General features: G+C 39.6%; 6 protein-coding genes and 1 pseudogene across 6 annotated transcripts; 2 read left to right on the top strand and 5 right to left on the bottom strand.

Moving 5' to 3' along the window:
* Positions 1-9,650: 9,650 nt before the first annotated feature.
* LOC104240823 (uncharacterized) lies at positions 9,651-10,049 on the top strand. The gene has a single exon (XM_009795708.1). The coding sequence runs from the start codon at positions 9,651-9,653 to the stop codon at positions 10,047-10,049; it is 399 nt and encodes a 132-aa protein (XP_009794010.1).
* A 5,760-nt stretch (positions 10,050-15,809) lies between these two features.
* Positions 15,810-18,094, bottom strand: LOC104240821 (premnaspirodiene oxygenase-like). The gene is made up of 2 exons (XM_009795705.2): positions 17,197-18,094; positions 15,810-16,631 (listed from the first exon to the last, which is right to left on the bottom strand). Exons 1-2 carry the CDS (start codon positions 18,067-18,069, stop codon positions 16,011-16,013), a joined length of 1,494 nt encoding a protein of 497 aa, XP_009794007.1. The 5' UTR covers positions 18,070-18,094; the 3' UTR covers positions 15,810-16,010.
* Positions 18,095-24,349: 6,255 nt separating this feature from the next.
* Positions 24,350-25,080, bottom strand: LOC138877211 (uncharacterized). Its single transcript, XM_070156804.1, has 2 exons — positions 24,995-25,080; positions 24,350-24,854 (listed from the first exon to the last, which is right to left on the bottom strand). The coding sequence occupies exons 1-2, from the start codon at positions 25,078-25,080 to the stop codon at positions 24,350-24,352; spliced, it is 591 nt and encodes a 196-aa protein (XP_070012905.1).
* Positions 25,081-51,008: 25,928 nt separating this feature from the next.
* Positions 51,009-53,302, top strand: LOC104240822 (premnaspirodiene oxygenase-like; annotated as a pseudogene).
* Positions 53,303-70,540: 17,238 nt separating this feature from the next.
* Positions 70,541-72,465, bottom strand: LOC138877210 (uncharacterized). Its single transcript, XM_070156803.1, has 2 exons — positions 72,025-72,465; positions 70,541-71,917 (listed from the first exon to the last, which is right to left on the bottom strand). Exons 1-2 carry the CDS (start codon positions 72,463-72,465, stop codon positions 70,541-70,543), a joined length of 1,818 nt encoding a protein of 605 aa, XP_070012904.1.
* Positions 72,466-76,759: 4,294 nt separating this feature from the next.
* On the bottom strand, positions 76,760-77,317 carry LOC138877209 (uncharacterized). The gene has a single exon (XM_070156802.1). The coding sequence runs from the start codon at positions 77,315-77,317 to the stop codon at positions 76,760-76,762; it is 558 nt and encodes a 185-aa protein (XP_070012903.1).
* Positions 77,318-78,971: 1,654 nt separating this feature from the next.
* LOC104240824 (uncharacterized) lies at positions 78,972-88,429 on the bottom strand. Its single transcript, XM_070156183.1, has 5 exons — positions 88,044-88,429; positions 85,676-85,729; positions 85,515-85,587; positions 81,000-81,040; positions 78,972-79,775 (listed from the first exon to the last, which is right to left on the bottom strand). Exons 1-5 carry the CDS (start codon positions 88,107-88,109, stop codon positions 79,341-79,343), a joined length of 669 nt encoding a protein of 222 aa, XP_070012284.1. The 5' UTR covers positions 88,110-88,429; the 3' UTR covers positions 78,972-79,340.
* Positions 88,430-144,179: the final 55,750 nt, after the last annotated feature.

Here is a 144,179-nt window from a genome sequence, read left to right as displayed (position 1 = left end):
TCCTGTAAAATTTGGTTGAAATCGGACGTCGTTTGACATGATTCGGACTTGAAATGCTAAATTTGAAACTTGATGAAGTTTGAGAAAAGTTCTTGATTTTGAGGTTTGATTCATTGTTTTTTAGGTTATTTTGGCGATTTGATCGCACAGATAAGTTCGTATGATGTTGTTGATTTAGTACATGTGCTTGGTTAGGAGCCCCGAGGTCTCGGATGTGGTTCGGATGTGTTTCGGAAGGTTTCGAACTTAAGATAAATTGCAGAAAAAGTTGTTCAGGTGTTCTGGTATTTCCTTCTTTGCGTTCGCAGGATGGCCCTCGCGAACGCGATATGTAAAATGTTGCTGAAGAAACTTTCTTCTGCCCGAACGCGTAGCCCATGTCGCGAACGCGAGGCAGCGGGGGGCTATACCTTCGCGAACGCGTTCCTAGCCACGCGAACGGAAGGATAAATGGGCCTGGACAGAGGGAGGGGTAGTTACCTTACGCGAACGCGACCTGTAGGACGCGAATGCGAGGGCTCGAGAAGCTAAAGCTTCGCAATCGCGAGCCCGTTAACGCGAATGCGAAGGCTAACCAGCCTGACCCATCGCGAACGCGAAGGGTCTATCGCGACCGCGTAGAGTAAACTCGCCCAGTGATTTTTAAAAGCCAAAAACAGAACACTTACGGGATTTCTCAAAATTTCACAAAACCTCTTCTTCTCCAAAGCTCTTGGGCTATCTTTGAAGCAATTCTTCACCAAAACTTCTTGGGTAAGTAATTTTTAACTCGTTTTCTTCCATTTTCATCAACATCTATTGAATTTCTAGGCCTAAAACATGTAATTATGGTAGAAATTAGGGATTTGGGTAGAATTAGGGCTTTTTGATTAATCATGATTTAGACCTCGTTTTGGGGTCGGATTTGAAAACAAATTATATATTCGGGCTCGTGGGAGAATAAGTAATCGGGTTTTGGTCCGAATCTCGTGTTTTGACCAAGCGAGCTTGGGGTTAATTTATGAATTTTGGGGAAGAATGATTAGAACGCTATAATTAAACATTGGAATTGGATTGTTTAGCATTTATTGATGTTATTAAGTCAATTGTGTATAGATACGATTGAGTTGGAGCCAAATTTGAAAGGAAAAGCGGTGTTTGAGGCTAGAGTTGGCCGTGGAAGTTCGAGGTAAGTGTTTGGTATAACCTTAGCTTGAGGGATTAGGAGTAGTGTCCTACTTGCTATTTGCTTCTTGTTGAGTATGACGTATAAGCATGGTGACGAATATCTATACGTTGGTGTCAAGCATGACCGTGAGTCTTATATTGTGAATTTTCATGATTTTGTTGTATTATTCATGCCTTGGTGAAGATTTCTAATTGTTGTATAAAGTTTGTGGAAAGATTTGTGACCTATGAACATTGAGGAGCGTTGGCTCAAGTTGTATAGCGAAATTGTGAAAGTATAAGTGACAATTGAACTTTTAGAGCATTGGCTCGAGTTGTGAAATGAGTTGTGAAGTAAAAACTCTAGAGTATTGGCTCGAGTTGTGAAGTGAATTGGGAATAAAAGTGAAAGAAAGAGAAAGTGTTATTAAATTGTTCCCTTGCCAGGATATTGTTGCTTTATTGGTTATCTCCCTTGTCGGGATGTTGATATTATTGATGTTGTTCCCTTTCCAGGATTTAATTGTTTAATTGTTGTTCCCTTGCCGGGATTCCTATTATGATTTTGTTTATTCCCTTGCCCCTTTGTTTGTGATTGTTGTTTGGGTGAGGAAAAGTGTTAAAGCACGAAGGGTGATGTCGTGCATTGTTTGTTATTCTGAGGAAAGAGTGTAAAGCACGAAGGGTGATGTCGTGTCGCACGATGTACCATTTCGTGCCGATTTTATTGATTATATGGTGAGGAAAGAGAGTAAAAGCACAAAGGGTGATGTCGTGCACATTTTTATTATATGATTGCTTTGGTGAGGACGAGAGTAAAAGCACAAAGCGTGATGCCGTGCATTTGTTGATTTCTGATTCTTTGTTGATATCCGAGTTATGTTGTTTCTTTCATTACTTGTTGTTATATGATTTTACTTTGAGGTTATTGATTCCCTTACCCTATTTGCCATGTGATTGTTATTTGGGTGAGGAAGAGCGTAAAGCACGAAGGGTGATATCATGTGTTGTTTTGGTGTGAGAGTATTAAAGCACGAAGGGTGACGTCGTGTATTGTCTTGGTGAGAGAGAGTAAAAGCACGAAGGGTGATGCCGTGAACTTGTATTTGATTTCCCTAATTTTATTATTTATAACCGTGTTACGGTTTCTCTACACTAAATTGTTGGCTTCCTGTTGATACTTGTTATACCCCGTAGCATGATTTCCCCTTCTGTTTTCAATTGAACGGTGGTGATCCTCATACTTATTTGTTGCTTTTCTGTTACTATTTGATGTTTTCCCGCAGCATGTTTTCCCCTCCCATACTTGACTGTATGTGACCGTTTCTTTCCGTACTTCTTTTCTGCTGTATATAGTTAAATTGTACAGGTTTATTTGGTAGTCTGGTCCTAGCCTCATCACTACTTCGCTGAGGTTAGGCTAGGCACTTACCAACACATGGGGTCGGTTGTGTTGATACTACACTCTACACTCTTTTGTGTAGACCCCAGGGTTGTAGACTTCGAACAGCGGTGGGATTGTTGATTCTTACTCATCAGGCTATCCGAGGTAGTCCTGCAGGCATCTGCATGCCTTGTTATCTTCTTCTACCTATTATTCCTGTTTCATTTCCCTTATATTCCGGAATAGTGTATTATTATTTCTTCAGACTTTGTATGTAGAAAATCTTAGACCATCTGTGACACTGTGACACCAGATTTTGGGAGGTTGAGACTTAAGTAATTGTAATAGACGTAGAATTCAGATGTTTAATTGTTACCTTTCGCTTAATTATTTAAAGTTCCGATGTTTTCATGTTATCTCTTTATAAGTGTTAAAAAGAAGTAATTTGATAATGAAGTAAGTAGTTAAGGATGACTTGGCTAGCTCTCATTAGTAGGCACCATCACGACTCCCGAGGGTGGGAAATCCGGGTCGTGACAACAACGAACTTCAAATTACTGTTAGGCTAGACTAACCCAAAGATACTCTTAACATGATATTATATTGCCCGCTTTAGGTTAAGCCCACCCCATTTTCTCCAAGGGCATAACACCATTAAGGGTATCCAATACCTTATAACTCGATCTTGTTTTGTTTTTACTTTACATGTGAGACTTTGTTCATAGATACCCCGTACGTTTAACACTATCTAATCAAACTAGGATGGGATGGTCTGATGCTTAGTGTAGTCAACATTGAAGTACCAGGATCCTCTCAATCTGCTGGATTTAAAATCAATCTGCATATGCATGAAACTGGTTTTGTTCGACATAACTAACCAACAGGAGCAGAGATGATGTCCCGATAAGGGTTCATCTAAACCAATAACTTTTGCTCAAATAGTGTATTTATGTTAAGGAATTCATTAAATATAAACAAATTATTTAGAACTAATTATTAGCACTTGAAGTCGTCATTTTAAAATCCAGAACCCATAAAATTAAAATCTTGTCTTTGCCTCTGCTCACCACGCATGCGACAAAGAAAATTCCCCTTCTTTTTTCTTCCAAATTTGCTTGTTCAGCATAACCTAATGATAATAGGCTATATAGTTGTTATTTACACCATAATTGCCCATGCTTTGTTGTTGTTTTATAATGTAAGTTGCCAATAAAATGCTTCAATTAATGTTATTCGGTTTCGCATGGTATATAAGATGTGAGGAAGCAACATGAAGTGTTTAGAGGCAATAACGTTTAGAGAACACCCACTCAAGAAGTACCCAAACACAAAAGAGCAAAAAAGAGAAGGAACGCGGAGACAAAAAGGCCCAGCATACTCACCGCGGTTGCCACCACGGTTGGAGTCAGTGTTCTCCGCGGTCAGTGCCGCGGTCGACGCCGCGGCCGCGGCGGCAGCTTCACAGTCCAGAAATTTAAGGGGCCAAAGTGTCAATTCGGGAAAGCTTTTGTAAAACCCTTATAAGATGTAGGAAACTCGCCCAAGAAAGGGGGGCTTATTTTGAGATTACTTTTGCAAGAAGAACAAGTGTGAGAGATCACCCAAAACATTATAGTTCTTATTCTCTTCTATTTTTCTTGCAATTTTCCATTATGAATATTTTCGTAGTTTATTCTTACGTTGTCATGAGTAGCTAAATACTTTAATCTAAGGTTTTGGTGAAATATCATCAATTGTGAATTACAAGTTTGGGGAAATTGATTCTGTGAATTTAGTAAATCCGTCAAAAGTAATTGATAGGTTAATTCTCTGTGGTTCGACTCTGGGCAGAATTACTCAGATTATATTTGCTACATACGTGTGTGTCTTTGTATAAGGCATAGTTTGGCGTTATCAAATTTTGGAATCGTCACCGGGGACTTAACGGTGTTATCAATTACAATTGAGAGAAGTACAAAATTTCTAAGTGTAGTCAATTTTCTCTATACCCAATCTTTTCATTGAAATTCTAACGTTTGAACTCTTGTGGAAAGCAGGTATATGCCTAGAAGTTCTTCGAGGACTGGAGAACTGCTAGAAGGACTCTCAGACCCCGAGAAAACATTCAGGGCATTGAACCATGCCAACAAAAGACTTCAACAATCACACCAACTCGAATTTGACATGGGTGACATAGATAACGTCAACGCAAACTTCAGGAATGAGCCAGCTGACTTAAATGTCAGAAGGGTGGAACCTCTTGAGCCCTAAGCTGCACTTTATGATTGGGCACAGCCCATAGCTGATAATCTGGCCACTGCCATAGCTGTGCCCGCAATTCAAGCGGAGAGATTCCAGATCACCAACAAAATGCTGCATCTGCTGCAGAATAAAGGACTGTTCTCTGGGTCACACATTGAAGACCCGCAACAACATTTGAAGAATTTTCTGTTAATTTGTATGACCCAAAGGCAGCCAAATGCAACTTCGGAAGCGATCAAACTACTACTGTTTCCATTCTCGGTAACTGGGGAAGCTCAGACTTGGCTAAATTCGTTCCCTATCAACTCTATTACCACTGGGAGGAATTAGTCAAGCAGTTCCTGAACAAGTTCTATCCGCCTAACAAAACTGCAAAACAGATTGATGACATATTGCAGTATAGGCAGCAGCCCTCTGAGTCCTTGCAAGAAACTTGGGAAAGATTTAAAGGGATGTTAGTGAAGTGTCCTCACCATGGCATTCTAGACCAGATGCTCGGCCAGAGATTCTACATGGGGCTAGCTAACAATTTGAAAGCAAATGTGGATGCGTCAGATGGAGGTGCATTTTTAAGTAAAACATTCACTGAGTGCAAAATCCTTCTCGATAAGATGTCACAAAATTCGGGGTAGATGACTAGAGGTATAACACTGGCACCCATAGTGCATTCAGTTCCTCTTGACCCAAATAATTCGCATGCAGAGAACATGGCCACACTCATGACCCAGATGGGCATATTGACAAAGAAGATTGATGAGATGGGTACAAAACAGGTGCACATTGTTGATACAACAAATGGGGGACTGTGTACACCTTGTATTAATCAGTCTTATGTGTGTTCATAGAGCGGAGAAGGTGAAAATCAAGGGGCAAGGGAAGATATGAATTATGTCGACAACTATGGGGGTCAAAGGCAAGGAGCACAGCAGTGGAGACCGCAGCAAAATCAGCAGTACAGGCCTAATATGTAGCAGTCAAGGGGTATGCACCGTCAAAACCAATTAGTGCCAGTACCATATCAGAAACCACAGGGCTATCCACAGCAAAATCAGCAACAATTGACATACCAACCACCCCCTCAGCAACAAGATAACAACATGGTGGAAATCAGGGTATGCTTCAGCAACTCATTAGGACAAATAATAAAGTGCAGGAAAAATTGGCAGTGCATGATTCAGCCATAAAGAATATTGAAACGCAGCTGGGTCAGTTGTCCATGGCTTTGAACAACCGTCCTCAGGGAACTTTGCCTGCAGACACAAACATAAACCCCAAGGACCAAAACCCGAATCAGCTGATGGCAGTAAGTCTCCGGAATGGGAGAGATTTAGATAGAGAGTAGGAAATTGCAAAAGCCAGCAAGGACACTACACCAACCACTCCAGTTCAATTAGAGGTAGAGGAACTAACAGAACTAACTGAAGTGGTGGTTGAGCAAAGTCATGAGGAAAAAGGCAAAGAAAATATGAATGAGCAAGTTGCAGAACAGGTGGCACCTCTTATGCCAGAAAATTCTAACTGAGAGAAGCCAACAAGCAATGCACAAAGGGTGATACCTGCACCTTTCACTCAAAGACTGGTCAAACAAAAGAAGGCAGACCAATATAAGAAGTTCATGGAGATGCTGCGTCAAATTCAGTTGAATATTCCTTTGATGGATGCCTTGAGGGAGATCACCGGTTATGCTAAGATGATGAAAGATCTAATGTCACGGAAGTTTGATTTTCAGGATCTATCCACTGTAACTTTGACATAGTCCTGCAGCGCAGTGGTGGCAAAATCGATGGCTCAAAAGATGTCGAACCCGGGTAGCTTCACTATTCTATGCACAATTGGAAATTATGCCTTTGTAAAGGCGTTGTGTGATTTGGGAGCCAACATAAATCTGATGTCGCTAGCTGTGTACACCAAACTGGGCATTGGTAAAGCTAGGCCAACTTCAATGCTGCTACAGCTGGCTGACTGCACAGTGAAGAGGCCCACTGGTATTCTTGATGATGTGTTGGTACAAGTGGGGAAATTCGTGTTCCCTGGAGACTTTGTTATCTTGGATTGTTAGGTGGATGAGGAGATACCCCTTATTTTAGGGAGACCATTTTTAGCCACGGGGAGAGCACTGATCGACTGTGAAATTGGGGAATTAAAAATGAGATTGAACGATGAAGAAGTCATATTCAATGTTCAGCAATCTATGAGGAAACCCAGTGAATATGCTAATTGCTCTCTAGTGGAAGAAGTGGATGTAATCCTGCAAGAAGATGATATGACTCTAACTGTAAAAGATCCATTGGAGGCATGTCTGATGAATGTATTAGAAATGGATGGTGAAGGGTTAGCTGAATGGGTCATGGCACTGGAAGGCCGAGGATTTTGGTCAAGGGAACCTCAGTTCGAGTCCGTTGAGCTAGAAAAAAAGGCCACTCCTCCAGCAAAGCCATCAATAGAGGAACCACCCAAGTTGGAACTTAAGCCACTCCCAGATCACCTCAGGTATGTGTTCTTAAGCCCTAATTCGACCTTGCCTGTTATCATATCATCCGGTTTGTTAGATGTGCAGGTATAACGGCTCGTACAGGTAATGCAGGAAAACAAGACTGCCATTGGCTGGACCATGGCAGACATAAAGGGTATCAGCCCAGCCTTCTGTATGCATAAGATTCTCCTAGAAGAGGGGCACAGACCTTCCAAGGAACACCACCGAAGGCTGAACCCAAACATGAAAGAGGTTGTAAATAAAGAAGTAATCAAATGGTTTGATGCAGGAATCATCTTTCCCATCTCTGATAGTAATTAGGTCAGCCCTGTCCAATGTGTGCCAAAAAAGGGGGAATGACTATTGTAAAAAATGAGAACAATGAGTTGATCTCAACTCGTACAGTCACAAGGTGGCGTATCTGCATGGATTACAGGAAATTGAACACAGCCACCCGGAAGGACCATTTCCCCTTACCCTTCATTGACCAAATGTTGGACAGGCTGGTTGGGCGATCGCACTTCTGTTTCTTGGATGGATATTCGGGGTACAATCAGATATCAATAGCCCCCGAAGATAGAGAGAAAATGTCCTTCACCTGTCCGTATGACATCTTTGCCTTTCGGAGAATGCCTTTTGGGCTTTGCAATGCACCCGCGACTTTTCAACGGTGCATGTTAGCCATCTTCACAAACATGGTGGAGGATATTATGGAGGTCTTTATGGATGATTTCTCCGTGGTGGGAGATTCATTCGAAGACTACCTTCACAACTTAAGTAGAGTGCTTAAAAGATATGTGGATACAAACTTAGTGCTAAACTTGGAGAAGTGCCATTTTATGTACAAGAAGGTATAGTCCTGGGGCATCGAGTGTCCAGTAAAGGAATTGAGGTCGACCATGCTAAGGTTGACGTGATTGAGAAGTTACCAACGCCCACTTCAGTCAAGGCGGTGAGAAGTTTTCTTGGACATGCTGGGTTCTACCGGCGTTTCATAAAAGATTTTTCCAAAATTGCTAACCTATTATGCAAACTCCTTGAAAAGGATCAGCCTTTTGTGTTTTCTAATGATTGCAGGTTGGCATTTGAGGAGCTGAAGAAGAGATTGTCATTGCACCCATCATTGTTGCACCCAACTGGGAGCAACCATTTGAGCTCATGTGTGATGCCAGCGACTATGCATGGAGCAGTCTTGGGGCAGCAAAAAGATAAGCTGATGCACGGAGAAAGAGATGTTGGCGGTGGTGTTTGCGTTTGACAAGTTCCGATCATATCTGATTGGTTCCAAGGTAATTGTATACACTGACCATGTAGCACTCAAGTACCTAATTGAGAAAAAGGAGTCTAAGTCACGCCTGATTCGTTGGGTGCTACTGTTGCAAGAATTCGACCTCGAAATTTGTGACCGTAAGGGCATAGAAAATCAAGTTGTTGATCATCTATCATGACTTGAAGGAGCTAAAAAATCAGTCGAGGTCGAAGAGATCCTGGAAACCTTTCCATAAGAGCAACTGCTCGCAGCCAGTCTTGAGGATGCGCCATGGTATGCAGATTTTGCAAACTACCTGGCCTGCGGTATTGTTCCCAATGACCTTTCATTTGTCCAAAAGAAAATGTTTTATCGTGACTGTCGCACATATTATTGGGATGAGCCTTATTTGTTTAGAATCTGTGTTGATAATATGATTCGGAGGTGTGTCCCCGAGATAGAACAATCTTCTGTTTTGCACTAGGACAGCTACGAAAGTGCTAGAGGCCGGGTTCTTTTGGCCAATAGTGTTTAGAGATGTACACCTATGGGTGAAGGGCTGCGACAAATGTCAGCGAACCGGGAACATTTCCCGTCGCCATGAGATGCCCATGAACCCGATTCAAGAGGTAGAGGTGTTTGATGTTTGGGGGATTGACTTCATGGGCCCCTTCGTCAGCTCATTTGGCAATAAATACATACTTGTTGTTATGGATTGCGTGTCTAAATGGGTGGAAGTTGCAACATTGCCCACTAATGATGCAAGAGTGGTTATAGGTTTTGTGAAAAAGAATATATTCACCCGATTTGGGATACCAAGAGCGATCATCAGTGATGGAGGCACTCACTTCTGTAACAGAGCCTTCGAGAAATTGCTTGCAAAGTATGATGTATGCCACAAGGTGTCTACCCCTTACCATCCGCAAACCAGTGGGCAGGTTGAAGTGTCCAACAGGGAGATAAAAAATGTACTAACCAAGACAGTGAATGCCACACGAACTGATTGGGCAAAGAAGCTTGATGACGCACTCTAGGCCTATAGGACTGCATTCAAAATACCAATAGGTATGTCACCGTACAAGTTGGTATTTGGGAAGGCCTGTCACCTGCCTTTGGAGCTAGAACATTGAGCTTGGTGGGTAGTGAAACAATTGAACATGGATCCCGAAGCAGCTGGACAAAATCGACTGACAAAGTTGCATGAGCTGGAAGAATTTAGATATCATGCCTTTGAAAGCATGAGGCTCTACAAGGAAAGAATGAACAAGATGTATGATAAACACATTGTGGACAGAAATTCCAAACCCGGTGACAATGTATTATTGTATAATTCAAGGCTAAGATTGTTTTCGGGTAAGTTAAAGTCCCGATGGTCAGGACCATTTAGAGTGGTGCAAATGTTTGCAAGTGGAGCTGTTGAGATTGAGTCAGAAGATGGGACAAACAAGTTCTCAATAAATGGGCAAAGGTTGAAACATTACCTTGGAATAGCTGAAGAAAAATGGAATACAGTGGTGATCAATTTGAAAGAACCCCAGTATGAGAATGAGGAGTGAAGGCTCAACCACTTGCGTCGTGCCGCGATGTTAAATCAGGCGCTGCGTGGGAGGCAACCCACGAATGTGTTGTAAGTGTAGTATGTAACTTTGTGTTTAAAAAAAAACAAAAAAAAAACAAAACATTGCCAGCCGCGACCGCGGCCATGACTGCGGGAGACACTGCCTGGCGACGTAAAGTCATCTCGGCCGCGGCATCGACCGCGGTGCTGAACGCGGAAATCACTGAAGCATTGCAGTTCCTCCGCGGTGTCGACCGCGGGAGACTCTGTCCCAAACCACAGTGTGCATCGCGGTTGGGTACCAGACGATATTTTTTTTTTTCGTTTTTCTTCAATATTTTTTTTCTTCTTCCCTTTAAATTGAAAATAAAAACACAACCCCACCCCTCTTCCCCTAAATCAAACGTAACTCCCCCCCCCCCAAAGACCCCTAATCCCTCTCTCTCTCTAAACCCTAACTCTCCCCTCCATACTCTCTTCTTCTTCTTCCTCCTTCACAATCACTCCCATCTTTTCCCCCTAAGGTATGATTCCAACCCCCTTCTCTTTTCTTTCTATTTTTTCTTTGTTTTTGTTACATTATGCTAGTTAATGTTGTTCTAATGTAGTATTAGTGATAGGATTTTGTTTTGTTTAGTTCTTCTACTTCTTTTTAGTGTAATTTTGTTTTTAGCATATGTTTGGTGAAGGGGCTGTGTTTTAAATGTTTGGAATGGTGTTGTTAGTGGGTGATGGTTAAGAAAAATGTGGAATGTGTGGGTGTAGTAGATAGTTGAATTGGGGAAGTTTTCTTGATTCCCTTGGGGCCATGAACATGAAGAAAATGCCTTGCTCACAATGTGTTTGAAAAATTACCTCAATGGTGATATAAGGAGATGTTGTGATATGGTTGTGGTGAAGTCTGAGTAACCACCCGCAGTCACACATTTTAGGCTCATCCTAATACGCGTTTCTCTGTGTTGACAGGTATTATGAGTTCAGCCCGTAAGAGACGAAACACCGGGACCTCTGCTAGTGGCCTAGGAGGCTCCTCACGAGCTAGGGGCCAAACCAGTGCACCACAGTTTGATAGCACTCGGTTCGTCTATGTAGAAGCAGAGGCACGGTACAATCAGAAACTTGCCAAGAAGTTACTCCATGAGGTCCATATCGACAGGAAGGCTTTGGTGAAGGAATGCCCCAATATGTTTGATGAGCTATGGAGGTGTCAGCTTGACATCTTCTTTGAGGCTCCCGAGGGAGCCAATATTCAGCTAGTGAGGGAGTTCTATGCAAACCTTCCAGAACACGAGGACAAGGTTGTGACTGTGCGCAACACCCCATTAATGCTGCTATAGAGGTCATCCGCAGGGTGTATCGCCTCCTAACATTCACGAGTGATGATCATTACATCATGGCTAGTCGCCCGATGGTTGACTGGGATAGAATTCTGGAGGTCATCTGTATACCTGGCAGACAACCCAAATGGGTAGCACAACCGATGACTCTACATTCTAAGTCTCTTACTTGAGAGGCCAAATGTTGGCTCACTGTCATCAACACTCGGTTACTACCATCTAGCAATACCACCGATGTAAATGGGCCACGGGCCACTATGATCTACTGCTTCATGACTCACCAAGGGTTTGATGTCGCCCGAGTCCTCTATGAAGAAATGTTCATCCGATCGCCTGAACTAAGCAAAGGCCACTACCTCCCTTCGCTTGTCACCCGTATATGCCACTTTGCTAATGTTCCTGAGAACTCCCGAGTTGATGGGAAATTACCTATAAAAACCCCTTTCCGGGCGAGAAAAATTGGGCAAGAGGGACGAGAGTCAGTACGATGCAATGATGACTCGTCTGATGAGTCTTCTTTGAGGATGATTCTGATGCTGCTGAAGCTACTGAGATCACAGCCCCTCCTAGAGGGGACGAGGCAGGATCGTCACAGCCATGCCGGAGTACTCGGATGGATGCTTTGAAGCGGGAAATGACTGGACTGCGGACCTCCGTCACTGACTTGGGGTCCCGCATGGATGCTGTGGCTGACCGACAGGTGAAGTCGGAAAAGAAATTCATGGGTTGGTTGAGAGCACTGGGTCGCGCCTGCAACGTGAACCCAGACACAGTTTCAGATCAAGAGTGACCCTTCAAGGAAGTTTCTTTACCTCACTACTTTTTTTATTGTCAAGCCATGGGGACATGTCTTAATTTTAAGTGTGGGGTGGGGAACTTCGTTGTATGTTGTACTTGTGAATATTATCTATTTGTTGTTCTTGGTTTTGTTTTGTGTTAGTGACTTTAGAAATAGAGTAACAGTTTTTTTAGGAAGTGAAAATAGAAGCGACTTGTCCCGACGATGGATCTCTTTCAGCGGGGTTCTTGAGGGACTAAGTCGGAAAAAAAAATTGAAATATAAAGACTCTTCCTAATGACGGATTCTTTAGACAATTTTCTTGAGGGAAGCTAGTCTATAGAAAAAACCAAAAAGATTTTTTTTATTTCTTAGGTAGTGTAGTAACTCCCCCTTGATTTTTCTTTGGTCCACGGTTCTTTTCCAAGGGTTTAGCTTGAACTGGGTATAGGTAGATTTTTTTGTTTTAGGTTAGGATTAATGGGTGACGAGCTTAAAATTGAAGAAGAAAAACATTAGCGTTCTTACACCCGAACACGATAGACGCTAGAGTGTAGCGCTTAGCTTCAAGGGTTGAATCTTGTTTAAGTGCCTTAAAAATTGTATGTTTGTACCTAACTTGAACACTCAAAAGAGAATGTTTTGATAAACTAATCCGGAGTGAGTCATGTTCCATGTGGGTGTGAGTATCATTGTATTCCATGATGTACATTTAATGCCTAGAACTTGCCCTGTGTGTTTGCAAAGCGAAATAGTAGCTTCATTCGATTTTAGAAGTGATATAGGCATTTCTTTGTTGAGCCAGACATATAAAGTGAACCTACCTGAATGCATTACATCTTAGTTAACTCCGTTGAGCCTATAAGCCTGTTTCTTTGGCAACCACAATGTGAATCTTAACCACTTGTTTGAAGCAATTTTCCTCCCTCTCACTAAGAACTAGATTGGTATTGAGATTATGTAAAAACAAAAGTGTGGGGTGGTGGTTTGGTTTTTGAAGTGGAACCATGGAAATAAAGAAACGGTGCAGAATGTGAAGTGTAAAAAGAAAAGCACCATGAAAAAAATTGTTCATATATTTTGTAGTGATTAATAAGTGGTAGCTTGTACAAATTGCACCTAATGTATGGGGATGTTTAAATAAATGTGGTGGAGTATTGGCTTACAAAATGATGATTTTTAAATTCAACGTAATTGTATTAAAAGTGCTTAGGGAGGTTAGTCACTATATCCAAATGTATCCTACCCGTCCCTTAGCCTACATTACAACCAAATAAAGTCCTATTGATCTTAGACTGAGTGGGGCTCGATTAGTCGAGTACTACACTAGGGGCAAGCTTATGGTGCATCTTTGTAGAATGTGAATGTTCTTTTTGGAGAGTGAGCGAATTCTCTCTATTTGAGTTCCTAATTTTTATTACTATCATTATATATATGGAACTACTCTCTTGTGTGATGCGAGGGCATGTGATTCACAAAGGAAAGGTGTATCTTGATTATTGTGTAGAGTGGTTTGAGTAAGTGCAAATGTTACAGGGTACGAAAAACTTGATTTTTGAGGTAAAAGTTGTTCACTAATAGGTGTAACTCTTGTGAAATGTTCATGGCGTGAGTCGTTGAGGAAAAAGCATAGGGAATGAATTTTTATGGAGTGTGGTGAATTGCTCGAGAACTAGCAATAATTTAAGTGTGGGGTGTTGATAATAGGCTATATAGTTGTTATTTACACCATAATTTGCCAATGCTTTGTTGTTGTTTTACAATGTAAGTTGCCAATAAAATACTTCAATTAATGCTATTTGGTTTCGCAGGGAATATAAGATGTGAGGAAGCAACATGAAGTGTTTAGAGGCAATAACGTGAAGAAAACACGCACTCAAGAAGTATCCAAACACAAAAGAGCAAAAAAGAGAAGGACCGCGGAGACAAAAAGGCCCAGCATACTCACCGCGGTTGGAGTCAGTGTTCTCCGCGGTCAGCGCCGCAGTCGACGCCACGGGCGCGGCATCATATTCACAGTCCAGAAATTTAAGGGGCCAAAGTGTCAATTCGGGAAAGCTTTTGCAAACCCCTTATAAGATGTAGGAAACTCGCCCAAGAAAGGGGGGCTTATTTTGAGATTACTTTTGCAAGAAGAACAAGTGTGAAAGATCACCCAAAACATCATAGTTCTTATTCTCTTCTATTTTTCTTGCAATTTTCCATTATGAATATTTTCATAGTTTATTCTTACGTTGTCATGAGTAGCTAAATACTTTAATCTAAGGTTTTGGTGAAACCCGTTGGGGATGACTTGGTTGTTATATTAATATAGTTTGAATTGGTTGTTAATCTCTATTTGTTCATCTATGTTTTGATTGTGATTAGTTGAAAGGTCCCTCAATTATCCGTTCTTATTTATTATGTATCTTCTTGAGAGAGAGTGCATATTTAGGTAGTTGTTTGAACAACATCACTCCCGGAGTATAAACGAAAGTCATAACCAAGGGTTTAGAGATTGGGTTAGAGATAACGATACCTCGGGTGCAATCTAAAAGAACGGTAATGTGAATCTAGCTAGCGTAGCTTGAGAGAGTGCGTCTAGTAAATTATCATAATTGCTTGAGAGAGATTTATGATAGCCGGAGAGTTCTTGATTGAGAGAGACAACTAAGGCATTGCTATAAGAAACGTACAACCAAGGAAATCACCAACGGGAGAAACCATTACCTTAGACCTTATTCCAACTGTTTACGCATCAAGCATAGTTAATTTTCAGCTGTTAATTATTTTCAGACTTTAGTTGTTAGAAATATCATCAATTGTGAATTACAAGTTTGGGGAAATTAATTCTGTGAATTTAATAAATCCGTCAAAAGTAATTGATAGGTTAATTATCTGTGGTTCGACTCTGGGCAGAATTACTCAGATTATTTTTGCTACGTCCGTGTGTGTCTTTGTATAACGCATAGTTTGGCGTTATCACCTAACATTACTAATTTGCTAATCAGGAATCAATTCAACAACAACATTAACATAATCTATGTTAACCATATAACTTCCAAATCATCCTTTAAGGTTATTTAAAAGTTTAAACTAATGTTTAGGACTTGTTTGAAGTATGGGGTATTACAAAACATGTTCTTATAAAGTTGTATGGTGCACAAAAAACATAATATAATGACACCATCAATTTATCTCCTCACCATAATACTGGGGATGTAAGTATATTTGTCCCCACTGGCCTCACTTCACTATATTTCAAAATGTAAAAACAACAGAAAATTTAACAGCTTGTGTCGGAAACTATCATGATATATATTCCCACGTATTATAAACAGGGGCGGCTCAAAAGGTGGCTAGTAATGCCTTTGCTTCCAAAAATATTTTTAGTTGTGGATTTTTTTTATCTTATTTTTGTTTAGACCATATTGAAGTTTATAGAAAAAAAAATCTTTAAAAGTAAAAAAAGTACTTAAAAGTAAAAAAAAAATTGTGTATTTTTTAACAATAGAAATATTTTAGAAACATGAATTAAAATACTCAAATCTTCATATTGGTAAATAACGCCTTTTACAGTAAGATCTAAGGTTCACATTGTAAATATATTCTAACATCTTATTAACGTGAATTTTCTTACCAATAACATAAAGAACAAAGAAAAGAAACCAATGCAAATATTAATACTATAATTTATAGAATAATTACACTATAGATAAAAGATAAAAAATGGTCTCTTATTAAAATTTGGCTTTAGACCACCAAAGATGCCGTAAAACACAAGAAAAAGAAAGTACAATGGTGGGATTTCCAAAGTAAGTCAAAAGCAATGTTCTTATTTTAAAAAGGTTTGATGCGCTTGACATCACTCTTGACAAGGTTGATAAGGAGTAGGGAACAAGTACAAGTTGCTCTTTCTAGCACAAGATGCTCCAGCCGATTCAGTCAAGTCTAGTTCACTTGGATTGATTCCAGTTGGAAGTTTCCAATTAAAGTGGTACAACAATTGAGCCAATGGAAAATAAACGTTAGCTAAACCAAATGATATCCCAGGGCAATTCCTTCTTCCACTACCAAAGGGAAGATATTCAAAATTATTACCAACAAAATCCATAGAGTTGTGCTCAAATCTTTCAGGTTTAAAGATTTCTGCATCATCCCAATATTTTGGATCTCTACCAATAGCCCAAACATTAACCATGACTTTTGCTTTCAAAGGAATAGTGTACCCGTTTATGTCTGTTTCTTCCCTACATTCTCTTGGGAGCAAAAGAGGAAATGGAGGATGTAGTCTGAAAGTTTCTTTAATGACTAACTTTAGGTATTTCAACTCCTCGACATCATTTTCATCAAAAGTTTCTTTCCCTCTAAAGGCTTTTCTTACTTCTGTTTGAGCTTTGGCCAATACATTTGGATTCTTCATCATTTCCACCATGGCCCAATCAATTGCTACCGATGAAGTTTCTGTTCCCGCAGCAAACATATCCTTCATTTATGAGCAAGTAATAATATTAAATTATCTTTTTCATGTTGTTTATTTTGTACAAACTCTTTGATCAACTTCTATTAAAATGTTCAAATAACTTCTACCTTGTGGTGGTTGATATGCTCTTTTCATTGTACTTTTCAAATCTGTAGATTTCATCGTGAATGTAAGATTAGTATTCCTATTTGAAACTAGCTTAACCGACTATCTTAGTACAAAAAAATAATTGTAGAAACTAATTAAGCAATTTGAGAACATAAGTTTATACTTAAATAGTAACACCCCTCCATTCACTTAATGTGAGAGTAGTTGACTGGGGATGGAATGTAACAAAGAAAGCGAAAATTATGAGAACTCGTGATTTTAAACATGCAATGATATTTTTGTGACTTAAAAATATGTCATTAAGGATAAATTGAGAAGTTTAAAAATTAAATTATTTCTAGAACAGGTGCTTTTTTTAAAATAAACTAAAGAGGAAAGCACGTCATGTGAAATGGAACACACTGGTGGTTGATAGTAACATTAATAATAAGGGTAGAATTGTGCAGTATATAGTACTTACAAAAATAATGGCTTTAATGTTGTCGTTGGTGATTGGAAATTGAAGGCCTCCCTCTTTCATAAGTCTTAATAGTACATCAATTAAACCTTTACCTCCTAATTCACCAGTTGCAATTTCCTTGCGCTCATTGATGATATTTTCAAGAATGGCATCTATCTTGTGGTGGACATCCATAACTCTAGCCTTCTTTCCGCTTAGCACATGAAGAAACTTAAGTGATGGGAATATATCAGCTACATCAAACCCTTCCACTAAGGCTGTATTTCTCTTGACTAGTAGTATAAATTCGTCTTGCTCCTTAATTACTTTCCCAAATGCTGATCTACATGTCATAGAGCTTGTGAATTGACAAATCCTCTTTGTTACATTAATTTGCTGATCAGTAGATGATCGAAAAAATTCAATCATACGATGAACTTCATCTTGTCTAATCGCGCTAAATGATCGGACATTTTTGGCAGTAAGCAATTCAATCACACAAATCTTACGCATTTGTCTCCAGTAATCGCCATATGGGCAAAAGGCGATATCAGAACAGTTGTAAAAGACAATCTCGGTGGCCAAAAATTTAGGCCTAGATGCAAAAGCAAGGTCATGAGTTTTTAGTACTTCTTTTGCCATCTCTGGAGAAGTAACTACAACTACAGGCATTTCCCCTAGTTGAAGGTGCATAAGAGGTCCATATTTTTTGGCTAAATTTGTTAGGACATGGTGTGGATGTCCACCTAGCATATGAAACATGCTTCCAATTAAAGGTAGTTTCCATGGGCCTGGAGGCAATCTTTTGATTTGGCTGTTGGAGTTCTTCCATTTCCTTAACAAAAAGAGGAAAGACACAAAAAGGAAAAGGGAGAAAAAGTTGAAGATCTGCATTTTGGCTTGATAGGTTCTGAAAAGTAAGTTGCATATATAGGCCTTTTCTTTGGCAAGAATATGGGATTTTTCTGGTCAAAATAATATGACAGATAAATGTTTGACCTGACTTAAAGAACACAAAACTAGGTGAAAAATATTAATATTTTAATCGACTAATTATTGGAGATGAGGTTCTTATTAAGCAATGGAAGCATGACAAAGAACAATGTCAACAATGGCTGCTAGAATTTTTTATTTTAGATAAGAAATCTTCTAGAAAAATTCATCAAATTAGACAAAATTCTCTTCTTGAACAAAATATCAAGGAATACCTGAAAACACATTCAAATAGTTTGGCGATAGGACTATTTTAGAAGAAGAAAACATACTAAATAATTGTATAGCTGCACCACTGAATTGATGGTCCAACTTACAAGGGGTTATGTACCAATAACTGTCTTTTTTAAAATATATTTGAATAAAACCATTATATTAGCTGAGTCTGGAACCTAAATATTGTGTGTTTGGACTCAAAACACACAAATAAGTCTATTAAAAAAACGACATTTATATATATAGCGTGCAACAACAACACGCTATATAGTAACGCTAACGTCTGCCGTTAAGTATAGCGTCTTGTTGTTACACACTATATGTGTCAGACGATTTGACTTCTCATATAGCGTGTTCAAATTAAACGCTATATATAGCGTTTTCAAATCATACGCTATATATAGCGTTTAATTTGAACTCGTCTTCTTCCTCGACAGCCCTCCCCCATTTTTTTTACAAACCATCCCTGCTCCTTGTCGTCCCCCACCCCCAACTGCTCGCCCGTCTAAAAAAACATTGTGGGCCTCTCCCGTCACACAAAAGGTCAGGAACATAGGTCCTCCATCGTAGTAGAGCATTCTGGACTCGTGGTTTATCTCCTTCGTCTTCAAATTTTCACGCAATACACACACAACATCGAGGTATTCGATTTATTTTATGTCCAAACTTCTATAATAATGTGTGTCACTGCCTATTGAATGTATTTCCATGTCCTTTTGTATTGTATTTGCAAAACTAGTATGTTATATTTATCCGAACTTAGATATTAGTGTAATATTTAGATATTAAATTTGACATATATACATATTCACGATTGTTTGGTGCTACTGGGCCTTAAATATAGAGTCTGGAACCCAATTGTTACATATACTTTGTACAGTTAAATCTATAAAAAAATTAGAATTTAAATTATAAAACAAACACACACAAAATAATCAAAAAATTAAATTTGAGATACATAAATATTCACGATAGTTTGGTGCTACTGGGTCTTAAATATAGAGCCTGGAACCAATTGTTATATATACTTTGTAAAATTAAATCTCTAAAAAATTACAATTTAAATTATAAAATAAACACACACAAAATTATTAAAAAAATTGAAATTGACACACATAAATATTCATGAAAATTTGGTGCTACTAGGCTTTAAATATCGAGCCCGGAACCCAATTGTTATATATACTTTGTACAATTAAATCTCTAAAAAAATTTAGAATTTAAATTATAAAACAAACACACACAAAATTATTAAAAAATTGAAATTGACACACATAAATATTCATGAAAATTTGGTGCTACTGGGCCTAAAATATCGAGTCTGGACCCAAATTGTTACATATACTTTGTACAATTTAATAATTAACATACAATTAATGTTGTTTAATTTACAGTTGACAACATGGACGCGCCTATACATCCCGGCCCTTACTCACGTGAGCTATTAGTGCTTCATGGCGATCATAGGTCCGCCCATATATGGGATGGAGAGTTACTTTCCCAGACTCTCCACACTAGGAGAGTGGACGACCTGTGGGATTTTCTTCATGACAGAGTTCTCCACGAGCGTGTAGTCCATCACCTCCAGGCCACGGGATTCGATACGATTTTTGAGATCGACCGGATACAGGTTGACTGGGCGTTGATCACGGCGTTGATTGAGCGGTGGCGACCGGAGCCGCATACTTTTCATTTGCCCATTGGCGAGACTACCGTCACGCTACAGGACGTTGAGGTTTTATATGGCCTGCCCGCTGATGGCATGACCGTTTCACTACCTATTGCTATGAGATATATGTCGCATGATCATTATTTGGACATGCTGCATCAGCTCACTGGTTTCAGGCCTCAGGACGAGGCTGCATCGTCTGGTGCTAGTCGGTTGGCTTTGACCCCTATTAAACAACACCTGGAGCTACTCCACCCCGATATCACTGACGATACAGATGAGGAGCACATCACCCATTATACGAGGTTGTTGTTGCTTCTTGTATTTGGAGGGGTCTTGTTCTCTAATACTTCGGGAAACCTCATCAGCCTTAGATTTTAGCATCATCTTCAGCTGCTGGATGAGTTACCCTATTATAGCTGGGGTGCTGCTGTTCTCGGCTACATGTATAGGCAGATGTGTCGGGCGAGTATGGCTACTCAGAGAGATGTTTGTGGTTTTATGCCGCATCTACAGGTGACAACATATTCCAGTAATGTGTTCATCATTTCAAACTCTACCTAGTTAGACTTTATCTTAACCATTACGTCAATTTTGTATGTTAGGTTTGGGCCTGGCAGCGGTTCTTGCAGTTTCAGCCATCGCGACCACAATTACCTCCTACTTCCATTTCTCCCTCTAGCTAGGAGATTGGTTCTCCTCCGTAGACTATTACGGGAGTATGATGCTCATCATAATCTCTCCCTCTGCAGGGATGTATTGGATCTGCTGGAGGGCGCACAGGTAAATATGTACCTAAACTTACCTTGTATGGATTAACTTAGTGTTGCGCATACTCATGTTTCATGTTCTTATTTGATAGTTCATCTGGACGCCATATAACGAGGATTTGATATCTTCTCTGCCACCTTATTGCTCGGCTAATAGACATATTTGGAGTACTTCTGCCCCACTCATATGCATTGATATTGTGGAGCATCATGCCTCGGAGCGGGTACTTCGGCAGTTTGGCCGCCCATAGTATATATCGAGGGTGCCTATATGGGAGCCTACGCATTATTAGAGGGATGATCGTATCCGGGCGGACGACCCATTTATGGCATGGTTAGCCGGGCAGATCCGGAGTTGGGACCATCGGAGGAGATGATTCCGCTCCCACATACTTGGGACCAGGAGATGGATATTCAGAGGTATATGTCCTGGTACCGGCACGTCACCCGACCTTTTATCGGGAACCCTATGCATCAGGCTGGCGGTCGGTACGTTCCATACGCCAGGCGACACGAGGCCCTGGTATCTTTCTATTTTTTTCATCATATAACAATATTTTAGTGCAATATACGTAGTTTATATTGTATACGTTGTGCAAGCTATTGGACTACACACAGTCTACCAGATAGGACTGCAGATGCAGGATTATATTGGAGATCCTGCAGATGCCTTGTAGGATTATAGCCGTCGATTTGTAAAGTTGGCTTCCTGGACACTACAGCGAGCTCAGGAGGATCAACGTTTGGCTCACATGCCTGATTAAGTGAAGCCAGATCAGTACGAGTGAGGTCCTGGTGTGGCATGAGGTGGGGGTGTCCGACGAGGTGGTGGTGCCCGATGAGGTGGGGGTGCCGGACGACGTGGTGGTGGGCGAGGAGGAGGTGGTCCCCAACAAGGGGGAGTTGAGGCCCCTGCTGGTTATGTTCCTACCGATATGCCGGGTGGCCTTAGGACGGATCTCACTCTAGGGACTTCGCAGGTGACCCCATTAGGTCAATTATTGATCACGGGCACGCAGCTTTCTGGAGTGGATTAGGATACACACTTTCCATGCCTGTCTACCATTGCTGAGGACCGGCCGATCCGAGATTTAAGTGGTGGGCGCCAACAGTTTTATGGTTCATCATCACGTTCACAGGTATGATTTTCATAGCGTATTGAATTATAATGTCTTTTTTTTCATAACTTTGTTAATTTCCTTTTTAAGGTTGAACGCGATGTTGACATGGTTTCCACTGATGATTACATTCAAGAGCCCGAGGAAATAGTGGTACGACAATTCAAATTGTTCTGACGAATTATATACTTTGTTATTCTGAGCTTTTGACTCTTATGTAGGTTTCTACTGGACTGACGGCCTCTTCTACTGATCCTGTCAGCACCACTGATGATCATGCAGCGGCGCATCCGGCTATAAGGCGAAGATTTGATGATAACGATCCTGATAGCGTCCCCAGGTGGGATGCGATGCGCCTCAGGCCAGCGGCTGCGTTGAGGCACACTGGATGCAGGACGCACTGATTTTATTCATTTTTATTTGGCATTATATGTACATTTAAAACAACTTTTATATAATATGTGAATTACTTTTTGATTTCTCCGTTAAGTAGCTAGTTTCGTACTGCAATAAAAACACAAGTCGTAAAGAAGTAAAATTCTATTACAATGACTAAAAGAAAAGTTCATTACTAAACACATAGCACAAATACTAGTACAAACACAAACATAGCAGGCCAACATAATAAAAATACATGAAATATGAAAATTACACTAAACACATACATGCCAATGTTTCGCCCTGGTTGCCATTTATTCTCCGCTCCAACCATTTAAATCGTTCTTCCAGTTGTTCTTTTTATTCTTCTACCTCTTTTAGTTTCGTCTTCACCTCCGCAAGTTCCCGTTTATATTTTTCTTTACGCTCCTTTTGTGCATCACAATTCCATTGTGTTTTCCATTTTTCTTCACCCACCTCCTTCAGTTTCGCCCTCAAGTGTGCAATAATTCTATCGCTTTCTTTTTGTACTTCCCGTTGTCTTAAACACATATTATGAAGAAACTGCAGTTGTTCTCTGTAACAATCCTGATAACATGGTTCATCAACCCATTCCTCAAAATCACAAATAGGTTCGCCGGGGACCTTGTAAAACTGATTCATACAGTACTAGTAGCGGCGTCCAACCTCACCACTATCCCAACAGTTTTGCATCGAGCATACTTTTCCACAATTGCACTTTGGTTGACGAAGAGGTTGAGCCATTTGGGAAATATTTGCTTTTAGTAAAAAAAAACCTTACTTTTAATGAAATTTTGCTTTTGGTAAATTTTGAGCACACAAAATAACTACAATGAGCCCGTTATTTATAGGCGAGACAACATACACATAACGTAGTGTTCAACCGCGCTAAATACATAACGTACTATGTAATAGCGCTATATTTTACGTGTTAAATATCATGATATTGACAAGACAACTTTATGTTTTGTCAACTTTATGTCTCGTCAACTTTATTTCAGACAACTTTATGTCTTGTCAACTTTATGTCATGATGTTGACAAGACAATTTTAAATTAAATTATTATTTAAATAGGTAAAATCGAAAAATACAAATCATAATTAACAAGCATAATTTTATTTCATAAATCTTGCAACATAGGCATAACAACTAATTATTACAACATCAACTCATGGATAGTTAGGTACACTAGAAGAACACTCACCCCGAGCTTGATTAATGTTGCCACCCAAAGTACATTTTCTAGGGTCGTGTCATGTTTGCAAGCATATACCACATCTGTGCGCATACATGGTTTTACTAACATCCATTTGGTTCTGTATTCGCGTTATCTTCTTCACCTGTATTCGACGCAAATAGGACTTGTTACACACCATTTTAAATGGTTCAGGCGGCCAATAATGCTCAGCACCCACTGGCTGCAACTGCCCACTATATGTGTTTACGTATTACGCAACACTATATTGTTGATCGACATAGTTGGTTACACCCAAACCAACTTGTTGAAAGCACTTGATGGCATGCGAGCAAGACATGTGGTAGATGGACCATTTTCCACAAGAGCATAACCTTCTAGATTCATTTACAGTATGTACATTATTACCTCAATTTTGATGGATAGCGGTGCGAACTTCAAAAATATTTCTTTCGTTATCATACTGCAAAAATGAATGCCAATGCGCTCGCCGTCTATATTTCTCAAATCTTTGCATAGGCACTGGCATAGATTCAACACCCTTTTCCATCAATGATGTTACAGCTGCAGACCTTTCAACAAACCTCTCCGCCATCTGCTTGAACGACAACCGCACGATGGCTGTGACAGGCAATCCTCTTGCAGACTTCAATAACCGTTGAAAGACTTTGACACATTTGTAGACAGAGTTCCCCATCGTCTACCACCATCCACATGCAACGTCCACTTTTAAGGGTCATATCGTATTAACCAACGATAAGCTGCCTCGTCTTCTTTCCTGATATATTCCATGTGCATCCAGAATTTATGTTGTTAGTGGTCTGTTGCTGCCATCAAATCATGGAGATCCTTGTTGGGATATGCCTGCTGAAAATTAGTTTTAAAGTGCCTAACACAGTAACGATGATAGGCATAAGGTTCTTGCCATGCAGGCAAGTTCTCCATAGAACTTAAGATACCACCGTGCCGATCAGATATTAGACAAATACCGGAACACTGTTTCACAACGTGCTCTTTCAAGTGGTTCAAAAACATCGTACACGTCTCTTGGCTTTCATTGGCACAAATAGCAAAAGCTAGAGGAAATATTTGTCCATTAGTATCTACTGCCACAGCTATCAACAGTTTGATATCGTACTTTCCATAGACATGAGTGCCATTTACGGATATTAAGGGCCGACAATGCGAAAAACCATCAACTACTGGTTTAAACGCCCAGAAAATGTAATTGAACATATATTCTGGTTTACCTGGAATACGCTCAAGCTTCCATTCAACAACCATCCCGGGGTTAAACTGCTGCAGTGCAGCCATGTACCTAGGGAGATCTGCAAATGACTTATCCCAGTTACCATAGACTATTTCAAACGCTCTTTTTCGCCCGAGATATGCCTTTCTTTTAGTAATTGTATGGCCATATTCCTGGTGGACTGCTGTAATGCACTCTTTGATTTATACCTTATGGTTGCTTCGATGTATGGAATAAGAACAAGAGAAATCAAGTCAATATCCAAGTTGAAATGATTCCCGTTGAATGTGTCCATTTCGCATGGTTGGGTGGGAATGTATTTATCCACTTTCCATAGACCTGTCTTCTTCTTCATCGCATGCAACATCCAATGACATGGCCAAAACCACCTGTGACAAACAACCGTGTATACAACCGGACTTGACTCTCATACCGTCATCTCACGACACTCTTTTACGTTGTGCATTTTACAAGCCCTGCTTAGGCGCGCTTTATCAGGAAAAAGCATGCCCTCTGCCAACACCATTGGTCTAGACTCATCCCACATTGCTGTCCAAATTTCATCAAAATCACTTGTTAGAGCTTCCACATCCGGCATGTTTGGCAAGTTATCAAGGTAAGGAACTTCCCTTGAATGAAACGGCACTTGGGACTCATGCACTCTTCGTCTAGGGGGTGGAGCATACTCTCTCGTCAAATCAGGTCCTTCCTTCTCATCCTCCTCATCACCATCCTCACGATGAAAGGGTGTATCGTCTCCAGATTCATCAGCATTTTTGTCATAATCACTGTTCTCTTCCTCACTCTGTGCATCTGCCAGATTCCGATTTAATACGTCGTCTTCGGGCAATTGAGTGAGTACATTTGCTTCAACTTGCTCGTTTTCATGGCACAATTAACAAATTAATAAGATGATAAATTTACAAAATACTTTTCAAGTAGTTGTATCACTTCACTTACAAGTCGTAATGTGATGAAATTCCATGATGGACATTTTCATGTAGGTGATAGCTCCCGGATGGACCACTTTGATCCAACACACCAAAACTATGCTCGGGTTCATTATTTATAAAACTCATATCCGGCCTGTACCCCCTGTTAAATATATGAGCGTTAATACAAATTGAATACAACAAAATTGTACATCGTACCACAAAGCAAAATTGAAGCTTACCACTCGCATTGTTAATTATGTAAAGCAGGCGGGCATAAGTTTAAATCAAGGAAAACTCTTTCATTGGGAACATGTCCGGCAAAAACTCCTCCAGAATAGCCAGCCGATGACTGGGGGTTATCCTGAACATGTCTGGTCACCTCTTTGTTTGGAACATCTTCGACCTTGACGTACATATCCAACATATTTATTACAAGATATTCCTGGTATTCATCCGGAGTCCTCAAAAAATCCCTCAAAGTTTCATCATCGTAGATGTTTAACTCCGAGTAAAAATCAGCCCCTTGCGGAGTGACGGAATACGGATATCTTCCAGTTACTTTAAGTATCACTGAACGTTTCCTCTTTCCCAGTTTTTTACATAACAACGATATCAATTTATCGTACTCTAGTATAAGTGGTAATTTAACATGACCCTGTGGAGATAAACTATACCTCACAGAGTTATTCTCCGTCACAACCTCACCCTCCCCCCAATATAATGGAACTCTTATTCTACGCTCTTCAGACATTGCGAAAAAAATGCTTCAGAGTTTAACAATAAGAAAATATTGAAGAGAATTAGAATTGTATGTGAACGATTTTTCCAAATACTCTGACCACTTTATATAGGAAATGGCTAGTCCGGGAGGTATATAGCGTTTTCTAAACACACGCTATACATTGAAATAATTGTGATTGTCAGTTGGTGGGGCCAAAATCAGAGGATATCGTTTTCTGTTTGTGCGCTATACATATAGCGTGTAACAACAAGACGTTATACTTAACGGCAGACGTTACCGTTAATATATAGCGTGTTGTTGTTGCACGCTATATATATATAAATGTCTTTTTTTTAATAGACTTATTTGTGTGTTTTGAGTCCAAACACACATTATTTAGGTTCCGGGCTCTTATATTAGCCCATTACAAATGAATTTTTAGTTTTATATTCTTTTCCACAAGAGATTTTACATGGTTGTTATAGAAAAGTAATTTTATAAAGAGCATGTTGTTACAAAGATTGTTATTGCTGTTATAGGTAAGAAGCTTATATATAGAGGTAAAATAAAACATAAAAAATCTGTTCCGAGAATGTAAAATATTTTCTCTATCTAGTACTAGAACATGTACCTGCATTTTTTTTGTTTTTCAAATTGGACTGTCTGACTTTCAATTTAATATACAATAAAATATGCCCAACATGATTATGCCACGAGGACACTATCGAGGAGGAGAGGGAGAAGAGAAGGAAAAGGAGCTAAATACACGCTCTTGTGGAGAAGCAATTATGTTACTTTTAAAGAGTGGCTTAATTTCAATTAATTTTTGAGATGGTGACTGATTTTTATCTGTAAAAGTCGCTATTTGTCAAAATCATCCAAGACTTTCGTGGTTCCTTGTTTATTTTTGCAGGCTTAGGCCTTTCTTTTTCCTTTCAAAATTGACCACCGTACCTGGCTTACCCTAAATTTTCAACAAAATAAATGTGCTGTCCTACCCTACCTGTCCATTGCCATCCATAGAGGAGAACCAACCTATGAAATGGACGTTGAGGTTGAGAACAAATTTTTACTTAATTAGCCTTAACCTTTTCGCCCATTTCATAGGTTGGCTTAGGATTTTTACGCGGCGGGGCACAATATTCTGCTCAAATATTGCCCCCTAAAGTCTTTTAATGTTCAGGGTATCAAGTACTTTAAATTAACTATTTTCAAGGTGTATATAGTCAAAATCAGTATGTCCGATTTCATGGGCTCGAAGAGTCACTTCAAGTCCGAGTTCAAAATGGACCGAGCTAGAACCCGATGGACCGAGCTAGAGCCCGATGACGGAGTGCAAGGCTCGAAGATCGAAGTGTCCGATGAATATCAAGGACAAGCATGTCTAGCCTCGAGATAATGTCGTTGTGGTTTTGTAACTGAAAAAGATTCCCGCAATGGCACAAAGAACAAGGCGTAAATTCCAGAATAGATTTGTACGCGTTTGTACGGATTTGTACTAGGCGGTTAAACAGCTGTCTCAATAATATTCCCTACTAAAAATGAAAATGTACCTTGTAGAGGACCCTCACTATTGTATAAAGGGGAGCTCATTCATTTGTAAGATCATCAATCATTGGCAAAGGAATATAGATTCTTTACTTTCTAGCTCATTACTCATCAGAATTGTCATTTAACTTTATTATTCTTACTTTATTGTTCTTGCTGGCCTACCTCGAGGCCGCCTTAGCTCGAGGTCTAGACTTGCTAGCACAATGGTTTGATTCAGCTTACTTCTTTAATTTATACATTTGATTTCTTGATTATGAGTTAGTATTGGACTAAATCACGTATCTTTAAAACCTCAATACAAATTTAATTGTTACTCAGATTTTAGGGGTAAACACAAGGTACATACATATACAAGATTTCTGCTGAAACTTACGAGAGCCGGTGACCCCTCGCTATAATAACGCATAGGTTCGCCTCTCAAGATTTTGGGGTTTGGTGGGTGTTGAGTGAATGTCAAGATATTAATTTGGTTATATTTCATGTGGTCATTTGTCATTGTGTGAGTAACTAATTTCAGCGGCATTAGTTCTAGGAAACTCACTTTTGAGTTTTGCTATGTAGTGACAAGTTATGAACTTAGACATTAGAAGAAAAGGTTGAAGAACACGAAGAATATACAAAAGATAGAAAAAGTAGAGCTTGTGATTATTTGATCCAATGTTTTGAATTCAAATGGCGGTAAGGAAAGGAGACTCAAGCAATGGATATTGAGAGTTAAAGTTTGGAGAAACAATTTTTGCCCAGAAACACATGACTCAACTTACGAAGATACTCTCTACCAATCTACAGGGAATTTGCTCATGCTTATGGAAGAGAAATTGTAGAGCTTCAAGTCTAGTTTCGATGGTTCAAACGGCTTGTCATTTGGAGTGTCCAACACAAAGTTGTAATTGGAAATTAAATCAAGATTAATTAAAAATCATAAATTGTACGTCTAGGATCCCGTACTTGCTCGTTTATTTAATTCATATTTAACTAGGATTTGCAGTCAAAATCATGTAGGAATATATCTTCTACTTTCTAGTCAAATTTGGTTTGTAGTGTTATAAATAGGGTTGCTACATATTTTCTAAGGTTGAAGAGGTTGCTCAGATGTAGAGAGATTCAAGAGCTTATGAATGAATGAAAAAGTGTTCTACCCGGTTTTATCTCTAGTTTAATAAATTTTTTCTATATAGCCTGTGTTAAGTTTTTCACTTGTGCCTAAATTGTTCTTTGGGGTATTTCAATCTACCTGCATGAGATCTTAAAAACTTATAGATACTCCATATTTACTTGTTGATGGATTACGGCCCATTATTGATAAAGGGTTCGTAGAACCCCTAGAAGGTACAATATTGAAGGCGACGCAGCTACAGAAATGGAGAAAAATAGACAATTGAGTTATTAGGCACAATACTATCTCACCAACAAGGTCAAATTGCATAGATCTGACAAATTTTTGTATGTGAAGGCAGCAAAGGAGTCCTGAACAATCTTGGTGAACTCACATCGACATTCCGTAGACATAATGAAAGTCAAATTGAAAGAGTTTGGGAGACAGTACGAGATGGCCCAAAAGAAACCAACATTAAAGAATCCATTTCAAGAATTAGTGATATTGTCAACGAAATTAGGATCATGGGAGAAGTATTAGAAGAAGTAAAAGTTGTTAAAAAAATATTGTGGTCCTTGAGTATAAAATTCACATAAAAAAAATTGTTCTTGAGACTACCAAATATCTTAGCACTTTTGTAACGACCCGGCCAGTCGTTTCTTGAGTTACCGCTCCGTTTCTCTCATTTCTGCTTCTTTATATGTTGTTCAGTTGTATTTCATTGCATCGTGTCAGTTAGTTTGGGTTTGGAGTGATTTTGTAGAGAAATGAGACACTTAGTCTCTTAAGTTGGTCTTTTAGTTGGAAAAGTCAACCGGAAGTTGACTTGTGAGAAAATGATCTTGAAATTTGGTTTTTTATGATTCGGATAGCTTCGTGAGGTGATTTGGGACTTAGGAGCATGATTGGAATATGTTTTGGAGGTCCGGAGTAGATTTAGGCTTGAATTGGCGAAATTGGAATTTTGGCGTTTTCTTGTTAATTGGGGAGATTTTGATATAGGGGTCGGAATAGAATTTCATAAGTTGGATTAGGTCTGTTGTGTCATTTTGTGCAAAATTTCAGGTCATTCAAACGAGGTTTGATAGACTTTTTGATCGAAAGCGGAATTTGGAAGTTTTGAAATTTGTTAGGCTTCAATCCGATGATGATTTGATATTTTGATATTGTTTTGAGTGTTTCAAAGGTTGGAACAAGTTTGAATAATGTTATGGGATAGGTGGGCATGTTTGGTTAAGGTCCCAAGGGCCTCGGGTGAGTTTCGGGCGGTTAAACAGATCAAACCTTGTTTTGAGAAGTTGTAGATTTTCTGCTATTGGTGTTGCAGAGTTTTGGCCTTCGCGTTCGCGAAGGGATGAGTAGTGAGGCTGGAAAATTGTCTTTCGCATTCGCAATGTTGGTCCTGCATTCGCGAAGGGTATGGTTCAGTGCGCATCGCGAATGCAATGAGATTCCACATTCATGTAGAGAATTGGAGCAGCCGGGGTCCTAATCATTTGTGTTTCGCGTTCGCGCTGGGTGTGTTGCGTTCACGATGGTCTGCGAAGCTGAAGCTTCACGTCCGCATTTAGGAGGTCGCGTTCACGAAGAAGGATTAAGTGGTCAACGGATTTTTGTGCTTCGCGAACGTGAGGCTTTGACCGCGTTCGCGATTAAGGAATTTAAATGGCTAGGCAGTATGTTTAAAAAGCCATTTTCGCGATTTTTGGTCATAGTTCACCATTTTTTAGTCTGTTTTGGAGCTTCTTGGAGGAGATTGAAGGGAGAATTCAAGAGAACTTCTTTGAGGTAAGATTATTGAACCTAAAACTCGATCCTATTATGATTTCTACCTAATTAGATATGAAATTTGTGAAATCTAAAGCCTAAAATTGGGAAGTTAGAGCTTGAAATTGGAGAATTTGATTTGAGGATTTGAGGGGACGTTTGTGGTTGGATTTTGATGTTTTTGATATGTATGAACTCGTGAGAGTGTAAGGATTCTAGTTTTGTGATTTTTGTCGGAATCCGAGATGTGGTCCTGGGGGTCGGGTTTGGCCAACTTTGGGATTTTGATGTAAATTGGTTATTTTCGAGTGGGCCTTATTCCTTTAGCATATTTTGATGGTATAAATCTATTTTTTGTTAGATTTGGAGCATCCGGAGGCCGAGTTGAGAGGCAAAGGCATCGCGGGCTAGAGGTTGGACCGGATTGAGGTAAATAATGATTGTAAATGTTGTCATGAGGGTATGAAACCCCGGATTTCACATCGTTGTGCTACTTTGAGGTGACGCACATGTTAGATGACGAGCGTGAGGTCGTGCATTGTTGGGAATTGTGTCTTGGTCCATCCCGTATGACTATTAAGTCGCGTATTTGATTGAAAAATATTTGATACCGTTGTATTTTGGAAAGTATTATCATATTTTGGGTCGTATATCATATTTTGGCCTCGTGCCAACTGTTTTGGACCCTTGGGGACTTTTTACTGATATTCCTCACTGTTTTTACTTCATAATTGTACTCAGTCATGTTGTATTCTACTATTTTCATAACTCAGCCATATTTACTCCGTTTTCGATAATTCTAAATGATATTTTGCGTTGAGCGTCATGTTTTACTGTTGCCCGATGGGCTTGAGAGATTCTGACTGAGTGAGGCCGAGAGACTGTGTTGTGGGGATTATTATAGGATCGGATTGTGCACCGCAGCATGTGTACTAATTGTGATATATGAGAGGCCGAGGGCCTGATTTTGTTATGCCACGAGGTGGCTTGTGATAGCGCTTGGGCTGTAGGAGCCCCTCCGGAGTCTGAACACCCCCAGTGAGCGCGGGTACCCAGTGTGAGATGTGATATTTGCCCGAGGGGCTATTGTTGTTTCATGATATTGCCCGAGGGGCAGATTACGAGTGATTGTGAGGTAGCCCGAGGGGCTGGATCTGTTGATATTTTGCCGGAGGGGTGATTGTGGTACTTGTTTCTCTCGAGGGGTTGTTTTACGTTTCTATCCTTTTACTCACTGATTTTATCACTCGTTTGAAACTATTGTAAAATGTTTTAAAATGGTTTTACTGAACTAAGACATTTTTATGAGTTTTACTTCTTTACTGCATTGTTCTGGACTTATACTATTTTGTTGTAGCGTTATACTGTGGTTTACGTGTTTTCTAACTGCTCCACTGCCTTTACATTTATTACTTCTGAGTTGGCGTACTCACATTACTCCCTGCACCTGTGTGCATATCTAGGAGTCTCGGGTATTGCTAGCGAGTGCTGATTTATCTTCCAGCAGGATTTTCGGAGTTGACTAGGTAACTACTTGGCGTTCGCAACCCAATGCTTCTCCTTCCTATCTTTGTTTAGCTTTGTATTAGCTTTGTATTAGCTTTATTTCAGACTATGTTGTCTTTTCCTATTTCTAGACGAGTTGTAGTTGCTCATGAGTGGTGACACCCCGATGTCAGGCCGTGTTTTGTTTTCTCACTGTTCTATTCTTCCTTACATTTTGGGATTTTAGCTTATTAATGACTTTAAATGACTTATTATAATTATTTTGGTTGGTTTTGGGGGTTTGTGTCGGCTGGCCTAGTTTCACAATAGGCGTCATCACGACCGGGTCCATTTTAGGGTTGTGACAAGTTGGTATCAGATCCAGGTTACATAGGTCTCACGAGTTATGAGCAGGTTTAGTAGAGTTTCGCGGATCGGTACGGAGACATTTGTATTTATCCTCGGGAAGTGGCAGAACCTTTAGGAAGACTTTATATTCTTGAATTCTTGTCGTGCGAATCTGTTGATCTGAGTACTACACTTCTGTTATTCTATTCTCTCACAGATGGTGAGGACACGTGCTATTGGTCAGGATGGACGACCACCAGTACCACCAGCTAAGGCCACCAGAGGCCAAGGACGCGGTCGAGGCATGGCAAAATCAGGGGTGTAGACCGCACAACAGCTAAGGGCAGCACCTGTAGATCCACCAGCCTCCCCAGTTCATGATCAAGTCCCAGTTGTGGATGATCCAACAACACTAGCTCAGGCACCGGCTATGCTATTGTGATTCCAGGACTTCAGAAGGCCCTGGCCCAGATTCTATCAGTGTGCACTGGCCTAGCTCAGGAGCTCTTAGTTACTATAGCCACAACTACTTCTCAGGCTGGGGAAGGCACTCAGACTCCCGCCGCTCGCATACCTGAGCAAGTCATGCAGGGACTTCAGACACCGGGGGCACCTCCAGCCTAGCCGGTTGTAGCTGCTTAGGACTATGTAGCTCCTGTTATGCCAGAGGATGAGCAACGTAGGTTGGAGAGGTTTGGTAGACTTTAGCCTCCGACTTTCAGTGGTGCAGAGGGCGAGGACGCCCAGGGTTTCTTGGACAAGTGTTAGTGGATACTTCAGACCGCACGTATTCTGGAGACCAGTGGGGTCTCATTTACTACCTTCCAGTTCTTAGGAGCTGCACTTAGTTGGTGGGAGGCTTACGAGAGGCGTAGGCCGGTTGACGCAGCGCCCCTTTCTTAGCAGCAGTTCTTCATTCTCTTTATGGAGAAGTTTATACCATAGTCTCACCGATAGGAGCTACGCAGGCAGTTCAAGAAGCTTCGTCAGGGCGACAGATCTGTTACATAGTATGAGATGTGGTTCTTTGAGTTAGGTGGTCATGCGATCTGGTTGGTTCCCACAGATCGAGAGACGATCAGGAGGTTTATAGATGGCCTCGGTTTTCAGCTTTGGTTGCTTATGACCAGAGAGAGGGCATTTGGTGCTACCTTTGATGAGGTTGTTGGCATAGCTCGACAGATTGAGATGGTTTGTGGTCAGGAGAGGATTGAGAGAGAGGCTAAGAGGCCTCGTGGTCAGGGTGGATTTAGTGGTACTCCTCATAGGGGTCAGTTTCAGCACGGGAAAGGCCATCCATTTAGGTATGTTCGGTCAGCTCGCCCAGGTTATCGTGGGCCATCGTCGGGTCATGGTTCTCACAGTTCTCATCAGGGCGACTCATCACTTAGTGCCCTTCCAGCCCAGAGTTCGTCCCGTGCTCCATCAGTTCAGGGCTCTTCTATGCCAGGTTCTTCTGCTAGTCATCCCGGTGTTGGGGGTTCCTTTCAGTCCTCATCTCCAGCACTAAGGGGTTGTTATGAGTGTGGAGAGAAGGGTCACATGTGGAGGTAGTGTCCTTGTCACCTTAGGGGTTCATCTCAGTAGAAGAGTTTGCCATCGACTTCAGCTCCAGTTACTTCACCACCCATCCACCCAGCTAGGGGTGGAGGACAGTTAGCTAGGGGTCGCCCTAGAGGGGGAGGTCGATCAGGTAGTGGTCAGGCCCGTTTCTATGCACTCCCAGCTAAACTCGATGTTATTGCTTCAAATGTTGTGATTATAGGTATTGTCTCAGTCTGCCACAGAGATGCCTCTATGTTATTTGATCTTGATTTCACTTTTTCATATGTGTCATCGTAGTTTGCTCGTTATTTGGATACACCCTGTGAATCTCTTATTTCATCTATTCGTATGTCTACTCCGGTGGGTGATACTATTATTGTGGACCATTTGTACCGGTCGTGTGTGGTGACTATTGGGGGTTTGGAGACCCGAGTGGACCTTTTGTTGCTATGTATGGTGGACTTTGATGTGATATTGGGCATGGATTGGCTATCTCTGTGTCATGCTATATTGGACTATCATGCTAAGACAGTGACGTTGGCTATACCGGGTGTGCCACAGATTGAGTGGTGAGGTTCGACTGATATTGTTCCCAATAGGGTAATTTCGTTCTTGAAGTCCCTACGGATGGTTGGGAAAGGTTATCTTTCATACTTAGCCTTTGTGAGGGATGTTAGTGTAGAGACTCCTAGTATTGATTCTGTTCCTATTGTGAGGGATTTTCTCGATATTTTCCTGCAGAGCTGCCGGGCATGCCACCGGACAGGGATATTGATTTTTGTATTGATATGGTGCCGGACACTCAGCCCATTTCTATTCCACTGTATCGTATGGCAACAGTGAAGTTGAAGGAGTTGAAGGAGCAGCTTCAGGAACTCCTTGATAAGGGGTTCATTCGGCCTAGTGTGTCGGCTTGGGGGTGCGCCTGTTCTATTTGTGAAGAAAAAGGATGGCACGATGAGGATGTTCATTGATTACAGGCAGTTGAACAAAGTCACAATCAAGAACAAGTATCCTTTTCCTCGTATCGATGATTTATTTGACCAGCTTCAGGGAGCGAGAGAGTTCTCCAAGATTGATCTCCGTTCAGGTTATCACCAGTTGAAGATCATGGACTCGAACATTCTTAAGACAGCTTTCAGGACCCGATATGGTCATTATTAGTTCCTTGTGATGTCTTTTAGGTTGATCAATGCCCCGACAATGTTCAAGCATTTGATGAACAGCATTTTTCGGCCTTATCTCAACTCGTTCATGATTGTTTTTATTGATTATATTCTGGTGTACTCACGTAGTCAGGAGTAGCACGCGGAGCATTTGAGAGTTGTGTTGCAGAGATTGAGGGAGGAGAAGTTTTACGCAAAGTTCTCCAAATGTGAGTTTTGGCTCAGTTCAGTTGCTTTCTTGGGGAATGTGGTGTCCAGTGAGGGTATTCAAGTTGATTCAAAGAAGATAGAGACGGTTCAGAGTTGGCCCAGACTGTCCTCAGCCACAAATATTCGTAACTTTCTTGGATTAGCAGGTTATTATCGCCAGTTCGTTTAGGGTTTTTTTCTATTGTATCACCCTTGACCAAATTGACTCAAAAGGGTGCTCCATTCAGGTGGCCGGATGAGTGTGAGGAGAGCTTTTAGAAGCTCAAGAGTACCTTTACCATAGCTCCAGTGTTAGTTTTGCCATCAGCTTCAGGTTCATATACAGTGTATTGTGATGCTTCGAGAGTTGGTATTGGGTGTGTATTGATGCAGGAGGGTAGAGTTATTGCTTATGTTTCTCGTTAGTTGAAGCCCCATGAGAAGAACTACCTTGTTCATGATCTAAAGTTGGCTGCCATTGTTCACGCATTAAATATTTGGAGGCATTACTTGTATGGTGTGTTTTGTGAGGTGTTTACCGATCATCGTAGCCTCCAGCACTTGTTCAAGTAGAAGGATCTCAATTTGAGGCAGCGGAGATGGTTGGAGCTGCTAAAGGATTATGATATTACTATCTTGTACCATCCAGGCAAGGCCAATGTAGTGGCCGATGTTTTGAGCCGGAAGGCGGTGAGTATGGGCAACCTTGCATTTATTCATGTTGGGGAGAGACCTCTTGCAGTTGATATTCAGGCCTTGGCCAATCGGTTTGTGAGGTTGGATATTTCGGAGCCCAGTCGGGTATTGGCTTGTGTGATTTCTCGGTCTTCCTTATTTGATCACATCAGAGAGTGCCAGTATTATGATTCTCATTTGCTTGTCCTTAAGGACAGATTTCAGCACGACAATGCCAGGGATGTGACTATTAGTTATAATGGGGTGTTGAGGATGCAGGGCCGGATATGTGTGCCCAATGTGGATGGGCTTCGGGAGTTGATTCTAGAGTAGGCCCATAGCTTGCGGTATTCCATCCATCTGGGTTTCGCGAATATGTATCAGGATCTGAGACAACATTATTGGTGGAGGAGAATGAAGAAGAATATTGTGGGATTTGTAGCTCGGTGTCTTAATTGTCAGCAGGTAAAATATAAGCATCAAAGACCGGATGGCTTGCTTCAGTAGATGGATATTTGATAATAGGCTAAATTGTTTATTATAGCCTATGTTTTAGCTCAACTTAAGGATGGTTTACTTTTGTAAATGTTCAAATAATGCAAAAATTGGCTCTAATCATGACTTTAATGTCTCACAGGAGTTCAATAAACAAATAAGGATTTATGATGGTAATCAAGTGAAAAATGGAGTCAAATGACGAAAAGTTAAGCAGCAACATCTCAACAAGAGAAAACCCCACTAGCGCGGGTCATGCGTTGGTCATGCACTCCCGCGCTAGTTCAGTGATTTGGACAGAAAGAAACTCGATATGCGCGGGATGTGCGCTGGTCATGCACTCCCGCGCTAGTCCTGTCCGGGAAATCAATTATTTGAGGGCAAAATGGGAAATCTGAGAGGATCCACTCAACTTACATAAAGTAAAGCTCCATTATTGAGAGAGGAGATCAGATTTTAGAGGAAGAAATAATTTTAGAGAGAGAAAGTGAAGAGAAGACTCAATCTTGAAGTGAAGAAAAGAAGAGGATTACAATCTTGAAGCAAGAACTAAAAGAGTTTTTCTAAACTTTCTCCTTGTATTTACTTATATTATGTTTAAGACTTTTATTGTTGATATTTGTATAATTATGAGTAGCTAAATACCCAAGTATTCTTGGGTCATGGATGTTAGATAATTATGTTATTTGAAGCTTAGATTGAAGATATTGAATTTATTGTTATGGGTTATTTATTTGATTTTGCTTCTAATTATTTTATTGCATAGCTAACAGTGAAATATTATTTACGAATCTTGAATTAAACTTGACAAAGAAAATTCTTGATTGCATATAGAATCAAATAGAACAAGTTTTGAATCCCGGGCATCGGGTGAAGAATTCGCAATTAAGATAGACATATACTTAATTGCCTTGTTTGGTTGAAAAATAGGAGTTGTAAATGCATTCTTGCTAATATTAATACCATAGACATATATGTATTAGTTTAACTTGAATAGATGCATAAGAACTCGAAAGATTCTTATGAATATTATTAACCTTATAATCAATAACCCGGATAATTCAATAAATCCATTTTAAGCTAAAATAGTAGCATAATTTCTAGCAAGTCCATGACCCGGGAATATATTTATCCAAATTGTTATAAACATATTGTGAAATTGCTGTAGTAATTTTGTGTTGAATTATTGTGCAATTATTAAGTAAGTTGTAAATTGGTTCTTTAAATATTTTGTAATAATATAGCATAAATTGATAATTGTTTGAGTCTACATCAGTCGATAAGTTGATCACAATTCCTCGTGGGAACGATACTTTACTTACTACTATATTACTTGTCGATCGCGTACACTTGCGTGAGTGTTTTGGTCGCGACAAGTTTTTGGCGCCGTTGCCGGGGAATTAGACATTAACTATTCTTCTGGGTTAGACTTTTATTATTATTATCTTTACAAGTTTATTTTCTTTTCTTTTTGTAAATATGTTATTTTTATAACTATTTGATTTTTCTCTTAGTATGTTTCTAGTTCTCTCAGGATGACATCTGAGGATGAAATATATAGAGGTAAGGTTAATGATGAAGACGCTTGGTTAATCAAAGATTTTTATGGCCTGTATTTTTTGGCTAGTCATGACCTCACCTTTTGGACATCTGAATTTGAATATGGGAGTAAGGATTGGTATTGGGACGGATAGTGAGGGGAAATGGTTGAGTGAAGAATTCTCTAAAAAGAATATAGTGGATTGCTCGAGGACTAGCAATAAGCTAAGTGTGGGGTGTTGATAATAGGCTAAATTGTTTAATATAGCCTATGTTTTAGCTCAACTTAAGGATGGTTTACTATTGTAAATGTTCAAATAATGCAAAAATTGGCTCTAATCATGACTTTAATGTCTCACAGGAGTTCAATAAACAAATGAGGATTTATGATGGTAATCAAGTGAAAAATGGAGTCAAATGACGAAAAGTTGAGCAGCAACATCTCAACAAGAGAAAACCCCACTAGCGCGGGTCATGTGCTGGTCATGCGCTCCCGCGCTAGTTCAGTGATTTGGACAGAAAGAAACTCGATATGCGCGGGATGTGCGCTGGTCATGCGCTCCCGCGCTAGTCCTGTCCGGAAAATCAATTATTTGAGAGCAAAATGGGAAATCTGAGAGGATCCACTCAACTTACATAAAGTAAAGCTCCATTATTGAGAGAGGAGATCAGATTTTAAAGGAAGAAATAATTTTAGAGAGAGAAAGTGAAGAAAAGACTCAATCTTGAAGTGAAGAAAAGAAGAGGATTACAATCTTGAAGCAAGAACTAAAAGAGTTTTTCTAAACTTTCTCCTTGTATTTACTTATATTATGTTTAAGACTTTTATTGTTGATATTTGTATAATTATGAGTAGCTAAATACCCAAGTATTCTTGGGTCATGGATGTTAGATAATTATGTTATTTGAAGCTTAGATTGAAGATATTGAATTTATTGTTATGGGTTGTTTATTTGATTCTACTTCTAATTATTTTACTGTGTAGCTAATAGTGAAATATTATTTACGAATCTTGAATTAAACTTGACAAAGGAAATTCTTGGTTGCATATAGAATCAAATAGAACAAGTTTTGAATCTCGGGCATCGGGTGAAGAATTCGCAATTAAGATAGACATATACTTAATTGCCTTGTTTGGTTGAAAAATAGGAGTTGTAAATGCATTCTTGCTAATATTAATACCATAGACATATAGGTATTAGTTTAACTTGAATAGATGCATAAGAACTCGAAAGATTCTTATGAATATTATTAACCCTATAATCAATAACCCGGATAATTCAATAAATCCATTATAAGCTAAAATAGTAGCATAATTTCTAGCAAGTCCATGACCCGGGAATATATTTATCCAAATTGTTATAAACATATTGTGAAATTGCTGTAGTAATTTTGTGTTGAATTATTGTGCAATTATTAAGTAAGTTGTAAATTGGTTCTTTAAATATTTTGTAATAATATAGCATAAATTGATAATTGTTTGAGTCTACATCAGTCGATAAGTTGATCACAATTTCTCGTGAGAACGATACTTTACTTACTATTATATTACTTGTCGATCGTGTACACTTGCGTGAGTGTTTTGGTCGCGACAATATTCCTGAGTGGAAGTGAGAGTGTATCATCATGGACTTCGTAGTTGGTCTCCCGCAGACTTTGAAGAAGTTCGATGCTATTTGGGTGATTGTGGATCGGCTAACCAAGTCCGCATACTTCATTCCTGAGTGTACTACCTATTCTTCAGAGCGGTTGACAGAGATCTATATGCGAGAGATTTTTCGTTTGCATGGTTTCCTAGTTTCCATCATTCCAGATAGAGGTACTCAATTTACTTTGCAGTTTTGGAGAGCCATGCAAAGAGAGTTGGGTACTCAGGTTGAGTTGAGCACATTTTTTCACCCTCATACGGACGGGCAGTTCGAACGCACTATTCAAATATTGGAGGACATGTTGCACACTTGTGTCATTGATTTTGGAGGGTCATGGGATCATCTTCTATCGCTCGTGGAGTTTGCTTATAACAACAGTTAGTAGTCGAGAATTCAGATGGCTCCATATGAGACTTTGTATGAGAGACGGTTTAGATCTCCAGTTGGATGGTTTGAGTCGAGTGAGGCTAGGCTTTTGGGTACAGACTTGGTACAGGATGCTTTAGACAAGGTGAAGGTGATTTAGGAGCGGCTTCATACAGCGCAGTCGAGACAAAAGAGTTATGCTGACAGGAAGGTTTGTGATGTGTCCTACATGGTTGGCGAGAAGAAGGTTCCACCCATGAAGAGTGTTATGAGATTTGGGAAGAAGGGCAAATTGAGCCCTCGGTTCATTGGGCCTTTTAAGGTGCTTCGGAGGATTGGGGAGGTGGCTTATGAGCTTGCTTTGCCACCCAGCTTATCTAGTGTGCATCCGTTATTTCATGTTTCTATGCTCCGAAAGTATATTAGCGATCCGTCTCATGTTTTGGACTCCATCACGGTTCAGTTAGATGATGGTTTGACTTATGATGTGGAGTCACTAGCTATTTTGGAGTGTCAGGTTCGAAAGTTGAGATCAAAAGATATAACTTCAGTGAAAGTGCAGTGGAAAGGTCAGCCCGTGGAGGAGGCTACCTGGGAGACCGAGCGGGAGATGCGGAGAAGATATCCTCACCTATTTGAGGCTTCAGTTATGTTTCTTAACCCGTTTGAGGACGAACATTTGTTTATGAGAGGGAGGATGTAACGACCCGACCGGTCGTTTCATGAGTTACTACTATGTTTTCCCCATTTTTGCTTCTTTATATGTTGTTCAGCTATATTTCATTGCATCGTGTTGGTTAGTTTGGGTTCAGAGTGGTTTAGTAGAGAAATGAGACACTTAGTCTCTTAAGTTGGGATTTTAGTTGGAAAAGTCAACCGGAGGTTGACTTGTGAGAAAACGATCTCAAAATTTGGTTTTTATTATTCGGATAGCTTAGTGAGGTGATTTGGGACTTAGAAGCGTGATCGGAATGTGTTTTGGAGGTCCGGAGTAGATTTAGGCTTGAATTGGCGAAATTGGAATTTGGCGTTTTCCGGTTGATATGAGAGATTTTGATATAGGGGTCGGAATGGAATTCCAAAAGTTGGAGTTGGTCCGTTGTCTCATTTGTGACGTGTGTGCAAAATATCAGGTCATTCGGACAAGGTTTGATAGACCTTTTGATCTAAAGCATAATTTGGAAGTTTTGGAATTTCTTAGGCTTGCATCCGATGATGATTTGATGTTTTAATGTTGTTTTGAGTGTTCCGAAGGTTGGAACAAGTTTGAATAATGTTATGGAATAGGTGGTCATGTTTGGTTGAGGTCCCGAGGGCCTCGGATGAGTTTCGGGTGGTTAAACGGATCAAACCTTGTTTTGAGAAGTTGCAGATTTTCTGTTGTTGGTGTTGCAGAGTTTTGGCCTTCGCGTTCGTGAGAGGGCTCTCACGTTCGCGAAGGGATGAGTAGTGAGGCTGGAAATTTGGCCTTTGCATTCGCGATATTGGTCCCGCATTCTTGAAGGGTGAGGTTTAGTGCGCATTGCGAAAGTGATGAGGTTCCCGCGTTCGCGTAGAGTAATTAGAGCAGTTGGGGTCCTGGTCATTTGTGCTTTGCGTTCACGCTCGGTGTGTCGCGTCCGCGATGGCCTGAGAAGCTGAAGCTTCGCGTTCGCGGTTAGGAGGTAGCGTTCGCAAAGAAGGATTAAGTGGTGAACAGATTTTTTGTGCTTCACGAACACGAGGCTTTGACCACGTTCGCTATTAAGGAATTTAAATTGTTGGGCAGAATGTTTAAAAAGCCATTTTCGCGATTTTTGAACATAGTTCACCATTTTTGAGTCGGTTTTGGAGCTTCTTGGGGGAGATTGAAGGGGGAATTCAAGAGAACTTCTTTAAGGTAAGATTATTGAACCTAAAACTCGATCCTATTGTGAATTCTACCTAATTAGACATGAAATTTGTGGAATCTAAAGCCTGAAATTGGGAAGTTAGGGCTTGAAATTGGAGACCTTTATTTGAGAATTTGAGGGGTCGTTTGTGGTCGGATTTTGATGTTTTTGATATGTGAGAGTGTAAGCATTCTAGTTTTTTGATTTTTGTCAAAATCGGAGACGAGGCTCGGGGGTCGGGTTTGGCCAATTTCGGGATTTTTGATGTAAATTAGTTATTTTCGAGTGGGCTTTGTTCCCTTAGCATATTTTGATGGTATAAATCTATTTTTGGATAGTTTGGAGCATCCGTAGGCCGAGTTGAGAGGCAAAGGAATCGCTGGCTAGTGTTTGGATCGGATTGAGGTAAGTAATGATTGTAAATGTTGTCATGAGGGTATGAAACCCCGGATTTCACATCGTTATGCTACATTGTTGTGACGCACACGTTAGATGATGAGCGTGGGGTCGTGCATCGTTGGGGATTATGACTTGGTCCGTCCCGTACGACTATTAAGTCGTGTATTTGATTGAAAACTATTTGATACTGTTGTATTTTGGAAAGTATTATCATGTTTTGGGCTGAATGTCATATTTAAGCCTCGTGCCAACTATTTTGGACCCTTAGGGGCTTTTTACTTCATAACTGTACTCAATCATGCTGTATTATACTGTTTTCATAACTCAGCCATGTTTACTCCATTTTCGATAATTCTAAATGATATTGGGTTGAGTATCATGTTTTACTATTGCCCGAGGGGCTTGAGAGATTCTGACTGGGTGAGGCCGAGGGACTGCGTTGTGAGGATTATTATGGGATCGGGCTGGGCGCCGCAGCATGTGCACTGATTGTGATATATGAGAGGTCGATGGCCTATTTTGTTATGCCACGAGGTGGCTTGTGATAGCGCTTGGGCTGTAGGAGCCCCTCCGGAGTCTGAACAGTGAGCGCGGGTACCTAGTGTGAGATGTGATATTTTCCCGAAGGTCTGTTGTTGTTTTATGATATTTTTCGAGGGACTGATTACGAGTGATTGTGAGGTAGCCCGGGAGGCTGGATCTGTTGATATTTTGCCCGATGGACAGTTGTGGTACTTGTTTTGCCCGAGGGGCTGTTTTACGTTTCTGTCATTTTACTCACTGATTTCATCACTTATTTGAAACTATTGTAAAATGTTTTTAAATGGTTTTACTGAACTGAGACATTTTTTTACGAGTTTTACTGCTTTACTACATTGTTCTGGACTTATACTATTTTATTATAGCGTTATGCATTTGTTTATGTGCTTTCTTACTGCTCAGCTGCCTTTACTTTTATTACTTACTGAGTTGGCGTACTCACATTACTCCCTTCACCCTGTGTGCAGATCCAGAAGTCTAGGGTCGCGCTAGCGAGTGCTGATTTGTCTTCCAGCAGGCTTTTCGGAGTTGACTAGGTAGCTGCTTGGCATTCGCAGCCCAGTGCTTCTCCTTCCTATCTTTATTCAGCATTGTATTATCTTTGTTTCAGACTACGATGTCTTTTCATATTTCTAGACGAGTTGTAGTTGCTCGTGGCTAGTGACACCCCGATATTGGACCGTGTTTTGTTTTCGCACTGTTCTATTTTACCTTACATTTTGGGATTTTAGCTTATTAATGGCTTTAAATGACTTATTATAATTGTTTTGATTTATTTTTGGGGTTTGTGTCGGCTGGTCTAGTTTCACGATAGGCGTCATCACGACCGGGTCCGTTTTAAGGTCATGACAACTTTTATATTTGATGATTTAGAGGGTAAACTGGTGACATGTCCCTGACTCAATAGATAGTTGAAACACTCGAGGATGTGTTTCAATAAAAAGATGATCAACCCACAAAAAAAAAAAAATGAGACAACAAATTTGGCATTAAAAAATTAAGAAGACCAAAATTTAAAGATAGAGGAGAAAAGAAGTGAATGTACAATTAATTTTTGTTGTGGTAAATATTCCAATGAATACGAAGGAAAGTAAATTGATATCAAAATTGTTTAGTATCTAGCATTTGCTAATTTATTTAATTCATATCGAATTAGGATTTGCAGTCAATATCAAGTAAGAATATGTTTTCTAATTTCTAGCCAAATTTTACTTGTAATATTATAAATAGGGATACTGCTCCATATTTTTAAGGTTGGAGATGTAAATAGAGTCAAGAGTTTATGATTGAATGAAAAATCATTTTACCCTATTCTTTCTCTAGTTTGAAAATTTTTCTCTATATAAGACTTTGTTGAATTTTTCACTTGTACTTAGATTGTTCTTTGGGGTATTTCTATCCTTCAGTTAAGGTTTTTTTATTGCACACTGCTAATCTTTTGCGGCCACATGCGCGACCATGCATCGTCAGTTTCATAATTTTATTTTCTCGGTTATTTTTGAGATTTCCAACCAATGGACAAGCTCAGCGATCGCAATGAATCCTGCATTAGCAAAAAGTCTACAACACCTGAAAGTTTCCAAAATGTGATGAATCAACCCTAGCCCCTCAGGTCACGAATCAAACATACCAATAAGTTCCACGACATCATAGGAACCCTATGAAAAGTCTCAAAACATTAAGTGGGGCGTTAAAACTGAAAACGACGGATTATTAGTTGTTACTAGGGGTGACAATATGGATAAAAGAAAACAGTTAACCATCCATATTATCCATTAAAAAATGGGTTGGATAATGAACTTTTTAAAAACGGATCAAATATGGATAACAACCATATTATCCATTTAAAAAATGGATAACCAGTGAGTCTAACTTTTATATTTGTAAAGTTTCAAATTGAGGGTTCCTCAAGTTAGGAAGACTAGGAATTCTCCCAAAAGTGATAATATGGAAGAAGTCGGGATAATATGGTTACTCATATTATCCGTCAGTTAACCCATTTTTATCCATATTAAATATGAGTTGGGTCGAATAATTTACCTGTTTTCGGCCCGAACCATATCCGACCCGACCCGACGTTTGCCACTCCTAGTTGTTACATACTGTCTCAAGCCAAATGTGAATTTCCTTCTTTAAACACTATCTCAATCTGCTGGATTTAAGATCAATATTCATGCATGCTTGTTTGTCCCACTGCTCCAAGTGATCAAGTTTTACTGTAATTGAAAACTATCCAATTAATTCCATGTATGCAAAAAATTCGAGTATCATGTACACGAGAAATCTAGTGCAGCCTGACTCATAAGGAACAAAGAAATCTAGTTCATCTCACCACTTATGGAACAAAGAAAAGTCCACAACATTCATGTAGAACCATAACCGTAAAAGAAGAGTTTAGCTACCCACGGTAAAGTAAAAATCTCAATACAATCCCAAATTAAAATAATATAAAATCAAGAAAAGTAGGTAAAAGAAAAAACTCAAGACTGATCCCAACCTTCCCAATTTCTTCAATGGCTTCCTTACTCTCCAAGATGCTTTTTAAACATATATATGCCATATAAAACTCGCGGGATAGACTGGATATGGCACTTGTATAGATAGGAAGTTTTTCTTATTCGTTTGACTCTTTTTTTTTTTTTTTTGTCTTCCTTTTACACGGTTCTCCCTTCTTCTTAACTTTGCCCTTTTTCCTTCTTCAATTCATTTCGTGACACAAAAAGAAAATACATTCTATTTACCACCACCAAATTTGACAACCTATATTGTAGTTTGGAATCTCACAATAATGATAATATTCAAGAAAATATGGATATTCATATTTTTCATCATTCAATCTATTTTTTATCTGTATTAAATATCAGTGGTTCAGAAATTTTATCTTTATTGTCTAAAACGTATTCAATCTGTCCATATTAATCCGACTCCTCCCATCATTTGCTAGCACTAATTAATAGTGAGCACCCAATACCTTAAAATGCTGGATCCGCTACTGTATAGGAATAACGGGATTATCTGGGCAGGCCTACATGGTAGGTGTTAGACCCCTGACAAAGCTGATCGGCAAGCGGCACGGCAGTGGCGAGGATTTTGGCATGATGGCCTTGCCATTGGCCTATGTGTCGGGGAAAATCAACATGCAAGACAATGCGGGGGTATTGTCGATGGCAACAAACTGTTGCTAAGACAAGTGAGACGGACAACACTTGTATTTGAGGGCTAAGGTGTGACGGACTACACCAAAGCAAGAGTGGGCTGCGTACAAGCAAGGCCAAAACCTTGACGGAACTAGGCGGGCTGAATGGGAGCTTGACAAGGCTAAACGGGAAAGACCTCGGCGCTAAAGTGAGGTAGCTTAGTGCCAAGGCATTGGCATTGGCAATGTGATGTTGCCATGACTTAGGTGAGCGGGCTGGCACCTAAGTTATTTGTGGGCAAACGACTTGGCAAAGGGAAGGGCATCAAGGCTTGGTGACTTGATGCTAAAATCAGCATTGACAACGGGCAGACTTGATCAAGTAGGGGCGACTTGACAAGAACAATCAACTGTGGCAGCAGGCGGCGTGCGGCAAACAAGTTCGTGGCAATGTCAAGGAAATTTATAGCACAACGCAGCTGGATATAATGGCGTTGGAGCTTGGCACAATGCAGCTGGATATAATGGCATTGGGCCGGTCCAAGACTAGACACGAAATTGGGCAGCAGCTGGCCAAGGAAATGTGCACATGGGGTGCACATGATGCAGTTGGGCGGTTACAACCCATGTCCAGGAGTTGCTGATTAATTGGCTGAGTCTTTGCACGTTTTTGGGGCATGTGAGAGACATGTCCTACACGTTTTGATCATGGGGATCATTTCCTATCAGTTGGGGGATGTCAACTGAAATAGGACAACACTTTTGGGCTGACTACACTATATATATGTGTGTTAGCAGCCTTAAAAACGGGCTAAGTACCTAGGGAGGGAAATGTCTGAAAGATAGGCATAAGGTTGTCTATTTTATGGCTTGAGCATGGCAAAATATGTGCCATTGCCTTGCCAAACGAGTGGGAGCACGAGTAGCCTTAGGCAGGGGCTTTTATAGGGCGGATTCGTGCAAGTGTAGGCCATTTTTTGTGAGTTGGTGCCTGCCAAGGTTGGCAGCACCTTGCCTAACTCGAGTTTTTCCTTTGTAATTGATTTATTATAAAAGGTTGGGAAAGAGTTCCCGTAAATCTGTGTTGCCTTTGTTTATTCCTGTTGCCTTAAATTTATTCTAAGTGTTAAACCTCGAAAGCAAACGAAAATTGGGTAAGGCTGAGGTCAAGTGGGGACTTGACTGCCGCACATCGGGCAACATTTTCGGCGGACAGAAAACGCCCCTGTGACAATTGGTATCAGAGCAAGCCAGGATTGGTTTGGTTTGGTTCGTGATGAGGTCGACATGGCCATGGACAAGACTGCAAGGCAGTGGGTCAGTGTTCTTGTTCGTGGAAGGGACTGTCTTGGCTTAGAAATTCAGAAAAGGCAAGGAAGGCAGTGATGCAGAAATTTTCGAGTTTGTGGGTGCCAAAAATCAGTGTGGGTTCTTTCAAATCAGTCAGTTGGCGTGCTGAATTTGCTGTGGGAACGACGGACAAGAAATGCAATGAGAAAACAAAAACGTTGCACTTGAGGGCAAGGACAACGTAATTCTCAAAAGGGTGCTGAACTTGTGATGTCTTTGCAAATGGCAGCATGTGTTGGGATCTATTCGACGAGGGCGTCGAATTTAACTGGTTGGGGTGGTTTGTTAGACCCCTGACAAAGCTGATCGGCAAGCGGCACGACAGTGGCGAGGATTTTGGCATGATGGCCTTGCCATTGGCCTATGTGCCGGGGAAAATCAACATGCAAGACAATGCGGGGGTATTGTCGATGGCAACAAACTGTTGCTAAGACAAGTGAGACGGACAACACTTGTATTTGAGGGCTAAGGTGTGACGGACTACACCAAAGCAAGAGTGGGTTGCGTACAAGCAAGGCCAAGACCTTGACGGAACTAGGCGGGCTGAATGGGAGCTTGACAAGGCTAAACGGGAAAGACCTCGGCGCTAAAGTGAGGCAGCTTAGTGCCAAGGCATTGGCATTGGCAATGTGATGTTGCCATGACTTAGGTGAGCGGGCTGGCACCTAAGTTATTTGTGGGCAAACGACTTGGCAAAGGGAAGGGCATCAAGGCTTGGTGACTTGATACTAAAATCAGCATTGACAACGGGCAGACTTGATCAAGTAGGGGCGACTTGACAAGAACAATCAACTGTGGCAGCAGGCGGCGTGCGGCAAACAAGTTCGTGGCAATGTCAAGGAAATTTATGGCACAACGCAGCTGGATATAATGGCGTTGGAGCTTGGCGCAATGCAGCTGGATATAATGGCATTGGGCCGGTCCAAGACTAGACACGAAATTGGGCAGCAGCTGGCCAAGGAAATGTGCACATGGGGTGCACATGATGCAGTTGGGCGGTTACAACCCATGTCCAGGAGTTGCTGATTAATTGGCTGAGTCTTTGCACGTTTTTGGGGCATGTGAGAGACATGTCCTGCACGTTTTGATCATGGGGATCATTTCCTATCAGTTGGGGGATGTCAACTGAAATAGGACAACACTTTTGGGCTGACTACACTATATATATGTGTGTTAGCAGCCTTAAAAATGGGCTAAGTACCTAGGGAGGGAAATGTCTGAAAGATAGGCATAGGGTTGTCTATTTTATGGCTTGAGCATGGCAAAATATGTGTCACTGCCTTGCCAAACGAGTGGCAGCACGAGTAGCCTTAGGCAGGGGCTTTTATAGGGCGGATTCGTGCAAGTGTAGGCCATTTTTTGTGAGTTGGTGCCTGCCAAGGTTGGCAGCACCTTGCCTAACTCGAGTTTTTCCTTTGTAATTGATTTATTATAAAAGTATGGGAAAGAGTTCCCGTAAATCTGTGTTGCCTTTGTTTATTCCTGTTGCCTTAAATTTATTCTAAGTGTTAAACCTCGAAAGCGAACGAAAATTGGGTAAGGCTGAGGTCAAGTGGGGACTTGACTGCCGCACATCGGGCAGCATTTTTGGCGAACAGAAAACGCCCCTGTGACAGTAGGGATGCTCTAGATGGAAGGTCGAGCAATTTTGTTATAGAGTTGGCTAGGAGATAGATTATGAGCTTTGTAAGACAATCGCTTGTAAGTATCTATCAATAAAAACTTCTTTCACTTAAGAAAAGTATTTTTGAAGTTTTTTAAAAATAAAATTTGTATATTTGAAAATTATATAAAAAAATATTGTAAATTATAATAATTAATAATCTAAAATATTTGTGAAAAGAATTAGTTAAAGAAGAACTTTTTTGACTTCCCAGAAAGTGATATTGCCACATAAATTGGAGTATAGTAATAAAGATAACCTTCTTGAATTCCACTTTTCCTTTTTGTTGGAGATAGATTAAAACTCAATAAAAAAACTGCCGTTTAATGGATCACTATTTGTTAAATTACCGTCACTAACTTTATTTGTGAGTACTAGTAACTTAATTTTTAATCATCCTTGTAATCTCGTACTTAATTTTATCAATGCAATCCTCCGTTTCAGCACAAAAAGAAATTATTTGTGAGTTTTTTGAAAGACTCTAGAGTGGTCAAGATGTTCTAAATAAGGCAAAGAAGAAAAAACTAGAAGTTCTAGATAAGGCAAAGAGGGAAATTATTTTAGAAGTTCTAGAATGAAGAAGTTGAGAAAGTAATTAATAAGAAAGTTGAGTCTTATGCCGACTGGATGGAGCTCCATTCCATTTTTTATTTTCCCCATTTTTCCAAGTTCTTATTACGATTGGAGCCACATACATAATTAAGAATTAAAGATTAAGATTTAACTAAACCAAGGCAAGATTCTAACCATGATTAGGATACTTCCTTCCATATAGGATAATCAGAATTTCCTTATCAGTTTCTTAAGTTTACAATAATTCTTCCTTGGAAAAACATTAGTATCCTCCTGACCTATAGCTGAATTTTTAACTACACATTTTTTCTTTGTAGAGTCATATTTCTCCCCTGAACTATTTTTAAATAAAATTAGTATCACCCTGAAATGCCACTACCACATTTGTGTTTGGGGGTGAAATACACGGGCCTAGCATATGTATTTCCCACTAAAATCGTTTTTTTTCTTCTTCTTTTTGTCCAATCTACTTCTTTCCCCAACTCACTTTTTGTATTATTTAAAATTCTTTTTTCCTTTTCACACATCCCACCTTCTTCCTTCCCCAACTCACAAATGAAGCAGCGAACCATTTTTGGCTAAAGAAGCAGATCGAAAAACGGTGAGCTCCTAGAAAACTTTCTGGCCATCAATAATCAACAACCAAATTTTTCTTCCTTATTCTCTCTTGTAAATTTGATTAATTAAAAAAAATAGGACTCCCCTCCCCCACCTCACTATCTGAAACAATGAAAGGTCGAAGGCCCCAATAGGGAAACGGCGAGCATGGTTAGAATATTTTTTGCAACTAACAATCAAAACCCTTCTTGTTGTTCAGTTTTTTGTGGGCTTCTTCTAGGTTTAATAGGAAGACTAGAGTTTTTTATTCCTTTACGTGAGAAGCAATTGCAATTGAAAATTTAAAAGTGGTGAGTTCTTGTGGAAAAAAAATATCTAAAAATCATTTATAGTAAATTATAAAATCGATCTTTTCAAATATGTTTTGAAGACTAAATTATTGGTACATAACCCCTTATAAGTTGGACCATGGGGACAGCTATTCAATTGTTTAGTTTGTTTTCTTCTTTATTAAAATAAATAAAAAGTTCTAGCAGCCACGGTTGACCACTGAATAAAAAATAGTTGTTGAAAAAAATGCATTTGTCATACTAAATGAGCATAAATATGCAACAACACTTTGAAGAATCTACCAAACCAATAACCCTCCCAAAATGCAGTTCTTCAACTTCATTTCCTTTGTCTTTTTTGTGTCTTTCCTCTTTTTATTAAGGAAATGGAAAAACTCCAATAGCCAAACCAAAAGATTGCCTCCAGGCCCATGGAAATTACCTTTAATTGGAAGCATGTTTCATATTCTAGGTGGACTTCCACACCATGTCCTAAGAAATTTAGCCAAAAAATTTGGACCCCTAATGCACCTTCAACTAGGGGAAATGTCTGTAGTTGTAGTTACTTCTCCTGAGATGGCAAAAGAAGTACTCAAAACTCATGACCTCGCTTTTGCATCTAGGCCTAAACTTTTGGCAGCCGAAATTGTTATCTATAATTGTTCTGATATCGCATTTAGCCCATATGGAGATTATTGGAGACAAATGCGTAAAATTTGTATGATTGAATTGCTTAGTGCTAAAAATGTCAGGTCATTCAGCTCAATTAGACGAGATGAAGTTCATCGTATGATTGAATTTTTTCGGTCATCTACTGGTAAGCAAGTTAATGTAACAAAAAGAATTTATCAATTCGCAAGCTCTATGACATGTAGATCAGCATTTGGGAAAGTATTTAAGGAGCAAGACGAACTTATACTACTAGTCAAAAGAAATACAGCCTTAGTGGAAGGGTTTGATGTGGCTGATATATTCCCTTCACTGAAGTTTCTTCATGTGCTAAGTGGAATGAAGACTAAAGTTATGGATGTCCACCATAAGTTAGATGCTATTCTTGAAAATATCATCAATGAGCGCAAAAAAATTGCGACCGATGAATTAGCAGATGAAGGTTTAATTGACGTACTGCTACGACTTATGAAAGAGGGAGGCCTTCAATTTCCTATCACCAACGACAATATCAAAGCCATTATTTTTGTAAGTACTATATACTACCCTTATTCTTACACTTCACCCAGGGCGGACCTAGAGTTTCGACATCGGATTCAACTGAACCCAATACCTTCAGTCCAAACCATATATTTGTCTTAAAAAATTCATTGAATATGTACAAATTCTTACTTTAGAACCCAGTAAAAAGGTTAAAATCTGAACCCAGTAACTTTAAATTCTAGCTCCGCCTCTGACTCCACCCCTAGTGAAACACTATCATATACTATTTAAGTATACACTTATGTTCTCAAATTGCATAATTATTTTCTACAATTATTTTTGGTACTTCGAGAGTCGGTTAAGTTAGTTCTCAAATAGGAGTATATAATTTCATGATGAAATTTATACATTTGAAAGTATAATGAAAAGGTTGTCAACCACCACAACTTAGTAGGATAATCAAATAATAGCATATATAATATCATGATACAAATTTTTAATAATAATAATAATAATAATAATAATAATAATAATAATAATAATAATAATAATAATAATAATAATAATAATTGGCCTTGAAAATATAAAATGCCCTTTCAATGTAAATCAAAGACAGTTGAACAGGTCTATAGTATAAGTTATTTGAATATTTCAGTACAAATTAGTCGAAAAATTACTAAATAAACAACATGCAAGAGATAATTTAATAATATTGTTACTTGTCATAAATGAAGGATATATTTTCGGCGGGAACAGATACATCATCAGCAACAGTTGATTGGGCCATGGTGGAAATGATGAAGAATCAAAGTATACTTGCCAAAGCTCAAGCAGAGGTAAGAAAGACCTTCCGAGGGAAAGAAACTTTCGATGAAAATAATGTCGAAGAGTTGAAATACCTAAAGTTGGTCATTAAAGAAACTTTGAGACTTCATCCTCCACTTCCCCTTTTGCTCCCAAGAGAATGTAGGGAAGAAACTAACATAAACGGCTACACTATTCCTTTGAAAACAAAAGTCATGATTAATGTATGGGCTATTGGAAGAGATCCAAAATATTGGGATGACGCAGAAATCTTTAAACCCGAGAGATTTGAGCACAATTCTATGGATTTTACTGGGAATAATTTTGAATATCTTCCCTTTGGGAGTGGAAGAAGGAATTGCCCTGGGATATCATTTGGTTTAGCTAACGTTTATTTTCCTCTGGCTCAATTGTTATATCACTTTGATTGGAAACTCCCAACTGAAACCAATCCAAGTGATCTCGACTTGACTGAATCTGCTGGAGCAACTTGTTCTAGAAAGAGCAACCTGTACTTGATTGCTACTCCTTATCAACCTTGTCAAGAGTGACGTCATGAGACACCAAACCTTTTAAAATAAGAAATTTAAAATAAGAAATCTTGCTTTTGTATTACTCTATCAACCCTACCATTATACAAGATTCTTCTCGTGGGCTTATCTATTTCTAATATTTGTGTCTTATATCATATAGGAATGTATCATAATAGTTTTCACACAAGTTGTCATATGAGATATCTGTTGTTTTTACATTTTGGAATATTGTGAGGTGAGGTCAGTGAGGACATAAATTAATGGTGTCGTTATATTAATTTTAGTGCACCATACACAAACTTTCTAAAAACATACTTTCCTAATACCCCAGACTTTAAACAATACTAATAATTAATATAAACTTGGCAAAATATATGGACGGCTCCTTAAATGTGACAATAATTTTTACTTAGTTACCTCAATTGAAGCTTATACCTATCGAATATCGGCTCCTTCGCAATGCTTATGTTTTAGAGGTAAATATATTAGATGTTCCGTTAAGTCTAAGAAAGTTATAAGCACCTCAAGACCTCTAGAACTGTTCCATATTGGTCTTTGTGATCCTATGAGGGCCAAGAGCACATGTGGAAAAAGATATATTATTATGGTTGATGACTATTCTAAATATACTTGAACTTTATTTCTCTCTTCAAACGATAAAGCTTTTGATGTATTTTTAATTTTTATTATTTGTGAGGACGATTTAAAAGAAACTGGGTGGTCAACTTGCCAATATTAGATTTGACCATGGCATTAAATTTGAAATGCCAAGTTTGTTGAATTTTGTAGTAAGCATGGTCGGGGTCTCAATCTTTTTGCCCCTAGGGCACGATAGCATAATGGAGAAGTAAAAAGGAAAATAGGTTACTAGAAGATGTGGTTAGGAAAGTGTTAATTGCTAGTGCTCTTCCTAAAAGTTTATACGACTGAGGCTGTAAATGTTGCTTGTTATTTAATATTTAATAAATGGATGCATAATTAAACCTTTACTTGAGAAGACTCCTTATAAATTACTTAGATAAAGAAAATCCAATATCATTGACTTTAGATCTTTTGGTTCCAAATACATTTTCAAGTTTAAACAAGTGAAAAAATTAATATTACTGTATTTTTTAAGGCAACCTTAACTCCACATATCTTTTAACCGCCCCCCCCCCCCCCCCAGTTCATTCCATTGTAGGCGAACCCGGTGAAACAGGAACTAGGAAGTAATTTACCCTTTTAATATTAATTTCTTTATGGTAATCAAAATTTTTCATTAGTTACCAAGTAAATTTCTATAATAACATTCCTATATAGCAATTATTCATTATAAAAGTTAAGTTTTCTCGAAATTGATTTTTTATGTTATATTTTCTATAACAACACTTCACGATAACATTCAAAAGATATCGGAACAAACGTGATTGTTACGGAGAGATTTGATTGTAGATGCATTACAAAACATAGCTTAGTCATCCTCAGCTAGTCCACATAGTCTCTCGTCCTATCATCACTGAAACTATCAAAGGAGCAAAAAAAAAAAAAAAAAAAAAAACACTAACTAATTGCTATCTTTTTTCAAGTCTATCCACAGTCAACAGCTTGCCCTGATACTGAAGCTAGAGTGTAAATATAGCTTTTGGTCTAGCCACATTTTGGACATCAATGATTGGAATGTTCATCTAGCAACTGTAAGTAGAATTTAGGGTTGTGCGTAGGTCGGGTTGGTTTGGATTTTTTAATTACCAAATCAAATCAATTGTATTGGGTTATTAAATTTAAAGACCAAACCAAACCAATAAAAGTCGAGTTTTTCACCCTCGGGTTTTCGGGGTTTTTGGGATTTTTTCATAAAGTCTTCATAGCACAAAATATAGAATTTATGCTCCAAATATTTCTTTAATCCTAGTAAAATATAATTATATAAGGTTTTTTTAATAAAATAATATAAATATGAGATGAGTCATAGCATTGTACTAAAATATTCAACAATAAAGATAATAAAATCGTATAAAATAAGTATTATTAATAAGCACTAATAAAAACAAACATAATTTAAAATTACTAATAAGTTGCTAAAATAAGTACAACTAATAAGTACCATTATTTACATGACTAAACACAAAAAGAAAAATAAGGTATGCATTTTATCTCAACCACGAAAAAACTAAAAAATAAATATCCAACATTATTTTCATTCATAGTACAATAACATTAAATATCTTTTATTAGCATTAATATTAATTTGATATTGATTTAAGATTTATTTGAGTTACCGACATTTATGAACTATAAAGCTTATTGGATCATCCAAAAATTATAAGTCCAAATTTGAAATAATACTGAAAAGATAAAATTATAAAAAAGCTTAAGAAATATTTATAAATTACACTACAATAAATATTTTTATTATTAAATATATTTAAAATGTCTATACATATAATGTCACGTTGGTTTGATTTCGGTTTGACTTTTTTTTGTTAAAACTAAACCAGACCAAATATGGTCAGGTTTTTTTTCCAACACCAAACCAAATCAAACCAAACCATAGTCGAGTTTTTTTTTCTTGATTTGACTTAGATTATCGAGTTGGTACGGTTTATCGGTTTCCTTTGCATACCCCTAGTAGAATTTACCTTGTTAATTTTTTTCTCTCATTCAGAGGGTGTAGCATCTGATTAACCATTTCTTTTAAGCTAATAATCTTCTTAACCACCTAACTTGAGATCAGTGGATGGTCATATTATCTATTCTTTGCCCTTCTATGTAATATTTATGCACCGTTGATCCACATCTTGTCTTATTTATGAGCTAAGTCCCGATATGTATGTGTAGTAGCTGCTTTATTCCATAAGAGCAAATTGTTGGGTTTTAAGCTTTTTAGAGCTTAAAATAGGGTGAATGGGAAATGGAGGAAAAAATAAAATTTTGATTTTTCCTCCTTTACAAAGGAACATTATCCAATATTGGAGGAGGAAAACTCATTTCTTGAGTATATATATGATTACACTTCTTCTAACTCTTAAAGAGTTGAGAAGAAGGCAAGCATCGCGTTGCCGTCGTCGCTCGCTCGACTTCGGCTTCGGACAAATGATTTGATTGATTAATTTTTTGAGCCAAGTTTATTTGTTAAATACTAATATTTAATCCAAATCGACTGTTTTTTATAACGGTAATTTAAAGTTTCCCTCCGATTTTATTTTTCTTTTTATTGCGTAAATAGCCATTTATGTAATAGCTGTTTTACATGAACGGTCATCTTGAAGAGTTGCACCTCTTCATTTAAACTCAACCTGCTGGCTATATATAGAAGGTCATTCATTCAAATTCCCTTACGAAAATTCTGAATTCTCCTCTTTCTATCGGATAATAGGCGAAATCTAGGTGATTTAGCTATGTTTATGTTTCCGCTTGATTATATTCCAATGACATATTATGGTTAATTGATGAAAAATAGGCTTTAATTGTGATATGTATACATTGCAGGACGAGGAGCCTGTATGATGCTTTCAAGAGGATATTGGAATGATTTATGAGCAAGAACAACCCCTCCGAGTTGAGTGCGCGCAAGGACGAGATGAAAAAATGGACGAAATCAAGCTCCAGGTGCGCAAAGAAACGCGCGAAGGCGCGCAGGAGTTCACGCATAAGAAAGGCCGAGGCAGAATCATATGCGAAGAAACGCGCGAAGTTATGCGCGAGCTCGCGCGTGTCCGGTCCGGAAAAAAGTTATTTAGGGGTAAAATTGGAAATCTGGAGAGAAACCCACTTAACCTATATAAAGTCAAACTCTCCCAAGGTTAAATCATCATGGGTTTTCATAGTTTAGTGCAAGAAATAGAGAGGCAAGAGGCAAGGAGGAGTTTTGACCATCAAGTTCTTCTTTTCTTCTCTTGTTTTTGCTATTTTGTGATGAAATTGACCTTATTTGGGATGAACACTAGTATGAGTGGCTAAGACCCATTGTTCTGGGGTCATGGGTAAAACATGAATGTTGTTATTTGGAGTTTAATTTGACAAAGTGGTTTTATCATAGTGGGTTGTTTATTTAATTCTGCATTCAATTATTTTGCTGAGTAGCTAACAGTGAAATACTATCTACGAATCTTTAGTTGAACTCGAAAGTGGGAACTTTAGATTGCATATAGAATTAAATAGAGCAAGTTCTTGAACCCGGGCCTCGGGGAACGGATTTGCAATTGGGATAGACATGTACCCAATTGCCTTGCTTGGTTGAAATACAGGAATTGTAAATGTGTTCTTATTAATCTTAATTCCATAGACATATAGGCATTGAGTTGACTTGAATAGGCGAGTAAGAACTCGACAGATTCTTATGAGTAATATCAACCCTATCAATCAATAACCCAGATAAATTGATTAGTCATTCTAAGCCAAGAACACAACATGATTGTTAACTATGCCCGTGACCCTGGAATATCCTCTCCTACTGTTTGTTACTCGAAATTGCTATTCGTTTGGTTACTTGCTTTAGTTAGATTAATTCTTTATAGTTTAAGTAGTAAAACAATTACATCTCTCTTTTGTGAACAATCTCTTGGGTAGATACAGAAAGTGGGTTTGAATCAGTCAACAGTTAATCATAAGTCTTCGTGGGAACGATACTCTACTCACTACTCTATTACTTGACGATCACATGCACTTGCGTGAGTGTTTTTGGTCGCGACAAGTTTTTGGTGTCGTTGTCGGGGACTTAGAAATTAGCTACTTGACTGAATTGAGCTTTTATTATTTATTTATTCGAGTTTTAACTCTCAATTCACTTTGTTTGTGCTAATACATGAGTTTCTATTGAATGCGAAGAAGTAGAAGCGCAAACAATCTCCTTCCTCTCGATCCCAAAATTGAATGAACACTTAACAGATTGAGGAAGGAGGTGGACGCTAGAACCAGAATTGAAAGAGAGTTGGACATCGTAGTGCAATCACAGCCAATTGAGATGGCAGGTAATGAGGAACAAACTGCGCCACTTTTACTCAGATTTGAAACTTATATGATATTTCTAAATGATGTTTTGGACTGAGAACTACTGTTTTACTAATGCCCGAGGGGCTTGTGATGATTTTTGGACTGAGTGTGGCCGAAGGCCATATGTGAGGATATGCTGAGTGATATGAGGCCGAGGGCCTGAGATACTTTATATTCCACGAGGTGGCTTGAGTGGTGTGAGGCTGAGTTCTGAGTGATGTGAGGTTGAGTACCGAGTGATGATGCCACGAGGTGGCTTGATATAGCGCTTGGGACGTAAGGGGCCCCTCCGGAGTCTGCACACCTACAGTGAGCACAGGTACCCATTATGATCTGAGAGTGAGCCCGAGGGGCTGATACTGTACTAAGAGTGAGCCCGAGAAGCTGATATTGTTCTGAGAGATTGATACTGTGCCCAAGGGGCGGATTTCTACTTGATATTTACGTGTTAAAATTTCATGTTTTACTTGTTTAAAAAAAGGGTATTCATTTGATTTCTTCACTGATTTACTGCCTTAAGTGATTTTACTGCTTAACATGGAATTGCTTTGTGCCTTTACATGTTTTCATACTTTCAGCCACTATTTATAATTATTACTCACTGAGTCGGAGTACTCACATTACTCCCTGTACCATGTGTGCAGATTCAAGCATCGCAGTGTCTGCTCCTGAGTGCTGATTCTCCTAGTCCAGGCAGTGATTCGGAGACTACGAGGTAGTTGTTGGCGTCCGCAGCTCCCGTGCCTCCCTTATCTTATCATTTTTTATGTTTTTAGAACTATTGTATTGGATTTAGTGTTCAGTAGAGGTGTATCCGGATTTTCTTAGTTGCTCATGACTTGTGACACCCCGGTTTGGGCTGTGTCGGGATGGTTCCTACTGTTGTTATCATTAAATTTCGCAATCTATGGATATTATATTATGTTTATTACTGTTTATGATAGTTAACTACTTAAAGAGGTGTTCCGTTTTGGTCTGGCTGGCCTTGTCTTCACGAGAGGCACCATCACGATCGGGTTTGGGAATTGGGTCATGACAAGTTAGTATCAGTGCCTAGGTTACATAGGTCTCACAAGTCATGAGCATGTTAAGCAGAGTCTCGCGGATCGGTACGGAGACGTCTGTATTTATCCTCGAGATGCTGCAGAACCTTTAGGAAAAACTTCATATTCTTGAAACTCTCGTCGTGCGAACTTGTTGGTCTAAGTACTAAACTTCTGTTATTCCATTCTCTCATAGATGGTGAGGATGCGAGCTACCTAACGAGGGGGACGACCACCAGTGCCACCAACTGAGACCACCAGAGGCCGTGGATACGGTCGTGGTTGTGGCAGAGGCAAAGCAGCAAGGGCAGCACCTGTAGATCCACCAACTGCCCTAGCTCCGGATCAGACTCCAGCTATGGATGCTCCAGCAGCACCAGATCATGCACCAGCTATGCCCATCGTAATTCTAGGTCTTCAGGAGGCCTTGGCACAGATCTTATCAGTTTGCACTGACCTGGCTCAGGCAGTTTCAGCCACTACAACAGCGGCTACTTCACAGGCCAGGGGAGGCAATCAGACCCCCGCTGCTCGCACACCTGAGCAGGTAGTGCAGGGACTACAGATAATGGGGGTATCTCCAGCCCAGCCGGTTGCACCAGCTTAGGAGTTTTTTGTGCCAGTCATGCCAGATGATGAGCAGCGTCATCTTGAGAGGTTTGGTAGACTCCAGCTTCCGTTATTCAGTGGTGCTGAGGGTGAGGATGCCCAGGGTTTTCTTGATAAGTGTCAGCGGATGCTTTGTACAACGGGGATTCTTGAGACTAGTGGTATGGCATTTACCACCTTTCAGTTTACTAGGTCTGCCTTCACTTGGTGGGAGGCGTATGAGAGGCGTAGGCCGGTTGGTGCGGCGCCCCTTACTTGGCAGCAGTTCTCCACTCTTTTCTTGGAGAAGTATGTACCGCAGTCCCGCAGAGAGGAGCTGCGTAGACAATTTGAGTGGTTGCGATAGGGGGATATGACTGTGTCACAATATGAGTCGAGGTTTTCTGAGTTGGCTCGTCATGCCGTTTGGATGGTTTTGACAGATCGTAAGAGGATTAGGAGATTTGTTGATGGCCTTAACTATCATCTCTATATTCTTATGACCCGAGAGAGGGTGTTGGGTGCTACGTTCGAGGAGGTGGTCGATATCGCTCGCGAGATTAAAATGGTTCGCCGTCAGGATCGAGAGGAGAGGGAGGACAAGAAGCCTCGAGGATCGGGCAGTTACAGTGGTGCTCCTTCCAGGGGTCAGTTCCAGCATGGTAAAGGTCATTCTTTCAGGCCTACTCAGTCAGCCCGCCCAGAGTATCGCGGGGCATCTTCAGGTCGTGGTTATCATGGGTTATAGGAGGGTCAGCCTTCACTCAGCGCCCTTCCATCTCAGAGTTCATCTCGTGCCCCGTCATCTTAGGGTTCTTCGATGCTGAGTACATCAGCTGGTCACTCGGGTGTGAGGGGTTCCCTTCAGTCCCCTTCTCCAGCACCTGGGAGTTGTTTTGAATGTGGAGAGTTTGGACATGTGTGGAGGCAGTGTCCTCATCGTGCTGCTAGCTCATCTCAGCAGAGGGGTTAGCCCTCGACTTCTGCTCCAGTTACTTTACCACTCGCTCAGCCAACTAGGGGTGGAGGTCAGGCAGCCAGGGGTCGCCCCCGAGGGGGAGGTTGATCAGGTGGTCGCCAGGCTCGTTTTTATGCTATACCAGGCAGGACAGGTGTTATTGCTTCAGATGTTGTCATTACATGTATTATTTCAGTATGCCATAGAGATGCCTCTGTATTATTTGATCCCGGTTCCAATTTTTCTTATGTGTCATCATACTTTGCTCGTTATTTGGGTATGCCCCGTGAGTTTCTTGCTTTACCTGTTCATGTATCTACCCCGGTGGGCGATACTGTTGTTGTAGACCGTGTGTATCGGTCATGTGTGGTGACTATTGGGGGTCTGGAGACCCGAGTAGATCTATTGCTATTGAGCATGGTGGATTTTGATGTCATTTTTGGCATGGATTGGCTATCTTCGTGTCATGCTATTCTAGACTGTCATGCTAAGACAGTCACTTTGGTTATGCCAGGTGTATCGCGGATCGAGTGGCGTGGTGTGAATGATTATGTTTCTAGTAAAGTGATATCTTTCTTGAAGGCCCAATGTATGGTAGGAAGGGTTGTCTTTCATATCTAGCATTTGTGAGGGATGTTGGAGCTGAGACTCCTAGCATCGATTCTGTTCCAGTTGTGAGGGATTTTCCCAATGTTTTTCCTATAGACCTGTCGGGCATGCCACCGGGCAGGGACATTGATTTTGGTATTGACCTGGTGCAGGGCACTCAGCCCATTTCTATTCTGCCATATCGTATGGCACCAGCGGAGTTGAAAGAATTGAAAGAACAACTTCAGGAACTCCTAGATAAGGGGTTCATTCGGCCTAGTATGTCACCTTGGGGTGCACCAGTTTTGTTTGTGAAGAAAAAGGATGGCACGATGATAATGTGCATTGATTATAGGCAATTGAACAAAGTAACAATTAAGAACAAGTATCCCTTGCCTCGCATTGATGATTTATTTGATCAGCTTCAGGGAGCGAGAGTGTTCTCCAAGATTGATCTATGTTCGTGTTATCACCAATTGAAGATCAGGGATTCAGATATTCTTAAGACTGCCTTCAGGAACAGATATGGTCATTATGAGTTCTTTGTGATGTCCTTCGGGCTAACCAATGCCCCAGCAACATTCATGGATTTGATGAACAGTGTGTTCCGGCCCTATCTTGATTCTTTCGTTTTCGTATTCATTGATGATATTCTAGTGTACTCTCGTAGCCAAGCGGAGCATGCGGAGCATTTGAGAGTTGTGTTGCAGAGATTGAGGGAGGAGAAGCTTTATGCAAAATTCTCCAAGTATGAGTTTTGGCTCAGTTCAGTGGCTTTCTTGGGACACGTGGTGTCCAGCGAGGGTATTCAGGTTGATCCAAAGAAAATAGACATAGTTCAGAGTTGGCCCAAACCGTCCTCAGCCACGAACATATGTGTAGAAGAAAGTGTACATGTGGTTTTGATGAAACTAACATTCTTTCTGAGAGACAAGAACATGAATATGAAGCAATTGGGCTGGTAAGAAATTTAAATGAAATCATAGCACAGACTGAAGCTGCACCAGAAGAAGGAACTTGTGATGGAACAGGTTCTTCTACTCAGGGCAACCTGACAGGGGGAACTGAATCTCAAACCTCGATGGAACCTGTCCATAAACCTGTTCCATAGCAACAAAACATTACAAGAACATCAAGGGGAAACCAGTTGGTTGTGAAATCTTACAAGTATCAAAGTTCTCATCCCATTGAGAATATAATCACTGACTCAACCTCTGGAATCAAAACCAGATCTTTATTAAAGAATCTTTGTGCTTTTGATGCTTTCTTATCTCTTGTTGAACCTAAAAATGTTGCTGAATCTTTGCAGGATCCAGACTGGGTAAATGCAATGGAAGATGAACTCAACCAATTCGAAAGGAGTCGAGTTTGGCATCTAGTCCCAAGACCCAAGGACATATCAGTAATTGGCACAAAATGGGTCTTCAGAAACAAAAGCCTTAAGTAGAGATCACTTTGAGAGGAACAGGTTGGAATTATGGATGATTAAGATCACCTAAAAGGACCAGTTCAAAGTTAAACAAAAAAAATGAAGAAAATATATTTGAGAAAAAAATTATTGGTTAGAAAGTCTGTAAATTTTGTATATAATTAGATTAAATCTTGCTCAGTCTTATACTTTCAATAGTATACTCCTGCGCCATGTGCTAAAATGACTCATTAATCTCTAATGATATTTTCTCTATTTTGGCAAATTTAGATTTACACAAGAGAACTTTTAGTGAATAACCTGGTTCATCAAGATAAATAGGTATGTTTTTTACACTCTATATAATTTGAAATAATTATATTTGGATTATGAGCAGAGTCCTACCTAATTCCAAACTCCCTTTGAACTTATCCGTTACAAGTGAACCAGTTCCGTTCAAAAGAGTCCCAACCGAATTGAAGTACATATATTCTAGGGATACACTCCAACGTCTCTTCAAAACTGAATTTCAGTTTGATTAGACTTCTAAGAGTCTGAAAAGCTATCATTACCCCATTAATTATTCCTATGTATATTGATCAACTTTAGTATATTCCTTACTTCATCTCTCTCAAGCCGTCAAAAACTCTCATTCTTCTTTGATCTTCCAAACACAATCTAATTCTCTTCTCTTCCATACCCTAGCCCAGATATGTCGAACTCCTCTGAAAATCCTTCATCACCACCAAATGAAACCACTTCCACACCTTCTACCACTCCTTTAACCACACCATTCTCTATGAAAAGTAGAGTAAAGATGATGGCTTGTAAGATTGTTGCTGAAGGAGAGCAGATCAAGAAAATAAACAAGCAATTGAAAGCAGGTAGGGAAGAAGAATCCCAGAAATGTGAAGATTCATTTAAGTCTACTACTGAGGGGGAAGAAAGTGGTTCTTCCGAAACTGAACAGGTTTCTTCTAGTCCTAAATTTACTCCCGAGACAATTTCTGAAGTTGCTACAGATTTGGAGAATAGATTTGTAATGGTAGGGTCTATAGCAGGTGTTGAAACTACAGAATCTGGAGAAGTTGGTGGTAAAAATAAAAAGGGAAAAGAAAAAGAGAGCAAGGGTGCTAGGAGTTCTATGAGGGGAAAGGGTAAAAGAGTGGTTGAATCTTTACCCACTCCTGTTAGTCTAACCAAAGAAACAGGTGCAATGGTTGTTTGGGGGAGAGGAATATGCTGGAATAGAGGAGAGTGTAAACAAAACAGGGGGAAGTGGGTCTGGCGAAGCTGTTGAAGGGCTGGTTCAACTTGGGAAAAATTTAGATGAACCTGTTCCATCTGAACAGGAAACCCTCGCAGACCAACTAAAAAGAGTAACTGATAGTTATAACCCAAATAAGAAAAGGAAGGCTGCCCCCTCTATCTCTTCTATTACTATTAAAATTCCTCCCACAAGAGGTAGAGCCAGAAAAAGCAGGATGAAGAAAATTCAGTGACAATGAGGAGGAACTTGAGCCCAAGCCCATATATAAGAGTAAGATGAAGCTACCCACAAAGTGTTGTTTGAATTTGTCATCAAATGCGTTCTGCTAAGGCAGAAAAGGAGGCATATTTCAAAATTCTTAGACTTGGTCCTGATGTAGTGTTTGGATAATCCAGCTTATTCTCAAAACTGTGCTTGCACATTTCAAGGTACATATGAAGAAATGGGATGGTGGCGTCACCCGGACATTTTGGGGCAAATACTCTGTTTGTTTGTGACTATGAAGTCCACGCCACTCCTAAGGAACCTAGTTCATCCAAGAGGGTACCAGTGAATAGGAAGGTGCGAGCCTTAGTGCAAGAAAGTGGGGCTAAGGATGCTGAGATTGAGAGGCTAGAGAAGAGGTTGGCAGAGGTGGAGACTGAGAGAGATGCTCTCAGAACTGAGCTGGCAAGAGAAAAAGAAAAGAATGATGGAATTATTCAAGATATATTGAAACTCCTCCAAGTCAAACACCAAGCACCTAGTTCTTCCTAGCCTTAAGCTTTCTAGCCTAGTGTAGATCAACCAATGACCCAGTTCGAGACTTTTTGTTTCTTTTGCTCATATTTCCAGTATTTTTATTTCTTCTTATGCTTTGTGGTAGAATCAAATCTATTATCAATGAAATTCACTATCTTTTGCTCTAACTGTTTGTTTATATTTCTTTGATGGTTAAAATTCTTAGCTTGATCAATGATGATTAATCCGTGATTGCATTTAAAGTTGCCCCAGTGGCCATGAGTAAGCTTTAAAATCTGATTATCTTACATTTTTATGCAACTTTTCGATGATGCCAAAAGGGGGAACAAGGTTGTGCTTTACACGCTTTCCACTTTTAATAGTGATGTTTATAACCTAATATATCTGGTCCTTGATGATAAGTGATAAAAAGAAAAAATGTTTCTAATATTGTATTGATGTTGAGTGAGTTGAAACAGGGCCTAAGCTTATGAAAAAGCACAGAGTTTGTCATCATCAAAAAGGGGGAATTTGTTGGCCGAAGTAAAGGTTTGTTTTGAATATTGACAAAGGAAGCTCACACATGAACCAGGTCTATTCCTCAGGTTCATAAAAACGGGCAGATTCGAGCATGTGGGATGTACGTGAAGGAGATAAACTTAACTTGGTATATTTAATATCCCTTGATCGAAAATGTTGCATAGTTGATAAGGAAAACTCCTTACTCAAAGAGAACATTATCCAAGATAAGGAAGGAGTTAGAAGTTGAGATCAACTAGAACTCTTTGCACCAAGGAAGAGTAGCATTAGAACTCTAGTTATTCTCTCCATCTACTAACTCTATAAATAGCAGGATGTTCTCACTTTACATGTGTTGCACAATTGCAGAAGTTAAACGTGAATTGAGAGCAAAATATAGGCAATTTTGCAAGCAACTCATGTGTGATTCAAGTGTGCAAACCTGAAGCTACATGAACCAGATAGAAGAACCAGTTCCAAGTGTCTGTCTTTTATTCTAGTTCAATTGTAGTAGGTGTTTTCATATTGTACCTTTCAGCTTTATCTAGAGGCAATTGTAATAGGTACTCAGAGTTTTCAAGTTAGAGTTAACTTGAAGTTGTCGCAACAGTTAGAGGCTGTTTGCCACAACGAGATTAGAATTAGTCCTAGGTTTACAAAAGTATTTTTGTAAATGCAATTTTTGGCTCGGTGATTTAGTAAAAAGTTTGGGAAAATCCTACTGGGAAGTAGGTCATGGTTTTCATCTTTTGAGCCAGGTGTTTTCCACATAAAATACTTGTGTTCTTTACTTTTCGCATTTACTCTTTCTGTAATAGTAGGTTAAGGAACACTTAGAAGAACCAGGTCTTTCCATAATCAGTCTAAGTGAAAAATTGGTCACCACACAAATCACCCCCCTCTTGTGTGGTATTGAAGTGTAAAACATTAATGATAAATAATTACGAATTTGTTGTAAGTATATATTTTTGAAAGTATCAATTATATGTAGAATTTGAACTTAAAGCATTAATATATGTATTTGTTACATCCACCAAAGATTGTGGTCATACTCAAATATGACAATCATGGTATTTTCAGCCTTTAAAAATGTACCATCAAAGGACATGAAATTGATTGGAGGTTATTGTAAGAGCTACTAATGGTCAGGGGTAGTGTGCTCACGAAAAGAGCTCTAGTTGCTTGGGATAGATTGTGTTTGCCTAATTCAGTAGGGGGATTAATATCACTAATTTGTATTAGTATATTGTATTTGTAAAATAATTATAGAGAAGAAAAACAACATATAAACAGAAATGTAGAAGAAGTAGAAAATAATCCGAGCTTACTAAATTCACAGTGTTTCCTTAAGGAACTTAATCCCCTCCTAGTATCCGAGGTTATGGGTTATTTCCTCTCAGGATAGATTGGATTACTCACTGGTGTAGCAGTACTTCATACCCCCAGTGTTTCAATGAACACAAATGGCGGCAGCAATCACACTTACGTTGTTTGTTTTGTAAGAAAACAACGCAGATAGTGTTGCGACCAAAAACACTCATGCAAGTGCACGTGATCGTCAAGTAATAGAGTAGTGAGTAGAGTATCATTCCCATGAAGATTTATGATTAACTGTTGACTGATTCAAACCCACTTTTTGTATCTACCCAAGAGATTGTTCACAAAAGAGAGATGTAATTGTTTTACTACTTAAACTATAAAGAATTAATATAACTAAAGCAAGTAACCAAACGAATAGCAATTTCGAGTAACAAACAGTAGAAGGGGATATTCCAGGGTCACGGGCATAGTTAACAATCGTGTTGTGTTCTTGGCTTAGAATGACTAATCAATTTATCTGGGTTATTGATTGACAGAGTTGATATTACTCATAAGAATCTGTTGAGTTCCTACTCGCCTATTCAAGTCAACTCGATGCCTATATGTCTATGGAATTAAGATTAACAAGAACGCATTTACAATTCCTGTATTTCAACCAAGCAAGGCAATTGGGTACATATCTATCCCAATTACGAATCTGTTCCCCGAGACCCGGGTTCAAGAACTTGCTCTATTTAATTCTATATGCAATCTAAAGTTCTCACTTTCGAGTTCAACTAAAGATTCGTAGATAGTATTTCACTGTTAGCTACTCAGCAAAATAATTGAATGCAGAATTAAATAAACAACCCAATATGATAAACCTACTTTGTCAAATTAAACTCCAAACAACAACATTCATGTTTTACCCATGACCCCAGAATAATGGGTCTTAGCCACTCATACTAGTGTTCATCCCAAATAAGTTCAATTTCATCACAAAATAGCAAAAACAAGAGAACAAAAGAAGAACTTGATGGTCAAAACTCCTCCTTGCCTCTTGCCTCTCTATTTCTTGCACTAAACTATGAAAACCCTTGATGATTTAACCTTGGGCGAGCTTGACTTTATAAATGTTAAGTGGGTTTATTTCCAGATTTCCAATTTTACCCCTAAATAACTTTTTTCCGAACCGGACACGCGCGAGCTCGCACATAATTTCGTGCGTTTCTTCGCGCATGATTCTGCCTCGGCCTTTCTTACGCGCGAATTCCTGCGTGCCTTCGCGCGTTTCTTCGCGCACCTAGAGCTTGATTTCGTCCATTTTTTCATCTCGTCCTTGCGCGCACTCAACTCCGTGGGGTTGTTCTTGCTCATAAATCATTCCAATATCCTCTTGAAAGAATCATACAAGCTCCTCGTCCTGCAATGTATACATATCACAATTAAAGCCTATTTTTCATCAATTAACCATAATATGTCATTGGAATATAATCAAGCGGAAGCATAAACAATAGCTAAATCACCTAGATTTCGCCTATTATCAACACCCAACACTTAATTCATTGCTAGTCCTCGAGCAATCAACTATACTCTCTAGAGAATACTTCACTCAACCATTTCCCTTAACGCATTATACCTTGAACAATGTACATGTATTACGCCTAGAAGTGAACAATCCTAGCCTCAAAGTCGACTCTCAAGTGCCATGCAATATTCACACTTCCTCAAAGTACTCTACATAGAAGTCAAGACTTGCTTTTCCGTCACGAATCATATGCCCTCACAATTACATCAACAAAAACTGAGTTCAATCCACCACATTCAATTCATATACTCACATATATCAAGGAAATCACTCACTCTCACAAAAGAGGTCACATGCATGTAATTGGTACTAAGCTTGCCCTTAATGTAAATCTCTACTTATGTAGGCTAGCTCGATCCAAAATCAATTAGGACTTTTTCATGGTTGTGATGTGGGCTAGGGGACGGGTATGATGTATTTAAGAATAGTGACTCAACCCCTAAGCACTTTAACACATCACATGAGCCATTTTTAGCGCAAATTCTTCAACCCACTTCTCATTCACACACAATATCATCCCACAAATACTCTCTCCTTCTTTAAACACTCTATTAATTCATTCCCACTAGCTGGAACAAGACACAATGTAATCATCTCTTCTTTTTTTTTAGTTTATTCTTCTTGTCACTCAATTTCTGCTAGTGGTGTATTCATTTACAACATAAGTGCACCTTTCATCCTTTTATTGGTTCCACTCAAAAGCCACCCCACACTTATTTCCTTCTTACTTCTTTTAGCGCTCCTCTCACAATTGAAGTGTTTTAAAAGGTAAAAGGATCAAAACAATGTCAATTAAGAACAAAAGGGTATAGGCTTGTAATGCGGGTGCCAAACAAAAGTCTTAAGGCTCAAAAGGGTTAACTAGGGACAAATTTTGTTTGTGATAAGCAATTAAGCTCAAAAAGGTCAAAGAAAGCCTAATATCATTTTCAAACCGAGCATCACCTAAAATTTCGCTTCAACTCACATACTGGTCAAGTTCTAGACACAAGTATAATACATGGACTACACAAAACTCACCACACATGGCATAAGACTCATTCCAGATCAGCTCATCAAGACACTCCATTACGAGTATTCAATTTAGTAATAAACATACAAATTAAGGCACTTTCAGTGAGATTCAACAATTAGGACTAAGCGTTACACTCTATGGTCTATTGTGTTCAGGTGTGTCAACGCTATGGGTTATCTTTCAATTTTATAGATCGTAGCCCATTACCCTAATCTACAAATCAAAAAGAAAACAAAAATAAAAACTACCTATGCACGGTTCAAGCTAAATCCTTGGAAAAGAACCACGACTTAAAAAAAACCAAGGGGGAATTGCTACACTACCTAAGAAAAAAATAAAAAAATCTTTTTGTTGTTTTCTCTAGACTCACTTCCCTTAAGAAAATCGTCTAAAAGATCTGTCATCAGGAAAAGCCTGCTCAGTCCCTCAAGAACCCTGTCGAAAGGGATCCGTCATCGGGCCTAGCCATTTATCTAAATTAACAAAAAAAAAAACTACTCCTACTTAACAGAAACTATCAAGTCAACATGAAACAAACAAAACAACCCGACAATTTGTACAACTACATAAAACATACAATGAAGGAATCCCCCCTTTCTTGGGTACACATTGGACGGGGCTTACCCATTTGCTGTCTGAGATAGGAAATACAATACCTGCATCGAGCCACTTAATCACTTCTTTTCTTACCACCTCTTTCATGATTGGATTGAGTCGGCATTGTTGCTCTACACTGGGCTTGTGTCCGTCCTCCATGAGGATTTTGTGCATGCAGAAGGCTGAACTAATGCCCTTAATGTCAGACATAGTCCACCCAAGTGCTCGCTTGTGCTCACGTAGCACTCTCAACAGCTTTTCTTCCTGCAATTTAGACAAGTCAGACGAGACAATAACAGGTAAAGTGTCAGAGTCACCCAAATAAGTATATTGCAGGTGCGGTGGAAGAGGTTTAAGTTCCAATTTTGGGGCTTCCTCAATTGACGGCTTTGGAGGAGGCCCCTCTGGTCTATTCAAAGGCTCGAAGGGGTGTGTCCCTTGCAGGTACGCACAAGATGTATCAAGGATGTGCATCATCTCCTCAACCTCCTCATCAACCCCCAAGCTATCAAGCAATATAAATGCTTTCTCTTGAGAATCGTCTAGATGTATACTCGAATAATGAATCTGCTCAACAACAGATATCATTGAGAGCTCCTCATAGTGGAGGGGAAGTTGGATTGCTCTGTTGATATTAAAAACTGCTTCCTCGCCATCTACCCTCAAAATCATCTTTCCCTCTCTCACTTTGATAATTGCATCACCAGTAGCTAAGAGAGGCCGCCCCAATATGATTGGAACCAGTTCGTCAGCCTCCTAATCAAGGATAATGAAATCAGCAAGGAAGATGAATTTCCCAATCTGCAGCAACACATCTTCAATCACCCCTTCAGGGTGTGCTATCGATCTGTCAGCCAGCTGTAACAACACAGTAGTGGGCCTTGGAGCTCCCAGGCCCAGTTTCTTGAACAAGGACAAGGGCATTAGATTTATGCTCGCCCCCAAATGGCAAATAGCATGACCCACATCAGTATTGCCAATGCGCACAGGAATCGTGAAGCTGCCAGGATCCTTAAGCTTTTGAGGGAGCTTATTTTGGAACCTTGAAGTGCACTCCTCAGTAAGTGCCACTGTCTCAAATTTAGTTAATATTCTCTTGTGATCCACTATATCTTTAATGTATTTAGCATACTTTGGAATTTCAAGAAGCACATCAACAAGTGGGATATTCAATTGAACCTGGCTTAACATAAAGAGGAATTTTATGAACATGTGATCATCATTTTTTTTCTGCAATCTCTGGGGAAAAGGAGGTGGTGGTCTTGGGGCCTCCACTGGCTTTGAAATTTCAGCAGCATTCTTTGGCTCTTGAGTCACTTTAGGGATCAACTCTCCCTCAGGTATGGGCTTGTCTTTCTTTTTCTTTGGCACTTCCTCTAGCTCCCTCCCGTTTCTAAGTGTAACTGCATTCACTTGAGGGTTCTTTTCTGTATCACTAGGGAGGGCGCCTGCAGGTCTAGTGTTTTGATTTGTTGCTAACTGGCCCATTTGCCTTTCAAGATTTCTGACGTCGATCCTAAGTTGTTGATTGTCAATTAACAACTTCTTTAGCAGATTATTGGTACTTTCTTCCATTTGTTGGGGTGGTCTCTGAGGCTGATTGAAATTCCCTTGGGGTCTATGCTGATTCTGATTCTGCTGATTTCCACCCCATGAGAAGTTGGGTTGATTCCTCCAATTTGGATTGTAAGAATTCCCGTATTGTGCATGCTGATTCGGTGGACCTCTGTTCTGTTTCCCCACATAATAGACGGATTCTAGATTCGTGGGGCACATATCACTCATATGACTGTCACCACAAAGTTCGCAGCAAATAGTCATTTGTTGTATGTGTTGCATTGTCTGTGGTTGCTGCATTGTCATCCTAGTCATCTGATTAGCCAGCTTTGCAATATCGGCTCTCAGGGCTGACACTTCGTCTAACTCAAGTAACCTAGCTGATTTTTGCTTAACTGCTTTTCGTGAATCACCCTCACCTTGCCAGTTATTATCATTGGCAGTGAAGTTATTCAGCAAGATTTGGATTTCACTGTACGGTCTGGCCATGCAACTACCCCCACAAGCTAAATCAAGATTCATCTTTGAAGCATCATCAAACCCATCTACAAAAGTGTGACCCAATACCTCGTCCGTCTGGCAATGATGAGGACAGTCTCTGAGCATCTTCTTGTACCTTTCCCATGCTTGACGCAGTGTCTCGCCAGTTATTGTTCAAACCCAAGAATTTGACTCTTCAATACCTTTGTTTTCTTAGTGGGGAAAAACTTGATTAAGAATTTCCTTGCGAGATCATCCCAAGTACGGATTGAATTTGCTGGCTCTTTATTCAACCACTCCTTAGCTTCCCCAATCAGTGAAAAGGGGAAAAGTGTCAGCCTGACATAGTCCTTGGAAACGTTCGGATAGTTGTAGGTATCGGTAATTTCCAAGAAATTCTGAATGTGCCTCTGCGGGTCTTCATGAGGTAAACCCACAAACAGCCCTGTGGATTGGATCAGCTGCACCATGTATTGTTTCAGCTCAAAGTGCCCAGTGATGTCAGGTGCTTTACTATGTGAAGAATATCCCAAGAATACTTCCTCATCACTTCTGGGATCAAACTTTCTTAGGGAATCTTTTCCATCATTGCGAACAAAGTACTTGCATCTAAATGCCCTAAGATGGGATATATTTAGCTCCATTTAAGTGACTCATAGGGCATCTTCTTAACAAGATGTCTAGTCATGCAACTATTTATGATGCAGTATGCAGTGCTCATAGCTTCTGCCGAGAAGCTATGAGGCAATTTACTAGCAAGTAGCATAGTCCTAGCCATTTCCTCTAATGTCCTATACTTTCTTTCAACTACTCCATTTTGTTGTGGAGTCCTAGGAGCAGAAAAATTATGACCTATGTCATGCTCATCATAAAATTCAACAAACTTAGCATTTTCAAATTCAGTTCCATGATTAAAACTAATTGATGCAAGTTGATTACCTAGTTGTTTCTGAGTTTTTCTAACAAAAGAAGTAAACATGTCAAATGTTTCATCTTTAGATGTTAAAAATAATGTCCAAGTAAACTTAGAGTAATCATCAACAAGCACCATCACATATCTTTTACCACATCTGCTTAATGTTCTCAATTGGACCACAGAGATCCATATGGACCAGTTCCATCGTTATGGTGGTGCTTACCATTTTCTTACATTTAAAAGAGGATCTTACCTGCTTCCCCCTTGCACAAGCCTCGCAAACTTTGTCTTCCTTGAACTTGATGTTAGGCAGCCCTATCCCAGGTCCTTGGAGACTAATTTGTTGAGTTGACTTAGACTTGCATGTCCAAGTCTCTTATGCCAAAGAGGGGATGATTGTCCAACACACTTAAGCAAGTGAGTTCATTTTCTGAAAGTGTGGACAAATCTACAATGTATATATTGTTTACTCTTTTTCCCTGCAGATGTTACGCCCCACAATATTACATCGATATTATGTCATGCAGTATTATATTTCGATGATGTTATGCTTCGTAGTATTAAATTACAACGATGTTACACCATGTAGTATTGTACGTTGAATTTGTCATAAGGTAATTGTCATCAGTCCAAGGAAAAGATTGCTTGGAGATTATAAGGATTATTCTATTTCAAACAAATGATGAGCAAATTCGTGAAGATGGGAGGGGAAGCAAGTCAAAGAAAATAAATTTTCGTCCAAGTTTGACATTTTGGGATAAAATATGGCCCGAGCTAAAATACCCAGTAATTATGGACTAGTACCATACAAGGTACCACGTGGCCATGATAGTAAGGTGTATAAGGTATATTAAAAGTGGGTAGTATTTTAAGTAATTTGAGATAGTCCTTAATTATATGGATAATTAATTAATGGTGGAGATAATTATGGTATTAAGTGGATAAGGGTCTTGTTGAGATTGCCACATGGCATAAGGTTAACCAAGGTGGAAAAATTATGCAAAATGAGTCACTAGGCAAAGCTTTATCTTGTTTACACGTAAATATTGATTGGTATCTTTATTGGAGAAGTATAAGACCTTGTAAAATTCAATAAAACAACATTTTTCTATACCATTACAAAGATTAGATGGAAAAGTGACTTTCTTCAACAATTCATTAAGAGATGCATGAAAACGTTACTGTCCAGCAAGGAAGCCATACAAAGTTTGATCAAATTCACCAAAATGTGATGTTCTACATCTATCAAGTAGCAATTCAACAAGGAATTCATGCGAATTTATACGGATTTTTCCCTACTTCGATCCTCCGTACATGTTCCATCGCAAAAGATGTGTGTTAGAGGGATTGTCAAGAGAATCGGCTCAGGTATGTTAAGGTTATCCCTCCTTTCTTTTTGGCATGATCCATACGAAATAAACGAAACGAGCAAATACATAATTTTCATAAATGAATCTATTCATAGAAATCCTAGAGGTGTCTATCTTCTTGATTCCCCATGTGAATTATTATTATATCTTCTGTTCATGGGTCTCAGAAAAATACGTATTTGATAAAGTTTACCCGAAAGGAATATTGATTTTTATGGCAATTCGAGAAAATTTTATTAACGTATTTCTTATGCATTTCATGCATTTATACATGTATATTGATCCATGACCAGATGGCGATATATACGCGCATATATGTATATTATATGTATATGGGATATAGGAAAAGGTTACGGCGTTATATACGTACCACCACCTGATCAGCTGGTATACGTTGATGATTTGTCCACAGTGGCCTAGATGGTATGATGGGATGCCCTCAGAGTCTTAATGATGTTATGAACACATGTACTTGTGCATGACATGACATTCATACCCATATGCATGACACTATAAGTATTTTATGATTTACAGAGCTATCCAGACTTACAGGTTGAGTCATTTACTCTATATTTCTTCCATGTCTGTTATGTACTTATTTATGTTCCTTACATACTCGGTAAATTATTCGTACTGACGTTCCTTTTTCCTGGGGGTGCTGTGTTTCATGACCGCAAGTCCCGGTAGACAGGCCGAGAGCCCTCCAAGTAGGCTATTAGCTCAGCGAAAGATGTTGGTGCGCTCTATTTACTTCGGAATCACTTGTTTGGTTAGTATGATTTAAAGGTATATTTGTTTGGTATGGCAGGACTCTGTCCCGACCTTTATGAAAATTATGCATTCTTAGAGGCTTGTAGACAGATGGCATGTACGTAAAAGATTGTATGGCCTTGTCGGCCTATGTTAAGTACACGAGTGGTTATTTTGGTCTTATAGGCCCATATGTCTTATGTATAAGTTGGTATCACATATTGTATTCTACTTATCTCACTACAGCATTATGGCTCAGTTATCTATAATAGTATGACCTGAAAAGATACGTTATGTTGGTACTCGGTTGAGTAAAGTACTGGGTGACCGTCGCGGCCCATCGGTTTTGGTCGTGACAAAAATAATCTTGTCAGTGATAAGATTAATCACAAAATATTCGGTAGAGGTAAATGCTACCAAGTTACCTCTATCACATAATTGTGATACACTGATTAGATTATACTGTAGGCCATCTATCAAGTAGACATTCTCAATAGAGTGAGAATCAGTCTTACCTACCTTTTCAACCCCAATGATCTCACCTTTCTTCCCATTTCCAAAGGATACATTACCTCCTTTGAGATCCTCAAGTGAAAGGAGCTGGTTCTTGCTTCCTGTCATATGCTTTGAGAAGCCACTATCCATGTACAAATATTTGGTTGCTCCCCTTCACTTGGACCCGCAAAAGGAAATCAGGGGTTATTATTGAGAACCCAAACTTGTTTGGGTTCCTTTCTATAGGCAAAAGGGTGAATTGGATTCTTTTTAGCCCAACGTGGCAGCCTATATTTCCCTTGAACAAGTTCTTTATTCTTTTGACTAGCCTTTTCTTTTGCGATACTTTCACTTTTATAGTGACCAGTTTTACCATAGTGTGTGCAAATTTTATTCTCAGGAAGTGTGAGGTACTTGCTTTTAGGATCCCACTTAGGTGCAGGGGTCCCGTAGCCAAGTCCTCTCTTGTTGCTATTATGGTGTTCGTGTAGCCATGAAAGTGCATCGGAGGACCTGTTCCATTTACAGGTTCTGTCTAGCTAATGCTTGACCTTGATCAGATCCTCCTTTAGGACTCTTAGCTGCTCATCTCTTTTGTACAACTCATCTTTCATTTTTCCTACATTTTCTTCTAAAGTGAGTTGTGTGTGATCAACTTTCTTTTTACTAGTTCCTAATTTCAATTTCAGATTTTCATATCTAAGCTCTAGGATAGTGGTGTCAAGTTCATGAACTTGGTTCTTTAACTCATCATTTTACTTTCATTTTCACTAGCCCTAAATTCCAGATTTTTGCACTTAGCTTTCAAAATCACACACTCCTTAGACAGTTGTTCCTTTTCATTGTTTAGATCCTCAGATTCATCAATGAAATCCAGGAGACTCAGATAGCCTTTTTTAGACAAAAATTTAATATTGTCTTTGAGATGAATTATACTTACCTCAGATTCCTCATCTTCTCTAATTGCCATAAGTGTTTGTTCATCTCCATATTCACCCTCTAAGTCATCATCTGAGCTTTCTCCCGAGGCAACAACCATAGCTTTTGTTGATCCTTTATTCTTCTTGCGTTGAACCTGTTCCTTCTTCATGTTCCTTCGTTCAGCTCTTTCCTTCTTCCATTCAATTTCCCATTGAGGGCAGTTTTTGATGTGGTAATCAGTCTTCCCACACTTGTAACATCCCTCATTGGTTTGTTTTTCAGGAACCCTTGGTTTGTTGTAGCTTCCACTTCTTGAAGGACCCTTTCTTCTCATTAGGTACTTCTTGAAGTCCTTTGTGATCATGGTCATTTCATCCTCCTCTAGATCAGTACCTTCAGTGATTCTGAGTGCCAGGCTCCTTTCCTTCTTGGTTGCATCCATCTTCAAGGTTTGCCTTCTAAGTTCATAGGCAGTGAGATTTCCAATTAGCTCATCCAACTTAAGAGTGGCAATGTTCTTTGATTACTGAATAGCGTGATTTTGCTTTTCCAAGAGATTGGCAGAACCCTTGTAAAAATCTTCTCAACTTTGTCTTCTTCAAGAATAACCCTTCCAAGTGACTTAAATTCATTTGTCAGTGTGGTAAACCTTATACACATCTCCTGGATGGTTTCCCCTTCCTTCATGGTGAAATTCTCATATTGAGAATACAGCAGTGTTCCTCTGGACCTCTTCACTTGAGGTGTTCCTTCATGAGCCACTTGCAAAGTGTCCCAGATTTCCTTAGCTGTGGTACATCTTTGAATTCTACTATACTCGTATGGACCAAGTCCACACACAAGCCATTTCTTTGCCATAGCATTCTTTTTCCATTTCCTCAAGTCCACAACATTGCAGTCAGCTCTTGTTTTTGGCACATCTACTCCTTCAGCATTCTTCTTCATGGTAGCCAGGGGACCATCAGTGACTGTCCTATAGCTCATAGTCTTCTCCGATGATGTGATCTTTCGTCCTGTTTTTCCACCAAGAGTAGTATTGACCATTAAAGAGTGGAGGCATATCAGTGGATTGCCCTTCCCAGTTTCCAGGCGGTGCGCTCATCTTGATATGTTCCTAAGGTGTTAGCCTCTTCAAGGATAACCCGCTTTGATACCAATTGATGTTTTACCCTTCAATACCACATAAGATGGGGGGTGATTTGTGTGGTGACCAATTTTTCGCTTAAACTAATTATGGACGGACCTGGTTCTTCTAAGTGTTCCTTAACCTACTATTGCAGAAATAATAAATGCGGAAAGTAAAGAACACAAGTATTTTACCAGGAAAACACCTGGCTCAAAAGGTGAAAATCACGACCTACTTACCAGTAGGATTTTTCCAAACTCTTCACTAAATCACTGAGCCAAAATCGCATTTACAAAAACACTTTTGTAAACCTAGTACTAACTCTAATCACGTTGTGGCAAACATCCTCTAACTGCTGCGACAGCTTCAAGTTAACTCTAACTTGAAAAGTCTGAGTACCTATTACAATTGCCTCTAGATAAAGCTGAAAGGTACAATATGAAAATACCTACTACAATTGAACTAGAATAAAAGACAAACACTTGGAACTGGTTCTTCTATCTGGTTCATGTAGCTTCAGATTTGCACACTTGAATCACACACGAACTGCTTGCAAAATTGCCTTGCTATTTTGCTCTCAATTCACGTTTAACTTCTGCGTTTGTGCAAGACCTGTAAAGTGATAACATCCTGCAATTATAGAGTTAGTAGATGAAGAGAATAACTAGAGTTCTAATGCTACCCTTCCTTGGTGGAAGAGTTTTAGTTAATCTCAACTTCTAACTCCTTCCTTATCTTGGATAATGTTCTCTTTGAGTAAGGAGTCCTTCTCCTTATCAACTATGCAACCTTTTTGATCAAGAGATATTAAATATACCAAGTTAAGCTTATCTCCTTCACGTACATCCCACATGCTCGAATCTACCCGTTTTTATGAACCTGAGGGATGGACCTGGTTCATGCGTGAGCTTCCTTTGTCAATTTTCAAAACAAACCTTTACTTGGGCCGACAGTCATAAAAACAAAAGGTGAACAAAGTGGTATGTTACATCTGCTGGCTTAATATTATTACTTTGTAGGCCAACAAATTCAAATTTGAAACATGATACCATCACTTGTGTTATATTACAAAAGAATTAAAGCCTTGAGAATGGAATCCCATTTGGTAGAGAAAGCTCTGGACACTGATAATTTCTAAGTCTCAAACAAGTTGGGTCAACGATATTAATCTCAACTCTTATCATCATCATTACCAAAATAAAAGAAAAGTGCATGTAAAAAAGGATAACTACAATAATAACAACAACAACGATAACAATTTGTAGGTTTTCCGAAATGACTTTCTTTCATGATTTTAGGTCTACCCATCCCCTTTTAACACCTTCCCCAACCATAGTTTCACACCTACAAACTAGTACATGTGTAGGTCAACACAACACATGACCAGACCATCTCAAGCGACCTTCTCTCATATCATCCTCAATGCGTGCTACTTGCACCTTCTGGTAAATGTGGTTATTTTTAATATTAGTCTTGTGTGATTGCACATTTATCTTAGCATTTGCATTTCTGCAACACTCATCTTATGAAGAAGACAAGTTCAAAAATGGAGAGGTTTGCTAAACACACAGAAAAAAGAAAAAAAAAAGCAAATTTCCTCTTCAAAATTGTTACATTACTTTACATGTTTGGAGGTGCTATTCATAGTTTTTGGCACCTCCATCCCTACCAAACACAATTTCTCACTTGTTATCTCCCTCTTGGACCAAAATAGGTGTATACAAAAATGAAAAGGGAAGGACTGTTGTGGTATTCCCTTTCTCTTGCCATGACAAACTATTTTAACATTCTTGACGGATACAAAATGTTTTGCCTCCAAATGCAACACCTTTGGACATTCCAAGCTACTTATAAGAACGAAATTAATCCTCCACGCTAAACTTTTTCTACTCGAGGCAAGGATGGGTATTGAAAAAGGAAACGTTCCCTGAGTAGGATGGCTCACTCCTCGTCATCATCGTCGTCCTCCTCCTCCTCGGCATCGTCATCATCATCATCTTCATCTTCATCTTCATCTTCATCGAGTGTTGTCTTGCCCCTTGGGGGCGTATATGAAGGACAAGTAGGAAAATTATCCATGTTCATTCCATGGTGAAGTGCCATAGTTCTTAGCATTTCAGCAATTGCTTGATTGTGCTTCACCTGATAGGCTTGAAAATGGCGTATGTGATCCAAATCCTCCTCGATACTTGTTGTTCGGTTGGGTATTGATGAAGATGCATAGGCCGAAGAGCCGGGTATATGAGATGGACCTGCAACATTGGACGCCTGCCTCTCATCAATGTGTCGGGAAGCCATCAACACTTCCTCGCTAGGATCATCATATTGGACTCCTGATTGAGTACGTAAAGCTGCAAGAAGTTGTTCCTTTAAGACCTGAAATGCATAAAAACATTCATCAGAAATCTCAAATTTCACATCTTTAGCTAATAAATTAGAGAAATAGCTTTTGATTCTAGAAAAATCTTTTATAAATCGTGTATAAAATTGAGCATGTCCAAGGAAACTCCTATTTTACTGAAGTAGGAGTCGGCAACTTTTAATGCATTCAACATTTGCCATATCAACTTCAATGCCCTACATGGAAAACTTATGTCCAAGAGCTATACTTTTTCGAACCATGAAATGACATTTCTCCCAATTCAAAATAAGTTAGTTCCTTCACTGCATTGCTGAACAAGAAGATAAGTGATGAAGCCGATCTTCAAATGTTAGTCACATATATCCATGAAAATTTCCATAACTTTTCCAATCATATCATAGAAAAAAGAAAATTGTCATCATATGATTTTGAAAAGATGATCAATGCAATGATAAAAAGACATTCTCCTATGTGGTAATGTGCCATAAGAGCATGTAAATATGGTCTTTTCTTGATCCTCTAAGGCACTAGGCAATACTTATAAGTAGAATATCCTTCTGAAAAGCTTTACTCCTAATATTTTTGTCACTCTAGTAACACCAAAATTTTGGGCAACAATTAGGGTAGATACAAGATTGGACCTGGTAGGAGACTCGGTAACTATTAGGTCTCCAAAACAAAATGAGCTAAGTCCAACCAGATGATATGCAAAAATCAAATCCCTAGTCTTCCCAATATATATATATCGTGGCTGACTCATCAAACAAGGTTCTTGTCATAGTGCCACTAAATCAAGCAACCACCAGCCCTCAGAGTACGGAGCAAGCAACATCTGCTGAACGTGAGAATATTATGGTTAGCTGACTTGTCATGGAAATAGCCTGATAAGCAGTTTACCACTGCGGTACTAGGACACTTTGAGACTTAGAAGCTCGTAGTGCAGAAGCAGAGTCCCCTCTCCATGTTAATCATTTAAATAGTTCGGTGAGTAGCTTACATGTTTCAAGGTTCTGACAGTTCAGGAATCCTATTTTACATATTAAACCTTGTTGTATTTTGTTGAGAAGATCTGGAAAACACATAATAAATAATAATTTATGAATTGATCTTTCATTCAATTCTTTTCGGTTTTCTCCTCTCTTCTGGTGCTACGTCACCATCTAATAACAAGGCATTAGGAAGATTGTGCATGATCACCAATGATAATATTATATAGCAAAGATGATAACTTGACCAACCTTTTTCTCAGCAGCTTCTCTTACTTTGCCCCAAAATGCACCTGTAACATTTAAGTCAATACCATTATCAAACTTTTAGCAAAGGGTTAAGAATTCACCATCAAAACAAGCTCAATATAGATTAAGAATTCACACTGAGCAACCTGAATATAGCTAAAAACCTTGAGTACCATTGTTGTAGCATTCAACCGTAAAAAGGATCAAAATAAACAGGGTTTCAACGAAACATTTCTGAGAAGAAAAGATTTTGGCATGTTACTTCAGTCAGAAGACTTTTCTCCATAAACAGATATTTATTATAGGAAAATTCAATTAATACTATTTGGAGGTGGCTATATAAATTCTATATCTACTCTGCCCCAATCAGGTCAATCTATTCCATTATTAAATAATCTGTCATTCAAATTACGTGTTCTATAAATCTCACGCTTATTCTTGCATAAGCATACTAGTCTGTTACCAAACTAAAAAGGGTCCTGACAAACACCATACTTGGTGCAAGTGCAACGAACTAAAACAACTATATCTTTGTGTCAATTAGTTGGTATTGCCTACATGGATCCTTTTATTTCATTGTGTTATCTTTTTGGCTAAATCTACAATGAGTTTGAAAAGTTGCAGTTATTTGAGATAACTTTCCTCTATGTGACATTTGATCTACCTCATCCCCTTTTAATCCATCAATCATCATAGTGTTGCACATATAGATTGGTACATTCAAAAGTCTACATATGACATGCTCAAACCATGATCCTTCTCTTATTTTGAACTATATCTGCTACTTGCAATGTTGCACCCTCTATCTGATATGGTCATTTATAAGTTTTCTGATCTTGTATGTCCATTAATTCGTGCTAACGTTCGCATTACTACAACAACCATTTTTTGGTATCCGTTCACTCCCATATAACAATATAACATTACCAATCTCACAACTTGTCCTACATAAATTCTCTTTTACTTGTTAGGTATCTTCTGAAAATATAGCACTCATATAACATTTCTCAAATTCAGTCATTCTATTGTACTTCTTTGTACTACTCTTCTTTTATCATGACATTTTATTGAAAAACTTCAACCTGAATATCAGAATTGCCAACATTTAGGTCCATAATCTCCTCTTGTCACACCATTTTCTTTATTTGGGCTAATTTGTCATGTAAATATGTGTCTTACTTTTAACTATTATAAGATCCTTATTTGCTAAAGTACTATCCAATGGTCTTAACTTCTTATTGACTCTCTTCTTCCTACTTCATATATAGAAAAAAGAACTAGCACGTCTGTTTTTTTTTTTTTTGACAAGGAACTACCACGTCTGTTATTTGTGGTAACCCCTAGTTTTATCAATTAACACATTATCATCTACAAAAAGTATGTGCAATGTAACCTCATCCCATATATTATTTGATTATTTAGCTCATCCTATATATTGTTGAGTGGCTCATCCATAACCACAATGAACAAACCCGAGCGTAAGGTAGATTGACGCTGTAAAACTATATTTGTTGGAAAAACTATTGCTGAGGGAAAATCATTTCTGTCTCCTGTTCCCACTTGATACCAATTTTCTTACATATCCTTTATTGCCAAACTATATTTATATTAATTCTTCAAGGAGACCCCCCTTTCCCCCATGCTATTCATTCTAGTGATGGATGTTTTGAGTAAAATGATGGATCGAGCAGCGGGCGGAGGCTGCTTGAGAGGATTCTCAGCTCTGATCGGGGTGCCCAGTGCCCAAAGAGTCTCTTATTTGCTTTTTGCGGATGACACTCTGGTTTTCTATGATGCCGATATGGATCAGTTGACCTACCTGAGGCAGGTCCTGCAGTGGTTTCAGATAGTATCAGGTCTCAAAATCAACCTCGACAAGTGTGAGATTTTCCCAGTGGGTGAGGTTGCTAACATCGATGCTTTGTCTTATGTTCTTAGATGTAAGGTGGCTCCCTTCCCACTACTTACCTGGGTCTCCCATTGGGCGCTTCGCATAAGGATACTATGGTTTGGAATCCAGTGATCGAAAGGGTTGAAAAAAGATTAGCAGGCTGGCAGAAACGATACTTGTCAAAAGGCGGAAAGGAAGTGCTCATTAAAAGCACTTTATCGAGTATGCCCACCTATTACCTGTCCCTGTTGCAAGCTCCTGTGAGCATCACAGAAAAACTGGAGCGGCTTCAAAGGAATTTTCTTTGGGATGCAGCGGATAGAACTAGAAAGTATCATCTAGTGAATTGGCAGACAGTCATTTCCCCAAAGAAGTGGGGTGGACTTGGAGTAAAAAATCTTAGGGTATTCAACAAAACTTTGTTGGGGAAATGGCTGTGGAGATTCGGGGTAGAAGAGCATGCTCTATGGAGGGAGGTCATAGTAGAAAAGTACGATTCCACGCGAGGGGGTTGGAGGACCAAAGCAATCACAACACCTTTCGGGTGTGGCATGTGGAGGAGCATCATGAAGAATTTGGAATCCTTCAGTGGCAACATCTCTTACAGGGTGGGAGATGGAAGGAGAATCAGCTTTTGGAATCATAGGTAGTGTGGAGAGGATACTCTATCTCCTTCCCCACGTCTTCAGAGTTTCAAATATGGGAGTCTAACTGGCTGGATCAGCCCGTTTTCAGACCGGCCCACACCGGTTAAAACCGGCCCGGACTGGTACAAGGGGGACGGGTGGGGCAGGGTTAAAGGGGTAGGGAGTTGGTCCGTTTACTTAAATCCTACCGATTAACCGGACCGGTCAAACCCGATCAACCAAAATCCTTGTAGAACCGGTTAACCGGCCCGGCCCGGTCCGGACCAATTTAAAGGCTAGATTTCATTTTTTTTATTTTTTTAAGGTTTTAGAGTCTAAGGCAATACAAAACCTTTGAATTTACTTTTTTTCGTTAATTTGTTTGTTATTAAATATAAACCTTTCAATTTGTAAGTTTGAATTTTGAAATAAATGTAACACTTGCAATTTACAAGTGCAATTTTTTTTACATCTTCATTGTATTCTTTATATTTTTACTTTATATTAATATGATTACAATAATTATACAAAACACAAAAAAATAAAAACACTAACCCAACCCGGCCCCTTGGACTCGTAACTCTTACGGTTCTTTTTTTACCCGGATGGACCCGAACCCGTTAAGCCCGATAACCCCTAACCCGTAACCGGCCCGGTTCCAAACCCGTACGGTTCAAAAAGTTTCCCTACCCAGCCCGGCCCGACCCACCCGTTAGACACCTTTAGTTTCAAACCAGAAGGAATTGATTGTCCAACAGATTCGTAAGGAGAATGTAGAGGGGTAGTATGGGACCTCTCATTTAGAAGGAACATGCAAGATTGGGAGATTGCGGAGCTCCAAGATTTATTGACACTGCTATATGGGCAAGACAGGCCTTAGCCATCTTGTGATTCTTGGAGATGGGGTTTGCGTGGCGCTGGTCTGTTCACCGTAAAGTCCTTTTACCAGAGTATGTTGGTGAGAGAGGAGGCCTCTTTTCCATACTCCTCGATCTGGATTCCTAAGGCGCCCTGGAAGGTGTGCTTTTTTGCATGGCTAGCGGCAAGGGGAGTGATTTTGACTGCTGAGAATTTGCGAAAGAGGGGAATTACACTTGTTACTTGGTGTTATATGTGTAAAAGCTCAAGGGAAGAAGTTAATCATCGTTTGTTGCATTTCCCTGTGTCCTCGGCTTTGTGGAGGGCGATCCTGAACCTTTTTGGTGTTCAATGGGTGATGCCAAACACTATAAAAGAAATGCTATATAGCTGAGCCGGTTTCCGTAGAAGAAGAAAGCAAAAGGCGTGGAAGTTCGCCCCGTTGGCTCTCATGTGGATAGTTTGGGGGAGAGAAATAGGAGAGCTTTTGAGGGGATTGAGTCTCCTTTTTCACATCTTAAGAATAGTCTTTTATCTTTGATCGCTTTTTGGTGCACTCATATAGCCCCTATTTGTATAGAAGATTGAGCGTCTTTTGTAGAGAATCATGTTCTAATGTAAATTCTCTATTTTTCGGTGTACTTCTTGTATACGGGAGTTCTTTCCCTTTTGATTAATACAATTTACCTTATCAAAAAAATTTATATTAATTCTTTTCTTTACAAGCACCCTGCAAAAGATTTTCAATGGCACTCGATTATGTAATTTATCTATGTCGATGCACTTTATATGGAGATCCTTCCTCTCTCCCCATAATTTTCGCCAATCTTCTTAAGAGTATTATAATCTTTGTTGTAGATCTACCAGGATAAGTCCAAACTGATACTCTATCACTTAATTCTAAAGTTTCATCTTTGACTCATACGTTTAATTCCGATGATTCTCAAAACTATGGATATCTCCTTCATCTCATAAATTGGAACCACGGTACTTCTTTTTCACTTGTTTGGTATCTTTTCACTCTTTATTAGTATAACATTAAGCAGCTTAATTGCAAGTTGTGTAACAAATAAGTTCTATAAATGGTCAGGAATATGGATCTCTAGTCATTTTCCAAACAAAAATAATTGATAATGTCCGTACCACCACGATGCATTGCTTGAATCCCAGACTCTTGTTTATGTCCCTTACTCCATGCATCTTTCCATTGAGTTACCTGATGAAACGTTTACTGTTAGGAAGAGAAAATCAAGAAATGAATGCAAAGGTTAACACAATGCTATGTGGAAAAGCTTCTCTTATACCTCCTCTTTCTCTAAAGACTGAGTTGTTGTTCGTCTTGATGTGTCTGAATCAATCTGTAAGACAAGAACAATTCAGATGAGAGTCCGGAGTTAAGAGGATATTGAAAAGCAAAAAGCAGAGATGAAAAAATAAGAGCTAACATACAACCCGTCTTTAGAGATACATGGGTTGGAAGAGCAAAATGATTGGCATGGAGCATCACACAGATGAATTCTGTTTTCACTTTTCAGCAATACCTCCTCCATCTCAGCCCCGCCCCCCAAAAAAAACCCTTTTTTTTTAATAACCAAGAAATCCACGAGGCCAGTGGTGCACTGTCGAAACTTGGTAATAATGTGTCTGCCACTGTACCCCTCTCCACTCTACAACAGTCCAAAATTAAGCAAGCCCAATGCTGTGGGTTTAGAATTCCTGTTGTTTCAGTTCTTCTTTACTTACATCCTTATCAAATAAAGGTAAATGTAAGTTACCTCAACTTGTAACTCCCATTCATATCTTCCTTTCCATCTTAGCTAAAAGGCATGTGATGCACAGAAACATATGAAAACAATATGACCAAGAAGTCAGGACATGAAATCAGCTCATTTAATTTTGTCCATCGTACACTAAAAAACAGAACAATATTGTTCTCCTCGAAAAAGAACAGAAGAAGACTTATAAATTCAGACTATAAACTGATACTTATGGAGTTATTGGCCTATTGAAGAGACCTACATATTAACAACCATCAATGAACTTAAGCACGTATCAGTACAAAAGGCAATAGACGTAGAGGAACAACACTGGCCTATGAAATCTACCGAAACATCCTTAAGCATGAAGCCCCAAAGGAGACTTGCTTCAAGAGGCTTCTTACCATAACTCTAGCATGGGATTCAAAATGTATATGACTTCACTGGTTGTTCAGTTATATCAAAAAATTTAGAACAACAAGGACCAACTAAACATATTAGAGCATCCTAATTAAAGTCACAAGGAGCACATGTAAAGTCAAATTCTTCCAATCTCAGAATTATTTACATAAATGATTTTAATTTATCATATAAAGTACAACAACAACATACCCAATGTATTCCTACAAGTGGGGTCTGGGGAGGGTCTATTGGAAATAGACTCTCTACCTTAGAGGTTGTTTCCAATAGACCCTCGGCTCAAGTCGAGCATCAATATAGCAATGAGAAAAGGAAATAAGTCGTGGAAAAAAATTGTAATAACAACAGTTAGATAGAAACAACAGAAGCAGCAACATGTAGTAATAGTAATCTAAGAACAAGACAACCAGACTAACACTATAACTACTGGTAAGGAACAGAAACGAAGTAACCTATAACCCAACTGGGTCATGTTCTCGGTAAGCTTAAGATAAGCTAATGTTCTGCCTAATCACCTTTTTCTAATACTTCTTCGGCCTTCCTCTACCTCTCCTGAGACCTACCATATTTAGTCTCTCACACCTCCTCACTGGCGCGTCTGTACATCTGCTCTTTACATGCCCAAACAATTTCAGCCTCGCTTCTCGTACGTTATCCTCCACAGGGGTCACCCCCACCTTATCCCGAATATTTTCGCTCTTGACCCTATCTCTCCTAGTATTCCCACATATCCATCTCAACATGTTCATTTCCGCTACCTTTATTTACTTCATCATTGTAATGGCGAGCGAGGGGAAAACGGTAGAATTTCTCCTGTCGTGAGCTACATAAGACTGAATCTGAGGCATGCAAATAACCTCTTTGCAGTAAAGTAAGGGAATGGTTTGCGCAGGTATTCAGCCACTCTACTCGGGTCCTACACTAGCTGAGGAGCAGTTTATGCACAAAGTAAGCCCTTTTATTATAAACTAATATAACACACTAATTCATGTAACATACAGATGACAATCCAGAAAATGAGATTGCTTCAACAAGCTCTGAATCCAAGATAAGAACAAATTTCCACATTGACATGTCTACTCAACAATGCCTTATACCCAAGGTGAGGCCTAGTGATCGATGAAGTGGATGCAGTGGCAGGAATTTGTGCAAGGGATACAGAAAAATGTTAAAATCTCACACTTGGTACTTGAACCAATGACTTAAAGCAATTTTTCAACCCCCTCTACTAATAAACTAGAATCATTTCTTATATCGAGAGAATTCAACCGTTCATATATAACTATAAAAGTTTGTTGTCTCAATCGGACAAAGGGTATTCAATAGAATCACAGGGTTCAGATCATAGCATAGACAAAACTGGCATAAGAAATGGGACATTAAGGGGAGACACATGGAGTTTATCCCTTTTTTAATCGGAAAATGCCGACCACTATCGAATAAACAATTATTTTCTGCATGATTATAATGAAATGGATGAGAAGGAGAAGTTTACATGATAATCACGAAACCTAACGATCGGGAAACGTTCAAGAAGCCGTCGAAATTCTAGCTCGTCCATGGCCGTAAATGGATTATTTTTCCTTTAATTTGCCTTCGTCAGATTTGTGACGAAGTCTTTGCCTTCATCAGATTTTGATATAAAATTTCATTTGCCTTCTCATCAGATTCATAACAAAGTCTCCATTGGCTTAACAGATTTATAACAATGTAGTTTCGTTTGCTAATTCTTCAGATTTGTGACAAAGTATTTGTGATAATTTTGTGAGATTTTGACAATATTGTATCAATGTCAGTGCTTTGATTTGAAATTTGGAAGGAAAAGAAAGGAAGGGAAAATAAAAAGGAGAAGAAACGAAAGAGAAAGAAATGAAAGATTATTTTCTTTCCCTACTTCGTTTGAATTGAAAATTCGAATTAGTGAATTTTATTCAGAAAAAAATATTTTGGGATAGAATAAATGTGTTCAAAAGTTTTTTTTTTCATCGAGTATTCAAAGGTTATATAAAGAATAGAGATTATTCTCAGGCCTCATTTGTTTTTTTAAGATTAAGACAATCTGAATCTGAATACACATCTAAATATTAAAATGTGTATTAAGATTAAGACATCTGAATCTGAATACACATCTTAATATATTAAGATGTATATTAAGATAAGAATAGAAATAACTAAGACTGTTTGATTTTTAACATCTGAATGTATAAAATTTATCTTTATTGAAAATTAATAAACATAAAATTCAAATGAAATATTAACTAATCTAAAATTCTATCGATAAAATATACTCCCTCCGTTTCAATTTATGTAAACTCATTTGACTAGGCACAGAGTTTAAGGAAAGAGAGAAAACTTTTGATCTTGTGGTCTAAAATGACGCACATATATTATGTGTGGCTATAAATCTTTGTGTAAAGGTAAATTGTTTTCAAATAAGTAAAGGGGTCATTCTTTTTGGCACGGACTAAAAAGGAAATAGGTTCACATAAATTGAAACGGAGGGAGTATAATTTTTTAAAATACGATAGTTGTTGGTGGTAATGGCTAACGGGTGAATGCCAACTAGAGGTGGTGGTTGGTGGTAGTTTTGGTTTATGATGGTGGTTCATGCTAGTAACTAGTAGTGATTGGTAATGGTGGCGATTATGATTGAGGATGGTAGTGGTGGGAGGTGATAGTTAATAGTGGCGGGTGATGGTAGTAGTTGTGACTGATGAAGGTGGTGGGTTGGTGGTGGTAGGTTATAATGATGGGCAGCGTCGGCTGTGGTTGTTGATGGTGATGGGGTGACCAGTTGTGCTAGTTAAGGTGGATGAGTGTTGATTGTGGGTGACAATGATTATGGTGGTCGGAGAGGTTCGGTTAAATCTTTTTCAAAAAATGCTTCACACGGAGTACTCGGATGGGCAAAAATCGCTCGCTTTATCTTTGCGCGAAAACCCTTCGTGTCTTCGGGCAAAGAGGGGCAGCTGTAAGCACGTGATTTTTGCCCTATATGAGAATTACTCCCAAAAAATTCAAAATCAAATGATTTTCCTTGGTGTGCAATTTTGTGAGATTTTGTGATATTTTTGGATAATTATTTGTATTTGTCTATGTTTGCTTATTTGTTAAATTAATAAAAAAATACAAAAATATGTCGCATTTTGCATGTAGGATTTAATTCTACAATTGTTAGTAATTAAATTAGTTTTACAAAAATCAAAAATTACAAAAATAGGCATCTTTTGCATTTTTAGCATTTAATGTTCAAATGAACAATTTTATGCTTAATTATTACTTAATTGTGCGTTAATTGTTATTGGGAGTTAATTTGCATTTTTATAACTTAATTTAGTTCTTAATAATAATTTAAGTATTTTTATAATTTAGTTTTAGAAAATAAAAGAAGAAAAGAGAACAAAAATACAAAGAAAAATCGGATTGGGCCACTTCCTCAAATTTCAACCTCAGGCCCAAATAATTGCCCAATCTTCCCCACGACCCAGTCCACTTCAGACCGGGTCGACCCGGTCCGCCCCATTAACCCAAATACCCAACACCCTTCTTCATTTTTCAAAACACAAAACAAAAACAAAAAAACCAAAAATCCCTAAAAACTAAGAATCTGCCCCCTCCCCTTGGCTCCTTCTTCTCAAAACTTTCCAAACACCCCAACGTCCATGGCTACACCCCAACGTCCATGGCTGACCTTCACCAGCCTCCCTTCCGACCAATTTCTGCTCCTCCTCCTTCGTTCTTCATTCAAACCACCAAACGACACAACCACTTGCAAGCTCGAGCTCGACATCCATGGGCGCCGCTGCTGCGTCTTCGTCGTCAACAACCAGTCCGTCGTTGCTACTCCATTTCAGCTGCTTCTGTGTCCTCGCTCCAGCTGCGTCGTCCACTTCTTCATCTGCGTCGTGCGTCGTCCATGAAGAATGCCACTGATTTGGCTGCAATGGTCGCTGCTACTGTTTCAGTTTTCTTCATCGACGACCTTAGCAACATGTCGACCTCCCCTACTGCTTCTGCCATCGTCGTCCATGGTGGCTGCTTTCAGCTCCTTCACGTAACCAAACGAACCCCCAGCTGCCTTTGTTCCTTCACTTCTGCCGCGTCAACTGCCGATAGTGCTTCGGCGTGGCTTCAGTCAACTTCTTAAATTCGTGTTCGTCGTCGTTTGGTCGAGGTTTGTCGGAACAGTCCGTACATATTTCGTGTCGATCCGGTTAGTAAATTTTGAGTTTTATTTTGTCCGTATTTTGTTTTGATATTTTCGAATCTAAAATCGACAAATGTTTGTTTTGTTCATGTCTATAGTTTGAATTAATTTTTTCAGTTTGTTCATGTGCTTTGTTAAATTAATTTTCAGATTTCAAATGGAAGTTTAATTAGTTGTTTTTCATGTTTATTTCATGTTTGTATTATTGTTTAGGTAAATATTTGTTAGTTTAATGTTTGTTAGATTCAAATTGAAATTTAATTAATTATTTCTTCAATTTTGTTTCATGTGTTGTTATGTATTTTCCATAAATTATTAATGTTGTTTGAATCGTTTGAATCCGTCATGTTTGTGGTTTAAAATAGAGTTTAATGCATGTTTATTCATTGTTTGAAGTTCGTCCAGTAATTTAATTGGAGTTTGTTTTGGTTTTTGATTTGTTGATTTAATTTGAATCATGCATATTGTTGTTTGTATTGTTGTCTCTTTGTTCATCCATTGATGGTCTAAGTTAACCTGGATTGGTTCCCGATATGGTTGATTTATTCCCATTAATTTGGAGTTGTGTTGTTCATCGTGTTCGTATAATTTGTTGTTGAAGATTGTTGAGAAATTGGTCATCTTGGCTATATTTTGGTTAAGTTATGATTAATTGAGTGTTTAGAGCTGATGGGGGTAGTTTGGTAAATTGCATTGCATTCAGGGGTAGAATGGTAATTGCAATAAGGTCGGAGGGGTATTTTGGTAATTGAACATTATTTTGATTCTTTATGTTAAGCATGGGGGACAAAATATAATGGGTTGAGGTTTTTGATATACGTGTTTAACATAATGGGGGACAAGACAAATTATAATGGGTTGGGAATATTGTACTTATTTAATGTAGGCATGGGAGATAAATTATAATGGGTTGGAAATGTGGTATTTATTTAATGTAGGCATGGTGGACAAGGTTTAAAATAAAGAAAACATTAATAAGTGGGACAAAGCATGCCATTGGGGGAATAATTTGAGGTTGTGAATTCAAGACTTGTCTTGCTATATATATAGGGTCATTTGACACATTAAGGGAGGATGAGAGAGGAAGACTTAGAGATTATTGGGAGAATATTTTTGAGAGTAATACATTCTGGAAAATTTCAAGAGTGTTAGAGAGTAAAAGAGAAAGACAACTTGAACTTTCACTCGAATAATTTCCATTTGCTTTTCTCGAGTGTTATGCAAAAATCATTAAACTAGTGCCATCTTGTGTCGTTTGCTCTTCTGATTTGACTGTGATTGCACTTTGGTATTGTTGGGTTTTCAATCTGTTACTGGTTTATTCTACTGGTTGTTGTTGGTTTTGCGGTGTTGCTGAATCTGTTGTTGCTGTGGTATTATTGCTGCTGACTCCTACTTCATTTCTTCTTGTATTGCCATTTCCAGGTACACATTTGTACACTCTCGGTTTGAAGCGAAATGAAATATTAATCAGGCTCATGTTCCTGTTGAATTCCTCCTGTTTAGATTTGTGGTTGAATATAATTTTTCTTTCTGCGTATAAAGATGTAGTTGAATGATTAATGAATAATGAGGTTGCATATTGTCACACCTCCTTTTTGCGCGCCCGGCCCCGAAGGGTTAAATGCGCGAGGGAGTTTTTCCAATTTAAGTGACAATATTCGAAATGGGATTATTTATTTAATTCAGAGTCGCCACTTGGGAAAGGTTTGGTTTTTGGTGTCCCAAGTCACCGGTTTATCTTGAATCCCAAATCGAGGAAATTTTCGACTTTTCCAAATGAAGTCTGCGAACCAGAAATTCTAAGTAAGGAATTCTGTTGACCCGAGGGAAGGTGTTAGGCACCCTCGAATCCCGTGGTTCTAGCACGGTCGCTTAAATTGTTATAATGGCTAAATATCCGATTTAATACATGTTGTGACCTATGTGCTTTTATTAAGTTTCCATCGCTTTTATTATTATCAATTATTTTACAGAATTGCAACGTCGTGAAAATGCGTCTCGAACCACGTCACAATCAATGCACCCGCGATTGTCGACACATTTGGACTTCATTGAGATTCGGAGTTGGGTCACATCAATGTGCACCCGAACTTAAGAATGTGATTTAATTAAGCCGCGCCAACAGAGTCTAACGTGTTATTATCTTTGTAGAGGGCCATGAAATTTATTAAATGACCCATCCTGAATTCTAGATAATTATCAAGGTTATTTATTGAGGGCCCCGCAATTTTGCACTTTTATTTGGCGAGGCTTGTCTCTATTTTAGAAAAGGATATCCTAAAGTGGCTGCATTTTAATATATTTGTCCCTAAAAAAAAAACTAAAAGAGAAAAAAAATGCTAAATTAACTATATGCTTTTGTCTAATCCGGATTCTTATCATTTTCTGATTGATTATTTACAAAGCGGAGGGATGCCATAACTTATGAAACATACTTTAATCGGACAAAGAAATTACATTCGAGATTGACCCAATATTATACTTGTGTCCAAACGTTCCTTGAATTGAATTTAACTAGACTTATTGAAGCTGAATTTAAGGGAATTAACCACTATATCTTGTTACTTGCAGAGGTGTGAATGCGCTTCTATATGCTGCCAGGCGAGTTATGATAAGAGAAAAACTAAAATGAACAAGGGACATTTGTGTAAGGTGGAAATATTTTATTCTTATGCATGTCATTCAGTTGACGGGAATCCAGTCAACAATCTATGCTAACTCTCCATGCCTTCTATGTATTGTATCATTACATTTTGTACTAGCAAACAACTATAAACTAAGATGCAAGAGGCTAAACTTGATTGATTATTATCTAACTAATCTTTCATTACTGAATCACACTAATCAATTTATACAACTGAAGTTAGTATATCACAAGCAATACAAAACAGATATCTAATCTTCTTCAAGGACTCCTTTCATTTCATGCTTTTGAATTGCTACAGTTAACACCAAAGTTGGATTTGAAATGTGTACCTGGAAACACTGAAAATGCAAAGGAGAAGAGAAAGAAAAGATGGGGAAATCAGCAGCAGCAAAAAACAGAACTAGCAGTCAGCAGCAGGACAGAAATGCAGCAGCAATCAGCACAGCACAACAGAAAGGATTCTATTGCGAAGTGGAACTAGAGTTGAAGAAGAGAGAACCAAATGAAACAGCACACAGTGTGATGGCAACAATACTCCAGATAATCCAATTCCGGGATATACCAAATGCAACAAACACTAACAACAATCTCGATTGAAATTTAGAAGAAAGCACTACTGCCTAACGTATTGACAATAGATGAGCTTCAGACAAACAAGACCAAGTTTCTGATTTCCTAATCTGTTTTATCTCTTTCTTGCTCTCTTTATATTTCTGTCTACTCTCTCTTTTCCTTTTCTATCCTCACAGTGTATATTTTTTCTTTTACAGCCCTCAAAGTCCAGTCTGTATATCCTCTCTCTGTCCCCCCTAGATGGTCTCCTATCCCCCCCTTTTATAAGCCTCAAACTCCAACCTTTATCAGCCTGTTGGATTAATCAAATAACCCCTCCCATGTGCTCCCTTTTTCAGTTCCACTTAGCTATTTAAGTATTAATCCCACCATGATATTCCCTGGCAGTCTTCTCTTTTAAGTGAGGTTTAATACTTCTTAAACTAAAGTGGAGCATGGACAGCAGGGGCGTGTTTTGACAGCACATGCTGTCAAACTATTTTTAATTCAAAAATGGCCTTTATGCAGGAACCAGGCTGTGCACAATGCACATGCTGTGCACAAGTGCACATGCCCTCAATTCAGATTGCAGCTTAACAATCTATCCTTTTATTTTCAAGTTCAAATACAACTATAAATGACCCTACTTGATTCTTACTTTGATTCAAACAAAGTTGCAGCAGGCAAAATGTTCAATCGTTAACATTCGAACTACTGAAATTAATTGACGACATTTGTCGACTCGACTATATTAGCATTAACATACACAATCGTAGCCAAAAATCAAACATTCAGACAGTATTGATACATGGTTCGCATTACACTGACTAAACAGGAATACACTCGAGGAGTCAATTAATCGGTCCAAACTCGAAAATCAGCTACTTGCACGAACAAATACACAATGCCTTATCAGAATAGGAGGGGGGAATTTAGACAAACAAACAGAGGTTCAGGCGAAGTAGTTGAAGCACAGTTGATAGAGGTCAAGGACATAAACAGCAAACGAATAGACCCTTACAACAAATCAAACAAACCAAAACAACTAAGAAAAGAAAGAAAACTCACCTTAAACCGCAAAAAGATCGAAACCTTAACTCGGACTTGGCCAAACCTTTCTTAAGGCTGAACGGACTTTAAACGAAGTGTTTCTCAGACGAGAAACACTTGGATTAAAGTCCATTAGACCTTAACCTCTTTGGTTCGAACGGATATGGACCAGTGACGAAGAATCCACAAATTCCAAAAACTCAGATCTGGGATTCATGCTTCCCTGATCAGATTCGGACCAAACCAAGTATGGTTCGGTCACGAGGGGGGTCTGGGGAGTATCTGGTACAAAACTGGGGTTGGTTGGGTCAGATCGAGTTTTGACTCGAATCTTCGAATGAAGATTCGAGGACCTGGGGGGTGATTCGAAACATGGGGTTGGTAGATTTGGGTTCAGGATGGCCTGGGGGTCCTATGGTGTTCAAGGGAAGGTCACCGGCATCCATGCCGCCGGCTTTCATGGCGGAAGTATGCAGAGGCGGCTAGGGTTTTAGGGCTGTTCGTTTGGGGAGACGAAGCAGCCGGGGTATTGGATAGGGGGGGTAGGGTAGTGTTATGTACTTATATAGTTAGTGGGCAAGTGGATCCTGGCCGTTGGATGAGACGAGATGAAGGGCCAGGATCCTTCGGCTAACAGGGAACGACGTCGTTCCAAGGGTGAAGGGTTAGGGTCGGTCCGGGTGAGACGGGTCGGGTTTATTGGTGGGTTATGGGGATTGATCTTGGACCGTTGGATCGGCTTGGTTTAAACGGTTGTGATGGGTTGGCATCGAAACGACGTAGCTTTGGTGTTAAACTACGTCGTTTCATGGCCTGGGGGTGGGCTGTTTGGACTGGTGGCTTGGGCTGTCCGTTTGGGCTGAGTTTGTTGGGCCAATTTTAACAAATTGGCCCAAGTCCGGAAAGGGGCTTTTCTTTCTCTTTTTTTTTTTATTTTATTTTTTATTTTTATTTCTTTTCTTATTTATTTTAAAACAAAACTAAGCCAAAAAATCAAATTAAAATTAAATACACACTCAAATACAATTATTTGCACACGTACTAAAATATTTCAAAACCGGTAAAGTCAAACCAAACAAAATCACGGACGAAAAATGCCTATTCACGATTTTCTATTTAACGACCGAATTACGGTTTGAATTACGCAGGACACATATATTTTTTGAATTTTATTTTAATAAAGTAAATAAATAAAAATGGGCCAAAGTCACAAATAAATCCACAAGGTGCCGCACAGAAATCCGAAATTGTACAGCGGGGCCAATTATATATTTTTTATTTCTTTTTGGAGCGATTGTCGTGTGAAGCAAAAATCACGTGCTCACAGCTGCCCCTCTTTGTTCGGAAACACGAAGGGTTTTCGTGCAAAGATCAAGTGAGCGTGTATGAGCGATTTTTGCCTATAGACCACTCCGTATGAAGCATTTTTTTTTTGAAAGATCTGACCGAATCTTGCTTCAAAGATTTCCTACATATCCTGGGCTAAACAGGAATCAAGGTCAATGTAGTTCGAGAAGTTTTGGTAGCTGGGGCTACCATGGGACTGCAATGCTTGCTGCTACTGCTGCTGCTGTTGTCACTGCTACGTCACTGACCGCCTTATTACAACCAAACGAAAATTGGGAACTGAGCTAACTACTTTTATGCATGTCAACTGCTAGTTACAAGATTCCTATCTATGATTCTTTTACGACTTGATCTTGGGTCTTAGCTGATTCTGCTTGTAGACTCTGATCTGAATCTTGATGCTTGCGAGTTGCGGCGACTTGTTTTTTAATCTCCGGGATACCGAATAAAATGTGACCGGCAGAGGTCAGGACCTTAGTCAAATGTTGGAGTCGATCTGCTTTCCCTTTACTCTGATATCTCGGGATATCTCTTTTTGTCTTTTTCTTCTTTGATTCCGAACTGGGATTTATCTCGTGGGTCATTTCGATCCATGTGGCTCGAGGTCAGACCTGCGGGAGAAAAGAAACAAACAAACGAAATTTTCTGCCCCAGTTTCACTAGGAAAATTTCGTTACTTATTCAACAGGAAGTTCATAAAATTGATGAAAGAGGATATGCGTGCTCAGTTCAGGGTTGGAGCCCTAATATCGACTAGCTGGGGAAAGGTTCAGTGTAGGGTTTAAACCCTTACGCCGAACAAAGGAAGAATTCAGTTTAGGGTTTAAAAACCCTAATGCTGCCTAAAAGGAAAAAAGTTCAGTTTAGGGTTTAAAACCCTAATGCTGACTAAAAGGAAAATTCAGTTTTAGGGTTTAAAACCCTGATGCTGATTGGCTGGAAAAGCTCAGTTTAGAGTTTAGAACTCTAATGCTGGCTGAAAGGAAAAAGTTCAGTTTAGGGTTTAAAACCCTAATGCTGACATGAAAGGGAAAATTCAGTTTAGGGTTTAAAACCCTAATGCTGATTGCATGGAAAAGCTCAGTTTAGAGTTTAAAACTCTAATGTTGGCTAAAAGGAAAAGTTCAGTTTAGAGTTTAAAACCCTAATGCTGACTAAAGGAAAATTCAGTTTAGGGTTTAAAACCCTAATGCTGATTGCATAGAAGAGCTCAGTTTAGAGTTTAAAACTCTAATGCTGGCTGAAAGGGAAAAGTTCAGTTTAGGGTTTAAAACCCTAATGCTGACTAAAAGGAAAATTCAGTTTAGGGTTTAAAACCCTAATGCTGATTGCATGGAAGAGCTCAGTTTAGAGTTTAAAACTCTAATGCTGGCTGAAAGGGAAAAGTTCAGTTTAGGGTTTAAAACCCTAATGCTGACTAAAAGGAAAATTCAGTTTAGGGTTTAAAACCCTAATGCTGATTGCATGGAAGAGCTCAGTTTAGAGTTTAAAACTCTAATGCTGGCTGAAAGGGAAAAGTTCAGTTTAGGGTTTAAAACCCTAATGCTGACATGAAAGGAAAAAATTCAGTTTAGGGTTTAAAACCCTAATGCTGATTGCATGGAAAAGCTCAGTTTAGAGTTTAAAACTCTAATGTTGGCTAAAAGGAAAAGTTCAGTTTAGAGTTTAAAACCCTAATGCTGACTAAAGGAAAATTCAGTTTAGGGTTTAAAACCCTAATGCTGATTGCATAGAAGAGCTCAGTTTAGAGTTTAAAACTCTAATGCTGGCTAAAAGGAAAAAGTTCAGTTTAGGGTTTAAAACCCTAATGCTGACTAAAGGAAAATTCAGTTTAGGGTTTAAAACCCTAATGCTGATTGCATAGAAGAGCTCAGTTTAGAGTTTAAAACTCTAATGCTGGCTGAAAGGGAAAAGTTCAGTTTAGGGTTTAAAACCCTAATGCTGACTAAAAGGAAAATTCAGTTTAGGGTTTAAAACCCTAATGCTGATTGCATGGAAGAGCTCAGTTTAGAGTTTAAAACTCTAATGCTGGCTGAAAGGGAAAAGTTCAGTTTAGGGTTTAAAACCCTAATGCTGACTAAAAGGAAAATTCAGTTTAGGGTTTAAAACCCTAATGCTGATTGCATGGAAGAGCTCAGTTTAGAGTTTAAAACTCTAATGCTGGCTGAAAGGGAAAAGTTCAGTTTAGGGTTTAAAACCCTGATGCTGACTAAAGGAAAATTCAGTTTAGGGTTTAAAACCCTAATGCTGATTGCATGGAAGAGCTCAGTTTAGAGTTTAAAACTCTAATGCTGGCTGAAAGGGAAAAGTTCAGTTTAGGGTTTAAAACCCTAATGCTGACTAAAGGAAAATTCAGTTTAGGGTTTAAAACCCTAATGCTGATTGGCTAGGGGCAAAGTTCAAGAATACTAAACGACCTTTTTTTTTTTTTTGATACTTTCTTGTTTTAGTAGAAGATACAAGGGAGTTTCGTGGAAACTTACCCTTCGAGTGAATTCCTTATTGCCAAGATATTTCTCGTACCCATGTACCTTCTTCTTTGGGCGACACCTGCTCCTTGCACGGTTGTCTTGGATCATGCCTGTTTCAACTTTTCAAACAAAGGACAATTGTTAGTTCGGAGATGACGGTTGGTTTGGTGACCTCGATCGTTCCCAGTTGCTTTGTTGCGTCTTCATTTCTGTTGTGAAGTCCCGCCATTGATTTGATTCATATGCCGAAACCCTTTAGACCGCTCAGGCTTGTATTTCCAGATTCTGTGATGATTTGCCTCGTAAGGCTCTCTTTTTTGTGTCCCGTTTTGCTTGGAGGTTCTCAACGGGGGTTTTATTGGAGGTATTTTGTGGGGATTTGTACAAAAGGGAAGCTTTGTGGGGAATATTTACAAAGTGGATTCTTTGTGTGGATTTTGTACAATGGGCATGCTGGGGGATTTATTTCAAAGTGGGATTTCTAGGATTCGTTGGGGTAAGCTTGTTGGGGATGTCTACAAAAGGACCCGCTGGGATGTGCTGGGGAGATTCCATTTTTTTTTCTTTTTTTTTTTTTTTTTTTTTTTTTTATAATTTGGGGAGATTCTGTGGGAGATTGTACAAGACTCTGTTGGGATTCGTACAGGGGGAGACTCTGTGGGGATTTGTCCGAAGGTGGACTTGCTGGGGAAGATTTCAAGATTTCTCTCTTTTCCTTTACTCCGGAACACCATCAAACGTCATGATTCATCATGCTTGGGTAATCATATCAACGAGATGAGGTGCTTTCCTTCATGAGACGGGATTCCGTGCAAACAAACCATGCCACCTACTCTTTCCGGTGTGTCCTGAACTCGGGGTTAAAATGCAAAAGGGATTCGAAAAGAAACAAAGCAGGGGAAAACAAATCAGAAAAGGAATACCCTTTTCGGGACGAGAAAGACTTATCTGAGGAAGATAACGCTGGCTTTAAATGACATGACATGCTCTTTGGACTGGACGTCCGACCTTCCATGAACTTGCGTTTTCCTGAACCAGAACAGATCTGTGATTCCAAAACCGGTGGAACTTTGCCGAGACCTTCTTGGGGTGGCGTCATTCCTTTTCGGCCAACAGCGCCCTTTGCGGGTTTTCACTGGCTGACCTCTCTCATTTCTCTTCCTGTCATCGCTTGATAGCACTCTTTGCGAGTTTTTACTAAACAAGCTCTCTCATTTTGGTTTCTCTACTCCCGTCGCCTCGTGGTGCCCGAAGGTTTTCACCGCCGAGACTCTCTCATTTTATTTCTCTCAACTCAGGGTGTGCCGGTTTCCATTTGTGATGCTTATTGGTTTCCCACTATCTTTGGTAATTGATTTGAAGGCTTGTACTTGGTAAAGAGAGGTAGCTGATACTAAACTTCTCAAGTGTCCGACATGCCCCGGTTTTCAATTTCAGGGTGGATGGGATTTTGTTGTTGGTGTGACTGAACCTCAGGGAGAGGCTGCCTACGTATCCTTTCGGAATCAAGTCAAACGTAGTTCAGGCCTCAATCAATGTTTTGTTTTTTTTTTTTTTTTTTTTTTAATCTATATATAACGGCTCAAAAGGTGGTGGCGAGAATGGGGTAGTGTTTGGGGAGTAGTGGGGAATAAACACCTTCGCCCTTTCCAACGTGTCAGGACCACTTGGAGTATGATCTAGACGTAGTACCTCTTGACTGCATCTGCATTCACCGCTGTGTCAGGGTCATTTCCTTCGATATCACCTAAATACAATGCTCCTCTTGGCAATATTTTCCTTACGATGTATGGGCCTTTCCAATTTGGGGCAAACTTTCCTTTTGCTTCTTCATGATGCGGCAGAATACGCCTCAGTACCAATTGTCCTACTTCGAAATTCCGAGGTCGGACTTTCTTGTTGTAAGCACGGGCCATCCTTCGTTGGTATAACTGTCCGTGACAAACTGCAGCCATCCGCTTTTCATCAATCAACGTCAATTGCTCCAGTCGAGTCTTAACCCACTCGCTGTCCTCGATTTCTGCTTCGACAATGATTCGAAGTGAAGGAATCTCTACCTCTGCCGGTATTACGGCCTCGGTTCCATAAACCAAAAGATAAGGAGTCGCTCCCACCGATGTGCGCACCGTAGTGCGATACCCCAATAATGCAAAAGGTAACTGCTCATGCCACTGTCGGGAACTTTGTATTGTTTTCCTCAAAATCTTCTTGATGTTTTTATTTGCAGCTTCCACAGCACCATTGGCTTTTGGCCGATAAGGAGTGGAATTCCTGTGTGTTATCTTGAATTGCTCGCACACATCTCCCATCAAGTGACTGTTCAAGTTTGCTGCATTATCTGTAATGATAGTCGCAGGAATACCGAAGCGACAGATAAGATTTGAGTGTACAAAATCCACTACAGCTTTCTTGGTGACCGACTTGAGAGTGACAGCCTCTACCCATTTTGTGAAGTAATCGATGGCAACCAGTATAAACCTGTGTCCATTCGAAGCCTTTGGTTCAATTGGTCCAATGACGTCCATGCCCCAAGCGACAAATGGCCAAGGTGCGGACATGGGATGCAGTTCCGTGGGAGGTGCATGAATCAAATTACCGTGCACCTGACACTGATGACACTTCCGAACGAAACTAAAGCAATCCTTTTCCATGGTCATCCAGTAATAACCTGCTCGAAGGATTTTCTTTGCCAAGACATACCCGTTCATGTGAGGTCCACACACACCTGCGTGTACTTCGTGCATGATCTTTCTCGCTTCCTCGATATCGACACATCTTAAGAGATTGAGGTCCGGAGTCCTCTTATATAACAATTCACTGCTCAAAAAGAAACCACTTGCATGTCGCCTAATGGTCCTCTTTTGATCTCCAGTTGCATGCTCGGGGTATTCTTGTGTCTTCAGGAATTTCTTGATGTCATGGTACCAAGGCTGCGTATTTGATCCCGCCTCGATTACACTGCAGTAACCGTGTCTTTCCTTGATTTGGATTTCCAAAGGATCGACGTGGGCGTCGCCCGGGTAGGGTAGCATAGAAGCTAGAGTAGCAAGTGCATCTGCCAGTTCATTGTGACACCTCGGGATATACCTGAATTCTATTGAGGTAAAGCGCTTGCTGAGGTCCTCCACATGTTGTCGGTATGGGATAAGTTTGACATCCCGAGTTTCCCATTCGCCTTGAACTTGCCGGATGATCAGGTCAGAATCTCCCATAATCAGTAAGTCTTTGACATCCTGATCGATTGCCATATGTATGCCCATAATGCAGGCTTCATATTCAGCTGTATTATTTGTGCAGAAGAAACGAAGTCTAGCTGTGGCGGGATAATGCTGACCGGCAGGTGAGATCAAAATTGCCCCAATCCCTATACCCTTGGCATTCACGGCTCCGTCAAAGAACATCTTCCAAACATGAGCTTCCTCTGAGATCACTTCTACGGTGTTTACCTCTTCGTCTGGAAAGTAGGTATCCAATGGCTGGTATTCCTCATCGACCGGGTTTTCGGCCAGATGATCTGCTAACGCCTGGGCTTTCATTGCCGTGCGAGTGATATAAACTATGTCGAATTCCGTAAGCAAGATTTGCCATTTAGCCAGTCTCCCAGTAGGCATTGGTTTCTGAAATATATATTTCAAAGGATCCAACCTGCTTATGAGGAATGTAGTGTGGGCTTGGAGATAATGCCTCAGCTTTTGAGCAACCCACGTGAGAGCGCAGCATGTCTTCTCCAATAGAGTGTATTTGGCCTCGTAGCTGGTGAATTTCTTGCTCAGGTAGTAGATCGCCTGTTCCCTTTTCCCGGTCACATCGTGTTGCCCCAGGACGCAGCCAAAAGAGTTTTCCAAGACTGTCAGATACAAGAAAAGTGGCCTCCCTGGTTCGGGAGGGACCAAGACTGGGGGATTCGAAAGGTACTCTTTGATTTTGTCAAAGGCTTCTTGACACTCCGTTGTCCACTTAATCGCCGCATCTTTTCTTAACAACTTGAATATGGGCTCACACGTGCTTGTCAGCTGGGCAATAAACCGACTGATGTAGTTCAGCCTGCCCAAAAGACTCATCACGTCTTTCTTCGTTCTTGGGGGAGGTAGATCTTTGATAGATTTTATCTTAGTCGGATCTAGCTCGATACCTCTCCTGCTTACGATGAAACCCAAAAGTTTACCTGACGGAACTCCGAAAGCGCATTTGGCTGGATTTAGCTTCAAGTCATACTTCCTTAGCCTCTCGAAGAATTTCCTCAAGTCTTGGATGTGGTTATCCTGCGTCCTGGACTTGACTATAACATCGTCCACGTACACCTCTATTTCCTGATGCATCATGTCATGGAAAATGGCGGTCATGGCCCTCATGTAAGTAGCCCCAGCATTCTTTAAACCAAATGGCATGACCCGATAACAGTAGGTGCCCCAAGGCGTGGTGAAGGCAGTTTTCTCGGCATCCTCTTCATCCATCAATACCTGATGATACCCAGCGTAACAATCTACGAAAGACTGTATCTCGTGCTTGGCGCAATTGTCAACGAGGATGTGGATGTTGGGCAGCGGGAAATTATCTTTAGGACTTGCTCTGTTCAGATCTCGGTAATCTACACATACTCGAGTTTTCCCGTCCTTTTTCGGTACTGGAACCACATTCGCCAACCATGTTGTATATTGGACTACCCGGATCACTCCTGTTTTCAGTTGCTTGGTGATCTCCTCTTTAATTTTGTCACTGACCTCGGTTTTGAACTTTCGTTGCTTTTGTTGAACCGGAGGACAATCAGGATGAATCGGCAATTTGTGAACCACTAGATCGACACCTAGTCCCGGCATGTCATCATATGACCAAGCAAACACGTCTTTAAATTCAAGAAGAAGTTGAATTATCGCCTCTCGCGTTTTCTTGTCCGTGTGAATGCTTATCTTGGTCTCCCGGATTTCTTCCGGGGTTCCTAAATTTACCGGTTCAGTGTCATTCAGATTTGGCTTAGGTTTATTCTCGAAATATTCCAACTCTCGGTTTATCTCCCTAAAAGCCTCTTCCGCATCATATTCTGGTTCTGGATTCATTAATTCGCAGTTAAATAGCTCATTGTGATCCGGGCGTGAAGTCCGCAAGCATGTCATATTTAAAGCCGCATTATTAGGACTGAAAAGGAAGATAAGAGGAAAAGTAATAAAATCAGAACGAAAGAAAGAATAGGAAAGCAATGATGATGATTTTTTTTTATTATTTTCTTTTGAAAATTGGAAGACAACAACGTTTACAACTAGGAATTTGAAATAACAAACGAAAAGAAGAAAACGTTCAAGTTATGTCCCGGAGATCACTTGTGATACAGGAAAGGTGGCAGGACAGGTCTACCCGGACTTCCGTCTAGTTGGGACTGGCGTGATCTCCCAGTTTTGGAGCTTGGCGTTTGGCCCCATGTATATCATCTCAGCAGTGCTCGTGCCTTCGCCTGGTTGAACCATGTGGACCTCGTAGAGCATTTCCCTCATTGCCCCACATATTTCCTCGATTTCCTCAACTGTGAAGACCTCATCTTCTTCTTCTTCAGTGTACCCTGGCCTGACAAAAGTCGCATGTAAATCCGGCAGTGGTTGAGGCAACTTCCAGCCCTCATTTCTCCTTTTCTTTGCCCATTTTTCGTCTGCTGGAGTAGGTTTGAAACCTAGTCCAAAAGGTTTCTTGACGACTGGTAAAGTAATGGGTTCCGTCGTTCCCTGAAGATTTCGTCCAAGCCCCTTCCCCGGCCTAAATCCGTGTCGGATCATCTCTTTGGCCACCATAACCGAAGCGTTAGACAAGAAAGGCTGGGGGCAAGGTACTCCCTCTTCGTGCTGCTCTGCCAATACCACCTCGAAAGCTTGATAGACCGTATGCTCACTCCCTTCTCTTGGTTCAAGATACGGGATAGATGGGTCCCGATAAATGGCATGTTCATCTTCTCCATGGACCACGATCTCTTGGTCTTCATACTCGAACTTCACCATCTGGTGAAGAGTAGAAGGCACGGCTCCTGCCGCATGGATCCAAGGCCTGCCAAGGAGGAAATTGTATGATGTGTCCATGTCTATCACTTGGAAAGTGACTCGAGATTCGACTGGTCCTATGACCAGCAACAGGTCTATTTCTCCCATGGTGTCTCTCTTGATACCATCGAAAGCTCTCACGCAGACGTTGTTGGGTCGGATTCTTCCGGTCTCAATTTCCATTCTTTGCAGCGTGGAGAGCGGGCAGATGTCAACACCTGATCCCCCATCCAGCATCACCCGCTTGACATAGTAGTCCTCACATTTGACTGTTAAATGCAATGCCTTGTTGTGTGCTGCTCCTTCCGGGGGTAGATCGTTCTTGCTGAAGGAGATTTGGTTGACGGCGAAGAATCGTTCTGTCATCCGCTCTAGTTGCTCCACCGAGGTTTCGACCGGTACGTATGCTTCATTCAGGGTTTTCAGCAGGATCTTTTGATGCTCGGTTGACTTCATTAATAGTGACAGCATGGACACTTGCTCAGGGTGCTTGCGCAGCTGGTCTATCACTTCATAATCCGGCATCTTCATCTGCTTGAAGAACACTTCCGCTTCTTCAACACTCACAGGCTCCTTTGGAGGGAAGCGCCTTTGTGTGGCGTTGTTCAGTTCTTGGGTATTTGAGTACCCTCCAACGAAAGTATTTTCTGGAAGTTCTTCCATGACCTCCTTACCTTTATACATTACCAAAGTCTTTTGATAATTCCACGGCACTGTGGACGGGTTGGTCATTGGCTTTTGTGGCACGCGTCCGATAACCACTGGCTCATTCAGCCGAGGTGGTTGAATCGTCCCCCGGACCACATAGGCCCCTTTTGGCACGTACATAGGTTTTGTCTTTTTGATCCCGAAGTTCTGCGTCTTCTTGGCTTGACCCCGCGGTATGTAAAGAACTCCACCCTTTGCTGGTACCACTTTCTTCTCCACCTTCTTTTCAGGCTTGCTTTCTGCAGCCTTGACCTCCTCCCCCCTTTCTGATTTCTGGTCTATTTCAGGCCTCTTCCCCGTGTCGACAATGGCAATTATGGCTTTCAAAGCAGGGTCGAACTCTTTGTCCTCACAAATCATGCTGATCAATGGCCCATTATTGTGAGCGGGCAATGGGTTGTTTGTTACATTCGGGATCTCCTCGTCCCTTAGCACTATTTTCCCCTGCTCTATCAAATTTTCGACCACTCTTTTCAATGACCAGCAGTCGTTTGTATCATGCCCCTCGGCCCCTGAATGATAGGCGCATCTGACTCCGGCTTTGTAAGAAGGAGATGTCGGGTTTTGCCTTGTTTGAGGGATGGGTTGTAGGAAACCCAACTGGACCAACTTTGGGAACAAAGTTGAGTATGGCTCACCGATGGGCGTGAAAGTCCGCCGTCGAGGTGGCTCTTGGGGGCGGTAGTTATTCTGCGGGGGTTGTGGGTTATAGTGGTTGCGGTAGTGAGGCTGATTTCTGGGAGGTGGAACTGGGCCTCGGTTGGCTTGTTGTGGTGAATGGTTATAAGGCTGGGCATTCATGACCATATAAGGTTGATGAGCATATGCCACATTTGAGTGGGGGTAGTAGTGTTGTGGGGCCCTTTCCGAAAAATGGGGCCTGGGATGACGATACTCCCTTGCTTCAGAGGCTGCCATAGCCGTTTCTTCCTTCTTCTTCCCCCTTGTCGTCCCTCCAGACCCGCTTTGGACGGCCTGGGAGGTTGCCCTTATGGCTGCTTGACTCAATATCCGACCCGTTTTCAGCCCATTCTCTACCATCTCTCCTATCTTGATTGCTTCCGCGAATGGCTTACCCATGGCTGACATCATGTTTTGGAAATAGTCAGACTCTTGAGCCTGGAGAAAGGTAGTGACCATTTCCACTTCATCCATGGGAGGCTTCACTCTTCGACGCCTGTTCACGCCACTTAATAGCATACTCTCTAAAGCTTTCCGAAGGCTTCTTCTTCAGATTCGACAGAGAGTTTCGGTCTGGCGCAATGTCGATGTTATACTGGAATTGCTTTACAAAATCTCTGGCGAGATCATCCCATATATGCCATCGGGACATTTCCTGATCCATATACCATTCCGAAGCTATCCCTACTAAGCTTTCCCCAAAATACGCCATTAGCAGTTCTTCCTTTCCGCCGGCTCCCCGCAATTGGTTGCAGTATTTCTTAAGATGTGCAATGGGGTCACCGTGCCCATCGTATTTCTCGAACTTGGGGGTCTTGAAACCCGTCGGCAGGTGCACGTGAGGGAACATGCACAGGTCGGTGTAAGAGACGCTCTTTTGCCCGCTCAAACCTTGCATATTCTTCAAACTTTGTTCAAGGCTTCTCATTCTCTTAGCAATCTCATTTTGTTCTGCAATCCTGGGGTTCTGGATCCTGTCCTGGTGCGAGTTCGCACTGAGGCGGTAGAGGATTATTGTTGGTAGCGAACCTGGTTGGTTCCATTGAGAACGATGGTGCTTGGAATGTAAAAGAGGATGAGTCAAAGCTTGGCTTGTATGTGGCAGGCTGTGCCGTAGCTGGGCAAGGTGATGCAGTAAAGATATTCATGCTTGCATCGGTGGCCGACATTCGGGGATGAGGCTCAGAAGGTGATCCGGCGGAGAAAACGGAGTTGGCTGGGTACCCAAATGGGGTAGCATGGTAATTTATGGGGACATTAGAAGTCCCACCTGACCTGGAGAATAATTCAGGGAATCCGGGGACGACACTTGGCGGCTCTTTCCCATTGTTCCAATCATCCAGCATTTCCAACATGCGGAGCCGTAGGATTCTATTTTCTTCTGCAGTTGCGGATTCAGGCGTGAGGACGGCTGAGATTGAGCTCTCCTCAGAGACGGGGACTGTTTGCAATGGAATTTCCGAAGACATTTCCACACTTCCTTTTGACCTGGTGAAGTAGGTGTGAGTACTGTTTCTGGTCCTAACAATAGGTAGTTGAACACCTCTCCTTGACCTCGTGAAGTATGAGTGCGAGGCCAGACTTTCACCAAACCAACCGTCTTTTCAAAAACCCTGGAAACATGCTCAATGACAAGCGCACGGTTAATTTGCAGCAAATAACAGATAGTCAATCTCACGTTGGGCATGATGCACCTATACAGTTAAGTGGATTACTATATGTCTGCTACGAGAGCATGCGTCATTCCGGTATTTTCCTCTTATTTCCTTTTTTTTTCTTTTCTTTTTTTATATATATTTTTTTTTTAGCAAAATAAAATGCGATCGGACCCGATGAGGATTGCCTACGTATCACGATACTCACGTGAATCAGATCATTACGTAGTTCGAAAACACGAATGAGCGTGAAAGAAGCAAACTCTTTATTATTGAAGCAGTCTATTACAAACTACATTTTGCAAAAGAAAAAGCAAACTTTGGAAATAAACCTAGACTCAAAAATAGACTAAAAATCACCCTGATAAAAAACAGGCAGAAGATGCTAAGATACAGATTTGACCTATGAATGCATTATGGTTTTAAAAATTGGTTTCCGCGGGGCGTCGTTCGGCCTCGCTGCGGTCCTAGGCGTGAGGTCCCTCTCAAGTTGCTCTAGCTCGTGCATAGTCTGCTTGACATAACCCATTACTGCCGAGAGGACGGTAGCGCTGGACATGTTCTCACATCGTAGGCATCGTCTGGTGATGGCATGGGCAATGGCCTTGATCCTATCTCTGGTTTGCTTCTTCTCTACGAGCAGGCGTTTTGTCTGATCGCTGCATATCTTGAAAACTTGAGCATCTTGTACATGCTGATGCTTCAGTCGTCGTACTTCCAACTTCATCTGGGCTATTGAGTCATACCAGTATCTGCTCTCAATTTGGAAATCCTTGGCCTGATTAGCTGTTTTGATCTCAAGTGCAGCCATCTCTCTCTTTATCTTAGCAACAGTCTTCTCATGGTCGCTTTCCAATCGATTCAGGTACCTGCGATGCTTATCCGTTCTTGTATCCCACTGTGCTTTGAGCTCTGCTATGATGTTTTCAGATTTCTCCAAACCATCTCGCCATTCCCTGATTTCACCTTTTAGCCCTTTTATCAGCTGCTCGTCCGATCGACGCCTTGGTTGTCTATCTGCATCCAACCTTATCTGTTTGATCTGGGCTCTGAGCATTTCATTTTCTTGAATCAACCTGTTCCGTTCTCCCAGATCGGTAGCAACTTGCACGTTGTGTTCATATTTCAATTTTTCCACTTGTTGCTTTAACCCGCTGATTTCGGTGCAATAGCCTCTTTCTTTTGCTAACCAATCCCACTGCTTTTGTGATGATTCGGTAAAATTCCGGATGTGGGGTCTCTTAGCTGGCCTTTCGTGCTCGAGTTCCCTTCTGTACCATGCAAGGTAACCTGGCGCCGTTTCTCCTTTGGCTTGATCCCGCACGCAAGTATCTGATTTCAAATATTGACCCTCATTCCAGATTTGGCGAATCTTTGCTTCTGGGAACTGTCCGTTAGGACTTATCTCAATTGCTTGAGTGCTTAGATCTTCCTCATGAGGTACTGTCTGGCATTTTCCGAACTGTCTTAAAACTCGGCCGGGTGCGTAAGGTTGAATGCTCTTAAGCCCCATTAGCAAGAAATGAGTTTTAGTCGCTGACATATATAAGACCTCATCAACGGGCAACCATCCCAACTTCCATTGTATTTGGCTGGCAGTAAGAGCTTGAAAGAACGAGGTCCAAGCCAGGACTCCTTCGGGCAAACTAATCTCTTTGGCTCTCGCGTAAGATTCTTCTATGCGGGTCTTTTCCGGGGAACCATGGCTCAAAATCTCGGAATGATGGCAAAGGTGCTCGGTCATCCATATCTGCAGGAGCAAGTTACAACCTTCGAAGAAATTTCCCCCAGCTTTACAAGCTGTGAGAGCTCGAAAGATGTCGGACACCACCATAGGCGCGAGAGTACTGTCACTTTGCGTGAGTAAAGTGCTGACGACCCCCGATATCTTCAAATCAATGTTTCCATCTTTCCTGGGAAATACCAGAAGACCCAGAAACGTTATCATGAACGCCACCCGTCTGTGCTCGTCCCACTTCTGACGAACTCCTTTGCTGCACAGTTTGTTGATTGGATTATTGAATCCCCCCTCGTGACCGTATCTATCATATATGAAGCATGGAGTACAGAATCCGGCTGCTAGATCCGGGTTGTGGACTGTTCTAGGTATTTTCAATGAATCCAGGAACCGATGTACCGTGACGACTCTTGGGGCGACCAAGTATTTTTCCCTCAGCGGAAGTTCAGTATTCCCGATGTATCCGGCCATTTCTTCCAAAGTTGGGGTGAGCTCAAAATCAGAGAAATGGAAAACATTGTGCGCCGGGTCCCAATAGGTAGCCAAAGCTCTTATGATATCTCCCCGAGGCTGGACTTCCAACAGACCCACAAGACCTTTCAAATATTTCTTAACCTCATTTTGTCCTTCAACACCTAGATCTTTCCACCATAGCCGTAACTTGATAGGGATTTTGGTCATTATTGAAAAATGTTCATTTTGCATCGTGCTCATCCTGCACATTTATTAAGGTGATTTTAACAAAAATGACTGACTCAAAATATTTTACAGAGGGGACCAAGCTTTGAACACGGCCTTTAAGCACTTCGGGGAAGAAGATTTTAAGGCTGTGTGGGTCTAAAAATGCTAAGGAAAACCCAAAAAGTGGCTATTTATGCAAAGTCAACCTTCCGGCGTCCCTTTCGGGAACATTCGGCTATTCATGTCAAAACAGCATCACCTGACTTATTTATGACTCTTTAAAAATTTGAAACATATTTTTTTTTTGATTTTGGCTATTTTAGCAAAATGGGGGTTGAACCCGACGAGGGTTGCCTACGTATCTCACATCCGGTGAGAATCAAACCGGCGTAGTTCGGGCATACCGCGAATAGAGAAAATTAAATAAACCTAAAAATCAGAAATAAGTATTTATTTTTTTTTATTATTTTTTGAAGAAAGCTAAAGACTAAAGAAAAAATAATAATTTTTTTTTGCAATATTTGGACTATCAGTCTGAATTTATAAAAAGGGTATTACAAGAGAAAGAAATTTTTTTTGAATTATGAGTTTTCCATTTTTTTTTACTTTTAAAAATAAATACCATTTCTTTTTTTTGTTTTGAAAGTGAGAGAAAAAAAAAAATTTTATTTTATATATACCCCCCTTTTTTAATAATTCAAACTAAGAAGACAAATTTTATTCTTTTTTTTTCTTTTTTTTTTCTTTAGAACAATTCCGGTGAGGTTTTGACAATACTTGAACATTGGTTTTATTTTTCCAAAATAAGTAATTATCTCTCCACGTTGCTATTTTCCTCTTTTTTCTTTTAGAAACCGGTCAGCATGCGGAACCGAAGCAAATAAATGCACAAAATAGGATGCAGCAGGGTGGTCTTTTCAATTCAGGTTGCCTGTCCTAGACGGACCCAACCCCTGTGTTGAGCCCCCTAAGTCAAATGCAACATGATGCAAATAAACGTTCCTACTAGGGATCCGGCATGAAGTTTCGTTATACTAGGTTTAAACCTTGGTATTTGTTCTAGACTGTGTACCCGAGCGGACCAACTCGAGTCGAGGAGGGGCTACGTACCGGGGACCCGCGAGATCGTCCGGCTTTGTAACTTGTCCGACCTCTTTCTTATTTCAGGTATTGACACTAACAGAATAGGGAGTCTCGACCAGCGAGCTTCTCCCCGGAGGTAAGAAGAGAAGGGTTTCGGCACAGTTTATATACAGTTCAGATAATATCAAAGCGGTAAAAGACAACATTTAGCACGTTATGCAAAAACATGTAATAAAGATCAGATAATAAAGCCAAATATAACAATTATTCTAAGCTCGAATTCTTGAACCCTGAACCAGTGGTTCTGGGTTTCATCCCCAGCAGAGTCGCCAGAGCTGTCACACCTCCTTTTTGCGCGCCCGGCCCCGAAGGGTTAAATGCGCGAGGGGAGTTTTTCCAATTTAAGTGACAATATTCGAAATGGGATTATTTATTTAATTCAGAGTCGCCACTTGGGAAAGGTTTGGTTTTTGGTGTCCCAAGTCACCGGTTTATCTTGAATCCCAAATCGAGGAAATTTTCGACTTTTCCAAATGAAGTCTGCGAACCAGAAATTCTAAGTAAGGAATTCTGTTGACCCGAGGGAAGGTGTTAGGCACCCTCGAATCCCGTGGTTCTAGCACGGTCGCTTAAATTGTTATAATGGCTAAATATCCGATTTAATACATGTTGTGACCTATGTGCTTTTATTAAGTTTCCATCGCTTTTATTATTATCAATTATTTTACAGAATTGCAACGTCGTGAAAATGCGTCTCGAACCACGTCACAATCAATGCACCCGCGATTGTCGACACATTTGGACTTCATTGAGATTCGGAGTTGGGTCACATCAATGTGCACCCGAACTTAAGAATGTGATTTAATTAAGCCGCGCCAACAGAGTCTAACGTGTTATTATCTTTGTAGAGGGCCATGAAATTTATTAAATGACCCATCCTGAATTCTAGATAATTATCAAGGTTATTTATTGAGGGCCCCGCAATTTTGCACTTTTATTTGGCGAGGCTTGTCTCTATTTTAGAAAAGGATATCCTAAAGTGGCTGCATTTTAATATATTTGTCCCTAAAAAAAAAACTAAAAGAGAAAAAAAATGCTAAATTAACTATATGCTTTTGTCTAATCCGGATTCTTATCATTTTCTGATTGATTATTTACAAAGCGGAGGGATGCCATAACTTATGAAACATACTTTAATCGGACAAAGAAATTACATTCGAGATTGACCCAATATTATACTTGTGTCCAAACGTTCCTTGAATTGAATTTAACTAGACTTATTGAAGCTGAATTTAAGGGAATTAACCACTATATCTTGTTACTTGCAGAGGTGTGAATGCGCTTCTATATGCTGCCAGGCGAGTTATGATAAGAGAAAAACTAAAATGAACAAGGGACATTTGTGTAAGGTGGAAATATTTTATTCTTATGCATGTCATTCAGTTGACGGGAATCCAGTCAACAATCTATGCTAACTCTCCATGCCTTCTATGTATTGTATCATTACATTTTGTACTAGCAAACAACTATAAACTAAGATGCAAGAGGCTAAACTTGATTGATTATTATCTAACTAATCTTTCATTACTGAATCACACTAATCAATTTATACAACTGAAGTTAGTATATCACAAGCAATACAAAACAGATATCTAATCTTCTTCAAGGACTCCTTTCATTTCATGCTTTTGAATTGCTACAGTTAACACCAAAGTTGGATTTGAAATGTGTACCTGGAAACACTGAAAATGCAAAGGAGAAGAGAAAGAAAAGATGGGGAAATCAGCAGCAGCAAAAAACAGAACTAGCAGTCAGCAGCAGGACAGAAATGCAGCAGCAATCAGCACAGCACAACAGAAAGGATTCTATTGCGAAGTGGAACTAGAGTTGAAGAAGAGAGAACCAAATGAAACAGCACACAGTGTGATGGCAACAATACTCCAGATAATCCAATTCCGGGATATACCAAATGCAACAAACACTAACAACAATCTCGATTGAAATTTAGAAGAAAGCACTACTGCCTAACGTATTGACAATAGATGAGCTTCAGACAAACAAGACCAAGTTTCTGATTTCCTAATCTGTTTTATCTCTTTCTTGCTCTCTTTATATTTCTGTCTACTCTCTCTTTTCCTTTTCTATCCTCACAGTGTATATTTTTTCTTTTACAGCCCTCAAAGTCCAGTCTGTATATCCTCTCTCTGTCCCCCCTAGATGGTCTCCTATCCCCCCCTTTTATAAGCCTCAAACTCCAACCTTTATCAGCCTGTTGGATTAATCAAATAACCCCTCCCATGTGCTCCCTTTTTCAGTTCCACTTAGCTATTTAAGTATTAATCCCACCATGATATTCCCTGGCAGTCTTCTCTTTTAAGTGAGGTTTAATACTTCTTAAACTAAAGTGGAGCATGGACAGCAGGGGCGTGTTTTGACAGCACATGCTGTCAAACTATTTTTAATTCAAAAATGGCCTTTATGCAGGAACCAGGCTGTGCACAATGCACATGCTGTGCACAAGTGCACATGCCCTCAATTCAGATTGCAGCTTAACAATCTATCCTTTTATTTTCAAGTTCAAATACAACTATAAATGACCCTACTTGATTCTTACTTTGATTCAAACAAAGTTGCAGCAGGCAAAATGTTCAATCGTTAACATTCGAACTACTGAAATTAATTGACGACATTTGTCGACTCGACTATATTAGCATTAACATACACAATCGTAGCCAAAAATCAAACATTCAGACAGTATTGATACATGGTTCGCATTACACTGACTAAACAGGAATACACTCGAGGAGTCAATTAATCGGTCCAAACTCGAAAATCAGCTACTTGCACGAACAAATACACAATGCCTTATCAGAATAGGAGGGGGGAATTTAGACAAACAAACAGAGGTTCAGGCGAAGTAGTTGAAGCACAGTTGATAGAGGTCAAGGACATAAACAGCAAACGAATAGACCCTTACAACAAATCAAACAAACCAAAACAACTAAGAAAAGAAAGAAAACTCACCTTAAACCGCAAAAAGATCGAAACCTTAACTCGGACTTGGCCAAACCTTTCTTAAGGCTGAACGGACTTTAAACGAAGTGTTTCTCAGACGAGAAACACTTGGATTAAAGTCCATTAGACCTTAACCTCTTTGGTTCGAACGGATATGGACCAGTGACGAAGAATCCACAAATTCCAAAAACTCAGATCTGGGATTCATGCTTCCCTGATCAGATTCGGACCAAACCAAGTATGGTTCGGTCACGAGGGGGGTCTGGGGAGTATCTGGTACAAAACTGGGGTTGGTTGGGTCAGATCGAGTTTTGACTCGAATCTTCGAATGAAGATTCGAGGACCTGGGGGGTGATTCGAAACATGGGGTTGGTAGATTTGGGTTCAGGATGGCCTGGGGGTCCTATGGTGTTCAAGGGAAGGTCACCGGCATCCATGCCGCCGGCTTTCATGGCGGAAGTATGCAGAGGCGGCTAGGGTTTTAGGGCTGTTCGTTTGGGGAGACGAAGCAGCCGGGGTATTGGATAGGGGGGGTAGGGTAGTGTTATGTACTTATATAGTTAGTGGGCAAGTGGATCCTGGCCGTTGGATGAGACGAGATGAAGGGCCAGGATCCTTCGGCTAACAGGGAACGACGTCGTTCCAAGGGTGAAGGGTTAGGGTCGGTCCGGGTGAGACGGGTCGGGTTTATTGGTGGGTTATGGGGATTGATCTTGGACCGTTGGATCGGCTTGGTTTAAACGGTTGTGATGGGTTGGCATCGAAACGACGTAGCTTTGGTGTTAAACTACGTCGTTTCATGGCCTGGGGGTGGGCTGTTTGGACTGGTGGCTTGGGCTGTCCGTTTGGGCTGAGTTTGTTGGGCCAATTTTAACAAATTGGCCCAAGTCCGGAAGGGGTCTTTCCTTTCTCTTTTTTTTTTTTTATTTTTTATTTTTATTTCTTTTCTTATTTATTTTAAAACAAAACTAAGCCAAAAAATCAAATTAAAATTAAATACACACTCAAATACAATTATTTGCACACGTACTAAAATATTTCAAAACCGGTAAAGTCAAACCAAACAAAATCACGGACGAAAAATGCCTATTCACGATTTTCTATTTAACGACCGAATTACGGTTTGAATTACGCAGGACACATATATTTTTTGAATTTTATTTTAATAAAGTAAATAAATAAAAATGGGCCAAAGTCATAAATAAATCAACAAAGTGCCACACAGAAATCCGAAATTGTACAGCAGGGCCAATTATATATTTTTTATTTCTTTTTTGGAGCGATTGTCGTGTGAAGCAAAAATCACGTGCTCACACATATGTATACTTTCTTCATCTAATAATGTTAGTTTAAATTAATCGGAGAATAATTAATCTGTTTTGATATTATGGTCAATCTCATGTTCTAGTATTATTGAATAACAGAATATAAAATGAAAGCAGTTTTTCTTTGTACAAACTCGATCGCAATTTTCCATTCGCATTAGCCGTAAACTAATAACTAATAAGTTACGTTTTTCAGCATGTAAATAATTAAGAGATTTTCTTTTATTTTAGAGACGAACTTAATAGAAAATATAGTCATTGTAGGTTTATCCTTTAAAAATAAAAATGAGACGAGCCTCGCCAAATAAAACGTATAGATTGCGGGCCCTCACAAAATGTATGGTTTAATTAGAATTCGGAAGGACCATTTAGCGAATTTCACGGTCTTCCCAAAATAATAACGCGATAGTCTCTTTAGGCGTGTGTTTAATATTTTACTTTCTTAAGCCTGGGTGTGCATTTCATGCGACCCGTATCCAAATCCCAAAACATCAAATAAAACGTGTTCCGGATTGTGGGTGCATTTCATGTGACGCAGTCCAAAGACGTGTTTTAAGCGATGTTCACATTTCTTTTAAAAACAATAATAATAAAGCGGTTAAAAGATAAAATTTGCACATAAGTTCATATTTGTATAAAATCAGATAATCAAGCCGAATATAACAGTTGAGCGACCGTGCTAGAACCACGGAACTCGGGAATGCCTAACACCTTCTCCCGGGTTAACAGAATTCCTTATCCGGATTTCTGGTACGCAGACTGTAATATGGAGTCATTCTTTTCCTCGATTCGGGATTAAAATCGGTGACTTGGGACACCCTAAATCTCCCAAGTGGCGACTCTGAAATAAATAAACCAATCCCGTTTCGATTGTCCTTTAATTGAAAAAACTCCTTTGTCCCCTCGCGGTGCGGATAAAGGAGGTGTGACAATGATAGTTAATAATCAATATGTGATAGCATCTTAATGAAACTAAGTTTCTATTATAGATCTTAATCATACAGACCTATTCAGAACCAATAAATGGTTGTGAAGTAAAAAAACAAACAAACTTAATGATTAAGATCTGAATAATTAAGATTCAGACTTTAAAAACAAACGCACTCAATATCTGAGATCTGAATGATTAAGATTCAGACCTCCATTAAATGCAAACAAATGAAGCCTTAGTGTCCACTTTTATTGTGATGGTATGCAAAAATTAAGAAGATTGAATTAGGGTGTGTTTGGCCACTGCTGCATAATTACTAGGATATTAATTAGAACACATAATAAATCAAAAAACATATTTTTTTGGTCATAAAATGATTATCAAAAAATTATAAATAAGCATTTTTTATATGAACAAAGTTAGTAAGATTTAATCGGTAAAATATACATGTATTTAGGAAATATTAAATGTGTTATTACATACTTGGTAAATAAAATCTTTTACTTACCAAAGCAACTGTTATAGTTACTAGCTACTATATTATAATACATATTATTTTTGTTTAAAATACTATTAAATAATTATAGTTCGATATAGCAAGAGCAGACAATATCCCAACACCAGATTAAGAGCAAAAGCCATAGGGATCGGGTTGCATTTGTGCACCAGCCGCATAACCAAGCAGTTAAAGGAATCAGATGATTCATCACTTTTAGATTTAGGGTGTGTTTAGTAAGAAGGAAAACATTTTTCGGAAAATATTTTTTAATTTTCTCATGTTTGGTTGGTTTAAATGTTTTGGAAAATATTTTCCTTATTTTTTCCTTATTAAGAGAAGAGAAAACATTTTCCAAAACTTCTTCTCAACCTTCCACACCCTTACCAACCCACCCCACCCCTTTTCCAGAAAAGGCTTTTTTTTCTTTTCAAATTTCAATTTTTCCGTTATCACCCGCCCTACTACCCCTCCACCCCACCCCCTCACCCCGCAAAAGAATAATTTTTTTTACCTTAATTTTTTTTGCAATTTCAAATTTCTTTTTCGTTTTTCCCCACCCCCCACCGCAAAAAAAAGTTATTTTTTTTACCTTATTTTTTTTTTGTAATTTCAAATTTCTGTTTTTTCGTTTTTCTGCACCACTCACTCCAACCCCCCGAAAAAAATATTTTTTAAATATATTTTTCAGTTTTAATTTTTTTAATTTATCGGTTTTAGGTGCAAAATTTTACAAGTTCCAAAATTATGAGTTCGAAGGTTTATGTGTTTTGAAGTTTACGGGTTTAGAAATTATAAAGTTTACGGGTTCGAAATTCCGCGGTCTTTAAAGTGTAGCGGTTCGAAAGTTTATGAAATTTGTGGGTTCGGAAGGTTATTGGTTTGAAAGTTTATGGCTTCGTGTTTATTATATCTAAATTATTGTGACGACCCGGCCAGGTGTCTCATGAGTTACCGCTCTGTTTCCCCTATTTCTGCTTCTTATTGCTTTGTATAATGGTTCTATATGTGATCGGATTGATCGGTTAGGATTCGGAGAGGATTTGGTAAGGTTTTAGACACTTAGTCTCTTTTGAGGAAGGTTAAGTTGGAAAGTCAACCGGATGTTGATTTATGTGTTAGAGGCTCGGATGTGAATTCCGATGGTTCGGTTAGTTTCGAGAGGTGATTTGGGACTTAGAAGCGTGATTGGAATGAGTTTTGGAGGTCCAGAGTAGATTTAGGCTTGAATTGGCGAAAGTGGATTTTTGGCGATTTCTGGTTGGTAGGTGAGATTTTGATATAGGGGTCGGAATGGAATTCCTAGAGTTGCAGTAGATCCGTTGTGTCATTTGGGATGTGTGTGCAAAATTTCAGGTCATTCGGACGTGGTTTGGTTGGGTTTTTGATCAAAAGCGGAATTCGGAAGATTTTGAAAACTTAGGCTTGAATCCGATGTGTTTTGGTTGATTTGATGTTGCTTGAGGTGTTTTGAAAATTGGTGCAAGTTTGAATAAGGTTTTGGGATATATTGGTGCCTTTGGTTGAGGTCCCGGGGGCCTCGGGTGAGTGTCGGAGGGTTGAACAGATCATTTTAAGTTAAAGAAAGTTGCAGATTTTGGTTTCAGCTGTTGCAGGTATTTTGCTCTTCGCGTTCGCGAAGGGTCAGTAAGGGAGGCATCAGGCTTGGCCTTCGCATTCGTGAGGGGGATTCTCGCATTCGCGAAGCGCCGGAATGGTAGCATCGCGTTCGCAAGAGGCCTAGTCGCGTTCGCGAAGCGCCGGAATGGTAGCATCGCGTTCGCAAGAGGCCTAGTCGCGTTCGCGTAGGTTGGTGAAGTTGAGGCATCGCGTTCGCAATGGTGAGATCGCGTTCGCGAAGAAGAGTTTTGGTCTATGGAATTTTTGTGCTTCACGAACGCGAGACTTTAACCGCGTTCGCGAAAAAGGATTTAGGCCAGTGCAGAAGGTTTAAATTATCACGATCCAAAAATCTCTCCGAAGGAATCGTGATGGCACCTAATCTATAAACAAGGTAAGCCTAACATAAACTGAAATAACGTTGATATTTACTAACTTTAAATTAAATTACTCCGAACAAATTACAATTCCCAAAACCGGTGGTACAAGTCACAAGCCTTTCTAAGAATGGTTATACAAAATAAATACATCACTGTTCCGAAACAAAAAGAAACAAATGGAAATAAGTATAAATGAAGGTGACTCCGAGGCCTGCGAACACTGTTGAAGGTTTACCTTGAGTCTCCACCGTAGCGACTCGCACAGCTACTACTGATCAAATACCTGGATCTATATACAAAAATGTACAGAAGTGTAGTATGAGCACACCACGGCGATGCCCAGTAAGTATCAAGACTAACCTCGGTGGGGTAGTGACGAGGACAGTCCAGACACCTACTGGTCAAATAAATTGAACATGATTTGATAATAAACTATCAATCTAAATATGACATAGTAATATCAACAGCAGGGAAAGAACGAACTACAATAAGTAGAAACAATAAAGAGAAACACGAGTGGAAACGAAGATAACCAAATAAATTAACACCAACATAGCTAGAACACAGACAAGTAAAGGAAAATGTACTCAAACAAGGAAGGTGATGCCAGCTCAATAACTCATATCGTTTCTGATGCAAAATTCCCAGCCATCTCAAAGATCGATGTCTCATATCATAACCTCAATTACCAAACTTTTAACACCCCCAACACCTTGTGCCCACATATTTCTATCTCACTTTACACAACAACGTTCTCATGTTATTCAGTTCATAGGGTCTATAACCAATGCAATTAAGGTGTTCAAGGAGTCTGATTTACATAACATAAGTGGAGTACAACTTCTAACCAATTAAGAACTTAGCAAGAAAAGATGAAGTTATTTTTTTGAAATCATTTGAATAAAGAAAGTACCGTTTTCAATTGAAGTACAACATCGAATGAATTATTACCTTTAACAAGAAAATTTAATAATTATCTTAGTAGAAATTCCATTTTTAAGTAAAATATAACCTCAAACGGTTTAAGGAAATTTAAATATGTAACTAAATGAATTGAATATGAAACAATTATTAAAATTTGAAGTATTGAAAAATATGTAAATAAATACGGCAAAGTGTTGAAAACATGGTGGGGTTCCTTCATTAAGGATCACAGCGATAAAGGAATCTAAACAGTTAGAACACTTGAATTGGTGACAACAAATAAACATAGCAAACCGAAGGTGCACGACACCAAAATCCAACTACTAACAAGGATAATAAAACAAACACAGAATTTCACTTTCGTTTCATATCTCCTTGCATGCGTGCAACCCGATACCATTTCTCATGTCTCGTTGCAAGCGTGCAACCCGCTCCCATTTCATATATCTCGTTGCAGGCGTGCAACACCTCCCATTTAATATATCTCATTGCAGACGTACAACCCACTCCTATTTCATATATCTCGTTGCAGGCGTGCAACCCACTCCCATTTTATATATCTCGTTGCAGGCGTGCAACCCGATCCCATTTCATATATCTCGTTGCAGGCGTGCAACCCGATCCTATTTCATATATCTCGTTGCAGGCATGCAACCCGCTCCCATTTCACATATCTTGTTGCAGGCGTGCAAACTGCTCCCTTTTACAAATCAACATCAATCATAAAAGAATCCCGGCAAGGTAACAAGAGTATAACAACAACATCCCGGTAGGGGAGATAATATCATAAACAATAACATCCCGGCAAGGGAGACAATACCGTAAACAATAACATCCCGGCAAGGGAACAATAGTATAACAACAATATCCTGGCAAGGGAAACAATATGTACATAATAAGAGTCACGGAAAAACCAAGAAGCACGATAACCTCAACAAATAACAAGACATAATAAGCACGTGATAACTATACCGGTAACCACAACAATTGGACATGTAACATATTTGCACGAAGTCATAGAGAAACTCACAATCAAGAAGTATCAAAACAATAAGGCAATCACTTCAATTAAGGCAATTAAGGGTCTATGTAACACGTAAGAATTTAAGGAGAGCTAACAACGTCATATGGAGCATATAGAGGCAATTTAAGCAATTAGGAAACCCAATCATAATGAGATACTTTCCACATAAGGACCTAAGAAACCTAGAGGCAAATTTTCTACAAATAAGTCCGAGCACACACTCGTCACCTCGCATGCATGGACTACAATTAGCATAGAAGATTCAATTCTTAAGGGGAAGTCCCCCACACAAGGTTAGACAAGATACTTGACTCAAAGACGACAACTCGGTACTCTAAAATGGACTTCTCGGGCGAAAAGACCTCCGAACAGCTCAAATCAAACTATAACAATTCCAAAACACACATAAATCGAATAAGGAACTATTCCAAATAATAAAGTTTTAATCTTTACAAAAATATAAAAATCGACCGAAAAGTCGACCCCCAGGCCTGCACCTCGGAACCCGTCAAATTTTACAAAATCCGATCACCCATTCCAAAATGAGTTCAACCATACAAAATTTATCCAATTCCGATACCATTTGGTCCCTCAAATCATGATTTTTCAGTTTGAAATTTTTCTTCAAAAGCCAACTCTTTCCCCAACCCAAAACACAATTTAAGTGATACAATAAAGACAAATTCATGGAATATATTTAATTCTAGTTGAAGAAAACTTACTCAATAGAATTTTGTGAAAATACTACCAAAAATCGCATAGAAACGAGCTCTAGAAGTCAAAATATGATGAAAATGGTGTAACCCTCGATTTTGGAATGTATTCTGTCTGCCCAGGTGTTTGTTCATCGCGATCGCGGGAGAAGTGATGCGATCATGTAGAAGAAAATAGCTACTGGTCCAAAATGTTCTATGCGATCGCGTATAGAAGGATGCAATCGCGAAGAGTAAAATTGGTGGATACTATGCGATCGCGGACAAATCAATGCAATCGCATAGAAGGAAAATGCTGTTGTCCAAATTTGTGCTATGCTATCGTGAACAAATCAATGCAATCGCATAGAAGGAAATGCTGCTGTCTAAATTTATGTTATGAGATCACAAACGAATCAATGCGATCGCATAGATGGAAAATACGGCAGATTGACATTGTACTACGCGATCACGGCTACGCCTATGCGATCGCATAGAAGGGAATACCAGATAGCAGAACATCAGTTCAAACATAGGGAAAAATGACTCGTAGACCGTCTGAAACACGCTCGAGGCTCCCGGAACCCCGTCTAATCACACAAACAAGTCATATAACCTAACACGGACTCGTTCGAGGTTTCAAATCACATAAAACAACAACAAAACAACGAATCAAACCAAAAATCAAACTTATAAATTTCCAAATCTTCAAATATCAAATCTCATGCCGAAACCTATCAATTCAACTCGGAATAAAGCCAAATTTTGTAGACAAGTCCAAAATGACATAACGGAGCTGCTCCAACTCTCGGAATTGCATTCCAACTCCGATATCAGAAAAGTCAACTATGGGTCAAACTTTTCCATTTTCCAAACTTTAACTTTTCCAACTTTCGCCGAAACACCTCAAATTACCCTACGGACTTCCAAATTAAATTCGGACACGCGCCTAAGTCCAAAATTACCATACGAAGCTGTTGAGATCACCCACGACCCATTCCGGGGACGTTTACTCAAAAGTCCAATTCCTGTCAATTTTTCACTATTTAAACTTCCAAAACTAGGTTCCTTCTTCTAATCCAACTCTGATTCATCCGGAAACTGAATCCAACCATGCACACAAGTCGATATACATAATATGAAGTTGCTCGAGACCTCAAACTACCGGATCAAGCGAAATTGCTCAAAACGACCAGTCGGGTCGTTACATCCTCCTCCACTTAAACATACGTTCGTCCTCGAACGTGCCCAGAGTCTTTCTAAAGCCATCGAACCACTGCATAAGCTCCCCATACATATACCTGGGGATGATTCCCCATCACCCAACCTAAGCAGAACTGACAATGCAACATAACTGAAGATCTCATATCCTCCTTAACCCATAACCTTAGGACAGAACCCAAACCTCAACATCCAAAATTCATCATCGGATCCGAATTCCACGTCATCACACTGCATGAGCCTTAACAAGCTGAATCAAGCCAAATTCCAATCCAGAATACAATCACACACTGCTTTACAAAACTCAAATGCCTAAAGCAATAACATCTTACCACCATAGCTGCTCAAATAACATCTTGGATGCCGACAATATACTTCACATTAAATACTACCTTGTTCCGGACCTCCACATCACTACTCATGATAAAGAAACATGTGGAAACTCATAGCTTCCCCTGAAGACAACAAGTCAAGAAGCTCTCTCACCCGCCAAGGGCCATCACCTAAATCTTAGCAGAAACACCCTCATAATTCCAAACACTTCTCACCCTCGATACCATAGTACTAATCTCAGGTCTAAGAACCTCATCTTAGCCAATACAAGCAGCACAACTAGCAACTCATCACGGAACCACACGGATTCTCACATTACACAATTTCGTACACCAAACCACCAATAACTCAATTATGCAGCACAAGTAAAGAAAAGCAGAGTATAAGAATTATCTAATGAGTACAACACCTATAACAACAAAAGTGTAATTCTTCATCAAATCGTCCCACAGAGGGAAAACACAACACCAAATAAACAAAAGGAAAGGGTATCTCATATAGCATCCGCTGCGGCGCTCATCCCGCTCCCAAATGCTCACCGAGCCAAAAATGCTCCGGTTCACTGATCATATACATACTGATATCAAGTACAACAGTGTGCACAAATAAATCTTTGGAAAAGATGAATAGAAGTAATTAAGCATGAAAGGAGCAAGTACAACTAAAGTGTAATGAGCAAATTAACATCACAAATGCTATCTCACCTGCATCACCATAAGGCCTGAACAGGATTACAACGTACGTAGGGAATAATCATAAAATCTCACCATGTGGCATAACATAAAAGAGTAGCACATAACATAGCTAGGGGCATAAATAATATCCATCCTGCCTGGTAACATAATCAAAATGACAATCTCATAGGAGCACACAAACTGAACTGGATAAAAAACACATATTCTCGCTGATCCTCCACATAGCTCACAACCGAATCCCGATCCTTCCAAATTAGATAAATATTATTCGGAAGATCCACGATAACCTATTGATAATACATGCTACTAGTTATCTCATTATCAACATTCCTTCATAATCCGCAAATAGAAATAGTCCATATACGAGGGTACCTAGCCCCAAATCCTCAAGAATGCCAAAATTTCCATACCCAACTCAACTACGCAAATCAAATGGATGATATATCATTCACACCTTATCATTCTACTGAAGCACCCATATAGGATTTCTGGCTGCGCAACAACACATGAACTTCGAAAGCCTCAAAACCTAGTGATCATCATGCCACTAGCCACGCACCCGCGAACCAAAACTCGAAGCTCTTTCCAAAAATGCACACTCTTCACATATGATGGCCAACAATGCCACCCTCTATTAATTCCAAACACTGATCCAGGAGAAACCGCAATGTACCGCATATTCCTTACGCTCATAGAAGACAGCCAACTCAAGCCGTTGCCAAACCATCGAGAACCCTTCCGAGATTCGCCCGCACGCAGCTAAGCCATTAGGATTGTACCTCCCCTACTCGACCGAGTCACACCAACCGCCCAATCCCAGAGTGTTGCCTCAAATGCCAGAAGAGAATTCCTATTTCAAGGACTAATCACTTCATCGCTATGCTAACCCAACACCACAAAGCTAACTCATTTCTTTGTATAGTCGATATGCAATAATCCCAATCAAAGCCCTAAATACAGGCAATCCCAACACGAACCACGTAGCCAAAAGCTCATAAACCACTGCATTTCCTCTGAAGCACCCCATCCTGCCGCAACCACGACACCTACGCTGAATAGACCTTCTATGAATCTGAAGTTGTTCCTCCGACTCCCCTTGATGCTGAAATGTAGATCCATTATTGACATAGAAATATTGCAAGCCCCAATATCATCTCATGCAAAATCTCGATCCTTGGTCAAATACAAAATCTAGGAATCCACCAACGTTACATATATACATGTCTCCAGCCCAAACTGATATAAGTCTGACTCTACAATCTGAATGCCGCTATTGGACTCCTCCACTTGGCGTAAAGCCATGGGAAACAACGTCTGATAATCCACAAAACTACCCTTCACAGCTCGCACAACACAGATCATAAGGTACTCTAATACCGCCAACTACTCCCAATCAACACCCACCTTGTGGCCTTGCCAAAAATTGCGACGACTAGTCAACCAATTAAACCTTCCCAGCTCGCACTCATCAACCAGATGTCAGAAACCGATGCACCTCCATACGAACAAATGGAATAGTCTCTCAATACCTCTGGGTATTCAGTCTGAACAACATATTGAGACAATGTCTGAGCATCCCGGACTCCTTCGTAGTTCGTTTGTAGCATCACGAACCACTGGCGTATGGCGAACTCTAATAGCGTAATATTATACACGAGTGGATGTAAAGGAACATAAGTTATATAATTTGATCTGAATCAATATCGCATGATAAGGAATGAGAAAAAAGGGAATTTCCTAACAGTTCTGTAGCCTCTCGAAGATAAGTACAGACGTCTCCGTTCCGATCCGCAAGACTTTACTAAACCTGCTTGTGACTCGTAGCATCCATGAACCAAGAGCTCTGATACCAACTTATCACGATCCAAAAATTCCTACGAAGGAGTCATGATGGCACCTAATCTCTAAACAAGGTAAGCCTAACATAAACTGAAATAATGTTGATATTTACTAACTTTAAATTAAATTACTATGAACAAATCACAATTTCCTAAACTGGTGGTACAAGTCACAAGCCTTTCTAAGAATAGTTATACAAAATAAATACATCACTACTCCGAAACAAAAAGGAACAAATGGAAATACGTACAAATAAAGGTGACTCTGAGGCCTGCGAACGCTGTAGAAGGTTTACCTTGAGTCTCCACCGCAGCGACCCGCACAACTACTACTGATCAAATACTTGGATATGTACATAAAAATGTACAGAAGCGTAGTATGAGCACACCACGGCGGTGCCCAATAAGTATCAAGACTAACCTAGGTGGGGTAATGACGAGGAACAGTCCAGACACCTACTGGTCAAATAAATTGAACTTGACTTGATAATAAACTATCAATCTAAAAATGACATAGTAATATCAACAACAGGGAAAGATCGAACTACAATAAGTAGAAACAAAAAAGAGAAAGACGTGTGGAAACGAAGATAAACAAATAAATTAACACCAACATAGCTGGAACACAGACAAGTAAAGGAAAATGTACTCAAACAAGGAAGGCGATGCCAGCTCAATAACTCATATCGTTTCTGATGCAAAATTCCCAGCCATCGCAAATATCGATGTCTCATATCATAACCTCAATTACCAAACTTTTAGCACACCCGACACCTTGTGCCCACATATTTCTATCTCACTTTACATAACAACGTTCTCATGTTATTTAGTTCATAGGGTCTATAACCAATGCAATTAAGGTGTTCAAGGAGTCTGATTTACATAACATAAGTGGAGTACAGCTTCTAACCAATTAGGAACTCAACAAGAAAAGATGAAGTTATTTTTTTGAAATCATTTGAATAAAGAAAGTACCGTGTTCAATTGAAGTACAACATCGAATGAATTATTACCTTTAACAAGAAATTTAATAATTATCTTAGTAGAAATTCCATTTTTAAGTAAAATAACACCTCAGACGGTTTAAGGAAATTTAATTAAGTAACTAAATGAATTAAAGATGAAACAATTATTGAAATTTGAAGTATTGAAAAATATGTAAATAAATACGGCAGAGTATTGAAAACATGGTGGGGTTCCTTCATAAAGGATCACATCGGCAAAGGAATCTGAACAGTTAGAACACTTGAATTGGTAACAACAAATAAACATAGCAAATCGAAGGAGCATGATACCAAAATCCAATTACTAATAAGGATAATGAAAACAAACATAGAATTTCACTTTCGTTTCATATCTCGTTGCATGCGTGCAACCCGGTCCCATTTCTCATGTCTTGTTGCAAGCGTGCAACCCGCTCCCATTTCATATATCTCGTTGTAGGCGTGCAACCCCCTCCCATTTCATATATCTCGTTATAGGCGTATAACCCCCTCCCATTTCATATATCTCGTTGCAGGCGTGCAACCCGATCCCATTCCATATATCTCGTTGCAGGCGTGCAACCAAATCCCATTTCATATATCTCATTGCAGGCATGCAACCCGTTCCCATTTCACATATCTTATTGCAAGCGTGCAACCCGCCCACTTTTACAAATCATCATCAATCATAAAAGAATCCCGGCAAGGTAACAAGATTATAATAACAACATCCCGACAAGGAAGACAATATCATAAACAATAATATCCCGGTAGGGAAGACAATATCGTAAACAATAACATCCTGGCAAGGGAACAATAGTATAACAACAATATTCCGGTAAGGAAATAATATGTACATAATAAGAGTCACAGAAAAACCAAGAAGGATGATAACCTCAACAAACAACAAGACATAATAAGCACGTTATAACTACACCGTTAACCACAACAATTGCACATGTAACATATTTGCACGAAGTCATAGAGGAACTCACAATCAAGAAGTATCAAAACAATAAGGAAGACAATCACTTCAATTAAGGCAATTAAGGCAATTAAGGGTCTATGTAACACATAAGAATTTAATGAGAGCTAACAACGTCATATGGAGCATATAGAGGCAATTTAAGCAATTAGGAAACCCAATCATAACAGGATACTTTCCACATAAGGACCTAAGAACCCTAGATGCAAAGTTTCCACAAATAAGTCCGAGCACACACTCGCATGCATAGACTACAATTAGCACAGAAGACTCAATTCCTAAGGGAAAGTCCCCCACACAAGGTTAGGCAAGATACTTACCTCAAAGACGACAACTCGGTACTCTAAAATGGACTTCTCGGGCAGAAAGACCTCCGGACAACTCAAATCCAACTATAACAACTCCAAAACACACATAAATCGAATAAGGAACTATTGCGAATAATAAAGTTTCAATCTTTACAAAAATATAAAAATCGACCCAAAAGTCGACCCCTCGGCCCGTACCTCGAATCCCGTCAAATTTTATAAAATCCGATCAACCATTCCAAAATAAGTTCAACCATACAAAATATATCCAATTCTGATACCATTTGGTCCCTCAAATCATGATTTTTCAGTTTGAAATATTTCTTCAAAAGCCAACTCTTTCCCCAACCCAAAACACATTTGAAATGATACAAATAAAGACAATTTCATGGAATATATTTAATTCTAGTTGAAGAACACTTACCCAATCGAATTTTGTGAAAAACCCACCAAAAATCGCCAAGAACCGAGCTCTAGAAGTCAAAATATGATGAAAATGGTGTAACCCTCGATTTTGGAATGTATTATGTCTGCCCAGGTGTTTGTTCATCGTGATCGCGGGAGAAGTGATACAATCACGTAGAAGAAAATAGCTACTGGTCCAAAATGTTCTATGCGATCGCGTATGGAAGGATGCAATCGCAAAGAGTAAAATTGGTGGATATTATGCGATCGCGAACAAATCAATGCAATCGCATAGAAGGAAAATGATGTTGTCCAAATTTGTGCTTTGCTATCGTGAACAAATCAATGCAATCACATAGAAGGAAATGCTGCTGTCTAAATTTGTGCTATGCGATTGCAAACGAATCAATGTGATCGCATAGATGGAAAATATAGCAGGTTGACATTGTACTACGCGATCGCGGTTACGCCTGTGCGATCGCATAGAAGGGAATACCAAATAGCAGAACAACAGTTCAAACATTGGGAAAATGACCCGTAGCCCGTCCGAAACACGCCCGAGACTCCCGGTACCCCGTCTAATCACACAAACAAGTCATATAACCTAACTCGGACTTGCTCGAGGTTTCAAATCACATAAAAGAACACCAAAACAACAAATCAAACCAAAAATCAAACTTATGAATTCCCAAATCTTCAAATATCAAATCTCATGCCGAAACCTATCAATTCAACTCGGAATAACGCCAAATTTTGCAGACAAGTCCAAAATGACATAATGGAGCTGCTCCAACTATCGGAATCATATTCCCACCCCGATATCACAAAAGTTAACTATAGGTCAAACTTCTCCATTTTCCAGACTTCAACTTTTCCAACTTTCGCCGATACACCTCAAATTACCCTACGGACTTCCAAATTCGAATTCGGACGCGCGCCTAAGTCCAAAAGCACCATACGAAGCTGTTGAGATCATCTACGACCCATTTCGGGGCCGTTTACTCAAAAGTCCAATTCCGGTTAATTTTTCACTATTTAAACTTCCAAAACTAGGTTCCTTCTTCTAATCCAACTCCGATTCATCCGGAAACTGAATCCAACCATGCACACAAGTTTATATACATAATGTGAAGCTGCTCGAGACCTCAAACTACCGAATCAGGCAAAATTGCTCAAAATGACCAGTCAGGTCGTTACATTTAAATAATCGTCTTGTCCGTGAATTTGGGGTTTATTTCTTCCATTGTTGGTCATTTTTGGAGCTTTTTGAAGGAGATTGAAGAGGGATTCAAGGGGAATCACTTGGAGGTAAGAATTTTGGAATTTAAACTTGATTCTATTGTAAAATATACCTAATAGGTCATGGAATCTAAGCCAAAAATTGAGGAATTAGGGCTTGAGATTTAGAGACTTTAAAATGAGAATTTGAGGGGTCATTTGGACTCCGATTTCAGTGTTCTTGGTAAGTATGAACTCAGTGTTCTTGGTATATTTTTATTGATTATTTTCGTTTGGGCTTCGTTCCCTTATCATATTTTGATGCCGTGATTCTGATTTTGGATAGATTCGATGCGAGTAGAGCCCGATTCGAGGGGCAAAGGCATCGCGTAGTAGTATTTTCACCGGTTTGAGGTAAGTAATGATTGTAAATTTGAAACTGAGGGTACAAAACCCCGGTATTTGACTTGTTTTGATAAATGTGGTGACGCACATGCTAGATGACGAGCCTGTGGGCATGCACCAGTAGGGATTGTGACTTGGTTCGTCCCGTAGTGACTATTAAGCCGCGTATTTGATTTGGAATCTTATATTATTCCGTACTTTTGTCATTTATACTGTATTATGGGTTGTCTGCCATGTTTGGGGCCTTATGCCAACCTGTTGAGACCCTTAGGGGCATTTTTACTGTTTTTCCTCACTTTATTTGTTGAAAGCATATCCTCAATCATGTATTACCTGTTTAAATGTTTAAAACTGGTTTTATCACTCCACTTCTAAATATGAGGATTGTTTGGACTGAGTTCCCTAATTTCTACTGTTGTGCCCGAGAGGCTGTGAGGTTAATGACTGAGAGAGGTTGAGAACCTAATGGTGAGGATATTTATATATGTGTGAGTTATGGATCGGGCTGCACGCCGCAGCGATACTTATATGGATATATATATATATATATATATATATATATATATATATATATATATATATATATATATATATATATATATATATATATATATATGTGTGTGTGTGTGTGTGTGTGTGTGTGTGTGTGTGTGTGTGTGTGTGTGTATTACATCGGGCTGCACGTTGTAGCAATATGATGCTTGGGCTATAGGAGCCCCTCCGGAGTCTGTACACCTCTAGTGAGCGTAGTCGACTATAAATTTTGGATCGGGCTGCACGCCATAGCGGTTACTATGATTTCTATTATTATGAGATACTAATAAGCCTGAGTACTAAGAGTAAGTACTGAGTGATGAGAGTTGAGTCACGAGTGACTGAGAGGCTGCCCGAGAAGCCATATTCCGAATAATACCTTGCTCGAGGGGCCTAGTTATGATATTCACTGATTTCACTCTTCTTTTAAGTAAGTCTATGTTGAAAATTGCTAAGTATATGATTTAAAGTATTGAAACTGAAGTTGATAATTTTACGAAGGAACTGGTTTTAAACTGTGGAATTTGATCTGTTATCCTGTTGTGTATTCACTTATATGATTTTTAACTGCTCATCACTGCTTTCAAACCATATTTGCTTTAGCTACTTACTGAGTTGGCATACTCACGTTACTCTTTGCACCTTGTGTGTAGATCCAGGTGCCCGAGCGGTAGAGTGAGGGTCCTCAGCTGATCTAGAGTTTCCCGGAGATTGCAAGGTAGCTGCATGGCGTCCGCAGCCCTATTTTCTCCCTCCTTTCTTGTTATATTCCGTATTCTCTAGACTTATGATGTTTTAGACAATCAACTATGTATTAGAGGTTCTAGACTCGTGACACCAGATATTTAGGGCTGTGTAGTTTCATGTTTATTTGACTTTCGCTTATATTTTGTTGTTTTGAAACACTTATTATGGAAATTTGGTATTTAAACATGTGTTAGAAAATGGCTTATTAAAAGGAAAAAGGGCTGAGATTAAGTGTTTGAGTTGGCTTGCCTAGTAATATGATAGGCGTCATCACGACTGGTATTTGGGCTTGTGACAATTATTTATGAGTACTCTTGAGAAGTCATTTTCCTTAACTTGTGTACCAAACACTGGAAAATGATTTCCAAGAAAATATTTTCTTGGAAAATATTTTTCACGGAAAACATTTTCCGTTATACCAAACACAACCTTAATTTAAGAACTACTTTTATCTGCTCGTGATTTTTGTGGACACTACATAAATGGTATGTGGGTTGATCTCATAAGTTTAAGCCAAGTGTCATTTTGCATGGGATGTGTTGTCATCAGGGGTGAATTTAGGGGCGGAAGAGGGTTTGCCGAAAAATTACACTGTATATATAAGGCAAAATATGTTTTTACCTCTTTGTATTAAGTTTTGGACCTCTATATATTAAGTAGGGGTAAGGTCTGCATACATCCTACCCCTCCCCAGACCCCACTAGTGGGATTTTACTAGCTATATTGTTGTTGTTGTTGTTGTTGTAACCCCCTTAATACAATCCAAAAGTGTAGCTTAGTGGTTAGGGAGGTTCAAAACTTTTGTAAGGTTATAAGTTCAATTCCCACTAGCTATAATCTTTTTTAATTTTTTTCTTTTGAACTCCCTTCGCGGAAATCCTGCCTCCACCACCGGTTGTCATCTTGCATTAAGGAATTTTGACAAGTAAAACACTTGTCTTGTGCAGAAGCTTTCCTTATGCTTATATAACCATGATTAGGCCATCATTCTTCAATCATCAAAACACCAAGCAAATCTAATCATTAGCAAAAGAATAAATTCTTCTATCATCTTTCGCTCGTATACGTCTTTCTCCTTCTAATTTCTTCTTCTATAATATTTCAATTGGTGTGAGCACGTGATTTTTGCATTACGAAAACTACTCCAAAATAAATCAAAAAATAAAATAAATTTCTTTTACTGTGCAATTTTTGAATTTGCGTGATGCTTGTTAAATATTTTTCTTATATCCGTAAATATTTATTTTGTCATAACAAAATGAAAATAAAAATAAAAATATATGCTGCATGCATATCTAGGATTTGATTATGCATTTAATAATTGATTCGAAAAAATAAAATCACAAAAATATGTGTCTGTTCTAGTTTTAATATTTCAATGTGTGATTAATGTGTTATCTATGTATTAATAGGTAATTTATCTTTGCAAGGATAATTTTATTTTTATAATTTTTAGGAATTCAACAATTAGGAATTTAATTAGAAAATAAAAGATGGGAAATGATGAAAAAACGGACCTGGGCCAAAGATTTATTTTTTAAAAACAAAAATCAGGCCCAATCACGCAAAGGACCCGGTCCATGTCAACCAGTCCCATACGGGACTTAAACGACGTCGCTTCTGGATTTTTAATCTGGGCCGTTGATTCATTGCAATCAAACGGTCCAATTCATCCCCTGCATAAATGAAACGACGACGTTTAGGGCAACTAGATCTGAACCGTTCATCTATCTTGATCCAACGGTCTCAGGAACTCATCCAAACCCGATCCATATCACCCCCGGGCTGACCCCTTTCCCCCAACTTAAACCAAACGATGTTGTTTGGTTAAGTGAATTGATCTCAAATGTGCATCTTAATTGATCCAACGGATGAGATCAATCCACCCCACTCGTATATAACTCTAATCCACACCCCAGCCCCCAAACCAAACACCCCACCCCCGGTCCTGTTCATCATCTCTTTCAAAGAGATCTGATGAACTCCGCCCTTCACCACCGTACACCGCCTACCGGAAATCGCCTCACGGCGGTTCCGGTAGTCCAAACCACCCCACCTTAACACCCTCGACTCCTCTCAACCTCCCCGTTCCAATTCCATAACCCATATACCTCGAATCAGGCCCCAATGTCTCGAATCTTCGATTGAAGGTTGGCCTGAAAAACCAACTTTCTCCGATGACCCCCAAAATAACACCACAGCTTCCCCTAAATATCCTCACCACGGATCTGTTGGTTGCATGGCTCGAATCCTACTAGAACTACTCGAATCTTTATTTGAAGATTCGAGTAAAACCTGACCCTATACCAACCTACCTCAAACTCACACCAGTTACCCCCTGACCTCACTCGTGCCTAGAATACCGTTGGTTTGATTCAAATCTGCCCAGAAGTGTTCGGATTTAAGATCCAAATTCTGAAACCCTAAAAATTTTCCAATCTTAGAATTTTTTCAATTCAAACGAAGGATTGAGGTTTAATCGACCTTAGTCGAAGTATTTTCAGTTGAAAATACTTCGACTAAGGTCTGTTTGATTTCAAAAAAAAAAAGTCCGAATCCAAGTTGAGTTTGAGTCCGGTTAAATTTAAAGATTCAGAGGTATGTTTTTTCTATTTCCTTTTTGTATTCTATATGTTTGTTTCAGTAACCTGTGTAATGTTGCATATTTTTGATTAATTCCGTGATTCTGCCTCCTACCCATCTACTTGATCCGAATGTGAATTATTTCTGTTGGTTGTGATTAATTACAATGTGTGTAATCGACTCGATTAAGTTCGTCGATTAGTTGTGTTATAAATCTTGTTTCTGAAAATGTTGACTGAAACAACCTGTTTTGGATGGATTATTTTGTTGTAATCAGTTGATTCTTATTTGATAATCAGTTTAATTAATACTCGTCAATTAAATCATCTTTGTTTATAGTTCAATAAAATCCATCAAATGGATGCTGTATGAGTGTTGATTTCTGAGCATTGAGTTTCAGGGCATTGTCAATATATATTGACAATGCTCCTGTGTTTGTTTGATTTTAGTTCAAAGTTGAAGTTCAGTGTAATTTGTTATGATGAAATTCAGTATAATGTTGTTGAGATGTTAGGTAAATTCAATTTCACAATTGTTGGGTAGATACAACTGTGTTAGGAACTTAAGAGAATTGGTATTAGCTGTCGTAAATCAGATTAATAATCAGGCTTATACAGATTTTAAAATCTGTATTGTTAAGATGCTGAATTTAAGGCAGTAATACCAGTAGAAAACAGTAAATCTGGATATTTCTGGGATAGAAACAGTAGGGTAATGTGATAATAGTAGTGGGCTAAAAGTAGAAAGTTAATGGCTATTATTTAGTGTGATAATGGGAAACAAAGGGTAATGGGCTGCTGAAAATCAGGAAAAAGATCACTTAATGGGACTTAAAGTAGTAAAAGCAGATTTTTAATGGGATTTTCTGATTTTAAAAGAAGAAGGGGGTCCGGGCAGCACTTAAAAAGGGGGGGACAGACCTGTATAAGATAGAGGGGATTGGGATTGATTTAGGGAGGAGTTTTTTTGAGAGAGATTTTGAAAGAGAGATCAGTTTTTTTTTCAGAGAGATCTTGAAAGAGAAATCAATTTTTTTTTGCAGAGAAGAGTTTGAAAGAGAAAAAAAATCAGATTTTAAGAGAGTTCAGGAAAGAGAAAAACAGAAAGAAAGAGATAGAAATAGAATCAGAAACAGAAATTTGAAAAAGAAAAAGAAACAAAAAGGAACACTCACACAGTGAAGCTGAAACAGACACTAGAAAAGAAAAGAAAAATCTGAAACCTTGTTGTTCTTTTTGGAATCTGTCCGGGTCTGTGTATTAATACTATTTGGTTTTAAAAAATCTGAAATTCTTTAAGAAGCGTTGCTCTTGTGAATCTGGGTTTCTCGGGTTTTATTATTGCTCAAATCTGTGGAAATACTGATATTCTGCCAGTATTTTGTTACTGCTGCAACTACTGGAACTTACTTCTTCTACCTTCATTTCCAGGTACTTATCTTTTAGATTCTATGTTGGAAAGAGATTCAGCATGACGAATCAATGAAGCTTGAATTGCAATTCTATTTTTATTTTGTCTAAGTTCGTTATTTTAAAGGTTCAGTCTTGTTTTGCGTTTGGTTAATATAGTAGTATGTTTGACATGATAATTAGTAGTTGATTATTCTCTTTTAAAACTCATATAAGTGCTGTAATAATATTATCTATATTAGAATTTTTCATTAGTGTAGTTATATGTGAGTTGTCAAAACAGGGAGTATGGCATGAAAATGGGCCATTGATTACATCCCATAATACCTTTAGCTAAATGTAAAGTAGAATGGAAGTATTAAGAAGTTACATTAGTAGTATATCTTGTAAAAAAAATATGATTTTGTTTAGATTGATATAAGCTATTATATGGCATGATGACAGGTATATTTATAATCATATGAGTAAGGTGAGTTGGTATAGCTCGTTATAGTGTTAAGAATATTATGAATATTTAGACGCGCAATTGTGTTGTATGTAATACAATTTTATTGAATCAATTCGAATAATAACTCCTTTCTCATCAATTTGATTATTTAGCGTTATAAATAAACTAAGCAATTATAATTTTGGATTAAAAACAAGTATGTGAGAATGAGATGATATGTATAAGAACAAATTGCAACAATTTATATTAATGGTAAGTAGAAATAAAACTTGCACTAAATAAAAATAATAAAAGTTCTTGAAAAATGTTTCTTCCCTTTATAAATCATTTTTAGTTTCATACACAATTCATTCTTTGGCATATATATATATGTTGTATTTGTTAAAAATCCTATTTTTATTATTTTTTTCGAATTTGAATAGCGGGATGAATATAATTTATACTCGAAAATTATAATCAACGGGCAACATTTAATAGATTGTGAATTCTTTTCAAAGAATTTAAGGGCCTCTAAAATGGGAGTTCTCATGATTCTCACATAAAAATGTATGAATATAATAAACAATTTGTGGAAAATCCATAATACCATTACAAATATTTTGCGCAATTAGGGATGCGTTCGCGTACCCTGATTACATTTTTTTTTTTAAAAAAAACCAAATTCGGATTATGCGTACGCGCAATTTCGAGCGAATATTTAAGAAAAGGATTTTTCCAAGGATGTTTAAATAATTTCATATAACCCGAGATGTGCAGTTCATTGTCTAAATACAAGGGTGATGATGTTCCTGATTTTATTTTAAATTTCGAACATATGTTTTTTGTTAATAAAAACTATAACAATTTTATTGTGTACACGTACGCGTGGCACAATTCCCGGTAATTATAAAAATATAGAATACGAATATACGTACGCGTAATTCGCCCATATAATTGTAAACAATAAGTAAAAAGCAGTAGTAGAATCATGCAATAAAAACCGTATTTAGTAAAATCAAGATAATTAAGCCAATAATAAAAACAGTTAAGCGACCGTGCTAGAACCACGAAATTCGGAAATGCCTAACACCTTCTTCCGGATTAACAGAATTCCTTACTCAGGATTTCTGGTTCGCAGAATAAATAACAGAGTCATATTCTCCTCGATTCAGGGATTAAAACCGGTGACTTGGGACGCCCTAAAATTCCCAGGTGGCGACTCTAAAATTAAATAAATCCCGTTTCGACTGTCCTTCAATTGGAGAAAACTCCCTCACGCGCCTCTCGGGCGCGAAAAAAGGAGGTGCGACAGCTCTGGCGACTCTGCTGGGGACTTGGAGTGTTACTATAACCCAGAACCATTGGTTCAGGGTTTAAAGAATTCGAGCTTAAAATATCTGTGTTAATTGGCTTTATTTACTATATGATTTTCAACTGTTTATATGCTAATATGCTAAATGTTGCTTTTTACCGCTTTAATATTATTTGAATTGTGAATATATACAACTGCTACGAAACCCCCTTCTTTCTGAGTCTTCTGAATTTATGGTGTACACGTGCGCGTGACCCACCTTTCTGTTAAAGTCATACCAAATAAGACGGAGTTGGGACAAGTAACTAGGCCGGGCAGACTTTCGTGCTCCTGGTACGTTGCCCCCGCTTCGGCTCAAACTGTCCGTTTGGGTAAGCCAGGTTTAGAACAATCAACCTCAGGTTTTTCACTTAGAATAACTCAGCCATGTACCGGATCCCTAGTAGGAACGTATATTTGCATCATGTACATTTGGCCTTGGAGACTCAACACAGGGGTTGGGTCTGTCTAGGACAGGTGAACCCGAAATAAAAAGACCATCATGATGCATCCTACTTGCTACTTGTGCATTCATTTGCCTCGAACATGCTTGTTGACCAGCTTAAATGAAATCATGGTGAGAAGAGAAGAATAAAATGGGTTGTTTTAAAAAAAAAATTCAAAAAAAAAAAAATAGTTTTAATCTTAAAATAAAGGTATTTAATAAATAAAAAATTTTCGAAAATGATTTTTTTTAGTATAAATTTTCAAAATGTATTTTGACTTTATTAAAATTAAATTTCAGATATAAAATGAGCACCACACAAAGCCCCTCATCCACGAGTACAGAAGAATTTCTATTTCAGCTTCAAATGTGGTGGTATGATTTAGGCGAAAATGGTCAAAAATGGGTCGTCAAGCATTTGGGAAATCTCACGGATATTATGAAAGTTAAACCCCATGATGATCTGATTGCAGCGTTAGTAACTTTTTGGGACCCTGTTCACAATGTCTTTCGTTTCTCTGACTTCGAGCTTACTCCTACATTAGAGGAGATAGCTGGATATGCTGGTTTTGACGGAAGTCTAAGAAATCAAAGCTTGATATTCACAAAGGCTCCTTCGGTACATCGATTCTTCGGTCTTCTGAACATCAGCAGTCAAATCAGGAAAAACAATGTCATCAATGGATGTTGTTCCTTCAACTTTTTGTATTCAAGGTTCGGAAAGTCAGATGGGTTCGAAATTCATGAGAAAGGCCTTACTAACAAGCAAAACAAAGACACTTGGCAGATTCACCGTCGCTTTGCCTTCATGGTGGCTTTTCTAGGAGTCATGGTCTTCCCAAACAAAGAGCGAACAATTGATATTCGCACCGCGAAAGTTGTGCAAATCCTCACGACCAAAGAAAATCACACCCTTGTCCCCATCATTCTATCAGATATTTATCGGGCTTTAACTTTATGTAAATCAGGAGCAAAGGTCTTCGAAGGATGCAAAATTTTGTTGCAAATGTGGGTGATGGAGCATCTCCAACAACAGCCCAAGGTCATACAGTATGGGTCAAACAATGATAATTGCATCGAGAGCTATGAGGAAAGAACAAAAAATTATTCAGGCTCCAGAAGGGATAGAAGCATGGGTATCTCATCTAAAGGCTTTAACGGCAAATCAAATTGAATGGACTCTGGGATGGCTCCCGATGAGGGAAGTAATACACATGTCAACCTCAAATAGTTATCTACTACTATTGGGATTGAGAAGCATTCAGCCGTATGCACCACTGAGAGTCCTAAGGCAATTAGGGAGATATCAAATAGTTCCTGATGATGAAGATTTGAGTGTGCAAGTAATCGAATTACACCCAGAAGCCACTATTCCCGAGGCTCTACTTCAGCAGATGTGGAATGGGTGCCGATACTTGAAAAGTGATACTCAAGTCCCAGACGCTACAAAGGGTGAGATAAATCCTGAATATGCAAGGTGGTTTGAAAAACGGTCTCGCGTGGATGATGTACCAGAGTCTGAGCTAAGAAGGCCAACAAAAAGTCCCCATGTTCAAAACTTCAATGATAAAATCCAAGAGCGGTTGATTTGGGGAGAAAAGGAAAAAGGGTACAAAGCAACTATCCATGCCCTAAAAGAAAATCTAAGAAGCCTCAGTTTGGAGAAAGATCTGCAAACACAAGAAGCCGAAGGCGAGAAGAAGAGTCTAGCTTGTGAAAATGAAAGTCTTCATGCCCGATTCCAAAAAATGAAAAGAGTTTCTGAAACGCCAAAGAGGAGCTGGAAGGATCAAAAAACCATCGCCAATCTCTTTGAAAGAATGCAAGATTATGATTCCATTCTTGCGGAAAACGAAAGGGCATTGAGCAAAGCAAAAGAAAGGATCCAACAATTAAACGAAGAAGCCAGATCTAACAAGGAACGCCAAGATAGGCAATCCGAAAAAGACAAGGCACAATTCAAGAAGGAAAAAGACTATTGGATGCGATCAGAAGACCAGCTTCGTGCACAACTAGAAGAGGCAAGAAGATGCAACAGAGAACACCAACAAGCAGACCTCGACAGGGAAAGAGCGCAAGCAAGATTAGAGCAGGCCAGACTCCGAGCTTTGTTAGAATCAGCTCTAGATCGTGAGAACCGTGTCAGAGATATAGCCACCACTCGTCAGCAGCAATTGCAAGACCAAGACCAACGTCTCCAAGGTTTCAGGGCACAAATCCACGACTTGGCAGTCTTCACATCTCAAAGTTATGTAAACTGCCAAGGAATGGATTATGAAAGGTTTACAGAGCATGCGCCCACTTTTGCTCGTCATCTAGCAATGGAGTTGGAAAGGATGTATCGTACGCTGGGAGGCCATCCAGGTCAAGCCCCACATTGAGCAGATAATCCAATATTTGACAACAAAAGTGGAAAGTGGGGCATGTTGTGAGATGTTAAGAATTGTATCTTTTATTTTGATTTAAGTGTGTGTGTTTCAAGCCATTTTCTTAAAGTTTTCAAATGTAATTCCATCTTTGTGTAATGAATAAAAGTGATTGCCTTTAGTCCGAACTACGCAGGGTCTGATTCATGTAAGGGCATGATACGTAGGCAATCTCTAAGATTCGAACACCACGATAAAAGATATATATAATAAATAAAAGTGAATAACAATAAAAATTTCAAGAAAGCTGGGACGACACAAGCAGCCGAGCAAATGCATAATAGAAAGGGATTATTTGTCTAGGAGCATTGCATCTCAACGTGTGATTATATATGTGTTAAACTCTCAAAACTAACAAGTTTGTTCATTTCCAGAATTCAAGCAGTTAGTTTCTCTAAAGAGTATACTGGCATATTATCACTATCACACAAGATCAAAAGGACCAATACCCGAAAGTATGTCTATCCCAGATGTTGACACAGGTATGGAGCTAGAGGAGATGGATGTCGGGAAAATGAAAGAAGAGATGTTTAAACTCAAGCAGCAAATGGCTGAGATGTACCAAGCCTGGTCTACAGGACAGTTACCCCCATCTTACCCAAATAACCCTGCTCCATCAATGACCCAAACTCAGGATAATATTACCACTGAATTATCCCCAAACTTCCCCATTTACCAGCACTACCGAGGCACCACCTCTCAGACACCGCAGTCTCCACCTCCGAAACCCGTTCCATATTTTCCTCCACCTATGACTCCTATTTTCGTAGCACCTCCCCTTGCTACATTCCAAAAATCTCCTAGTGAGCCTACATTCCAGGCCCAGGACAACCAATATTGCCCCCGGAGCCCACCCTCAAAGCTTCCGAAATTCATTCAACTACTCCTCGTTTTTATCTCCCAACCGAAATTGACAAGCCAACTAAAAATGTTGAACAAGAAGAGATGTTCAGGAAGGTCAAGAGTCTAGAACAATCGTTCAGAGACATGCGAGGATTAGGCGGGCAAGTCAGTGTAGCATACAAAGATTTATGCTTATTCCCCAATGTACAATTGCCAGTTGGCTTCAAGATGCCCAAATTTGACCTATACAGCGGGCACGGCGACCCAGTAGCCCACTTAAGGGGTTTCTGTAGCAAGATGCGAGGAGCTGGGGGAAAGGATGAATTATTGATGGCTTACTTCAGTCAAAGTTTAAGCGGATCAGCTTTGGAGTGGTATACACGCCAGGACCATGGGAGATGGTACACCTGGGATGACCTGGCACAGGCATTCGCATACCATTTCCAATACAATCTGGAAATCATCCCAGATCGATTATCTTTGACAAAATTTGAGAAGAAACACAATGAAAGTTTCAGAGAGTATGGTTTTCGGTGGAGAGAACAGGCAGCAAGAGTGGATCCTCCTATGAAGGAGAGCGAAATGGTAGACTACTTCCTCCAAGCCTTGGAACCGACTTACTATGCCCATTTGGTTTCAGCAGTTGGGAAATCATTCAACGAAGTAGTGAAGATGAGAGGTATGGTGGAAGAAGGCCTCAAGACAAATAAAATCATGAGCTATTCAGCAATTAAGGCAACTACTCAAGCTATTCAAGGCGGGGTAGGCGGAATCGGAAGAAAGAAGAGGGAGGAAGCAACAGTAGTTGATTCAGGAATTTGGCCGGGACCCAGAGGTTCACCGCTTTACTATAATCAACAACGACCTCGCCAATCAGCTTACCACCATGATTCATCCCAACACTACTATCACCCTTCAGAGCCTCATTTTTCCATTAACCATGCTCAAGCATACAATCAGCCACCTGTTCACACCAATTGGCGTGCTCCTGTCACACCAAATACTTACCCACGAGCCTATCCCGGACCAGGTTTCAGGCCTAGGCCAGCATTCAGGGGAGAAAGGGAACAGAAAAAGAAAACTTACACTCCATTGGGAGAGTCTTACACTAGTCTGTTCCACAGGCTGAGACAGCTAGACATGCTGAGACCAATACAATCCAAACTACCCAATCCTCCTCCAAAGAATCTGGATTACACCATTAGCTGTGAATATTGCTCCGGTGCACCAGGCCATGATACGGAGAAATGCTGGCATTTGAAAAATGCAATACAAGAGCTGATTGATACTAATAAAATCGAGGTTCAAACCCCTGAAGCCCCAAATATCAATAGAAATCCAATGCCAGCCCATCAAGAGGCTAATATGATAGAAATCATACAAGATGATGGGGAGACTAAGAAGCCGTCACAAACTGTCATGATGATCAAGCCAGATAAGCAGTTGATAGAGGAGAAGCCGGTGTCTAAGCAAAACAAAAATGGTGATGAACCATCTATGATAGTCGATGAGGGATCATCGAGCAAAGTTGCCGCAAAACAAGAAAGGCCGAAAGTGATAGTACCAGGGGTTGCTAACAAACCCATTGTATTCGTGGAAGGAGCCCGTACAGATCGGGTTATTATTGCACCTGTAATCCAGCTGCCGGTCATCAACAACAAAGCCATCCCATGGAACTATGAACGGGTGACTGTAATGTACAAGGGCAAAGAAATCAAGGAAGAAGTGTGTGAGGTGCAAGGCTTGACACGTTCGGGAAGATGTTTTACTCCCGAAGAGTTGAGAAAAACTAAAAACAATCCAATGCCAACAAAGAGAGCTGTGACGGAAGAAGAGGCGGAGGAGTTTTTAAGAAAAATGAAACTCCATGATTATTCTGTTGTGGATCAATTAAAGAAGACCCCCGCTCAAATTTCATTGTTGTCATTACTGATCCATTCAGAGGAGCACCGTCTGGCTTTGATGAAAATCCTGAATGAGGCTCATGTTCCTGAAAAGATCTCTGTAAATCATTTGGGAAAAATAGCCAACAGAATCTTTGAGACAAACAGAATTACATTTGCTGATGATGAATTACCTGTGGAAGGTACCGAGCACAACAGAGCTCTTTACCTCACCGTGAAATGTGAAAACTCCGTAGTAACCCGGGTATTGGTTGACAATGGGTCAAGTGCAAACATATGCCCTCTCTCCACTTTAAGCAAATTAAAAATTAAAGAGGAGAGGATCCAGAAGAATAGTATCTGCGTACGGGGGTTTGACGGTGGAAGCAGAGATTCATTTGGCGACATAGTGTTGGAACTAACAATAGGGCCAGTTGAATTCACAATGGAATTCCAAGTGTTGGACATAACTGTTTCTTACAACTTGTTGTTGGGTCGACCATGGATCCATGCTGCTAAAGCAGTCCCGTCAACACTACATCAGGCTGTCAAGTTTGAATGGGATCATCAAGAAGTAGTCGTGCATGGAGAAGAAAGTTTAAATGCTCACAGCAGTACCATTGTACCGGTCGAGGGAACAGAAAATGACCAGGGACCATGGGTATACCAAGTGACCGACACAGTGTCGATAGAGAAAATTCCAGAGGGGAAATACCTTCCAAATCCAAAGATATCCTCTGCATCAGTCATGGTAGCTTATGAAATGTTAAAGAATGGCTTTATACCCGGCAAAGGTCTGGGTTTATCTTTGCAAGGAATTATACAACCAGTATCTCTCCCCGAGAACTGGGGAACATTCGGTTTGGGGTTCATACCCACTGCCAATGACGTGATAAGGGCTAGGAAGCTGAAACACCAAGCATGGGTTCTTCCAAAACCAGTCCCACATCTGTCAAAGTCTTTTGTCAAGACCGGTGCTAAAAATCGCCCGATAACAACAATTCCTAAATCCCAGGTCAATCCCGAGGAGGAATTAATTGAAAGATTCGAGAAATTGTTTAGTGATGTGAATATGTTGGAAAGCGGAGAAGGGTGTAGCAACGCAGAAGTTCAATTCGTTGGGCCAGAAACAAAGCTCAGTAATTGGAAAGCCACTTCTCTCCTAATTCGAAAGGAGTCTTGGTAGTTTATTTTGATTTTTCTTTCAGTTTGTTTGAGTTACTTCAGGGTTGTAATCCCAAAGCTTATCTTACAGTTTGTTTGAAGTGTGCAAACCTTGTTATCTTTCATCATCCAATAAAAAGCAGTTTCCTTTTTATTATCATTCCTGATAGTTTTCTTT

This window comes from Nicotiana sylvestris, chromosome 9, assembly GCF_000393655.2.
Source record: "Nicotiana sylvestris chromosome 9, ASM39365v2, whole genome shotgun sequence".
Taxonomy (NCBI): Eukaryota; Viridiplantae; Streptophyta; class Magnoliopsida; order Solanales; family Solanaceae; genus Nicotiana; species Nicotiana sylvestris.
Note: the sequence above shows the minus strand (reverse complement) of the source record. Positions and strands in the feature narration are given on the sequence as shown.

Coding starts and splice junctions, on each gene's coding strand:
- LOC104240823 (XM_009795708.1), top strand. CDS start 9,651: ATGGATCCCGAAGCAGCTGGACAAAATCGACTGACAAAGTTGCATGAG.
- LOC104240821 (XM_009795705.2), bottom strand. CDS start 18,069: ATGCAGATCTTCAACTTTTTCTCCCTTTTCCTTTTTGTGTCTTTCCTC. Junction 16,632..17,196: donor ACATTAAAGCCATTATTTTT/GTAAGTACTATA, acceptor TCATAAATGAAG/GATATGTTTGCTGCGGGAAC.
- LOC138877211 (XM_070156804.1), bottom strand. CDS start 25,080: ATGGACACATTCAACGGGAATCATTTCAACTTGGATATTGACTTGATT. Junction 24,855..24,994: donor TACATCGAAGCAACCATAAG/GTATAAATCAAA, acceptor AGATCTCCCTAG/GTACATGGCTGCACTGCAGC.
- LOC138877210 (XM_070156803.1), bottom strand. CDS start 72,465: ATGGAGCTAAATATATCCCATCTTAGGGCATTTAGATGCAAGTACTTT. Junction 71,918..72,024: donor TCCCCACTAAGAAAACAAAG/GTATTGAAGAGT, acceptor CATCATTGCCAG/ACGGACGAGGTATTGGGTCA.
- LOC138877209 (XM_070156802.1), bottom strand. CDS start 77,317: ATGGTCAATACTACTCTTGGTGGAAAAACAGGACGAAAGATCACATCA.
- LOC104240824 (XM_070156183.1), bottom strand. CDS start 88,109: ATGGACGAGCTAGAATTTCGACGGCTTCTTGAACGTTTCCCGATCGTT. Junction 85,730..88,043: donor TTAGGTTTCGTGATTATCAT/GTAAACTTCTCC, acceptor CTTGTCTTACAG/ATTGATTCAGACACATCAAG. Junction 79,776..80,999: donor GAGAAGCTGCTGAGAAAAAG/GTTGGTCAAGTT, acceptor TATGCATTTCAG/GTCTTAAAGGAACAACTTCT.